General features: G+C 37.1%; 2 protein-coding genes across 2 annotated transcripts; one reads left to right on the forward strand and one right to left on the reverse strand.

Moving 5' to 3' along the window:
- Positions 1-9,015: 9,015 nt before the first annotated feature.
- On the forward strand, positions 9,016-94,432 carry CCDC73 (coiled-coil domain containing 73). The gene is made up of 17 exons (XM_090262956.1): positions 9,016-9,153; positions 25,887-25,958; positions 33,130-33,201; positions 34,820-34,855; positions 35,741-35,815; positions 49,861-49,899; positions 56,401-56,536; positions 56,777-56,856; positions 69,824-69,952; positions 70,415-70,474; positions 71,847-71,951; positions 78,684-78,794; positions 82,839-82,970; positions 84,788-84,974; positions 85,826-87,310; positions 89,278-89,411; positions 94,212-94,432. Exons 1-17 carry the CDS (start codon positions 9,016-9,018, stop codon positions 94,422-94,424), a joined length of 3,204 nt encoding a protein of 1,067 aa, XP_090119082.1. The 3' UTR covers positions 94,425-94,432.
- Positions 94,433-94,821: 389 nt separating this feature from the next.
- EIF3M (eukaryotic translation initiation factor 3 subunit M) lies at positions 94,822-116,624 on the reverse strand. Its single transcript, XM_090262968.1, has 11 exons — positions 116,493-116,624; positions 113,754-113,886; positions 112,377-112,515; positions 111,962-112,085; positions 111,343-111,437; positions 102,322-102,405; positions 101,365-101,464; positions 100,142-100,223; positions 96,459-96,602; positions 95,479-95,539; positions 94,822-95,019 (listed from the first exon to the last, which is right to left on the reverse strand). Exons 1-11 carry the CDS (start codon positions 116,532-116,534, stop codon positions 94,899-94,901), a joined length of 1,125 nt encoding a protein of 374 aa, XP_090119094.1. The 5' UTR covers positions 116,535-116,624; the 3' UTR covers positions 94,822-94,898.
- Between the last annotated feature and the right edge of the window lie 27,555 nt (positions 116,625-144,179).

Consider the following 144,179-nt stretch of genomic DNA (forward strand, 5'->3'; position numbering starts at 1 on the left):
TTGCTCCCCTCCACCCAGCATCCCCTGTCCTTCAGGTAATCCCCCCACCATTGTTTATGTTCATGGGTCATGCATATAAGTTCTTTGCCTACTCCATTTCCTATACTGTACTTTACATCCCCATGGCTATTCTGTGACTACCTATTTGGACCTCTTAATTCCCTTTCCTCTTCACCCATTCCTCCACATCCTCCTTCCCATCAGGCAGCCATCAAAGCATGTTCTATAGCTGTGATTCTGTCTCTGTTCTTGCTTAGTTTATTATTTTACATTGGATTATTGATAGATTTGTATTTTCTGCCATTTTATTGGTCATAGTTGTGATCTTTTTCTTAAGTAAGTCCTTTTAACATTTCATATAATAATGGTTTGGTTATGATGTACTCCTTTAGTTTTTTCTTGTCTGGGAAGCTCTTTATCTGCCCTTCCATTCTAAATGATAGCCTCGCTGGGTAGAAGAGTCTTGGCTGTAGGTCCCTGCTTTTCATGAATTTGAATATTTCTTGCCAATCCCTTATACCCTGAAAAGTTTCTTTTGAGAAATCATCTGACAGTCTTATGGAACTCCGCTATAGGTAACTAACTGCTTTTCTCTTCCTGCTTTTAAGATTCTCTTTTTGTCTTTAATATTTGACATTTTAATTATGATGTGTCTTGGAGTGGGCCTCTTTGAATCTATCTTGTATGGGATTCTCTGTGCTTCCTGGACTTGTATGTCTATTTCCTTCACCAAATTAGGGAAGTTTTCTTTCATTATTTTTTCAAACAGATTTCCAATTTTTTGCTCTTTCTCTTTTCCTTCTGGTACCCCTCTGATGCGAATGTTGGACCTCTTGAAGTTGTCCTGGAGGCTGCTTAGACTATCCTCATTTTTTTGGATTCCTTTTTCTTCTTCTTGTTCTGATTGGTTGTTTTCTGCTTCCTTATGTTCCAAATCATTTATTTGATTCTCATCTTCATCCACTTTAGTGTTGTTTCCCTGTTAATTGCTCTTTATTTCAATTAGTGTATCCTTCATTTCTGACTGGATTTTTTTATGCTGCTGAGGTCCTCATTCATTTCCTTGAGCATTCTTGTAACCAGTGTTTTGAACTCTGCATCTGATAGATTGCTTATCTCCTTTTTGTTTAGCTCTTTTTCTGGAGTTCTGATCAGCTCTTTTTCTGGAGTTTTGATGTGTTCTTTCATTTGGGCTATGTTTCTTTGTCTCCTTATTTTGGCAGTCTCCTGGTGTTTGTTTCTATGTATTAGGTAGAACTGCTATGACTCCCTGTCTTGGTAGTATGACCTAATGTTTGGTGTCCTATAAGGTCCAGTGAACAGCCTCTCCTATCACCCAAGCAGGGTACTTGAGGGTATGAGTACACCCTTCTCTTGTAGTTGAGCTTTGGCTGCTGTTGGCAGATCAATGGGAGGGATTTACCCATGCCAGTCAGCTGCAAGGATTGGCTCTGACCACTGACCACCAACATCTACCCTCAGTTGAGGATCAAGGGACAGGGTGGTGGTGCTCTGATGTGGTCTGTGACTGTCCACTGGGTGCGCTGGCCCTGGATTTCCCAGGTGGTGCAGGCCAAGGTCAGGCCTCACCTGTATTTTGCCCAGAGCCACCCTGCCTGAGCTATAAAGCAATCTGAGATGGCTGCTACTTGTGTTGGGCTTGGAGATTCCCAGGTGAAGCAAAGCAGTGAGTCTAGGCTGGCTGCTGCTAGTGCTGGGACTGGGGAATCTCTGAGGCCAGCTGTTGCTTATTTGGTAGGATTTAGGAAATTGTGAAGCATGAGCCAAGACCAGCTATTCATATGGAAAAACAGCTTGGTAGGCCAGTAAGTTGGGTGGGGTGAAGTCTCTGTGGATCTCCAAGGCAGGTCAAACAGTGTTATCCAGTTTGCCAGCTCAGTCTGGATGAATGTGGTTTCTTTAATTCCATAGTTGTCAGAATTCCATTCAGCTTGATTTCTGATAGTTTTGAGTGATGGTTCTATATTTTAGTTGTAATTTTGATGTCGTTGTGCCAAGAGGTGAGCCATGAGCCTAAGCCTCCATCTTGACCAGAAGTCTCATTTATTTATTATACTAATATATTCAGACTTAAAGATTCTCCTTAGTGCTGGTATTTAACAAATTAGGTTTACACTTAATTTTATAGTACTACTCTATTCCTTTCTGGAACCTCAACAACCTTTATATGTTGGCCCTTTCATCTTATCCTTCCCTCTACTTTCTAAGAAAGAAAAGAATATTCTCTTTTCCCCCCTAAAGTTCCCCTCCATCCAACTCCCAGACCTCACTTCTTCAGTTATCCACTCTTCATATTTAATCACTTGATCTTTACTGGCTGCTTTCTGTAAGATGTAAAATGTTTCAGTTTCTCTCCTATCCCCTACATTTCCTTGATTATTTATAACCTTAAACTATTACCTGTATCTCATTTCATATCTCATTTTGTGAAAACTGCTCATCAGTGACCTCCTACTTTATTTGACTCATTGTTTCCAATTATCCTACTTCCCACTTTTCCAAAGGATACCAGTGATCTGATAAATTCAGTGCAACATGTAGTGCAACAAATATTTAGTGCTTGACTTTTGTAAATTATTGTTTTAGAGAGTGTGAGGCTATAAAAGTGAATGATATTTGGCCACCACTCAAGAAACTTACAATATAATGATTAATATAACCATTACTAATACAAGATAGAATATGAGTCATGTTTTGGTAATTTTTTTCTCAATCTTTTTCAATATGTTTACACTAGCTTGTGTGTAGTTAATACAGTTTTCACATAAGGATCCACTTTTTGTGATAAATGTCATCCACATTTACATCTAAATATTATATTTATAATTATTTATGAAGGAGATATGCTTATAAGACTGATTTAGCACTTTGTTCAAGTCATAAGAGTATTACTGAGAATAAATGCAATATGATGATACCATCTTATGGACTATTTAAGAAAATAAAGGGAAAAGGAAACTTGGAAGTTATAGCTCTTTAACAAAGAATTTTTTGGGAAAACATTTTAGTTACTGAAAAATATATTTTTTTGGTATTTATCAAGTTATTTTTAATGATTTTGTTTATATTTTTTGATTGTTTTAGCTAATGTCAAAGCCCACCAATCGTTATTATGTGAAAAGATAGTGTGAAATTGATGCTGTTATAGTATAACAATAAGGACGTGACTCATGTATTTTATGTACACATGCATTCAACTGTAGTGAAAAATGGCTTCATGCTGTGTGATTAAATGCATATTAGCGTTTGCCCTAGGCATTTGATTATTACCATCTTTACTTCATTACATTACCACACTGTATGGCCATATAATTTATAAGATAATACACACATCACTTTGTTGCTGATAGGAATTATTCTGTTTTATGGATGGTGTCCTTTAATTTTGCCTTTCATGGATTATAAAATTGGTTAATATCTGCTGAAGTGAATCACTGGAGAAGCAAATAAAGATGTTGGCCTCAGGTCACAGTGTCATTTGTGATACTGGCAAAATCTTACAGGCTCATTTATCCCTGTACATGATTGATAACAGCGTGGGTTAAATGGAGAAAGCTTTGCTTCTATTAAAGGATCATCATGAATGAAGACCTCCCACTTAATAGTCAAGCATGATGAGATGACAAGGGACTATCTACAGGTCAAATTAAATAACTTAAATAATTTAAATAGAATGACAGTGTAATTTGTCCATTTTGTGTTATTACTCTGACCCCTATCAGGATTATAGACTAACTTTTCACTGTAGAGTATTTAAGATGTAATTTTTAATAAATACTTTCAAAGATTTAAAAGCCTTTATAGCTTTTAATTGTTGTAAAATATAGATTTTTATAACATGCTTTTAAAAAAGCTATTAAAAAGAAATGGAGCAATACTGTAAAATATAGGATCAGTAATATGGTGCATGCTGAGGTAATGCTTTAATTCTATTATAAAGTGCATAAAAAGTATGTTATAAATATAACTATATTTTCAAATATATTTTATAATGAAATACTCATTATGCAATATAATTATAAATGTAATATATTTATTATAACTAATATTTGTGATAAGTATTTGTACCCAAGGACATACTGATTTTAGAGAGAGGGGAAGGGAGGGAGAAAGGAGAGAAACATCAGTTGGTTGCCTTTCCTATGCACTCTCACTGGGACCAAACCCACAACCTAGGCATGTGCCCTGACCAGACTGGCAGTCTTTCGGTTTGCAGGAGGTGCCTAACCAACTGAGCCACACTGGCCAGGGCAGCATGCTTCCTCTTTCCTGATAACAGTACTTGAGGTTTCCCTAAATAGTGGTCCTCACTTTCTCAGGCATGTTTGTGCTGATTGTGAGATTAACCTGGATTGACTTCACCTCCAGCTCCAAAGGTTGAGTTTGTTGAATTGTGTTCCATCTATCCCAAGCTCAGCAATTGGTCCAGGGAGGCAAAGGTAACCCAAGCACTCACAAATAGGTAATCTTAGTACTTTTATTGGGACAGACTCTCTTTTTCTTGCTGGGATAAGGAACAAGGAAATGTGTAACTTTGGTACCTGTTTGCAGCCATTTTGGTCTTCCCTGTCATCCAAGCTGGGTACTTGTGGTGTCCCCTTCATGTGGGCTGAGTACACCCTCCTCTTGTAGTTGAGCCTTGGTTGTTGTTGGCAGATCAATGGGAGGGATTTTACCCAGGCCAGATAGCTGCAAGAATTGCTTGTGGTTACTGACCACCAACCTTTGCCCTCAGTTGAGGATTAAGGGGCAGGGTGGTAGTGCTCTGACATGGTCTGTGGCTGTCCACTGGGTGCGCTGGCCCTGGGTTTCCCAGGTGGTGCAGGCCAAGGTCAGCCCCCACCTGTGTTTTTCCCAGGGCCACCCTGCCTGAGCTATAAAGCATCTGAGATGGCTGTCACTTGTGCTGGGCTTGGATATTCTCAGGTGAAGTCAAGCTGTGAATCTAGGCTGGCTGCTGCTAGTGCTGGGCCGGGGGCTCACTGAGGTCAGCTGTTGCTTGTTTGATAGGATTTAGGAAGTTGTGAAGCATGAGCCAAGACCAGCTGTTCATATGGAAAAGCAGCTTGGATGGGCCTGTAAACTGGGTGGGATGAAGTCTTTGGGGATCTAAGGTGGGTCAGTGTTATCCAGGTTGATGGAGTCTCAGATTCAGCACCAGCTTGCCATCTCTGGGGGGAGGATTTAGATAAGGGACAATGGCCTCTGTTTGCATTGATGCCAGACACTTCAGTTTCTCAGTGCAGTATTCCCTCACTTATCGCGGGTATTACATTCTAGACCCCTCCACAACAGGTGAAAATTCCCGAAGTAGAAACCTTACATTTATTTAAGTATTCATATATATTTTAAGGCTTTATAAACCCTTCCCAACCATTCCCACTCCCTTATTAACCTTTTTCACACTTTTATAAACACTACTTATGTTCTTAAACATATTCCACACTCTTAAACCTACGTAACTTTAACAACATACGTGTACAGTACTGCAAAATCCCATGATATAGCGAAAAATCCACGATAAATAATTAAATAGGATATTTAAAAAAATCCCACAATACAGTGAGGCCGCGATAAGTGAACCGCGATGTAGAGGGGGACTACTATATATCGCTGGTGCTTTCCAAGCTGCTACTCCGATGCTGGAGCTCAGAGGGAGCAAGTCTGAGTAGGTGAGTCCATGTGTGAGTTCTTTAAGAGGAACTGCTTGGGGCTCCAGCAGTTTCTTTCGCCATCTCAATCCCCGCTGGTTTTTGAAGCCAGAAGTTCTGGGAATTTATTCCTGGCACTGGAGCCCTGGGCTGGGGGGCCTGGTGTGGGGCTGGGACTCCTGGCTCCTGAGATATCCCTCCTGAATTTTTATCCTCCACACGTGGGTGAGGGACCAGCCAGGTCTGCATCTGCGCCCCTACTAACAGACTGGGTAGATGTGGTTTCTTTAATTCCGTAGTTGTCAGACTTCCATTCAACCCGATTTCTGGCCCTTCTGAGTGATGATTGTTCTGTATTTTAGTTGTAATTTTGATGTGGTTGTGTGAAGAGGTGAGTCAAGTTTGCCTATGCTGCCATCTTGACCAGAAGTCTATTTCTTGATGTATATACTTCTACTGTATTTTTCTTTACATCCTGTTATAGCAGTTAGTTCATTTATATCATTCATAATTTTCTTCCATTTTTCTGGTAGAACTTTTGGATGACTCAGTGGTCAGTTTACATCAGTGATTCTCAGAGTATGGGAGGATTCTCTCAGGTCTGCAAGCTTAACAGTATTTTCATAATAATATGACAGTGTTCTTTTCATTCTTCATTTTCTCATTAGAGAACCGTGGCATTTTTTATACACTGAACGATATGGTATTGCAACATACTGAATCCAGTTGTCTCCTTTTAAACCATGTATGAAGAAGCTTTGCAAATAGAAAACAATGCCATTTTTATTGCTATTTTTTGTTTAGGAAAATGTTATTTTTAATTTAAAAAAGTTATTTAATGTTAGGATTTCATGCACTTTTTTTTTGTTTTTGTTTTTGTTTTTGTTTTTAATGTGTTTTATTGATTATAATATTACATTTGTGCCAATTTCCCTTCCCTCTGCTCCCCTCCACCCGGTGGCCCCCCTCCCTCCAGTTGTCCCCCCCTTTTAGATCATGTCCATTAGTTGTGCATACAGTTCTTCTCAACCTCTCTCTGTCTATTCCATTCCCTCCTACCATGATCCTTAATGCCTATATCATCTCCCTCCCTCTCCCCATTCCCCCTCCCTGCTGACCTCCCCCCAATATGTTCCCCGTAACTATAGTTCTTTTTCCAGTCTCGTTGCCTGTTTAGTTTGCCTTTGTTTCAATTCCCTAGCTTCTGTTGTTTCTTGTGATGCAGTTTTCATTTTAGATTTCATTGTCTTGATCCTCCTTTTTCTAAACCAGTCCCTTTAACATCTCATATAACAGTGGTTTGGATCTAATGAACTCTTTCAGTTTTATTTTGTCCTGGAAACACTTTCTCTGTCCTTCTATTCTGAATGACAATTTCGCTGGATAGAGTATTCGTGGTTGTAGGTTTTGGATTTTCATTACTTTGAATATTTCTTGCCAGTCCCTTCTTGCCTGCAGGGTCTCCCCTGAGAAGTCAGCTGATAGTCTAATTGGGACCCCTTTGTACATAATTCTTTTCTTCTCTCTTGCTGCTTTTAAGATTCTCTCTTTATCTTTAATTTTTGACATTTTGATTATAATGTGTCTTGGAGTGGTTCTCCCTGGGTCCAGTTTTTTTGGAACTCTCTGTGCTTCCTGGACCTGTAAGTCTATTTCCTTCCCCAAGTCTGGGAAGTTCTCCTTTATTATATTTTCACTCAATTTTTCAAGTTCTAGTTCATCTTCCTCGCTCTCGGGCAAACCAATGATTCTTATGTTGGGCCTTTTATAGCTGTCCCAGAGGTTTCTGATCCTCTCATCATTGCTTCCCATTTCCTCTCGCTGCATTGGTTGACTGCTTGTTCCTTCTCCATATTCCGGTTTGTTGAAATGAACTCTGGATTTTTTTTCCTCACCATCTGTCTCGTATGTGGTTTTGTTCCTTTCGTTATGAGTGTTTTTCGCTTCTTTCTCATCTTTTTCCAGATCTTTTGTTAATTCTGTAAGCCACCTGATAACAATGGCCCTGAACTGAGCCTCTGACAGGTTTCTTATCTGTTCATCTGTCAGATTCCTCATCTGTTGCCTGGTGAGCTGTGCCACCGGGATTTCTATAGTTGTCTGCCTCATTTTGACAGATGCGTTTTGTTTTCTTGGGCCGGCTGTAGGGGGCAGTGCCTGTGTACGCATCACAATCCAGCGACCGGCGCCTGTCCGCGACCTATTTCGCAGCCCTGTGGTGCTTTCTTTGGGGGCGGGGGTCCAAGATGGATTCACACAGTTATTCCGCTAGGAGACCGGGATCCATCCTCCCGCCCCCCTGGGCCTCACTGTTCAAGGCGATGTGGTGGCTGCTTTCCCCAGCGTTGGGGTCGCGAGCTGCTGGGGGTTCGACTGCAGCCGGGGTTGTTCTCCCCGCTGCTGTCCCAGGTGCGACCGCAAACAGCTCCGCCCCCTTTCTCTCGTCCTACCTGCCCAAAGGGCGCCGCTGGTTTATAACTTCATATGTTGGGCTTCCGTGTAGTTTTATTTTCTGGAATTTCTAGTTATCCTTTGTTTTGAAGTAGTTGTATTCCTCTCTAGTTGTAGAGGGAGACCTAGCGCATCCGTCTAAGCCTCCATCTTGGCCAGAAGTCCATCCACTTCTTATTTTTATTTAAATTAATAAGTATTTTTAAGTTTTTCAAGTTTAATTTTATAAGCCCTTTGGATTGTACCAGTGTCAGATACACAGTTTTTATATTGTACTATTCTTATACAAGATCTTAAGACTGGGTGAGGTTAAGTGAATGGTGGATAGGACTCCCTGTATATTTCTTTGCAAATACTTTTGGATTGATAATCATTAAAATGCAAGTTGAAAAGGTTTTTGCTGCCTGAATTGTGCATTTTTTGAGTTGAAAACAATAGTTAAGTGTCTTAGTTTTTAATAAAAGGCAATTAGCCCAGTCCTTCTCTTCCAACTTTGTTGGATTTAAAGATTGCATTGCTATTAATTAGTATTTACACTATCTTTACAAAGTGCTTTACATCAAGGTAAAGTTTAGGAAGCACAATATTTCTCTCAGCCTTGGTGTAAAGCAATTAGTGAAGGGCCAAGCCATTAGGAAATGAGTGTTTGGGGTAGAAAATCTAGTCCTTGAGGGTACTAGTGTAACAGACAAAATCTCATCCACAGAGAAACAAAATTCAATCATTTTTTGCTAAGTGCTTTGTGTATCAAGATCAGAATAGGAGTAATGACAAAACTTATTCACTGTTAAACCTGGAGGATTATGGTAACTGCACTTTTACTTGAAAAACATAGATAAATACATTTTTTTTTACAGTCAGAACTTTTATATTACAGGAAATAAATGTTAACATGGAGAATGATTTTAAGACTGACTCATCATTATCTATATTTGCTCTTCAAAGTTCATCAGAGACATTGCTTCCTATTCAGCTATTAGATTTCAGAACAAGTTTACTGGAAGCATTAGAAGAATTACGTATGAGAAGGGTAAGTAAAAAATATAACAGATTTTCAGATTGTTAAATACTTGATTAATCAGCTAATACTTATTGATTGCCTTGGAATGCATAGATAGCACTATAGTTAGACATTATGGCTGGTTAAAAAAGTTGTTCTTCAGGAGATTACATTTTTGTTAAGGTTATGAGTTGGGTGTACCTATGAAATGGTTAAGTAATGAAACAAGACAATATATGAGTAAGTGACAAAATAAATGTATGTAGTAAGTATTCAGAGTTCAAAGAATAAAATATTCTTAGTTTTAAAATGATAACTTTGAGATTTTTAGAAGGGGTATACCTAGTATACAATTGTAAAAGATGTTTTGTTTCAGCGGGAGATCTATATTGTTTAAAACTCCTTACAAGCATGTCATTTCTGAGACTCTCTGGATATAAATTTAAAGAGTATATTGTCGACTCTCTAAGACAGTTTGGAATTGATAATTTTTAAAGAGAAGAAAAGAAACTCAAACTATTGTGATGATCTAGGGATGATATCACTAGGACTTCTGTATGAAGATAGAGCAATAGAGACAGAAAGAGGAATCAATAGAATTTGGCAACTTCCTGAAAATGAGCTATAAGTGAGGAAAAAAAGATTTGAAACATTTTCCTTATATGAACCTTGTTCTAGGACTTAAAAATATTGAAATTTGTAGTCATAATAAGAAAACTTAATTAACCACAATATTCATCCTGTCTAAAGCTACTTATTAGCAAAATAACAAAAGTCTGTTTAACAAAGAAGAAATCCTGCTAAAAAAAGGATATTTGGATAAGCATTAAAAAGAACCAATTTTTGTAAAATTAGTTTAAAACGGTATCTTTTCTAAGTAAAGCAAATTTAGCTAACTCTTTAAAACTTTATATTCTGTTTTAATATGTTTCAAACATTATATTTTGATATGTTTATATTTCCAACTGAAAGGTAAGCTTCCTTTAAAAATCTTATGAGAAATCCTCAGGGTAGCAACAGGGACAGTATTTAAATAACCAAATGCAGATGCATACACTACTTTTAATAACATTCATCATTGAAAGGAGAACTTTATTCTTTTTAAAATTTTTTATTTATTTGTTTTTAGAGAGAGGGAAAGGGAGGGAGGCAGAGAAGGAGAGAAATACTGATATGCAAGAGAAGCATTGCCCAGTTGCCTCTTGAACGCCCCAAACCGGGGACCTGGCCCACAACTCAGACATGTGCCCTGACTGGGAATCGAACTGGCAACCTTTTAGTTCAAAGGCCAGCACTCAATCATCAGCCAGGGCAGATAATTTTATTCTTATAAAGGGATAACTTTTCTCTTTTATTGGAAAAAGATAGTAACTGATTTTCATATTTACCTTAATGACAACACTTTATCCATATTGTAGAATTTTAATTTCCCCCCATATTTTTTATTAGGAAAATTCTAAAAATATATAATAATTAAAAGAATTTCACAGTGAACACCATATACCTACTATGGTAAGCAGAATAGTGACACCCCAGTGATGTCTACATCTTAATCCTTAGAACCTCTGACTGTGTTACCGTACACAGCAAAAGGGACTTCTGAGATGTGATCAAAGTTATGAATTTTGAGATGGTTTATGCTGAATTATTCAAGTGGGCCCAGTGCATTCACAAGGGTTCTTATAAGAGAAAGGAAGGATTATCAGAATCAGAGAAAAAGATGATAGAAGTAGGGGACGTGGTCACAGAGAGAGTTGAAGATGTTATGCTTTGAAGCTGGAGAAAGGAAGTTATGAATAAAAGAATGCACTTGCAAGCTGGAAGAGGGGAGGAATTCTTCCTTAGAAACTTCAGACAGTATGTGGTCCAGCCAACACCTTGATTTTAGCTCAGTAAGAACATTTAGCCCTGGTTGGTGTAACTCAGTTGGTTGGAATGTTGTCCTATACACTGAAAGGGTGTGGGTTTGATTTCCGGTCAAGGCACATGCCTAGGTTGCAGGTTTGATCCCCAGTCAGCATGTGTATCGGGAGCAACCAATCAATGTTTCTCTCTCTCTCAAAGCAATGAAAAAATGTCCTTGAGTGAGGATTAAAAAAATAAAGAACATTTTAGACTTTTGACTCCAGGATTGTAACTCAATTAAATTTGAGTTAAGACAATAAATCTGTTGTAATTTGTTAGAGCAGTGCTTGAGAATCTAATACACTACGACTTAGATTCTATGTTTGATCTCATATATATTCTTCTGTATTTGGTCTTATTTTTTTGATGCAGTTCCATGTAAGTTTAGAATTAGTGTGTTTCAGTATGTATATCATTAACCAGAGTTCAATATTTCTTTATGTATTTTTCTTTTAATATAAAATACAATGAAATGTATAGTTCTTAAGTGCACCATTTCATGAGTTTTAACAAATGCATACAGCTGTGTAACCCAAACCTTTGTCAAGATATAGAGCATTACTTTTACCGACAGAAAGTTTCTTCATGTCTATTCTCACTTATTCCTCAGCTTTATTCATCCAGAGGCAACCATTGCTCTTACTTATTTCACCATGGATTAGTTTACCTCTGTTGTAGAAATGCATATAAATGGAATCATGTCATATTTTTCTTTTTTTTTTAAGTATATTTTATTGATTATATCGTTACAATAGTTCCAATCTTTTCCCCTCTGCTCCCCTCCGCCCAGCACCCCCCCTCCCCGACAATCCCCTCCCCAAGTCCATGCCCATGGCTCACCCTTTCATATATTCTTCTTCTTTTTTTTTAAAAATAATTAATTAGTTAAATATTTTAACAATAAAAAATAACAATCCCTCCCTCCCTCTCAGACTTAAGACCCTTTACAATTTTATAAAGGACAATGGACGAAGGTCTCGAGCTCCTCTAGTTGCTTCAAGCTGGACATGGTCGTCATCCTACCTACCCTTGGGTCAAGAAATCCCTAATAAGAGTGGGGGTGTGGAGGGGAGGGTGGCCTTCCCACAAGGGGAAGGATCGTGTAGACTCCAGGTTGGTTGGCTGTCTCTGGACAACGGCATGCTTGGTTTAGCAGGCTGGCATCCTTGTTGTATTCTGGGGGCAACAGGGTTAAAGGACATCATTCAATCCGTAACCACTAGATGACAAAAGACAGGTATTAATTTTTCAATGTCCCACATTAGGGAAAAGAAGGGCTTCTTTAGAGGAAGGTATGCCAGGTACATCTCACCTGTCCAAAACCCTTTTGCCCATTATACTTAGTTTGGACTGAGGGAAATATTTTAGGTTTCCCCCCTCTCAGGCCTCTGGGCTCTTTCTGTCCAAGCCATTAGGATAGAAAAGAGAAAGCAGTTCATATTTTTCTTTTAAGTTTTCTTTTATTCAGCATATTTTTGACCTTCATGTTATTGAACATATCAGTAGTTTGTCCTTTTTTTAAGTTGTTGAGTAGTATTCTGTTGTATAAATGTAGCACAGTTTGTTCTTTTCATTAACCTATTGATGGGCTCCTACCTGATTTCCAGTTGTTGACTATTATGAATAAAGCTACTTCGAACATTTTTGTACAAAATGTTGTACAGGCATGTACGACACAGCTGAGAAGAACAGATCTTATTTGGAAACTGTTTATTAAATATTGATTACCTTTCATGCTTTCCCTGATCTCCCAGATGTTCATTGAATATTTTAAATATTTCTCAGTAATTACATATAAAGAGAGATTTTTACTTAGCATTTAAAAAGAAGCAAAACACATATTGATGTTTCTCTCCCTCTCTCCCTCCCTCCCTTCCCCTCTCTCTAAAAATAAGTAAATAAAAACTTTAAAAAGGGCATTAAATGAGTGATACTGTTAAATTAGTTGCTACCAATAAAACATACTTCTCAGTATTCAATCCCTTGAGTAGATTACTCAGACATTATTTTAGCCCTAGTCAAGTGACTTGCTTTGATAAACAGGACATTCATGAGCCTGATCGAAGCAAAGGCTTGATAAGTACTTGCACATTATGTCTTGTTTTCTTGGAACGTACCCTATAGGAAGCCAGCTGCCATGCCATGAGCTCAGAATAGGTTAGTTAATGATGTAAGACTACATAGGGAGAAACACTAGAATGAGAGAATATCATGATCATTCCAGCCCCAGCCAAGCTATCAAACGAATTCATCTGCATGAGTAACCTGATCTGTAGCATGTGGAGAACTGCCCAACTGAGCTCAGTCAATGTACAGAATTGTGAGATATAATAAATTATTTTAAATCAGTAAGTTTTGGAGTGTTCTTATATGCAGAATTAGGTGACTGAATCAGATATGTGGAATATTATGTAACTCTTAAAAGAATAAGGTAAGCACATATGTACTAATGTTAGAGAGATGTACATGGTAAATGGTAGTATGGGACCATAAAAATGACCCTGGAAGTTGAAAACTTACAAAAACAACCTTAATAATCAATGGTAAAACACAGTTGTTCTGTGACTTAAAAGTAGTTGTGAGTCCTGGCTGCTGTGGCTCATGGATTGAGCATCGGTCTGCAAACCAAGTGTCGCTGGTTCAATTCCCAGTCAGGGTACACGACTAGGTTGCATGTCAGGTCCCCAGTTGGGGGTGTGAGTGAGAGGCAACCACACAGTGATGTTTCTCTCCCTCTCTTTCTTCTTTCCCGTCTCTCTAAAAAATAAATAAATAAATAAATAAATAAATAAATAAACAAAACAAATAATTAAAAAAAAAAGTAGTTGTGAATACATTACATACTCCCTTCTAAATGGGAAAAAAAATGAAAATAATTATTTCATACACCATAATTGAAAACATTAGGCACATTGAGAATTAGTGTTTTATTTCTTTGTAAAAGAATTATCAAGGTAGTTTGAACAGTGCTTGCCTTATTCTTGTATAACTTGCAATACAGAATGAGCATCATTTCTCTGCCTTTGCAAATTAATAATACTCTTGTTCAGGTTTGGATCACCTTCCCACATTTTATCCTTTGCATTATCAGTTTTATCAGGTATCGTTGAGAGCTCCTTTAATTTCACTTCCTATTTTATTCTCTCCCTCCTTTTTTTTCTTTTTCTGTATTTTCATCTTTGTTGGCCAGTTACCTTTTTTTGATCATCTGTTTTTTTGTAAAATGTTATGTGGGTTTATCACTGTGAGACAAGAAAGGAACACACCTTTACACGCTCACTGTCTTTGCATAGACTGAATAACAGATACATAGTGACCAGTCATTGATAGACTGTCAAAAAAGTGACATGATTGATCACTGATCATGATGCATGTATATTATTTTTGTAGTAGTTTGTGGATTGAAGAGTTAGCAGTGGAATTTGTGCAATTACTCTCAGTAATGCACCATGATAACTGAAATGTGAACCATGTTTTTGGGAAACTAGAGGTGTTTAAGTAGACCAAAGTAACTGAAATTTGTATGTATTGGAACTGTGTGACATGAGGACTACCTAGATATTATTAAATGAAAAATGCAAGATGTTAAAAAAAATCAAAGTAAAAAATATGTGGCCACATAAAATAGTTCTGGAGGGAAATATAACAAGTCATTAACCATGGTTACTACAGAGGAGTTTCTTTGTAGTGTTCTTACAGCTTTTCTATACATTTGAGGTTGTTTTATATAAAAATTAAAAGTAATAAATTATTAGGCATGCCAGGCAATACTGTATGATCAGCACCGTTATATAAACTGGACAGTTGTGGCTCAGTGGGTTGTGCATCGTCCCACAAGTGAAAGGTCACCAGTTTGATCCCTGGTCAGGGCACATGTCTGGGTTGTGGGCCAGCTCCCTGGTTGGGGGTGTACAAGAGGCAGCCGATCGATGTTCCTCTTGCACATTGATGTTTCTTCCCCTTTCTTTCTCCCTTTCTTTCCCTCTCTCTAAAAATAAGTAAATAAAATCTTTAGAATATATATACTGAAAATAAAACAGTATATGATTTGGAGTAACTCATGCAGAGATGTTATGAATGAGTAGGAATTTTGGATCATGGGGGTTTATTAAGTGTTAGTGTTGTCAAGAAATTGAATTTTGGCTTTTCTGATTCTATTATTTATTTGTTTTATTGAGTTAGTTTATCTTTATTCCTTATTTAATTTTTTTGTTTTGAACTTTTGGATATGATATTTCATTAAAATTTTAACTTTTTTCTTTTCCAATATAAAGCATTTAAGGCTATGAACCTCTCAGCATGGCATTAGCTGGATCCCACTAATTTACATATATTTTATCATCATCATTCATTTCAAATTATTTTCTAATTTTCATTTTGCAGTGTATTACTACTTTTACAAATATTTGGGAATTTTATTTTTTGTTAACTTAAAAAATTGATATCTAGCATCTTCTACATCAGATAATGCTCTATATAATTTCAGTCACTTAGTATTTGTGGAGCTTTGCTTTCTAGTCAAGCATAAAATCAATTTTAGTAAACATTCTAACATAGATGAACTTGAAAATAATGTGTGTTCTGTTCTGTATTTCTTGGATGTAGTGTTTTATGAATATGAATGTGGTTAACTTTGTCAATCTTGTTCAAATCTCCTATATTATTACTGATTTTCTCCCTGCATTTTCCTTCTTCTGTTCATGTTTTAATTTGGTTATTCTTTTCTGTAGTTATAGTTCACTAATATCCTCTTCAATTTATCTAGTCTGCTCATAAAGTCAATCTGTTGAGTTCTTTTAGTTTTTGATTCTAAAATTTCTCTCTGGTTCTTTTATAATTTTCAATTCTTTCCTGAAATTCATTTTTTTAATATATCTTTTGAGCATATTAGTTTCATATATCTTAAAGTATATGTCTATAAACTCTAATATCTGGACTTGTAGATCCATTTCTAGTGTCTGTTTTGTTCATCTTGGTTTTTTTGTTATTTGACCTTATCATTTGAGTTGTAGGGTGAATTTTGATTGAATGACTGACTGTGCATGAAAAATTGCAAAGAGAATTTGAGGCTTTGGGTGCTATCTACCCCCAGAGAGATTTACTTTTGCTTTTGGAAGTTAGGATGGGCTGATAATCTTACCTATCAGAGTTTAAGGTAATTGGAGGCTCAGTTTCCATCTTTGTGAGGGCTAGTTTATTTCTACCCTGTACTCCAAGAGTATAGCTCTTTGGGCTTCCAACTAAAACCCTGGGATATTTTCTAAAACCCCTCATCTTTTGTGGGTCCTGAACACTAAGTCAGTCCTCACAAGACTGCTGGTGGAACTGCCTCACTTTCTTAGCCCCTAGAGAATTGGCAAGTGGTGATTGTCAGAATCATTTCTCTTTGCTTTCCTTCTCTATATGATCTTAGATATGTGTTCTGTATGATCGGTCTTCTTGCAGGGTCATGAAATAGTAGAATTTTAGAGGTGAAAGTATGACCTGAGATAACTTTAGTCCAACCTAAAACTCAGAGATTTTAAAAGACTAGTACTCTGATCTCTCTATTCCTTGTCTCATCCTCTTCTATTAATATATTTAATAAATCAACTGGAATGAATAATGCAGTCAACATAAAATTGGGCCACACTGAAATGGTTAGATAGTGACCTTTCTTTAAAGAAGCGAACATAATAGGCAATAAAATAAAGTCAAAGAGACCTTATTACTCAGCTAAACTATATTTCACTACTTATCTATGCTGGAATTAACAAAATAGAGAGGGACATTACTCTTTTCCCTTATGGACCCACATTGGTAATTATAATATTTGAAAAAATAGGATGTTTTAAGTTAATAATGACCTACAGATAATCTGAATCAACAAAGAAGTTTATATTGAATTCATGTGTGCTGTTTAGAAGCTAGACACCGTTTCTGGTCAATTCCCTTATTAGATAGATATACAGAATGATGAGTAGGGATGAACAATAGCAGAAGGATCACAAATTTATCTTCCTTGTGATATGAATAGGGTAGGAATTGTGTTGAACTGGAGAGCCTATGTCTTCAGCAACCTTTCTCTTTCATTCAGCTCTAGAAAATTGTTGCTGTACAGGAAGATGGAACCTGTACTCTCAGCTTTTCCAATTATTGAAGAGAAATTAGAAATCAAGACTTTAATGTAAAATCTATTAGATTCTAAATACTAGAAGTGGGTTGAAAGTTTTTAAACAAAATTTATTTCTAAGCTAGATCACCGATACAGTGGGAATGAAAGACTTCTACCACAGAACCCTCAAACTTTAAAATATATGTTTATTTGATAACCTTTGAAAAACTACTCAGTCTTACCCTAAGAGTTTAAAATTTAATAGTCACAGCATACCATACAAATTAACTACTATACTCTTACATAAGATATATTATGGATCATAATAGAATTATGAAGGAATATTATGGAAGTTCAGAGAAAGGACACTTTAAATTTATTAAATATCTAAATAGAAGTAAATCTTGGATTTTTAATTAGCAATAAATAAATGCCAATGGAAATTTGAGTATTCTACAATAGCAATGATTTACTAAAGAAATCATGAAACAAAACAGGGTAACAAATGGTATAATGTGTGGTGAAGCAGCATTTCAGTACCCTGTACAATTAATTACACTATGAGTGGAATCATACTTCTGTAATTATGATGACTTGTAGAATGTATGTACTTCCGCTACATGGACAGTTGATAAAAGGGGTGTTATCCACATTGGTGAAAGGTAACATAACATACTTCTGCTATATTAGGATTTTAATTTCACTTAATGCTTTCTATTAAAAATTATTTACTTTCTCAGGGAACTTTTCATTTTTATCTTCCATGCATTCTTCAAGCAGCTTTCAAAACTTATTAAAAAAATTCTTATTAAATTGTCAATATTAAAAGTATAATTAATTTGATAAGAAAATCCCATCTGTAACTCCAATAAAGTATCCAGGAATATCAAACCTTAAAAGTGTTTATTTTTTTATTATCTGCCTTAGGACTGACTATAAGCATTTAAGTGTTTTATAAAAACAATAAAAGAGGAGTAATTTGATGGTTTATTTACTCTTTATAACCTTTAGAAAGTGTCATCCTTTTTTTAAAGTGCTTGCTTCAGGCTGTAGTTTTACAAGATGGGCTTTGTATTGGTCAGGCCTCTTCAGTTCTTGACCCTGAATAGATTTAGAAACACAGTTCGTACAGCAGGCATATGTCCAAGCCGCCAAAACTGTAACTGGGTACTTTATTCTCTTTCAGACTCATAATGCATCTCCTATGAAATTGCCCAATTCAGTTTCTCATGTTGTGTAATAAAATACTACTCACTATTTCAAATAGCTTCTTGGTTTGATTAGCTACAAAGTATTCTGTATAAATATTTCTAATATGCATGGGATAGCCTAAAAGTTTATACTTTAAAGCATCCCTTTTCTAATTATATTTAAACTATTGTTTTCATATTAGTCAACTTAATCTCTTACAGTGATTTCTGAAATACAAAAGCATTAATATTAGAACATTCATAGCAATTCTTAAAATTCTATTTTCCCATCTAACAAATATTTCTATTTTTTGAAATGTTCTACCAAATAATCAGAATATACTTGTATATCTAAAATAGGTAATATGATTTTGGGTGGCATTCTAACTTTTGTGGGATAGGAAGATTAAATTCTGATGTTTTTGAAGGAAGGGAGTATATACCATAATTCATATAGTCCTGCAGAACTCAGTTTAAAAAAAAAACAAAAACCTCTCCCAAAGACACTTTCACTGATTTAAGAGAGAGAGGAATGGAGAGACGGAGGGAGAAAGGAGGGAGAGGGAGGGAGTGAGGGAAGGAGAGACTGACAGAGAGAAACATTGATGTGAGAGAAAAACATCGACTGGGTGCCTCCCATATGTGTCCCAACTGAGGACTGAATCTGCAACCTAGATTTGTGCCCTGATGGGGAGGGGAGGATTGAACTCACAGCTCTTTGGTGTACGGGGACGATGCTTTAGCCAACTGAGCAACCTGGCTAGAGCGAACTCAGTCTTTTAAAGGTAATATAATGTGTGTTAAAGACTCAGATCATTTAGGTTCAAATACTGGCTCTGCTTTTTACCTAGTATGTGGCTTTAGGCAAGTTACTTATCCACTTGCTAATCCAGTTTCTTTATGTACAAAATAGTGATAAGAGTACTTACCTAAGATTAAATTAATCAAGCATAAAAGTGATTAGAACAATATTTAAATCATAGTAAGATTGCAGATCTCATCCAAGCCCTTAAAAGAGAAGTGTATAACCAGGTCCACATGAAGAAAGTGTTATCTTGTACATTTTCAATTCTCCTTTAGGAAGATATGCATGTTTTGGTTTTTGTTTCTATTTTTTTAGATTCAGTTGTTGATAGTTGTGAGTTTGCTGTCATTTTAGTGTTCATAGTTTTGATCTTTTTTTTAAGTAAGTCCCTTTGACATTTCATATAATAATGGCTTGGTGATGATGAATCCCTTTAGCTTCACCTTGTCTGGGAAGCACTTCATCTGCCCTTCCATTCCTAATGATAGCTTTGTTGGATAGAGTAATCTTGGTTGTATGTTGCTTTCAAGCCCTGGCTGGTTTGGCTCAGTGGATTGAGCGTCGGCCTGCGAGCTAAGTGTCGCTGGTTCGATCTTCCAGTCAGGGCACATCAGAGAAGGAAAACTCTGACTCCAAAAAACCTCCGCTGCCTTGCGGCATACCTCTTCAGGGAAAAGGCTAAGGGAGTAAATCCCGACAGAAAATCCGGAGCCGGAGTCCCTAAGGCGGTTTGACGTTGTAGTCAACACCGGCAACTCCTGCGGCGCACCTGAACCCAAGCTGTATTGACTCCGTCTTTCCCTTGGACCCTTCAGCTGCGAAGAGAGGGGGGGTCTGCTGCATGGGCAACAGCAGACCCTCCATATTACCCTGCCCAGGCTCTGTAGCTTCAGTGTCATCGCAAGATGTCGATTCAACACGGGAGGAGGCAGATACCGTGTTACTCCCGAGTCGGACTGCACAACCATTCTCGGTGGTGCAGATAGACTCTTAAGAAGCTACACCATTGTCTCTCGAGACGGACGGCTGCCGACGATGTTGCTTTCATCACATAGAATACAGCTTGCCAGTCCCTCCCTGCCTACAAAGTGTCCTCTGAGAAATCAGCTGATAGTCCTATAGGCACCGCCCTGTAGGCAACTCTCTGCCTCTCTCTTGCTGCCCCCAGGACTCTCTCTTTATCTTTAACCTTTGGCATCTCAATCATGATGTGTCCTGGTGTGGTCCCCTCTGGGTCCAGCTCACCCTGGACCCTCTGTGCTTCCCGAACCTGTATGTCCATCTCCTTCTCAAAATTTGGGAAGTTTTCCTTATTTTTTTCAATTCTTGCTTCCTCATTCTGCACTGGTTGACTGTTTTTTTCTTCTTTATGTTCCAAATCATTGATTTGAACTCCGGTTTCCTTCCCTTCACCATTGGTTTTGTGTGGATTTTCCTTCGTTTCACTTAGCCTACCCTTCACTTCTCTTATGCCTCTGCTGTACTCAAGCATATCTGTCAAGCCTGTGGGCATCTTTATCACCAATGTTTTGAATTCTGCATCTGTTATGTTGTCTATCTCCTCATCTGTTAGATTGGCTATCTCTTCGTCCCTTAGTTCTCCTGCTGGAACCTTGATCCGTTCCCCCTTTTGGGCCATACTTCTCTGTCTCCTCATTCTGACAGGCTCCTGTGTTTGTTTCTCTGTGTATTAGGTAGAGCTGTTCCTCCTGTTATGTTGTAAGGGATGGAGCCTTAGGGATTTGTCAGTACAAGGCAACCCGTTTCACCACGTTGTGGCACTGTATGTGGGGGAGGGGTCCGAGAGGGAACAATGCCACTTGCCTAGCACTCGCCCCTTTTCCAAGCACCTCTCCCACTTCCGCACTGGACTGGCGCCCCTCTAGCTGCTGCCCTGGCCATTGTTCCCAGAGTGGGTGGGTCTGCGTACGTTCCAAGACTGTGGGGGCCCTTTAAACAAGCAGACTCTTCGGAGACCAGGAGTTTCTTCCTCCACCCCAGCCCCCACTGGTCTGCACAGTCAGAAGCAATGAGGCTTGATTTTCCCCGGTGCTGGGACCATGAGCTGTAGAGGTCCGGTGAGGAGCTGGGAATGCTCCCTCCTGACTTTTTAAAACGTGTGACTGCGCTTTCTGCTGGTCTGCTGCTGCCGCCGCTACCACACCACATCCTCTCCACCCCAGCTCCACCCCTCCTACCTGTCTGGATGAGTATTTCTTCTTTATCTTTGTTTGTTGCACTTCCATGCAGTTTAATTATCTGGAACTCTGGTTGTTTCTAGTTTTGAGGTAGTTGTATTCCTCCTTAGTTGTGGGGGGAGATACAGCATGTCTGTCTATGCCTCCATCTTGGCCAGAAGTCAAGATATGCATGTTATACATGGTGGGGTAAAGGTAGGTTTACAGTTGTGAGTATGCAAAACACAAAGTTTATTCTTCTATTATTATTTATTAATTATTGTGTTTTCCCTATGAACAACTGTAAACCTACTTTTTCCCACCCTGTATGTACCTTCCCTCAAATGTGTATACACTTATTTCCATTTTCGATGTGTTTTGACTATAGATATTTATTACTGTTGGTATACCTTCCCTTTCCTATTCCATGTTGTAAGAGTCCTGATTGTGTGTTAGGGTCCACCTGTTGTATTAAATGTGAGATGGCTGAAGACGCTGAGGTAATTCCAGCAGGCAGAATGTGGATGAATGGGGGGCTGCTGCACACTCAGGCAAGTCAGCACTGAGCAGAGCAAGCACCGTCCTTTTATTGAAATCTGAGGGTGACAATTACAGGATACACACCATATTGCATAAAGAGAAAACAGGATGCCAGGGTTCAAACATTAACTACTTTAAGTACAAAACAAAACTATAAGTCCTTAAGGCTAAGCTTCAAACAAGATGATAAGACAAGGGAGTAATTGAGTACTCAGCAAAGTCTCTTTGTTCTCAGGATACCATAGCTCAGTGGCCTGGAACAGCTTGCAGCTGCTGGCGTTGGCAAGTCCAGCTTGCTTATCTGAGTCACAGGACACCTGGTCAGGGGCCATGAAGAAATGCCCCTACCCAGAGACTTGATTTCCACCAACATCCACCTCTCACTAATGTGAGTCAGATAAATCCTGACAGGTGTTAACCACTCATAAGGGTCTAGTCACTTGCCCTGCCAATGACTGGTTTAGGAGTCGGCATGTTATGGCCAATGAGATAATGTCCTAATGTCCTTATTGCCTGCAATTAAAGTAGCCGAGGGGTAAAAAACCTAAGGAAAAATCACTTGGATAATGGCAAAATATAAAGATGGGCAGAATCATGGTCCTTGATGATATTGTTGAGTCACTGAAAATTAATCCTAGAAGCACTCTGCTTTTCGACTAGTCATGTGAGATAATTCCCATTAGCCATTGTGAGCTGGGTTTTGTTCTTGTTGCTACTTGCTGCTGAAAGCATTTTAAATGAAATAACTTTCATGAAGGATTACCTTTGAATAGCATAGCTTAAGTTTTTTTGTGTGTGTGTAATCAAGGAACATGTAAGAGAGTCATAAGAGAAATATTTCATATTTTTATCTGCCAGTATCCATTCTGGTGTCTCCCAAACGTTTTGTTATGAAAATTGTCAAACACACAGCAGAACTGGAAGAATTTTACAGTGACTACTCATACACCATTAACATTTTACAGTATTTGTTTTATCATATAGCTATTCATTTATTTATTACTCCTTCCTCTTCATTTTTGATGATTTCAGAGAAAACTCCAAGCATCAGTGCATTTCTTCCTAAATACTTCAGAATGCAGGTCATTAAGCTGAGTTCAATATTTGTTTACACCTTTTTTTCTTTACAGTAAAATTTGCACACAATAAAAGGCATAAATCTTAACTGTACATTCAATGAGGTTTGATGGATGTGTTCACTTGTATAATACAAGCCCTTATCAAGATATAAAATGTTTCCATCAACCCAGAAAGTTCCCTCATTCCCCTTCAAGGTAACCACTGTTCTGATTTTATTTTCTGTACTCAATTAGTTTTGTTTTTTCTAACATTGCGTATAAATGGAATCATACAATATGTACTCTTTTAGGTAAGGCTTCTTTCACTCAGCATAATGCTTTTAATTCATCCATGCTGTGTGTATCAGCATATAGATCTTGTACATATGTTTAAGTGTGTACCTATTCATTTCATTTTCTCTGGAATGATTATAAGTTGTTATACTTTTAATTTCAGTTGCTGAATTTTATTGTTAGTGTATACAAATGTGATTGAGGTTTTTTTGTGTTTATTTGGTCCCATGACCTTGTTGAGCTTTTTTATTAGTTATGGGAGATTTAAAACAAATAGATTTCTGATGATGTCCTATATATACAATCATGTCACCTACAAATAGAGACAGTTTACTTCTTAAATCAGATCTGTTTCTTTCTGTTTCTCTCTTTCCCTCTTCCTTCCTACCCACCCCCTTGCTCTTCCACTTCCTGTCTGTCTATTCATGCATCCATCTGTGCCTTTTGCAGTAGTTAGAGCTTCCAGTAGTATGTGAATAAGGACAGTGAGAGTAGATGTCCCTGTCTTTGACCTTAGAGGAAAAGCATTTAGTTTTTTATTTTTAAATGTAGTGTTTTTATAAATGCTCTTTATCAAATTGAGGTAATTCCTTCCATTCCTAATTGGCTGAGAGTTTTTATGATGAATGAATCTTGGATTTTTGTTAAATGTCTTTTCTGTGTCAGTTGATATCATCTGATTATTATTCTTTAGCATATCGATATGGTGAATTTGATCATCTCTTGAACCAGTCTTGAATACATGGAATAAATTCTACTTGGTCATGGTGTATAATTTTTTGTACATTGTTGGATTCCATTTTCTAATATGGTATCGAGGATATTTTTGGTCAAAATTTGTCAGAGATATTGGTCTTAGCTTTCTTTTTCTGTACTGTCTTTGGTTTTGATGTCACAGTAAACAGGCCTCAAAAAATGAGCTGCGCTGTATTCCTTTCTCTTGTATTTTTATGGACAAGGCTGCGTGTTAGTAGTGTTAATTTAACTTGAAATGTTTGGTAGAATTCTTCAGTGAAACCATCTAGCCTGGAAATCTCTTCTTTTGGAGCTTTTAAGTTAATGACTATGGGTCTGTATCATCATAGTTGAGGTTTGGTAGTTTATGGTTTTTGAAGAATTGGTCTATTTCTGTAAGTTGTCAAATTTATTAGCATAAACTTGGACATAGTATTCCTTATGAACTTTTTAATGGCTGCAGTATATTTATACATAATTTATGTTGCCTCTTTGAGCATATTTAAAATTGTTGATTTAAAGTCTTTGTCTAGTAAGTCCATTGTCTACACTTGCTCAGGGACAGTGTCTGTTCATTATTTGCCCTGTGTGTGGATCACACTTTCCTGTTTCTTTGCATGCTTGCAATATTTTGTTTAAAACTAGATATGGCCATTTTGAAGATGGGGCAACCCTGGAAATCGGGTTCCTCCCCCTCATCAAGGTTGCTGCTTATTGTCATTATTTGTTTTTGACTTTTCTGAAATAATTTTGTAAAGTTTGCAGTTTTTGTCATGTGTGGCCACTGAAGTTATTATTCCCTTAGCTTAGTTACCAGCTAGTGCTTTGTTTGAAAAAGATTTCTTTAAATACATGGAACCAAAAGAAGAAAAACCCCCCTGTCTTTGCAGAAGGGCTCTTTGTATGTGCACACCTTCAACACTCAGCCAGGCAGTTTTCAAGTCTGACTGTTGAAGTTTTCGACAAAAGCTTTAGGTTTCTCTAGTGATACCTTGTGTTTATGTCATGGGCTAGTTCTGGAGTAATAATTATTTTAAACAAAAACAGAGAGTTTTTTACATTTCCTGCCTGGCTTTGGGCCTTCTCCCTTGACTTCAGGTCTTATTAAGCCTAAGCGTCAGGGTGAGGTCTTCACGAGAGTTTTGATCTGTTCTTTATATTTAATGCTGGACCTAGCCTGTATTCCTGCCCCTCCTAGAGCTCCTTTGTTTTCCTAGCCTTCTCCTCCTAGTTGCATGGGTTTCCACAGGCGCTCTCATGATTTAGTTTTTATTGCCCTTTCTCCTGTAGATCAGGCTTGTTTCTTAGGGGAGATAAAGACCACGGGTCTTAATCTGTGTAGAGTTTTTAGTGGTGGCTATTTTGGTTCCCTTTCCTTGCTTCAGAGGGTTTCCGCTAGTGTCCTTAGCTGTCATTTTTTGTTGTCCTTTCCCCTGCAGATTAAGGTTTTGGGGGTAGAGGAGAAATGAGGAATATGGCTGTAATTGCTTTTCGCCTCCTCAGCCAGTAACACCAGAGAAAGCTTGCTGAGGATTTTTCTTATCCTTAGTAAGTACCTGGTAGGTTTCCTGGGGGAAAAAAAGCCTGGTAGAAGGTATAAATCCCCTCATTTCTGGGGCCCTCAGGAGATTCATGTTCTTACTCTAGCCCACATTCTGCCTTTAGCAAATTATTAAGTTCCTTTAGCTGAGGTTTCTTATCAGTACTCAGTGGCTTATGTCACAGGTAAGCAAATTCTAGTGTCTGTTCTCCCAGCAGGCACCTGAGTCTATCCAGATTTTGCATGTCTTGGTTGGTCTGAGACTTCTTTTCTCTTATGGGTTTATCTTTTTAATTTGCGATTTTTCCAGCTTTTTTATTGTTGCAAGGGTGGGAAGATGCACTATTTTATCTCTATAGAAAGAGTTAAACCTGGAAGATTTAGTCCTAACTTTCCTAGCATCTTTCTTCTTCTTTTTGACTTAGGAAGCAGAAATTCAATATGAAGAGCAGATTGGTAAAATTATTGTGGAGACACAAGAACTTAAATGGAAAAATGTGAGTATTCTTTCTCAGATTAGCATTTTTAGCATCTATTTAGAAATGTATTCTAATCTTTAATTGCAAAATTAATTTTCAAATTTCCTAAACATGTACATCATTTTAAGAAAAGAGCTAAGAAAATCACTGAGTGTAATGATAAAATTCATGAAATATTTCATATCTGAGAAATATATTGTATTATAGAGGAGTCAAAATACTTTTTAAGTTAAGCTGAGGAACTATATCATGTTTCCCAGGTTGTAGTTACATACTGTAACCAAGTATTTTTTAAAAGGAGTATTAGATCTGATTTCCTCTCTAGCCTTATTTATATAAAAGCATTTTTATAGTGATTTCCCATGTCTTTCCACCAAAATAATCTTAACAGCTAAAAGTTGAAAGATTAATTATGACAGCCTTCTTCTCACTATTTGGCAATATTGAAATAGTAACAGAAGGTAACATATGAGAATTAGGTGATAGAGGATACTTACTAAAAATTAGCTATGAGAATTGAAGTATTTTAAAGTAATTGCTAACTGCATGAAAAATTAAAACTTGTGTGAGAATAGAAATGTAATTGTGGTATACTATATAGCTCTGAATTGAATAAAAATTGCATAGTCATAATAGTATGAATATTGACACAATTTTTATATAACTCTGTTGGAAGAATAGAGGGAAGAGATGTAGGGTAATGATTATACAAGAAAGCTAAACTCTGAACAGTCATGATAGGAGATCAGTAGGTGATTTTTTAAAGTTGTTAAATAATATGTATTTAGAAACATGGAGTCAAATAACAGAAATATTTGAAAGTGGTTGCTACTTTTAGGCCTAATTTTTTTTAATTATGAGAATTATTTGATAAAAATAGAAGAAAAGTTTAAAGTCATCTTGAGTCTGAAGGTCAGAACACACAGCTTCTACCAAAAAGGAGGGGAAGGGAAGGGAAAAAAAAAAGAAATGAAATTATATATGCAGATTAAAAAAAAAAAAGTCCCATTATAGATTAAAATCTCTGACATTTCTCTTAGCAATATTTTTTCTTTTTTATATTTTATTATATGTGATATCACAGTTGTTCCACTTTTTCCCCCTTTGACCCCATCACCCAGCCCGCCCCCACTTCTATAACGCTAGGGAATAAAATTTTCATTGAGTTAGATCTGACACTTGATTTAAACTAACTTTTGGCATCTGAATCCAAAAATGTCAATTTTTCTCTATCACGTCAATTTTTCAAGGTACAGGATACCCTCCCTTTGTCCCAAAATCATACAAAATGTACATATGAAGGAAAATAAAGAAAAAAATACCTGAATATACTGTTTATTTAGAGTTCTTTTATTCATATAAAGGCTATATGTTGTTGCTGTAAGTCAAATTGTGTACAAGTAGTAAAGTTTTGCTACAAAACATACATATTAAGGTATTTTATCTTTTCAAACTACAGGCTAGGAAATGCCAAAATGAGATACTTGAAATAGTCTCCTTCATTTGACAAAGCTTTAACAAATTGCTTCATGAGACCCAGTTTTATGTGCAGAGGTGGGAATAGAATGTTCTTTCTGTCAACAAGTGGCTCATGTTGAATGTTTGGATCGCCAGGTTTGAGGTCAGATCTTGGAGGCCAATTCGACTCCACCCAATGCTTGTCATGAGCTCTGCTGTCCCACATACACAGAAAACAGGGATACTTGCTGTATCCGTGTTGCTGACCAAGAAGGAAGCAGATCATTTGAAGGTCAACACAGATGATCCAATTGTGCTTGTGATATTGCAACAGATCAATGACTCTCTTTACGTTTTCGTATTCTTCACGAAAACAAACTGAATGGTCAATTGGGACTGCACCAAATAAATTGTTATTGTGGAGGAGGACACACTTGAAGCTCCGCTTTGAGCTATCGATGAACAGTCGCCATTCAGTTGTGTTATAGATTGGAATTCCCAATTCCTCCATTAAACCATGTATGTTATGGCAATATACAAAGCCACCATCACTTCAAAAGTACTGCAGAAGTGCACTTTCTCTTGATTGAAAGTAGGATGCCTTTGCTCCTTTTTCAAGTTTTTCTCATGCAGTCTTGATGCTAGGAGTTCGAAAGCCTTTTTGGATAGTCCCAAATCTCATGCCAAATCATTCAACTCAGACTGACCAAATCTCTTACGAACTGAGTCATCTTCAATTTCAAAATCTTCATCGTTGCTGTCACTTAGTTCTTCACCATACTCCTGTTTTTTGAAAGAGGGTAGTTCAGTGAAAACTGGCACTGGGATTTCAGCTGAATGAGGCATTGGACATATAGCTGATGGTAGACTAGGATACTTTATTTTACATTTATTTTTCTTGTTCTATCCTGACGTTTTTACTACAAAAAAGTAACAGTCACTTGAATGATCTTTGGGATCTCGCCAGACCATAGGTATACCACATGGCAATTTATCATATGTTCCCTTCGCCACATCCATGAACTCTTGACACACTGCTTGCACACCTTGTGAGGGGCCCAAGACTTATCTTGATCACCAAGTTTTACTTTATGCAAAATAGGCTTGCCTGAAAAATGCGCTGATGTTTGTCCTTTGACTGGGAATGGTGACACTGCCACAGATAAAACAAAACAAACCAGGGTTGTTTAGGCACTTATGATGAGAAATAGTAGAGGCAGACATGATCTGAAGGAAAGGAAATAAGTACATATGTAAGTAAAAAAATAAATTCTGCTAACTCCTTGTATACAGACAAGAACTCAGACTGCACTTCGGAATATGATACACTATATAGAGCAGCACACAACCTCTCACCACACTGTCTCATGTGTAACTGAATAGCCTAGACAAGTATGAACCTGTCGCTGGTCTCCAAGGTTGTCTCTCACCCCCTCCCCACTCGAGGGAGGTTTTCTGTCAGCCAATAGGAGAGCACTAGTGCTTCCCTCAATCCAGGCTCGATCCAGCCTAGAGCGATCGCATTATGATAAGCTGTAGAGAAAAAACTTGATGTGATAGAAGAAAACTCACTGCAGTTTTGAAATCAGCATGCCTATTTAAGTCTAAAACAGCTGAAAAATTGAACGCAACAGGAATTATGTTAAAAATTATTCCCCTGTGTAATTAGTCCCCTCACTATTGTCCATGTCTATGGGTCAGCAATATTTTTTCTGATATATCTCCTTGAGTAAGGAAAACAAAAGAAAGATAAACAAATGGGACTTCATCAAACTAAAAAGTTTTTCACACAGCAGAGGAAACCATCAACAAAACAAAAGACAGCCACTGAATGTGAGAAGATATTTGCCGATGGTACATTATATAAGAGGTTAATATCCAAAATTTATAAAGAACTTATACAACTCAACACCATAAAAACAAACAATCCAGTTAAAAAATGGACAAAGGACCTGAACAGACATTTCTCCGAAGAGGACGTACAGATGGCTAAGAGCCATATAAAATGGAAAGATGCTCATTGTCACTAATCATCAGAGAAATGCAAATTAAAGCCACAATGAGATATCATGTCACAGCTGTTGAGAATGACTGTCATCAATAAATCAACAAACAACAAGTATTGATGAGGATGTGGAGAAAAGGGAACCCTCATGCATTATTGGTGCAAATGCAGATTGGTGTAGCACTATGGAAAACAGTGTGGAGGATCCTTATAAAATGTAAAAAGGGAAGTGCCGGTTTGGATCCAAGATGATGGAAGAGTAAGTGGGAGCTACATTAATCTTCCAGGACCAATGTGGAATTAAAACTTAATTGTGGAGAAATCATCAGAAATAATCACTAGCTGGAGAGAAGCCTTATAACCATAGACAGACAGAAGAAACCACTTCATCACAGCATAACTGGTACAGAGTATAGAGGAGATATGAGAGGGCTGGCTGGGCTCCCACGGGTGGCAGCTGAAGCACCTCTACAACAGTATACAAGACGTGGTGGGCGGAGTTGACTCTCAGTCAGCTCATTGGAGGGAAGGACCCACCAAAGACCAACACAACAATAACCAAAACCCAAATATGACCAGAGAGCCCCAAGAAGTGGCATAAAGGGTATCCCCAAAGCATAAAGTTCAGGAGATCAAGGAGATTGCACCACTGAATCCCACAGGCTTCCTACCACAGTGGGTCATACCATAAAGACAGGGAGTAAAAACAGATCAATCTAAGAAGCAGAGATGAACAGGAAGAGTCACCTAAATTGGGGAGGCAAAGAAACAATTTCCAGTCAAAAGGAAAGGAGGAATACCCAGAAAGAGTGCTAAATGAAATAGAGGTAAGCAAACTACCAGACATGGAATTCAAAATAATGGCTATAAGGAAGCTCAATGAGTTCAGTGAGCTCAGAGAGAACTACAAAGAACTCCAGGGAAGCTACAGGGAACTTACTTTGAACTATATCAGCTTTAAAAAGGACATAGAAACTATCAATAAGAGCTAGGAGGAAATGAAGAATACAATTTATGAATTGAAGAACATGGTAGAAGGAGTTAAAATCGGGCTAGATGAAGCAGAGAGCTGGAGGACAAAGTAGAAAAATATTCCCAGACAGTGCAACAAAACAAAAAAAGATTTAAAAAGAATGAAGAGGGTTTAAGAGAACTGCAGGACAACATGAAACATAATAATATTTATATCATAGGGATACTGGAAGGAGAAGAAGAGAGCAAGGGATAGAAAGCTTGTTTGATAAAGTAATGACAGAAAACGTCTGTAACTTGATGAGAGAAAAAGTCATGCAAGTCCAGGAAGCACAGAGGGTCCCAATGAAGATGAACCCAAACAGGCTTACTCCAAGACACATCGTAATTAAAATGGCAACATTCAAAGACAGAGAATTCTAAAGGCAGCAAGAGAGAAACAGCTAATAATGTACAAGGGAGCTCCGATAAGGAAGTGTCTTATGATCCAATCATTCCTCTTTTGAGTAAGTGTCCAAAGAAACCCAAAACACTAATTTGAAAGAATATGTGCACCTCTATGTTCATTGCTGTGTTATTTACAATACCCAAGCTATGGAAGCACCCTAAGTGTCCATCAATAGATGAGTGGATCAAAAAGTGATGGTACATATTATATACAATGGGATATTACTTGGCCATAGAAAAGACTGAAATCTTGACATTTGTGACAGCATGGATGGATCTAGAGAGTATTATGCTAAGTGAAGTAAGCCACTCAGAGAAAGACATATGCCATATGGTTTCACTTATATGTGGACTCTAAAGAACAGAAAAACAAACAAACAAAATTGAAACAGACTCATAGGTAAAGAGAATTGTCTAATGGTAGCCAGAGGGAAGGGAAGTTGGGGGACTAGGGGAAAAAGGCAAATGGATTAAAAAGTACAAAATGGTAGTTACAAAATAGTAATGAGGATTTAAATTACAACATAGATACTATAGTCAGTCGTCGTCGGCAGCCGTCCGTCTCGAGAGATGATGGTGTAGCTTCTCAAGAGTCTATCTGCACCGCTGAGAATGGCTGTGCAGTCCGACTCAGGAGTGACACGGTATCTGTCTCCTCCCGTGTTGAATCGACATCTTGCGATGACGCTGGAGTGTCCTCTCCAGTGGAGCTGAAGCTACAGAGCCTGGGCAGGGTGATATGGAGGGTCTGCTGTTGCCCATGCAGCAGACCCCCCCTCTCTTCGCAGCTGAAGGGTCCAAGGGAAAGATGGAGTCAATACAGCTTGGCTTCAGGTGCGCCGCAGGAGTTGCCGGTGTTGACTACAATGTCAAACCACCTGAGGGACTCCGGCTCTGGATTTCCTGTCGGGGTTTACTCCCTTAGCCTTTCCCCTGAAGAGGTATGCCGCAAGGCAGCGGAGGTTTTTTGGAATCAGAGTTTTCCTTCTCTGATGTGCCCTGACTGGAAGATCAAACCAGCGACACTTAGCTCGCAGGCCGACGCTCAATCCACTGAGCCAGATGGGTACTTGAACTATCAGAGGAACACTTTTTAAAATACAAGGTCTGTCTGGAAAAAGGCCAGCCATTGTTAATATAACAAGAACATTTTGCATGAGATTGATGTAACTTGGCAGCCAAGGAGGGTGGACTGTAATGCCCATGCATGAACAATGATGACTTTACTATACTGGTCAGTGGGAACAGTAGATGCTGTTCAGTAAGCACGTGTACTGTGTGGCCATTGCATTCAAAATGACTGAGTGAGTAGAGCAATGAATCTGCATCAGATTTTGCATGAAGCTTGAACACTACTTTGCGGAAACTATTCGGGTGATTCAGAAGGTTGCAGCTATGTACAACTCCTGATTGGAAGCTTCATTATGACAATGCGCCCACTCATGCATGTCTTGTGCAGAGATTTTTGGTGAAACATCAAGTCACTCAGGTGACTCAGCCCCACTCCAACCAGATTTGGCGCCCTGTAACTTCAAGCTTTTCCAAAACAAAGTCAGCTTTGAAAGGGAAGAGATTTCAGACAGTTGATGAGAGTCAGGAAATTGCGATGTGGCAGCTGATGATGATTGAGAGAACTGTGTGAGGTCTCAAGGTGCCTACTTTGAAGGGGACTGGAGTGTCATTGTCTTATGTACATGTTTCTTGTATCTTCTTCAATAAATGTCTGTTTTTCATAGTACTTGGCTGGATACTTTCTGGGCATACCTCATAAATGATTGTCTAACCAATATGCTCTACACCTGAAAGTAATACAAAATATTATTTAACGTAAACTGTAATTGAAAAAATTTTTTTAAATACCCAGTGGTAGTTTTGGTTTTTCTAAGAACTTATTTCTATGAATTTAAAGACTTATATGTTGCTCTGTGAACATTTGTGCTTAGATATTAAATTTGGTTTCTTTGGTAATTCTTAAGACTATTATCTGCTTGCATATGAGGAATGTTAATTTTAATAACTTTTGATGAATAAAATTTTCTTGAAAAAAGCTTTCAAGCAAGCCATGTTTAGAGTTTAAAAATTTAAAGGGCAATGCATTTTATCATAAAGAATCAACTGGAAGCAAAATTATTGTATGCTTATTCCATGACAGTTAAAAAAATTATAAATTGGCTTAAAGTATTTAAGAACATGAAATTATATATGCAACAAATGTATTTATATTTTATTTAAGTAGTGAATCCAATTACAGTTTAAAACTGGAAGTTGCTAGAATTTGTTTTAATTTTTCATCATTTTTTAAAATAGGAAACTCTTCAGAATCAAAAAGAAACGTTAACAAAGCAACACAAAGAAGCAATGGCAGTTTTTAAAAAGCAGGTAATTTCATAAGGATAGACAAACACTATGGTTTTAAAATTGCACTTTCCCCCCTCTCATGAATATTGTAAGTTGTTCTCCATATTCAATGAAGAAAAAGGTATTATTGAAAGCAAGAAATGAATAAAGTTATTCTGAATCATAATTGATAATTAAGAGTATAATGTGTTAGAATGAGTTAATGAGAGAAATCGGGGAAACTATTTTCTCGGAAATGTATTGTCATCTGTCCTAAATAAATTAGGTTAATGGTGTGTAAGCTCTTTTGCTTTCTCTTTTCCCTTTTTTTTGTTTAATTAGAGTATCCATTCTAGGACCCTTCCACATTATTCTTTACCCAAGCCAGATGCAAGTAGGGAGATGTAAAAGATGAGGGGATGTGATCATCATGCACTGAAACCCTCCATAAATGTTAACTATCAGCAACTAAGAAAGACTAGTAGAAAAGTAGAAAAAAAGAAACATATTTTTAAAGAATTGAATAGCAACTCCTTTGTTATTTTGAATTCTTTAGCTCTTCTTTACAATCTCAAATTTCTCTTCAGTCCCTAGTTAGAAGATATAAGTGTAAGAAATATGCTCATGGAAAAGGTCCTCTGGAAATGTTTTTTCTTATAGCCTTTCCAACATCAGTTTCTTTTTTTTAATTCTGTTTTTGTTGTTGTTGTTGTTTTGTTTTCATCTCCATTTAGGTGTGTGTGTTTAGAAAAACAAATGTATAAAAAGAAATAAATCTATACAAATGTAAATCACTAGTAGGTTAAGGTTATTGGTAGTTCACACTGTAGCATAGGTGTACCTAAGCAAATGATAGACTTTCTTTCTTTTAATCTGAGATTAGCCTCACCAAAGTTATGGGCGTTTTAATTGAAGGATAAAAAAGCAGAAGCCAAAAATGTATAGCATAGTCTTCTCTAGCAGAGATCAAGTCTTTGTCTCTGTTATCACAGGGACTTTGAGCAAGATAAGAATATCCAGGTATCTGAAGAATTCAGGAGAAAGTGCTCTTTGGCTCTTCTTATTTTGTTTTCTGTCTTTTCTTAAAAGAAAGAATTCTTGAATGTAATGAGAAATATGGAAAATTCCAAAGAAAAAGTTTATCTCTTGACAACTTTGCCTAGTATCTTTGTATTGCTTGAAATATTGAATTAGTTTTCTTTTGTGTGTTCACTTGAGTTTTCCCAATTTAAAATGTCATTATTTATTAGACTGCCAGATGCATTTTAAAAATTTTCAGGAAATATTGTCAATGCAAATACAAATGGTATTGATATCATATAAATGTGCCCTTAGAAAATGTTATGTTATTATTTATGAGTTGATGGCAAATTACTGAGATTTTAAGAAAAAAAACTTCTGGAGAGCAAAACTAAACTTTCAAGAATGATTGTTACCTCCTGATCTGTGTGATTAAATTGTTTATTTCCTTTGGTGACTGGCTTTTTTCTCACTTTCATATCTTTTATTATTTTATTTTCTTAATGTAAAAGTAGCACATTTACATTATATTAAGTTCAAATTATATACATGTAAAATATAGCTGTAGTCTCACTGAACCAGTGTAAATCTCTATTAATAGTTTGCTTACCTATATTTTGATTTTAAAAATTTTTTATAGTTGCAAATGAAGATGTATGCCTTGGAAGAAGAAAAGGTATAAGTTAATTTTTTAATAATTTAAAGCATAGTTAAATGTATTTAAGTATCAGTTGTTCCCCATAGTGGAAAGGAGCATTAGTTATAAACTAATGGAGACTATTGATTGCTCTAAATCTTAGAAAAAGAAAGCACTCAAGGGAATTACATTACTTGACCATTTTTATTTTACATTGAGAATACTGAGACCTAGCAAGATTAAATGACTTGCTGAATTTGAAGCTCCCATTTTCAAGTGGCAAAACTGGGACTAGAACCCAGATCTCTTTAGCCCCCAAATTAAAAATCTTTCATGTTTCTATTAACCATAATATATTTTTAGTACTTTTTAAATGTAATTACCTTCTTTTAAAAAATATTTAAATGATTGGCATCTGGATGCTGCCTAACTGGAAAATAATTCTAGAAATTCATCTGGCATTAAATATTTTCTCTAGCTATCTAGTAGTTAATACATGTTTTGAGTATATCAATGAACATATTATTTATAATAATAATTTATAGTTTGTTATTTTTAGCAAAAGACCTTTTAAAAATACTCCCATATCCTATACCTGTTTCTTATTAATTAGAATATATTTACTTCAGCTATATGAATTAAATAATTATACAGTATCCATAAGTTCTTCGGAATGCTCTACTGATAAAATGATTTATTATAATAAGGTTTTCCATTTTATGAAATATAATTTTATAAAGGACCTACTGTAATTTTACAATATTTTGAAGTCATTAGAAATTTAAGTTGTAGTGCAGATACAAGTGTAAAGCTTGTGAAGTATTAACATTTAAAGTAGAGATTTTGGTTCTTGAGCTCTTATATTTCCCTGTTAATAATATAATTTACTTTGGAAAATACTGAAATATACTTTTTTACTTACAGGGAAAATATCAGCTTGCTACAGAAATAAAAGAAAAAGAAATAGAAGGATTAAAGGAAACATTAAAAACATTACAGGTAGACTAATAACTATTGTTTAAAAAGTAACTTGGTATTTTAGCATTGTATCATTAAACATCATTAAACAAGTAAGCTAGCAAGGTAAAGCTAACAAAAAATTATATATGATGTAACATATTATGCAATTTAGTACTTTTTCCTCTTAGAGTCTTGACTTTCAAATTGGAAGGATTTTTACTTTATTTTTTATTTTAAAAAGAAATATTAAAATAACTTATTTTTTAGTAATATAATCAGATGTATATTGTTTTTAATACTTTATAAATGAGGAAAATAAGCCATGCCTGTATATTAAAATTTAAAATAACATTGCTAAGTAATGTGCATATTTTCTATATATACAAAGATGAAGAAAACACTGCATTTGCTTTTAAGTTGTTCACAGTCTCATAGAGAATACTGAGGTGTAGGTACAATTAATGATGACTCACTTAATATATGTATATTGAAGGTCTACTATGTGCCAGCCACTGTTCTAAGCACTGGAGATACAGCAATGAATAAAAAGGACAAAAATTTCTGCCTCTGTGGAGCTTATATTCCTTAGGGAAGACAAACATTAAAATGAGATTAAAAAGTAAAATAAAGATTGTTGGGGGAGAAGATACTCATGTCATTTCAAAATACCTTCCTATAAAGCTCTTCTCAACATCCCCCTGTCTAATTCTCCTCCCTCCTACCTTGCTTCTTAATTCCTGCACCATTTCCCTCCGTCTCCCACTTTGCCCTTCCAGCTGCCCTCCCTCCATATGCTCCCCATACCTATGATTCTGTCCCCACTCTAGTTGTCTGCTTAGTTTACCTGTGTTCCATTCCCTAGCTTCTGTTGTTATTAGTTGTGATACTGTTTTCATTTTAATGTTCATAGTTTTGATATCCTTTTTCTCAAGGAAGTCCCAATAATATTTCATATAATAATGGCTTGGTGATGATGAACTCCTTCAGCTGTACATTGTCTGGGAAGCACTTTATCTGCCCTTCTATTCTGAATGATATCTTTGTTGGATAGAGTAATCTTGGTTGTAGGGTCTTGCTTTTCATCACTTTGAATATTTCCTGCCAGTCCCTTCTTGCCTGCCAAGTTTCTTTTGAGAAATCAGCTGACAGTCTTATAGGAAATCCTCTGTAAGTAATTCTCCTCTTCTCTCTTGCTGCTTTTAAGATTCTCTCTTTTTCCTTAACCTTTGGCATTTTGATTATGATGTGTCTTGGTGTGGTCCTCCCTGGGTCTAGTTTGTTTGGGACTCTGTGCTTCCTGGACCCGTACGTCCATTTCCTTCCCCAAATTAGGGAAATTTTCCTTCATTATTTTTTCACATCGCACGTGGGGGCTGTTTAAAACAGCGATGTCGCCCACAGAAAGCGCACACGCCTGTGTGGTGCCGAATGGCAAACGCGAGAAACGCTCCTGCCAAAGTCAGGAGCAGCGCACCCAGCCGTGGGGGGTCAGGGTGACCCCCGGCCGCCTCTGCCGCTGTACATACGACAACCGCAAGGGGGTTACCTGCAAAACATCGAGAGAATCCGGTGTGATACACACGTCATATATAAAGACGATACAGAAGCCTCATATAGCCCTGGCCGGCGTGGTGAAGTTGGTTGGAGTCTTGTCCTATCACCCAGGGGTCATCAGTTCGATTCCTGGTCAGGACACAGGCCTGGGCTGTGGGCTCCGTCCCAGGCTGGGGAGCCTACGGGAGGCAGCTGGTTGGTGTTTCTCTCTCACATCCATGTTTTCTCTCTCTCCCCTTCCTTCTCTCTCTAATGAGAATAAAATAAACCTTTAAAAATAAAAGAGCCATAGAAAAAAACAATACCTCTAGCATTCCTGTACAAAACTCCTACTTCTTACAAATAAAATTAAAGGAAACAATCCTGTGTAAAACAGTGAGGGGCGGGGTTTCTGCTGTAAAAATCGAGGGTGACGAGGCCAGGGGCCCCGGGCTCAGGACAAGGCTCTGGGGTCGGAAAGCCTGAGTGGGTTTGGGGCTTTCCTGCTGTCACTGGGGAGACCTTGGCCGAGGGCCGGGCCTCTCCAAGCCTCAGCCCCTTCTGGAAAACACCGTTGTTCATCCCCCCGTGTTTACCCACGTGTGTGGATGTGAGCCCAGGACCCTCCCGCCCGGGTCTCGGCCTGGCCAGGGCTGGGGCGTGCAGGGCAGGAAGGACTTAGTTTTCTCTGGTATACTCTCCCATATTGTCCCTGGCTGGTTTGGCTCAGTGGATTGAGCGTCGGCCTGCGAGCTAAGTGTCGCTGGTTCGATCTTCCAGTCAGGGCACATCAGAGAAGGAAAACTCTGATTCCAAAAAACCTCCGCTGCCTTGCGGCATACCTCTTCAGGGGAAAGGCTAAGGGAGTAAACCCCGACAGAAAATCCGGAGCCGGAGTCCCTAAGGCGGTTTGACATTGTAGTCAACACCGGCAACTCCTGCGGCGCACCTGAAGCCAAGCTGTATTGACTCCGTCTTTCCCTTGGATCCTTCAGCTGCGAAGAGAGGGGGGGTCTGCTGCATGGGCAACAGCAGACCCTCCATATCACCCTGCCCAGGCTCTGTAGCTTCAGCTTCACTGGAGAGGACACTCCAGCGTCATCATAAGGTGTTGATTCAACACGGGAGGAGACAGATACCGTGTCACTCCTGAGTCGGACTGCACAGCCATTCTCGGCGGTGCAGATAGACTCTTAAGAAGCTACACCATCGTCTCTCGAGACGGACGGCTGCCGACGACGACGATTTTTTCACATAATTTTTCAAATTCTTGCTCTCCCTCTTCACCTTCTGGCAACCCTATGATTCAGATGTTGGCATGTTGATAGCTGTCCCAGAGGTTTCGAAGCCTCTCCTCATTTTTTTAAATTCTCATTTCTTCCTTCCGTACTGGTTGACTGTTTGTTCCTATGTTATGTTCCAATTTGTTGGTTTGAACCCTAGTTTCCTTTCCTTCACCATATGTTTCATATGGATTTTCCTTCATTTCAGCCAGGATGGCCTTCATTCTTTCCCTGTCCTGTGTAATCTTTGTTGTTAGAGTTGTGAGCATCCTAATCACCAATGCCTTAAACTGTGCTTCTGTTAAGTTGTCTAGCTCCTTGTCTGTTAGGTGTGCTATCTTCTCATTGCTTAGTTGTGCCACTGGGACCTTGATGTACCCGTTTCTGGGCCATACTTTTCTATCTCCTCATCTTTCTGTGTTTGCCTTTGTGATTTGGGCAAGGGCTGTTGCACTTGTTACATTATAAGGGGCGGAGCCTTAGGTATTTGTCAGTACAGGGCGACCCGTTTCACCTCATTCTGGTGCTTTTTGACTGTAACAGCATAATCAATAAAACATACAAAAAGAAAAGAAAAGAAAAATCCTCCTATAGATAACATTAACTACAGAGAGAAAAATATATTTTTACTATGGAAGAATTCTGATGGTCACTCCCTAGTCAGATAATTCACACCATAGTGTGTACTTCTTTAAGCAGATACTAAACTTTCTTCCTTTAGTCTGATTAAAGTAGTACAAGGGTTCCCATTTCTCCACATCTTCACGAACAATTTACCCGTCTTTTTCCCCACAGTCATTCTAATAGGTGTGAGGTGATACCTCACTGTAGGCTTGATTTACATTTCCCTGATAATCAATGATGTCTAGCACATTTTCATATAAGTTGGCCATCTGTGTATCTTCTTTTGAGAAGTGTCTGTTCAGGTCCTCAGCATGTGGATTTTTTATTTTATTTTTTTAGTTTTGCTATTGAATATATGAATTCCCTATATATTTTTGGCATTAACCCCTAATCAGATATATGGTTTGCAGATGTTTCTCTCATTCTGTAGGTTGCCTTTTCACTCTTGATTATTTCCTTTGCTGTGCAAAAGAGTTATAGTTTCTTACAATCCCACTTACCTGTTTTTGCTTTTGTTGCTTGTGCTTTTGGTGTTATATCAAAAAAAAAAAAAAAAAAAATTATTGCCCAGACTAATGTCAAGAAACTCTTTTCCCATTTTTTCTTCTATTAGTTTTACTGTTTCAGGTCATATGTTTGTCTTTAATCCAATTGAGTTGATTTTTGTAATGGTGTTATATTTTGATATGGTGTGAGCTAATGGTCCAATTTCAGTTTTCTGAATGTGGCTATCCAACACCATTTATTGAAGACAGCTCTTCCCTAATTATATATTCTTGACACTCTTGTTGAAGATCAGTTGGCCCTAGATGCATGCATGGATTTATTTCTGGGCTCTCTATTCTGTCCAGTTGGTTAATATGTATGTTTTTAATGTCAGTACCATACTATTTTGATTACTATAGTTTTGAAATGTATTTTGAAGTCAGGAAGTATGATGCCTCCAGTTTTATTCATCTTGCTCAAGATTGCTTTGGCTACTCAGGGTCTTTTGTGGTTCCATATAAATTTTTGGATTGTTTTTTCTATTTCTATAGAGATTAACATTGTGATTTTGATAGGGATTGCATTGGATCTGCAGATCACTTTGGTAATAAGGATATTTTAAGACTATTAATTCTTGATCTATGAATACAAGATGTCTTCACATGTATCTGTCTTTTCAAATTTCTTTCATCAATGTTTCATAATATTCAGTGTACAATTCTTTTAACACATTGGTTAAATTTATTTTTAAATATGTTCTTTTTATTGCTATGTGAATTCAATTGTTTTTTAAAATTTCCTTTTCAGTTTTTTTTTGTCTGTATATAGAATCATATGTCTAAAGATACTTTTTATATTCCCTCCTTTTGACATAATTATTATTCAAGAGTGTATTATTTACTTTATATTTATTTGTGAATTTTGTTACTGCTTTCTTACTGTTAGTGATTATGTTTTCTTATTGTTACCAGTTGCTAGTTTTATTCTACTGTGGTCAGAAAAGATACTTGGAATGATTTAGTCTTCAAACATTTGTTAAGACTATTTTTGAGATCTAGCATATGAGCTATCCTGGAGAATGTTACATGTGCTCTTGAGAAGAATGTGTATTGTTTTGCTTTTGTGTGGAAAGTTCTCTATATGTCTGTTGGATCCATTTGATTTACAGTGATGTTCAAGTCAAGTGTTTCTTTATTGATTTTCTGTCTAGATAGTCTGTCCATTGTTGAAAATGAGGTATTGAAGTGTAGTATTATTATTGTATTTCTCTCAATTTCTCCTTTCTGATCTCTTGATATTTGCTTTATATATTTAGGTGCTCTAATGTTGGGTGTGTATATACTTCTAAGTATTATAATATCTTCCTGTTGAATTGATGCTTCAGCTTTATGTAATGACCTTTGTCACTAGAGACCATTTTTGACTTAAAGTCTATTTTGTCTGATGCCCTGGCTGGTATGGCTCAGTTGGTTGGAGCATCATCCTTTCATCAAGAAGTCACAATTTTGATTCCCAGTCAGGGCATATACCCAGGTCGAGGTTTTGACACCTGATCGGTCTGTGTACAAGAAGGTAACCAATCGATGTTTCTCTCTCTTTCTCTCTCTCTTTCTCTCTCCCTGCCTCTCTCCTTCCTCTCTAAAAGCAATGAAAAAAATGTCCTTGAGTGAGGATTTTAAAAAGTCTGTTGTCTGATTTAAGTATAGCTACCCCAACTTTCTTCTGGTTATTATTTGACATGTCTTTTTTATCCCTTTACTTTCAACCTATGTATGTTCTTAAATCTAAAGTGAGTCTCTTGTAGGTAGTATGTCATTGGATCTTGGTTTTTAAAAAATCCATTTGGCCATTATGTGTCATTTGATTGGAGAGTTTTAATACATTTAAAGTAATTGATGTGTGGAATTATTGTTTTCATTTTATTATTTTCTGTCTGTTTTGCAGTTGTTTTATACATCTCTTCCCCTCTTGTTGTTTTCTTTTGTTTTATTTTTTTGGTAATAATTTTCTTATTTTTTTCTTTATCTTTTGAATATGTGTTACAGGTTTTTATCTTTAAGGTTATGCCCACCATTTTGTGCTCTTGTAGTCAGTTGCTTCTTTTTACATTGTGTAACCATTAATACCTTTTGTCATTTAACTTTTATATTAGGGTTAAAGTAACTTATGCACTTACCATTATTGTCTTACCTTTTTTTGTGTTTTATCTTTACCAGTGAGAATTATGCTTTAATATGCTTTTGCATTGCTGTTTGGCATGTTTTCATTTCAACTTTAAGAACTTTCTTAAGTATTTTTTATAAGGCAAGTCAGGTGGTGACTGACTCCCTCAGTTTTTGTTTGGGAAAGACTATCACTGCTTCAGGTTTTAAATGGTAGTTTTGCAAGGTACAGTATTGTTGGTTGGCAGATTTTTTCATCCCATTCTTTCCTAGCCTGCAAAGTTTCTGCTGAGAAATCCACAGATAATCTTATGAGGGTTTCCTTATATGTGACAAGTTGCTTTTCTCTTGCTATTGTCAGAATTCTCTGTCCTTGAGTTTTAACAATTGGATTATAATGAGTCTCAGTGTAGTCTTATTTTGATTCACTGTTTGGGGTCCTCTGGGCCTCATGAATCTGGATGTGCATTTTCCTCTCAAGATTTGGGAAGTTTTTAGTCATTAGTTTTTAAAATTAGCTTTTTGCTTCTTTCTCTTGATTTCTTTTTGTGATCTCCATAAATTCCATAAGCTTTCTTAGCTTTCTTTCATTCTTTTTTTCTTCTCTGATTCGATAATTTCAAATGATCTGTCCTTGTATTTATCATTTATCTCTTCTATTTGATGGAGTGTGCTCTTGTAGTTCTCAACTGCATTTTAATTTCATTCATTATAGTCTTCAACTCTAGATAATTTCTTTTAGTCTTTTTCTATGATTTCAATCTCTTTATTGAACTCCTCACTTTATTCATGTATTGTTTCCCTGATTTCTTTGAGTTTTCTGTGTTCTCTTATAGTTTGCTGCTTTTTTAAAACAGTTACTTTAAATTCTTTGTTTGGTAGTTCACAGAGCTCCTTTTTGTGGAGTGCAGTAACCGGAAATTTATAATGTTGCTTTGTGGTGTCATGTTTTCTTGATTTTTTTCATGTTCTTTATAGCCTTGTGTTGGTGGCTGTGCATTTGAAGAATCAGGGATCTCTTGCAGAGTTTTGTGACTAGCTCTGGTGGGTCTCGATCTTCACCTGCTGGTGGTGTGAGGGTGCTGGGTGGGTGAGGTGTGTTTCAGCACCAGGTGTGATGCTGGGTCCATCAGCTCTGGCTCAGTGCAGGGAGCAGTGGTGCCTCTGGCTCCAAGGAGGGGCATAGTGGCATGGGCTCCAGTTGTCTCTATCACCTGGGGCCAGAGTGGTTCCTTTTTCTTGACATTGAAGTCAACTAATGTTCTGGTAGGGTCGTCAATGGCAAAGGCTGTTGGTGGCTTTCTGTTCTCTTTTTCCCCTATTAGGGGGAGTTGTGGCAGAGGTCATGTCTTTTGGCACAGAGCTGCCTGAGCCTGTAAGATGGAATGACATGGATAAACTGCTTTTCTAAAAAGATTTTATTTAATTTTAGAGAGCGGGGAAGGGAAGGAGAAAGAGAGGGGGAGAAACATCCATGTGAGAGAGAAACATCAATAAATTGCCTCCGGTATGCATCCTGACTGGGGAACAAATCTGTGGCCCAGGCATGTGCCCTGACTGGGAACCAGTGACTTTTCACTTTGTGGAACAAAGTCCAAACAACTGAGTCACATCAGTCAAAGTGCTTCCTATACTTTTTTTATTTGACCCTTCTTGTTTTCTGTACTCTACAAGGTTGCTGTAGCTTCTTTATTGTACTCCAGAGATCTTCCAGAGCTATAGTTTCACTTTTAGGTATTGTTAAAATGTGTGTGTGTGTGTGTGTGTGTGTGTGTGTATAAGAGCAAGTACCTCCTAGTCTGCCATCTTGTCACTCCCATGAATTATTTTTTTAAATTTCTTTTCTTTTCTTTTTTTAAATTGATTTTAGAGAGAGGGGAAAGTAGGGGGAAAGAGAGGGAGAGAAATAGCAATGTGAAAGAGAAACATGAATCGGTGTCCTCTTGTATACATCCTAACCAGAGACTGAACCTGCATCCCAGGCATGTGCTCTTACCAAGCAAGAATCAAACGAGTGACCTTTTGGTTTGTGGGACAACACCTGATCAACAGAGCCACACTGGTCAGGGTGCTCTCATGAATTCTTTATATTTCACAGAAATGAGCCCTAGCTGTCTGGTATTCTGACCTTCAAATAGTTTCTTCGGTTTGTCATTTTTGTTTTGATTTTGTCTGTTTTGGATTTTTGTTTAATTTTTGCTATGAATTATTTATTTTTTAATTGCTTTTAGAGTTTTCCATGGTTAGAAAGGCTTTGACTACTCCATAGTTTTCTTTATTACTTCCTATGTACTAAAATTTCACATTACATCTTTGATGATTTGAAGTTTATTTTTGTAACAGAGTATGAGATAAGGATCTAAGTCTGCATTTTTCTAGGTTGTTATCTGGTTGTCTTGATGTTGTTTAGATTCTCCTCCTTTGAGATGTTAGGCAGTTTTTATTTTGGATTTCTTTGTTACTTTGATGTAACAAAGTGAATAAAAATCAAGTACAACAAAATGTCAATGAGTTCCAAGAACAATGTTTTCAATAAAAATAAGGAGATGGATTTCATGCCTCAGATTGGATGAATAAGAAGCTAGAAGATATTAGTGATATAGTAAAGAATCCTCATATTTGTTTCAACAACAACAAAAAGTAGAAAGTGACTAAAAACTCTAGGGAAAATAGATGACTATATAAGGCATAAAGCAAACTAAAATTTGGGATGGTTTTGAGTAGTTGATGGAGTATAAGAAGAGAGAAGGCCTTTAGGCCCTTACCCTAAGAAAATCATCCTTCATGTATAATGTTGCATCTATAGAGAGGGAGATGTAGTATTAGCATCTTGTTGGGTTCTGCATTAAACAGTATATATTGATTGTAATGCTGTAAGCACTGTTGGCTTGCATTGTTTATAATTAACCTATGAATAAAACATAAAAGATTAATTATGGCTATACAACAAAACTTAAATGTTACTAACCTTTGTTCATGAACAAGTCAAGGTATAGTAAGATGAAGTGGAATCCAGTATACAGAAATATGCTTTAAAGTGGATGGAACAAGAAATAGTGATATAAGTTTCCTATTTAAAGTTTATATAGCTATTTAGTTGAGTGATTCTTATCATACCTTGGATATGCAATTTAAAATGGCCCCACTAGGTAAACTTTTTTTCTTAGGATTTATAAGAATTAAAATCTGTTCTTGTGTTCATGTGGCTCAGTTGGTTGGGCATTGTCCTGTAAGCCAAAATGTCACTGATTTGATTCCCATTCAGGGCACATGTGTAGGTTGTGGATTCAGTCCCAGTCAGGGTGCATACAAGAGGCAACCGATTGATGTTTGTATCTCACATTGATGTTCCTCTCCCACTCTTTCACCCTTTCTTCCACTCTCTCTAAAAATAAATAAATAAATAATTTAAAAAGATAAAAAAATAAATAAGAATTTGGCCTAGTCAGGTTGACGTATAAAATTAACTATCATGGTAGCCAATAATAAATTCAGGATTAAAGTGAAAATCTTCTGATTTTGTCTTTAAAAAAAATATTTTTCTGGATGACCTCTACCCTTTTACTTCTCTTTTGTCTGTATACCTTAAAAAAATACTCTGATCTCATCTGATTCCACATCTTTAAGATGGGATCTTCATGCAGAAGACTTCCAAAGCTAGCTCCAAAGCCAGCCTCAATTGACTGACTACTGGTTGTCTAAAAGACATTTCAAACATGACATATTCAGGACCAAGTTCCTAAAATCTCCCTCTTCTGAAAACTAACTTCTTTGTCTTTCTTCATTAATTATAACTCTCTTATTTCTGTTGCAAATTATTTCAGCTTTCTTCTCATAATATATCCAGAATCTGACCACTCCTGCTATACCTGTTACTAACATCCTAGTCCTCTTTCATTATCCTCTTCTATGGGGATTATTTCAGTAGTATATAGTGGTTTGGCTGGTTTGGCTCAGTGGATTGAGCGTCGGCCTGCGAGCTAAGTGTCGCTGGTTCGATCTTCCAGTCAGGGCACATCAGAGAAGGAAAACTCTGATTCCAAAAAACCTCCGCTGCCTTGCGGCATACCTCTTCAGGGGAAAGGCTAAGGGAGTAAACCCCAACAGAAAATCCGGAGCCGGAGTCCCTAAGGCGGTTTGACGTTGTAGTCAACACCGGCAACTCCTGCGGCGCACCTGAAGCCAAGCTGTATTGACTCCGTCTTTCCCTTGGACCCTTCAGCTGCGAAGAGAGGGGGGGTCTGCTGCATGGGCAACAGCAGACCCTCCATATCACCCTGCCCAGGCTCTGTAGCTTCAGCTTCACTGGAGAGGACACTCCAGCGTCATCGCAAGATGTCGATTCAACACGGGAGGAGACAGATACCGTGTCACCCCCGAGTCGGACTGCACAGCCATTCTCGGCGGTGCAGATAGACTCTTAAGAAGCTACACCATCGTCTCTTGAGATGGACGGCTGCCGACGACGATATAGTGGTTTCCCTGCTTCCACCTCTGTTCTCCTTTAGTATTAAGATAACAGAGTGATCCTTTAAAAGACTAAATCAAGCTTAGAACTCTTCAGCATCTTCCTTTCTTACTCAGGATAAAAACCTAAATATCATGCATTACAAGACCTACAATGATGTGGCTCTCCCCCTTCCCCCTCCTCCTCCTCTTTGAACTCATCTTTTGCTTTTCTTCCCCTTGCTTACTTCCTTACGGCCAAGTTGACTTCCTTGCTGTTCTTTGAACACACCAGACATTTCCCCACCTTACACATTTGCACTTGTTCGAATATTCTTCCTTCTCTTAAGCTTTGTTCAAAAGTTGCCCTTAAGAAAGGACTTTCTCAGCCATCCTATGTAATTTCTCTTGTTTTTCTTTAGCACTTATCAATATCTGATAGACAATATATTCTATTTATATTGCTTATTGTCTACCTTCCCAAGAATTTAAGATGGACATATATTTGTGGCCCAGTATTGTACCCTCAATGTCTATATCAGTGCTTTACTTACAGTAAGCATTCAATATGTGTTGAAGAAATCAATCACATCCATTCCACCAAAATGAAATAAAATGATCATCTTGTTCAAAGCAGTGTGCAAAAAATTTTATTTCATAGAAAATGTGAAGTGATTATCGTGTTTTTTTCTTAAAATTTAAATAGTACCAACAGGATTTAAAAAAATGTGTACTCAGACTTCCAGCCAAGATGGAGGCGTAGACAGACACACTGTGTCTCCCTCCACAACTAAGAAGGAATATAACTACCTCAAAACTAGAAACAACCAGAAGTTCCAGAAAATCAAACTGCATGGAAGTCTGGCAAACAAAAATATAAAGAAGAAATACTCATCCAGATAGGTAGGAGGGGCACAGCCAAGGCGGAGAGGATGAAATGTGGTGGCAGCAGCAGGCCAGCATTTTAAAGAGTCAGGCGGCATACCTGGGGAGTGTTCCCAGCTCTTCACCGGACCTCGAAGCTCATGGTCCCAGCACCAGGGGAAATCAGGCCTCATTGGTTCTGACTGTGCAGACCAGTGGGGGTTGGGGCGGAGGAAGAAACTGCTGGTCTCAGCAGAGTTCCTTGTTTAAAGGGCCCCCACAGTTCTAGACTATCCGCAGACCCATCCACTCTGGGAACAACAGCCAGGGCGAGAGCTAGAGAGGTGCTAGTCCCATGTGGAAGTGGGAGAGGTGCGTGGGAAAGGGACGAGTGCTGGGCTGGTGGCGTTGTTCCCTCTCAGACCCCGCCCCCACATACAGCGTTACAACGTTGTGAAACAGGTCGCCCTGCACTGATGAATTCCTCAGGTTCTGTCCCTTACAACGTAACAGGAGCGACAGCTCTACCTGGAACATGGAGGCAAACAAACACAGGAGCCTGTTAGAATGAGGAGACAGAGAAGTATGGCCCAAAAGGGGGAATGGGTCAAGGTTCCAGGGGGAGAAATAAGCGACGAGGAGATAGCCAACCTCACAGATGAGGAGATAGACAACCTAACAGATGCAGAATTCAAAACACTGGTGATAAAGATGCTCACAGGCTTGACAGATATGTTTGAGTATGGCAGATGCATAAGAGAAGAAGTGAAGGCTATGCTAAGTGAAACGAAGGAAAATTCACACAAAACCAATGGTGAAGGGAAGGAAACCGGAGTTCAAATCAATGATTTGGAACATAAGGAAGAAAAAAACAGTCAACCAGTGCAGAATGAGGAAGCAAGAATTGGAAAAAATGAGAACTTCCCAAATTTTGAGAAGGAGATGGACATACAGTTTCGGGAAGCACAGAGGGTCCCGGGTGAGCTGGACCCAGAGGGGACCACACCAGGACACATCATGATTGAGGTGCCAAAGGTTAAAGATAAAGAGAGAGTCCTGGGGGCAGCAAGAGAGAGGCAGAGAGTTGCCTACAGGACGGTGCCTATAGGACTATCAGCTGATTTCTCAGAGGATACTTTGCAGGCAGGAAGGGACTGGCAGGCAGTATTCAATGTGATGAAAAGCAACCTACAACCAAGATTACACTATCCAGCAAAACTATCATTAGGAATGGAAGGGCAGATGAAGTGCTTCCCAGACAAGGTGAAGCTAAAGGGATTCATCATCACCAAGCTGTTATTATATGAAATGTCAAAGGGACTTACTTAAGAAAAAGATCAAAACTATGAACGCTAAAATGACAGCAAATGCACAACTATCAACAACTGAATCTAAAAAATAAAAACAAAATCCAACTAAGCAAATCAGAATAGGAACAAAATCCTAGGTATGGGGATCATTTGGAGGGTTATCAGCTGGGAGGGGGGAGAGGGAGAAATGGGGATATGGTGCAGGGATTAAGAAGCATAATCGGTTGGTACAAAATAGGGGGAAGTTAAGAATAATATAGGTAAGGGTGAAGCCAAAGAAGTTATATGCATGACCCATGGACATGACCTAAGGAAGGTGGGATTGCTGGAGGAAAGTGGGGTACTGGGCAGAGGGGAGCAAAGGGGAAAATATTGGAACTTCTGTAACAACATAATCAATAAAATATACTTAAAAAAATGTGTACTTATAAATGGCTGGTTGGGGTTTTACTTAGTTAACTACTCTGGAGGACTATGTAAAATTGTTAAAAGTATAAAAATGAATAAAACTTGGGAATTCTGCTCCTTGGAATTTATCCTGCTAAAATGGATAACTACAGAGTTCTTGGTATAAGCATATTTATTTCATAATGGTTTCATAAAACTGGGTAAACCTACAAAAAGGAGAGTGATTTGGTAGACTGTGGTATAAGTAGTGAAATACTACATAGCCATTAAAAAGTTATGTTGTAGGTTAATTTGTCATAGAAAGGTGTTTGTTATATATTAGGTAAAAATATGGTACAGTGTAGTACATATATTATTATTCCTTTTCCCCCTGGCTCTCTTTTAAAGTATAAGTGCATAGAAAAATATCTGCTGGAACCAGAATATTGATGATTGCTATTTCTGGGTTGTGAGATGATTTGTTTAAAACAACTTTATCCCCTATGCTTTTTCCCTATTCCTAATCTGTTTTTATCAAATATTCTTCAATGAAGAGCTAATAGTAAGCAACCAACTCATCTAGACTGCTCTTGTTCTTCTTGCTTTATTTTTCTTCTTGGTAGTTGTCACTCTCTAACTTCTGTACTTTTAACTTATATTTTATTGCCTGTCTACCACTATCCCCACTGGACATGAAGCTTTTTAAGGAGAAGAATTGTGTTTTGTTCACTGTGCTGTATCCCAGGATCCTGGGAAAGTGGCTGGCATATAGTAGGGGCTCCATAAATATGTGCTGAATAAATAAACAAATGTATTGTTTTTGTTATAAGGAAGAAAATTATGGTAAATAACATTTTGAAAAAAAAGTCACTAGAAATAAGCAGTGCATGGAAGATAAATGCCACATTTTATAGCATACTATTGTATTACCAGGAGGAATTTGTAACTAAATAATTAAAGAATCTTAATGAGATTTTTTTTTTTTTTAGGTTTCTAACTATTCTTTACAGAAGAAAGTGAGTGAAATGGTAAGGAAATTACAAAATATACACCCACCCCCAGACTTAATCATAATTTCAAATATAGCTTAAATTATTTTACAAATTTATTTCTAGATTGCATAATGTTACATATTATAAAATAAATTTGACACAGTTTCAGTATTATTGGTAGAGGTCTTACTAAAATAAAACAAAGAAATAAGAACAACAAAACCTCTTAATAATATCTTTTCTACTTATTTATGCAAACATGGAGTTACTAATTATAGCCTGAAAAATTAAAATAATATGAAGTAGCATTTGAATACAGCACTTGTGGTCTGGTACCCATCCTTTATCATTCAACAAGTGTTTATGTGTGTGTTTATTTTTTATAGTGCATTAAAAATTAATATTTTCATTTTTTATGGCATAACATTTTATGGAATATTTACTTTGGTATTCTCTTTTTATTCCTATTTGATTCAGAAGGATTTATTTTTGTAAGCAAAAATCTTCAGACGGCTTCTTGGGTGGGTTTACCATATTTTAATTATCCTTCTTTGGAGCAGACTGTAAGGCAAGTAAAATTAGTGTTTGAGCAAGGCTTATGTATTATATACTTGAGGAGTAAGAAATGAGAGATTATTCTCCAGACATTGAATACAAAAACATAAAGTAAAATTTTTTTGAAATTATTTTGGTGTGTTAGAAAAAGAAGAGCCATAGAAAGATTGCTAAGCTTGATTGAATAAAAGATGTGAAAATTCTGTCACTGTTCAACTGGAAAGAATAAAGATAATATTGTGAGACTTTTAAGGTATGATTTTAATTAAAAAGCTGAAAAACTAGATTCCAGTTTAGCTTTAAGTACCATGACATTTGTACTGAAAGTCATCTTCAACGCTACAGTGGTTTTACACAAAATATAGTGAAATTGAATAATGTGCCCTCTGACCTGGTAGATAAGGCTACAAGTTAAAGATCAAAAGCAACATAAAATGTGTTTTATTTATTCTACTTTAAAATTTCATCAAACATATTTATAATCTTTAAAAATAATGGAAACATGCAGTGTACTTATGGTATTTTTTGGTCACTTCTGAGCATTTTGTTAATATGAATTACAGCCTTTCAGAACTAACTAAAATGATATTTGAGTTGTGTTTTTTCTGATAGTTCAACGTCTTATATATTATGTTCATTCTGGCAGAATATTATATGTTTTTAGATAATTTATCTTAAAGTTAAAAATATTTTTTCTGAAGATTCTTTCACTCTTCTTTTTACATTATTTTTTATATAATTCAGATCTTTATTCAAAGTGCTATAGAGTATTCAGTAATTCAGTTTATCTGATTTAAATAGGTATATTATTCTTCATATTATTTGGCACTATTGGCAAGACAGGAAGCAAGTTGGTCACTGTATCAAGGCAGACCTTGGGGAGCAATTGATAAGATAAATGTGCTGAAAGAAATAATTTAAAAAATAGTTTTAAGAAACTTTAAAGAAATTAATGATCTTCTGTTGGCGAGCCCTTCACTACTAGTTTCTGTCTTTTGCGAATTCCATAAACTTGTTTTTGTATAGAGGTGGTGATGTTTCTAAATTAACACAATTGTGAATTGAGAAATTTCATCTATCTGTAATCTTCTCCTGAAAAATAATCACATTATTATCCATAAAAAGAATGTAACAAAACATGATAAAAACAAACCAAAGAACATCGAAGTAACTGTCATTGTGATTTGGTCATTGATGAAAATGTTTTCTGTGTGTTCCTTTGATTACTGTATTAGGTGACCATGTTGTGTAAATGAATAGCTAATACAGCTTAATGAATGAAGTAGAAATTTATCCCACTATCTAGTTATATTTTATTTTATTTGTATATTCCTTTCCTCTAAAGAAAAGAGTTAAAAGAAAGATTTTCTCCTTTTTATTGAATTTATGGAGGTAGCACTGCTTAGCAAAATTACACATTTTTCAACAATGTATTTGCACATTCATCACAAGTCGTCTGTGCCCATCACCATTTATCCCCCACTCTACCTCCCCCCATTGCTTCCCCTGGCAATCATTACTGTTGTCTGTATCCATGAATTTTTTGCTCAATCCCTCCACCTTCCTCTACCTCATGCCCCACAGCTATTAGCCTGTTCTCTATCTATGAGTCTGTCACTATTCTGCTTGTAGGTTCATTTTGTTCATTAGATTCCACATGAGTGAAATAAAATGGTACTTGTCTTTCCCTGACTGGCTTATTTCACTGTCGCAAAGGGTAAGATTTCCTTCCTTTTTATGACAGAGTAATATTCCATTGTATAAATATGCCATAGCTTCTTTTATCCACTCATCTACTGATGGGCACTTGGGCTGCTTCCAAATCTTGGCTACTGTAAATAACACTGCAGTGAACATAGGGGTGCACATATTCTTTCGAATTAGTGATTTGAGTTTCTTTGGATGAATTCCCAAAAGTGAAATTGCTGGTTAATAAGGCAGATCCATTTTTAATTTTTTGAGGTATCTCCATACTGCTTTCCACAGTGGCTGCACCATCGGTATTCCCACCAGCAGTAAATGAGGGTTCCCTTTTCTCCACATCCTCACCAGCGCTTGTTTGTTGATTTATCAATGATAGCCCTTCTAACAGGTGTGAGGTGATATCTTATCATGGTTTTAATTTGCATTTCTTTCATGATTAGTGATGTTGAGCATCTTTTCACTTTGGGTAAGTGTCTATTCAGGTCCTTTGCACATTTTTTAATAGACCTTTGGCATTTAGGTGTTGTTTTAGAAGTTCTTTATAAATTTTGGATATTAATCCCTTATCAGATATATCAGCAAATATGTTCTCCCATTCAGTGGGTTCTCTTTTCTTTTTGTTGCTGGTTTCCTTTGCTGTGCAAAAACTTTTTAGTTTGATGATTTACTTTTCTTTATTAAGTTAAAACAAAGTTTCAATATTGAAGGTTTTCATATGATTTTGTATTACATTTTTTTTTCAGAATAAAATATTTTTAAACTGAAGACTTGTCTGGAAATAATCTTTGTGATCATACATATTATGTATATCTGTACACACATACAAAGTATGTGTAATTTTAGATTTTTTAAAGTAGTGTATAATATTTGTGACTAAAAAGGCAAAAGTATCTTAAAGACACCATAGGTTTTTAAAAAGTGAACTATATAACCCTATTACTTTATTTTGGATTTAACTGAAGAAAATGAAGGTAAGTTGCTAAATTAAAAATGAAGAATATATAAATCTTACTTTTGTTTTTATCTTTTTCTTTAAAATTTACTTATATTAGTTGTTAAAGGGGAAATTAATTTTATTTCAAAAGGTTTTCAAATCAGTCTCCATAAGGAACTGAGAAAAGGAGGAAATGAACAGCTATACCATTTATTAGTAAATATAGTTCTAAAAAGGTGCATGTAAATATTATTTTTAAATGATTCCTATTTTAAATACCTCAAGACTTTTAAGTAAGCCACACACACACACACACACACACAAACTCTCTCTCTCTCTCTCTCTCTCTCCCCCTACTCGTTAATTATGTATGTGCTATCTTTTCTTTCTCTAATCTTGATTTTCATAGATGAAGTTTATTTGAAATGAGGTACACATATATTTGGAAAGTAGTGAATCCTGGCATTATTTTCTTGTGGACAGATTTTTTGCATTTAGTGGTAAAATTGTGTAAAAGAATAAATAGCTTGAACGAATTCACAGAGGTAAAAAGAACAAAAAACATAGGTACTTAGCTATTTCTTAGTCATCTTAAAATAATTTATTGTGGTGTGCTATTGTGATATTAAAGTTTTAATAACACCAATTTATTTGTATTTTTTAAAATGTTCATAGATTTTTCAGACAGGTGTTACCAATATACTTTTGTTGTTGTTTCCCAAAGAATTTAGACTCTTCACTGACAGTCATGCAGTTAGTGGCAAACTTGGCAACTGGCCTCTTAATCTCATTCTCAGGGCAGCCAACAAAATACATATATGAACAGTCCCGTATAAGCCTGTATAGGCTAATAAGCTATGTTATTAGCTTATGTTATTTGAAAGTCTTTATAGTTTTTATTGTGGCCATTGAATAGGCTAATGTGTGTGGAAATCAGAATTATGTCATGCAAACAAATGAAACGGCATTTAAATTAAATTTAACTTTGGCCTTTAGCAAAGGATGTGGGAATAGAGTATATCACAAATTACTAATGTGTATAGGACTCTATGTATTTAGAGAATTCCTATGAAATCACCTGATCTTTGCTGCATTTTTAGTTAATCAGGATTGTTAACATTTGCAGGCATTGGCAGCCTAATTGATCCATCACTTTCAAATTGAAAGTTAAGGAAGCCTGTATTAATATGTAGGGGACAGTATTCTCACAGAGGCTGTATAAAAATTGATTGGAATTAAAAATTTGAAAAATTCCTTGAATTGAAAAATTGCCTTCAGTACAGTTTCTAGTGAAATTGTACGAGGTTTCTACACATCTGCTGAAAGAGAATATAATTCTCTGGATTAGAGAATTAAGGGGTATTTTAGAGGAATGAAATATGGTTCATTGTTGTTCATTGTTTAGTTATTGATAATAGTGACTACTCAGGTAGGCATAAAGGCTCAGGGGGTAAGTACACTTGACAACTTGCTTACTTTTATAACTGCTGTGCCATTGATTCAGATGAGTAAGTAGTGAATTTGATAAGCCCATAGATGCTCATGAGAAACTTTACACTGATGTAGCATAATCATTACCAATGATATTATCAATTTACTTAAAAGTATCTTTGAAAAAGTTAAAATGATCGGATTTGCCTAGATAATATAGTCAGATATAACTTAAATCTTTATTAGAGAGGGCTGTTATTTCAAATATAAGTTAAAACTATAAAGGTACTTTTATCAGTTAAGGAATAGTAATAACAAAACATTGTAATGTACTTACTATGTGACAGGCTCTGTTCTTAGTGCTTTGTATGCATTAATTAATTTTATCTTCACAACAACCCTATGAGGGAGATAGTATCATCATCTTTGTTTTAAAGACAAGATATATAATTTTCCTAAGTTTGCACAGCAACTAAATTACAGAGGTAGAACTTAAACATAGGTACACCATCTTTTGACCATTCTATACTGCCTGCACTTTGGTGTTTAGCGGTATGAAGTAGCTCTGGTTGACATGCAGATGGAGATTTAGTGGAGGCTCTCACATTAAATCAGAGAGTGAAGAATGGGTTTGAGAATGAACAGGGACCGGGGCAATTTCAGAGTTTGTGAAGCAGGATGTAGGAACCCAGGGCCGAGATCTCACGTCAGTCTGGATAGGATCGATCATCACAGAACTTTTTTAGTGTTATGCTCTTTTTGCTCAAGATTTAAGTTCCCAAAAGGTAGAAATCATTTGGCTTGTTTTGGATAATGTGCCCTTCGCTTGACTAGGGAAGAATAGGATCCTTCAATTTTAGTCCTACTAGATTGTAATGAAGAAAAAATATTTCAAGTAAATATCTGAAGTTGCGGTTCTGTTGGGTAAAAGAGACAGATGGCCAGGCAAATCTAACAAATTTCCACTGTTGTAACTCTATGGGGCAACAAGAATTATTCAGAAAACAATTACTGAGTGCCAGTTGATGGACCTTACACTGTTCTGTATCACTGCTCATCATAGAAGCTGAACTATGTACCAAAAATGAATGAAAGCTGTGAAACCAATCAGTGGTTCTGCTAATGCCAAGTCAAGATCAAAACCTTTAAAAATGTTATTGATCCTATTAAAATAATATTTCTCTTTAAAATTAAAAGTCATATTTCTAAGTATGGTAACAAAGAAAAAACAAGCTCCTTTAGCTGTAAGCAGTGAAGGCCCATATTTTATGTGGAGTTCAATTTTTACCAGTTATATATCTCTCAGCTTAAATAGACTTTTTACCATACTATATTGCTTCCCTGTCACTTACAGATATTGTCCTCATCATTCCATTTTTTAATACAGTGAGAAGGTGCTATATTCATTAAAATTAATCTCAGAAAAATTACCTGAATTTTGATAATGCATGTCATAATTAGGCCAGCAAATTTAGAGAAAATAATTTCTTTCCTAAATTACCAAGAGTATTGCTTTAATATTCTCCCCACATTGCATAGTTAGACTGGACTAATTAACTTTTCATAAATAAAACAATCAGTTGATTTTGGAAAAGAAACTGTAAACAAGGGAAATATAACATAAATGACTATTATAAGAAAAAAACGTGCTTTAATTTTGCATAAATTTAGAAATATCTCCTAACATTTCCTCCCTTTAGTATACTCAGTACTTTTTTATGATGTATTTATGTTAATTACAAGTTATTAAAAACAACTTTTTATATGTTTAATATATATGTGTGCATATATGTATATGTGTGGGTGTTATATGAGCCAATAAATCTTCATTTTTATTTAAGCCAGTTTGGATAGGGCCAGTGTAATTATCCTATATTTGCAACTGTAACATTTAAAACAACTCTTCAAAATAGGAGCAGAAAGTCCAGTTACATCTTCTGGCTAAAGAAGATCATCAGAAACAACTGAATGAAATTGAGAAATACTATGCTACCGTAACAGGTCAATTTGGATTGGTAAAAGAAAATCATGAAAAGTTAAAACAAAATGGTAGGTGCTGTCTTATTTGAACTTATATATTTAATAGGAAATTTTAAATGAACTTAATATTTATAATGAATAAATTGAAATTAAGACTAATAGTAGTAAGTGGCAGTTTAGTGAATTTTATTTAAATTTGGTAATAATTATGTACATTGCATTGAGGCTGTTTTCCTTGTCCATGTTAGTGATACTTTCTTAAAAAGTAAGTTGAATATAATATTTTCCTAAATGTCTTTCATGTTGCAGTACAGGAAGCAATACAGTTAAACAAAAGACTTTCAGCTTTAAATAAAAAACAAGAATCTGAAATATGCAGTTTAAAAAAGGTATGATTGATATAGTGTTATACTATTGAGTAAAATTATAGTATAAAATAATCCATTTTATGAAATATTACTAGAAAAAGTTGGGTAGATTTTTGTTATAAATGCAAATAAAATGTTTTAAGTACAGATTCATAAACTTTTGTTATGATTTCAATAAATGTACTAAGTGAATTTGTTCTAACCTATTTGAAATAATTTGACTTGTCATCAGTGGCATGCATTTTTCTGGTGACATCAATAGCCTATAAACATTCATTACACATCAGTCTTATTCGATTCATTCTTTTTTTCAATCAATTAATATCTGAGTGACTCCATGTGCCAAATATTATGTGGCACTGAGGACACAGGTATGAAGGAAATAAAACATGTCCCTGCTTTTTTGAAGTTTGTAGTCTAGTGGAGGAGTTAGACATAAAACAAATAGATTAAATAATTTAAAACTGTTATAAGTGATATGAAGAAAAAGTAAAGGGTGTGATGACATTATAACAGGTGACATTATTACATTGAAGGTAAAGGGGTGAAGAAAGGATGAAAATAATGTTTTAGGGGAAACAGCATATACAAAAGCCTTGAGGCAGGAAAGAGTTTAGTATAATATGTGAGGAACTAGAGAAAGTATGGTATGGCTGGAGCATCATGAGTGAAGGAATATATTGGACATTTATTGGTTGCTTACTGAGCATTTGTATCCCCATTCTCCTTCCTAAACTCATCCAGATTTTTGTTTTGATGCCTTCAGCATAGAGATGAGCCCTAACCTGGCAGAAGGCCATAAACACACTTCCTTCCTCTGGCCATAGTCATTGGTTCAGGAGTGGACAAATGGCTTTAAGTAGTGGTTTTAAACCTGGAAGAATGTAACCCCACTGTGGCTCTCAGTCATCCTACAACCGTAAGACACCAAAAAGGACCTGACAGTGTGGATGCCAGATTTGTGTGATATAAAGAACCCTGTTCTTTGATGATGTTTTTGAGTCCTTGGATTGACCGACTTTGCCCTTTTCCTACCTCTAGACTTCTCAGTTATGTGAGCCAATAAATCCTCAGTTTTATTTAAGCCAGTTTGGGTAGGGTAAGTGTAATTTTCCTATCTGCAACTAAAAGTGTCCCCCGCTGATACAAGGGGAGAGTGATATGAGAGAAAGGAGAGAAGTAGGCAAGGCTTAGTTCTTTCTTCAGAGAATAACCTCTTATTTCCTTTTCTCCATTTTCTTCAGAGCTCCATCTGAAATATCACTTTTAACCACCTTTCTATCCCTTAGAGAATTAAGTACCTATTCTTACAGACACTCAATAAATGCTTGGAAACAACGTTTACTGAGTATCATTTAAATGTTTATTAAAAAATTACACTTACTTTGTAGTTACTTAATTTACTAGTGTGCAAAATATCTTCCATTTGTCTCTCCAGATCCAGACTTATCCATCCTTCTCTCCTTGTAAGTCTTACCTGTATAGATTGCATCTCTTCCGGCTTTCTGTTGAGTTGGGCCAGGGCAAGAGATGGGAGGAGAGTGAATAAATGCAGTGTGGGGCAAAAGTAGCTTTACAGTTGTTTGTATGGAAAGTAATACAATAATTAATAAATAAAAATAAACTGTTATTTTATGTACTCACAACTCTAAGCCTGCTTTTGCCCCACGCTGTATATTTATTCTCCCTGTACCCTCCCTATGACATGAGTTCAGGGTGGCCTTACTCCTCAACACCTCACTACTTCTCTCAAGTTGGCCTACTCTGCATGATGCTCTCTTTCTGGGTTTCAGTAACATCCTCTTGTCCTTTTGGGTCCAGGGGTGGTGACAGCTTCATTGGGGCTAGCACTTGCACCATTTCTTAAGGTTTCTTTATATTGTAGTCACACTTTTGCAAATAAAACCATCTTCAAATTACCCTAATTTATGTCTGCCATCTGTTCCTTGTTGGGATTCTGAGTATACACTTGCATATAGTATAACATTACTAAGGCCAAAGACGTGGATTCAGTTTCCTTATAGGCTAGTTGATTCAGTACAGAGAAATTTCTTGTTTCTTTTTCTTTTTACTTTTTTAAAATCCTCACCCAAGAATATGTTTATTGATCTTAGAGAGGAAAGGAGAGAGCAACAACAATGTGAGAAACATTGGTCAGTTACCTTCTGTATGCATCCCAACTGGGGATCAAACCTGCAGCGTTTTGTTATACAAGGTGATGCTCCAACCAACTGAGCCACCTGGTGAGGGCAAGAGGACTTTCTTTTTTAGTCGAAGATTACACTCCAAATCTCAACTAGCCATTTTTAACATACATATTTTGGAGTCAAAAGATAAATAAATATGAATGGTGTTCAGCTACATCATTAATTTGAGGAAAATTTAAATTTTGGGTCAGTGTTTTCATATTGATTTAAAGGAAAAAGCCGACCTCAAGCATTTATAGATTTATGCATACATCAATTTTCACTATTTTTACTTATTTATTTAAACTTAATACATTTTTACTTTTTAGAGTAGTTTTAGCTTCACAGCAAAATCCAGTGGAAAGTATAGAGAGTTCCCATATACCTCCTCTTCCCACACATGTACAATCTCTCCCATTATTGACATTCCATATCAGAGTGGTGCATTGGTTACAGTTGATGAACCTGCTTTGATACATCATTATCATCCACATTCCATAGTTCACTCTTGGTGCTACATTCTCTGTGTTTGGACAAATGTTTCATGACCTGTATCTATCATTATAGAATCATACAGAATAGTCTCACTGTCCTGAAAATCCTCTGTGCTCTGCTTTTTCATCCCTTCCTCCCCACTAGCCCTTGGCAACCACTGGTGTCTCTACTGTCTCCATAGTTTTGCCTTTTCCAGAATGTCGTATACTTAGAGTCATACACTATGTAGCCTTTTCAGATTGATTTTTTTTTTCACTAATATGCATTTAAGATTCCTCTATGTTTTTTTTCATGGCTTGATAGCTCATTTCTTTTTAGTACTGAATAATCCATTATCTGTTTGTACCACAGTTTATTTATCCATTCACCTACTAAATGGTTTCTTGCAAGTTTTGGCAATTATGAATAAAACTGCTATAAATATCTGTGTGCAAGTTTTTGTGTAGACATAAAATTTCAATTCCTTTGTATAAATACCAAGGAGTGTGATTGCTTGGAAATTATAAGGGTATATTTAGTTTTTTAGATCTGCCAAACTGTCTTCCAAAGAGGCTGTACATTTTGCATTCCCACCAGCAATGAATGAGAATTCCTGTTGCCTTACATCTTTATCAGCAGTTGGCATTGTCAGTAGTTTGGATTTTGCCCATTCTAATAGGTTGTATAGTGGTATCTCTTTGTTGTTTTGATCGATTTGTAATTCCTTAGTGACATATGATGTTGAATATCTTCTTAAATGCTTATTTGACATCTGTATATCTTCTGTAGTGAGGTGTCTGTTCAGATCTTTTATCCATTTTTAATTGGGTTGTTCATTTTCTTATTGTTGAGTTTTAAGAGTTCTACTTATAATTTGGGTAACCGTCCTTTAGCAGATGTGTCTTTTATAAATATTTTATTCCACTCTGTGGTTTGTTTTCTTCTTCTCTTGACATTGTCTTTTGCAGATCAGAACTTTTTAATTTTAATAAAGTATCTTATCAATTATTTCATTTGTGGATTGTGCCTTTGGCATTGTACCTAAAAACTTACTGTCGTATATAAAGTCATCTAGATTTTCTCCTGTGTTATCTTGTAGGAGTTTATAGTTTTGTATTTTATATTTGGGTATATGATCCACTTGAATTCATTTTTGTGAAGGGTATAAGATCATCTAGATTCATGTTTTTGCATGTGATTATCCAGTTTTCATCACCATTTGTTGAAAAGATTATCTTTGCTCCATTGTATTGTCTTTGCTCCTTTGTCAAAGATCAGTTGACTGTATTTACATGGGTCTGTTTCTGGGCTCTCATTTCTGTTCCATTGATCTAATTGTCTTTTCTTTCACTAGTACCATGCTGTTTTTATTTCTGAAGCTTTATAGTAAGTCTTGCAGTTGGGTGGCGTCAGTCCTCCTATACAGTTGAATTAGCTATTCTGGGTTTGCCTCCATATAAACTTTAGAATCAGTTTGCTGATGTCCACAGATAATGTACTGGGATTTTGATTGTGTTTGTATTGAACTGATAGATTAAGTTGGGAATAACTGACATCTTGAAAATATTGAGTCTTCCTATTCATAAATATTTTGTTCTTCTTTGATATCTTTCATCAGAGTTCTGTAGTTTTTCTTATGTCAATCATGTATTTTATTACATTGATATCTAAGTATTTCATTTTGTGGGTTGCTAATGTAAATGGTAATGTGTTTTTATTTTCAAATTTGACTTGTTTGTTTTTGGTATATAGAAAAGTATGTATTGGTCTCTGCCCCCAGTTCCTGGCACAGAGCTCTTAAAACCCATGTATTCTAAGTGATAAGAGCATTAGGAGCACATTTTACTCTAATGAGGTTACTGGGTGGGCTCCTGGATGGGGGCTGATCACTAGAAATACTAAATGCTGACTGAATAGTTGTGAATAGGCATGTTTTGGGTGATATCTCTGGTTAATTTATTTTTTATTTAATATTTTAAATAAATAACAAGTGACTAAATAATCATACATTTTGTGACTTTATGAAAATTAAATTAGCTTTTGCATTATGAAAAGATTATAGCTCATAAACTTTTATTCTAAATTGTGTATTTTTTTTTTTTTTTTACTAAATAAAGACAAATGTTTTGTTGTAACATAATAGACTGTTGTATTTCAAATACATAGTTTAGGACTGACCTGTAGATGGAGATGAGGCTCATGTATATCCATGGAGAGATACTCTTAGTGGATTTATGAAAAAGGATGAAGAATGCATATTAACTTTTAAAAGTTCCAAAACCAAGTAGCTGAAAGGGTGAGGATTATATATATATACATTTATATTTATATTTATATATATATTTAACAGCCAGTTTTTAATATTTTAGACATTTCTAGGTATAATAATTTTATATTCTGTATTTTTAAATGTAATCTTGATTTTTAACTTTAGTAAACATTCTTTCCTGTTTGGATTTTCTTTTTCAAAAGCTAATTAAGTTAAGTAACATTGGTTATATCACTCACTTAAAACTTTTAATCATTAATTGCCCCAGAGATAATTTTTATTTTTCTTTTATACTGTTTTATGATTTTGTCCAGAGCAGTTAAGTTATTGGTTTGTGATAAGATGGAATTCTCTTTTTTGTGGAGCAAAGTTAAGCAGACCAAACTTAGTTGTTACATTAAATGAGGTATTACAGTTCTGAATGCTGGGTTCACTATTATGGCAATCATGAAGAATTCCCGATAGTATCTGTGAGCAGCATTCATAAACTCTGCTATTTGTCTGAGTAAACGTCAGGGCACTCAAGGAGATAGTGATATTTAACAGACTACCCCATACCAGAAAAGGAGGGGTGAAGGAGAAAAGGGCACAATATTTATGACTCTAGGAACTATAAGTTGTAATTTAATAAGATCAAAGCATGTGCTGTTTATTTGCTGCACTAACAGCTCTGAATAAAATGGTTAGAAAACAGACAATACTAAAAGTTCAGGATATTTAAAAGCTATAAGGGTTATAAAATCACAAGCATATTTTCAGTGGAAAATCATTTCATGGAGGAGGTCTCTGATTTTAATTTATTATGCTCTTAAGATAAAGTAATTAATATGTAAGAGAAAAAGAAAGACATAAGAAATGATTAGTTTTTACTTTTGTCAGTCACATAGTGGGTTTTCACTCCTACAACCCCCTTCCCACTTCCCTGTTGTTTCTTAACAATTTTTGTAATAGGAATTGGTGCATGTTAGAGAATCTTCTGTAAAACTTGGCTGATCACAACAGCTTCGTGTTTTTAATTGTTGAAAAATGTAGTAAGACATAGATAGAAGTTTGTTATATTTTGTAACCGTGACAGAAGAAGAAACTTTCAGAAAACCTATCTTTCTTTATTAATTCAGAGAATTGTGAGTCACTTTACATGAGCATGAGTTTTAGCCATATACCTCAGCTTAATCATATTTTATCAACAGGGCATTGTATCTTGGGACTGGACCTAGAAAAGATGGCTAGTATAAAATAAGCCAAGTAATAATTTACTTTCAAAGTTGTTTAATTTTTATTTACTTCATACAGATAAACTCAACATAAAAAATTAAAAGTAAAAAATTGGTGCAAGTTTTCTTTTAAAGATTATCATTTTAGTGCACAAAGAACAGCTGGAAAGCTAGTGTTTAGAAACACCATTGTGTGAGGAAAGGTGTACATTATATTAAACAAAATATTGGTGTCTTATTTAAAAAAATAGAATTAAGTGAGCATAAAAATATTTTTATTACTCAGAGGGTGTTTGACTAAGTAATGAATAACAGTATATATATTAGTCACATCCTCAAAATTGAGTTGAGATAAAAATTTTGAGATCGTTTAACAGGTATTTTTCCCTTGAATTAAACTCTTAAAATTTTGAGAAGTTAAACTGATTGCTGAAATTACTAAATTTATTTTTGTATTCTTTTGTATCCATAGTCAATTTAAATATCATCCTATATTTTTGAATTTTTATTCAGGATGAAAATAATAAGACCCATAAATTCTTTTGTTCAATAAGTTTGTTAAGTCAAAGACCACCTGGCTTATTAACTAGAGTAATGTTTTATTATACTGTCTTATTTCTGTAATTGTTGTTTTCTAGCATATTCTTGGAACTGCACTTATAATGCAGAATTAACCTATTTTAAGCTCACAGATTTAGGGCTCTTAATAACAAGTCTATTAAAAAAAATATGCTGGTCTTTTAAAGTTAACATAGTGCTAGTGACTTGTCATCTACTAAGCTTTTTCCCCCATTATTGTAAGAAAATTGCACTGGTCTGTTCACATTTAAACCAGAAACATCTATCTGTGACAAGGTGGTGCACAGGGCTGTGGTTGTTACTTTTAACAAAGTGAAGCCAGCTGGTTCAATTAGTGATGAAACCACTCAGCACTATACTATGTCATTCTGCAAATGAACTATGAATAATTATGTCATTAACAGTAGTCTGTTGGCTGTCAGTAACTGCTCTTACCAAATATTTTTATTGCTATTCATTTTATTCTGAGTAAATGAATCTTTGGTTTTATCAAATGTTATTTTAGGTGAAGATGAGTTACATTTTTTTCATATCATGTTCATCACTCTTGTCTTCTATTCATCATAAGTTTTAGTTCCTCTACATCCATGAATGTATTATAGTGCTGTGGTATAAGTATGAAACAGTATTCTACGTTTACAATGACTAACTCTTTCCAAAATGTTTTCTTCAGATCATCTCATTGTAATTCATACTGACAGTTTAAAAAGTCAGGAGGGACACCTGGGGAGCATTCATAGCTCCTCACCAAAGCAGCTCACTGTCCCAGCTCCAGGGAAAATCAAGCCTCATTGCTTTTGACTGAGCAAACCAGTGGGGTTGGGGTGGAGGCAGAAACTGCCAGCCTCTCAGCAGAGTCCACTTGTTTAAAGGGCCCCCATGGTCCTAGAACGTCCGCAGACCCACCCACTCTGGGAACGACAGTCAGGGCAGCAGCTAGAGGGGAGCCAGTCCGGTGCGGAAGTGGGAGAGGTGCCTGGAAAAGGGGCGAGTGCTGGGCAAGTGGCATTGTTCCTTCTCAGACCCCTCCGCTGCAGACAGCTCCACAATGTGGTGAAACGGGTCGCCCATTACTAACGAATCTTTAAGGCTCCGCCCCTTACAACATAACAGAAATGACAGCTCTGCATGGGACACAGAAGCGAAAAAACACAGGAGTCTTCCGGCCAAGATGGAAGCCTAGACTGACACTCTCCGTCTCCCTCCACAACTAAGAAGGAATACAACTACCGCAAAACCAGCATTAACCAGAAGTTCCAGAAAATAAATGGAAGTCCAACGTATGAAGTTATAAAGAAGCGGTGCTTGTCTGGACAGGTAGGAGGGGCGAAGCCGGGGAGGAGAGGTCAAGCTGTGCTGTCCGAAGCAGCAGCAGTGACAGCGGCAGGACAGCAGTAAGCACAGACACCCGTATTTAAGGGGAGGTGAGAAGCACCTGGGGAGCACCCCTAGCTGCAGACCAGACCTGTCAGCTTGTGATTCCAAAGCGGGGGAAGGCAGACCCCCATTGCCTTGGACTGTGAGGCCCAGTGGGGGTGGGGATGGAGGAGGAGGCTCCCGGTCTCTCAGCGGAGAGTGAACGGCAGGAATCCATATGGGACCCCCACTCCCACAAAAAATGCCTGGCTGTGAGAAGTGCATGGGGCTCTGCCCACTATAGCATAGGAGGTGTGACAGCCTTGCCCAGGAAGCAAAGGTAAACACAAAACTGTTCAGGATGGCACAGATGTGATAGAAATCTCAGTGACCCAGCTGACCAGACAGCAAATTTCTAATCTAAGGAAGCAGCAGACAGGAAATCTTTCTGAGGCACAGTTCAAAGCTTTGCTTATAAAAGCGCTTACAGATATAACAGCAGATCTTAAACAAGACAGTGAAGGAATGAAGGCTAGTCCTGCTGAAATGAACAAAAACACATATGAAACTAGTGGTGAGGGAAAGAAAATCAGGGATCAAATCAACAAATCGAACACAGGGAAGGAACAGTCAACCAGTGCAGAAAGAGGAAATGAGAAGTGAGGAAAATGAGAGGCTCAGAAACTTATTGGGCAGCTATAAGTGGGCCAACATTCGAATCATAGTGTTGCCAGAAGGTGAAGAAGAAGAACTAGGAATTGAAAAATTATGTGAAAAAATAATGAAGCAGAACTTCCTTAACTTGGAGAAGGAAATAGACTTATAGGTCCAGGAAGCACAGAGAGTTCCAAAACAACTGGACCCAGGGAGAACCACACTAAGACATATTATAATCAAAATGTCAAAAATTAAGGATAAAGAGAGAATCTTAAAAGCAGCAAGAGAGAAGAAGAGAATTACATACAAAGGGGTCCCAATAAGACTGTCAGCTGACTTCTCAAAAGAAACTCTGCAGGCAAGAAGGGACTGGCAAGAAATATTCAAAGTCATGAAAAGCAAAAACCTACAACCACGATTACTCTATCCAGCAAAGCTGTCATTCAGAATAGAAGGGCAGAGAAAGTGCTTCCAGGACAAAGTAAAACTGAAGGAGTTCACCAGATCCAAACCACTGTTACATGAAATGTTAAAGGGACTTGTTTAGGAGAAAGAGGATCAAAAATATGAACATTAAAATGAAAACTGTATCACAACCACCAACAACAGAAGCTAGGGAACTGAAACAAAGGCAAACTAAGTAGGCAACGAGAGTGTGAAAAGAATTATAGGTATGGGGAACATTATGGGGGGAGCTCAGCAGGGAGGGGCAAGGGGGAAAGGGAGGGAAATGGTACAGGAATTAAGAAGCATAGCAGGAGGGAATGGAGTAGACAGAAAGATGTTGAGAAGAACTATATGCACAACCAATGGGCATGGACTAAGTGGGGGGACAACTGGAGGGAGGGATGTCACTGGGTGCAGGGGAACAAAGGGAAAAGAAATTGGGACAACTGTAACAGCATAATCAGTAAAGCATATTAAAAAATAATGATAAATAAATATATAAATAAAATGTCATGGTTTTCACTCTCCATTTCTCAGTAGTAGAGAGGTTCATCATCTCATGGCTGGATTAATAAAATAGCCTCTTAGCCAGTGCTCTCTTCTCTAGTTTTTATTCACTCTTTTTGCCAGACTAACTTTACTAGTTACTAGTTTTATTTATTGCTTCTGTGTGCCTGACATGCCAGATACTTAATATACATAGAAGGATTGATAGATTGAACAGTTCTTTGCCTACCAAATCAAGGCCCAAACTTTTTCAGCTTTATTGAGGTATAATTGACATAAAACATTGTGTGAGTGTAAGGTGTCCAATATGTTGATTTAGTCCCAAACTTCTTTAATTGGCTTTCCAGAGCTTTCATGGCCTGACTTCATTCCACATTTTCTCCAATTGTTTCCTACTACTTTCTAACAAGCATCTTTAATTCTATTTAATTCCAATTTTTTGTAGCCATTATAATTCTTAATTCTCTTTGCCTTTTTTCTTTGCATTTATCCACATTCCCTATCCCTACTTGAAGTAGCTTTTCTCAATTCATGTTTATTAAGTAAGGTTGAGGCAGGAAACAGCACACTAGAATGGGTCATTGAAAAAAGTTTGATGAAGAAGCTTACAAAGTTGTGGGCAGAGTTAAGGGAAACCCAAAAGGGGTGTCGTAGTGAAGCACCCATGAACAGAAGCAGTGGGGAATGATATGCTACCTGACCCTAAGGGGCAGGGGAAGGAAGCAGATACTGGAAGCTAGAGAGAGCCGCAGTACAGCTGTAGAAGTACAATTCAGAAGCTGTGACCTTTGATAAAGGCATAGAGTTACTCCTCATTTATGGTCCTGTAGGAAGTAAACTGGGGAAATACCTCAGTCTCTCTTTCTTTTCAGTATATTATTTAACTGGTGCCTCCCACAAATTGAATCCAACTAGGAGCTACACAGGGCACAGAGCAGTGTGGAGAAAGGGTGGAAAAAATCAGAAGGGAAAAATGGAGAATAAGTGTGACAAATACTCTCCTGAATCTTCAAGGCCTGCCTCCTTCATTCAAACTTATTTCATTACTCAGTTTATGCTGATTGTTCTCTTTGTACCAGACATTGATTTGTCTGCCTGCTTTTCTGAGAACAAAGCCCTACTTCTTGACCCACATGGCTACTTTAGCAGTTACTCTGTGTAGTGTGCATCTCTAGAGAGGATATGTGAACTAAGACCAACAAATCCTTTCTCCTGGATTTTGAAACAGAGGTTAAGAGATAATCAGGCGAGTTTCTCTCCGAGTGACGGAGGCTGTAACATGTAGAACTCAGGAGATATTGGCACCTCCATTTTCTGCTGCTCCTTTTTCAGCTTCCTTCATAGCCCACTCTTGGTTTTTCTCCTACCTCAGTTGACTGTACTTCTCAGCCTTCTATACTAGCTGTTTTTCTAGTCCATAAATGTTAGAGTTCTTTGGGACACATTTGCAGTCTTCTCTTTTTTTAAGGATATATTTATAGCAGTGACATTGGTTAATAAAATTATGTAGGTTTCAAGTGTACAGTTCTTTAATAGTCATCTGTATATCATATTGTGTGTTCATCTTCTCTCTTAACTAATAATTCTAAGTGATTGCACCTGTTCCCATAGCTTTACATCCCATTTAAAAAACTGATCCATGAGAAATGTGCTCATTTTAGGAAGAAATGAGAAGATACTAATAAAAAAAAAACCAAAAATTCCCTATAATTTCACCACCCTATTGAACCAACTGTTTTTTCTACAAGAGTTTATCATTATTTATTCAGTTCTTAAATACAGCCTTTAAAAAATTTATGTATATTACTCAAGTTCTTAACTGTAAGATGATTTTGTCAGAAGGGAATTTGGATTTTAGTCATCTCAGACTTGGACAGTGGTCAGAAACCAGGGAGGATATGCAGTGTTCAAGACCACAGCGCAAAACCAGCTCCCACTGCTGAGTGCGTACGCCGCAGCTTGTACACTGCTGTTGACCGTAGCAGGTGCTGTCACTGCTGCAGTGGCATCACTCTTTCTCGTGGAAGCTTGACGTTCCTAGCACTGCACCCACTGTCTGCCAGCAGATGGATTTGCAACAGTTATTGTTCTTTTGTGATGCAGTTCCCAATTCAGTATCCAAGACAGGTGCATCTGATTAGCAGAGCCTGGTCTCATGCTTGTCAAGCTGGCATTTCTGGCTTCTCGAGTGGACAGTGGGGTCTTATATTGTTGAGCTCCTAAAATTCAAAGGGTGCTGTGTAGTCTAGAATGTGAAAATAAGACCTTTGAGTATTTAATATACATCATACAGAGAACAGCAGTACAGTAGCACATACCAATTCAGAAGTTTTTATTTCAAGATTTTAGAGTGTTTGGATGGTGTCTGTTAAACTCAATGGACATACAACTTCACAAATTAAGATTTCTTTTATATTCTCTTCAAGTCTATCCTCTACTATGATCCCAGAGTTATTTTCCTAAAATACAAATCTTTTTGTGTTGTTCTATTCAAAATTCTTTAATGATTACTTCCTCATTGCCTATAGGATAGAATGAATTAAAACTCTAATTTGGTCTACAAATCCCTTTCAGTATCTGAATCCTGCCATATTTCTAACCATAATTACCAGTTTTCTACTCCTCCCCCTAACCCATAACATAACATATTCTAGCCATATCATATTTTGTTTTCCTGAAAAATACCATGCTCTGTCTTGTTTCTGTACCTTTGTGCATGTGGAATCTTTTTGCTTGAATGTCTACTCCTTTTCTGTCTTCTTTGCAAATGTATCTTTTAAAGACTCAATTCAGATACCACTTTCTGTGTAATGCCTTCTTGAGGCCCTCAGCTGACTGTACTCTTCTTCATGCTTCTATGCATTCCCATAAGATAGCACTAATCACATTATGTTGTAATTATTTCTTAGACTAATCTTTTATTATTAGATGCTAATGAACTTGGGAATTTATCACCTCTTTATCTCAGGAGATTTTGTTGGATAAGTAATGAAGGAAAATATCCTACTTCTGGGCAGTTAGTCATTGTTCTCTTTTTAAGAGCAAATATCATGCATTCTATCCCTCTGTCGTTGTGTTTGCCTTCTCCATAGTCAGAAATCACATTCTCACCTTGGCTAATTATCTTGAAGTGGAACTAAGGGAAGTACACCTTGATGGACCAGTGGTGTTATCTTGTATATGAAATATAGTAAGTTATACCGATAGGTTTAAAAATGGACTTTAAAACTGAGAGAATAGTACCTTGCTTTGATGAAATGTGTATGTTGAATTTTCTGTTTCATGTTTCTTTTGTTAAGGAACTAGGAAAAGTAACCTCAGACTTGATAAAGTCCAAAGTCACATGGCAGCGTAAGATGGGAGAAGAAAACATCAATTTAACAATTAAAGAACAAAAAATTCAGGAACTTCAAGAAAGATTCAACATGGTATTTAATTAACATATTCATGTTTATAAAATTTATACTTTTGTAAAATTTATGAGAATTTCAGGAATGTAATACAAAAACGTTCCCTTTTTGTAAAGTTAATGTACATAAGGAAAAGGGTATTATGAATCTTTTAAATTATTAGCAAGACTTTAAGACAATAAAACTTGGCCATAATAATTTTATTTCCACTTTAGCATGGTGTCAGATTTTCTTATGGTATGGTGGTGTCTCCAGAAAAGCTTTTAGAGACGAGAAATCCTGTTAATTTAACATTAACATTTATAAGTCTGCACCAGCCTGTACTGGGTATCTAATAACATCTTTAGTTCACTGGAGTTACTGCTTCCACAGCAAACAAATGTTGGTACTCATGACTTGCCCAGATTTGTTGAGCACTGAATAAAATGTAGAAGTTGCTGAATTTTATATCATAACCTAAAATTATTAAATTTTTTTAAGGAATTGGAATTAAATAAGAAGATTAATGAAGAGATAACCCATATTCAAGAAGAAAAACAGGCAAGCAATTATAAAATATTTTGGAAGTTGGTAAATATTTAAAAAAAACAGATATAATGTTGGATATAAAGTTAAATAACAGGTGGAGCCCTGGCTGGTTAGACAAAGTTGGTTAGAGGGTTGTCCCTATGTGCCAAGGTTGCAGGTTTGATCTCCAGTCAGGGCACATACAAGAAGCAACCAATGAATGAATAAAAAAGTGGAACAGTGAATTGATATTTCTGTCCTCTCTCTTTCTCTTTCTCTCCCTCCCCCTCTCTCTCCACCTCCCTTAACCCCCCCCCCCCACCTTTCTTCCCTTCCTCTATCTAAAATCAATTAAAAATTAAAGTAACAGATGGGACCATGCTTATGTCAATTCCTGGCACATAGTAAGCACTCAGTGTGTATTGAATGGATACATGTGTACATTCTGGACCAGGTTTCTCACATATGCCCACTAAAAAAGAAATCAGGGGCGATAGGTAGAGATGTTCATCAAAGGATACAGGCTTCTAGTTATAAGATGAGTAACTTCTGGGGATTTAAATACAGCATGACATGAGTAACCTACTGTATTATGTATTAGAAACTTGCTAAGAGAGTAGATCATACAAGTTCTAGTCACACACACAAAAATGGTAATTATGTGAAGTGCTAGAGTTCTTAGTTAACCTTATTGTGGTAATCATTTCATAATATATACTATATCAGATCATTACCTTGTATACCTTAGACTTACACAATGTTATATGTCAATTATATCTCAGTAAGCTGGAGAAAATACTACATTACAATATTTTATAAATAAGTAACAAAAAGAATATAAATAAGTTGGTTTTTTTCCTTGATATTTTAGACCAGTGGTACCCTGATAGATAATTATTGAAATATATGTATGCTTAGAACCTATGTTTACAGGACATTATACTCATTTGAATCTATGTTTATAGTTCTTCTATTTAAGAAAAAAAGAAAACTTGTTTCTTTTTTTCTCTTCTGCTTTTCCTCCATTTGATTCTGAATGCATACCATGGCATCCTAGGCCATGAGCAATATGACACTTTAGTAGGGGTATGTTTACTAGTTTGGGGGGCAAGCCAATGAAAGTTTTAGTTTTGAATTCTTCACATTTTTCAATAGTGTCTCAGAATCCATGGTTCATTTCAAAGAACTTTAATTATTTGAGGAACTCTTAGAAATTGTACTTTGTAAGAAATCATTCAGTGTAAATTCTTTTAGATATTAAATTAGTAAAATATGTCACTAGCTTTTTCCAGTATATTCTCTATTATGGTGTTGAAATTAAAATTATATTCTAGATCAGTTAAGTTTAGAAACATTCCTACTATTTTAAAGTTTTGAAAACTGATATATTTATACTTTTTTAAAGGATATCATCATTTCTTTTCAACATATGCAGCGATTACTCCAGCAGCAGACTCAAGCTAATACTGAACTGGAAGCAGAACTAAAGATGCAAAGAGAAAATTATCAGGTTATATTTATATACTTATATATATTTTAAAGTATATTTTCCTTTGCACTCATCTTTCTTACTTTATCTGAGATCATTTTGAATTTGAGGGAGAAGATATGGCCTCCTTCATGAACTTGTTATCAATATCTTAAGTAGTGAGCAGATTTTTAAATATTTAAGTTACTAGTTAAATATTCAATTATAACAAGTATCTGATTTAATTTCATAACAGATTGAAGGGATTTTTTTCTTTGTCTTAGAATTGTGACCAAGATCAAAACTGAAAATAAAAGATGACAAGTCTCACCATATTCTAAGGAAGCAAACAATGAGCTCCCAGAAACTGGGACAGATCCCTTTTTACAGAGATGTGATAGGTTGGGCCCTATTACCTTAGCATTCACCCTCATCTTCTTTCCAGTATAGATAAGAAAATGATAGAGGAGGGGAAGAAGTTATGGTCACTGATGTTTGGGAGTGAGGGCTCAATAAGAGAGGCTTTTTTCTTGCATTCCCAGTGGAGGGGCGTGTATTATCCCTCATGAAACTAAGTGGAGTCTACAGGAAAATCACTTGTAAAGACTGGGGTACAAGAAGGGGAAGAGGAGACTGCCATCTTGTTTCTTAGATGGATGCTTGAGATGCTATAGAAACCCAAATGTTCATTCTGGCATTGCCAGTAGAATATAATGTGGTATGTGCTTGTGGAAGAACTTGACATGTGTTTCTTGAGGTTTGGCACATGTCTTCCTGGTGGTTGGATCGCTCAAGGATTATCCATCTGCCATGGGTTGGGGCAGAGGGCCCATGGGACAGGGAGATGGACTTCCCCACACCCAGTCAGGATATAAGACATGGGTTCAGCTGCTTGCAGGAGGTAGAACTCGGTCAGTGGTGGATCATTTGTGTGGCCTTAGGCATCTGTGAGGATCTGCATTTGTCCTGTGAGTGTCCCCTGCCTGGGGAACCATGACATTAAATAGAAAATAAAAAGGCCCATGATAGGTTGATAGGGAGACAGAGAAAGAGAGGAACAGAGCATGTGAGGGACCACAAAGAAAGGAAGAAGTTTTGTAGTTTAGTATCTTTAATAGCACTTTTTTTCCTGCCTTTTTTTGTTTTGTTTTGCACTGGGCCTCACACGTGATGCTGAGGCCATCGCCATTGAATGGAACGAAACCTCCCTTGAACAATGCAAGATTTCTGTCTTTACCACTGATGTTCTGTGACTGGTCCTACAAAGGAGTTTTTCCTGCCTTATTTCTCTTGCCTGTACCCAATTCTATAGGAGTTAGGCCTAGAAGAGGGAGAGGGAAGAGGTGTACTTGGGTCAAGCCTCTCTTTCCTCTTAACCTCTTCACCTACTCCAATAAAAGACAAGTAAAAATAATTTCTCTGAAATTCCAGTTATAAGCAAGTATCCCCCACCACCTCTTCTACCCACCCTACAGATGGATAACTGGAACTATTTCTCTGATATGCTGAACCTTCTCGCAAGAAACATATGATATAATTTACCCACATTCTTTGTGAGTAGCAGTTATCAGGATTGTCTCCTAATCCCTTTAAAGGAGTTGAAACATCAGTTTTTATGATGAACTAAATATTAGAGATTAGTCAGTGCAATTATCATTTCATGATGAACTAGAGGTCCAGAAAATATAAGTTTTGTCGTTCAAGGCCTCATAATTACTGGTAAAACCAGAATTAAATAATTGTCCTGATTCTATTCCAGCACTGCTTCTACATTACATTGTTACTATTTTTCCTAGTCCTATGAAAGCTGCCACTTTTGTTAGATAAGTACATAAAAACCACCACTTTTAAATTGTCTTTCATGAGCTCTAAGTCCTATGTTTATGTATTGTCGAATTCTACAGAGCCTACAGTAGTCATATATATATATAGTCGTGGGTTTCTTTGAATTAATGATGACTATAACTATGGATCTTTTAACTATACTACTAATATCTTAGATATTCCGTATGCCTCTCTCTAACTAGCACCATTATTACCTGAGCCTTGATAGTATATAGAGAAACTGGATTTCATATAGAAAAGTTTCAGACAAAGTATTGGCAAGAATAGGATAGAATTGTAAGCATTTTTATAATTAAGGCCATTAAAAAAAATAAACAATACCATCTATCATCATTTTCCTTTTATAAAAGAGAACATTTTAACACTAACACTATACTAAGGATATAATCTCAGGAAAAAGGACAGTCTGTTACAAGAAAAGACACTTGATGACCTTATATTGACATTTTTTGCCATGAACTAGAGAAATTTTGTCATGGATCGGTGCTTGTTTGCAGACTGGTGTTGGAGAACCACTGATATATAGTATAACAAAATATTGGTGTAGAACAGTTGCTGAGGATTAAGCTGCAAGTGTTTTTTGAGCATTCTAATTCCACCTGTACTAAAAGGGATCATTACTCTTTGTAATGGCCAACTGTTTTTCTGTGCTCTGCAATCATGTTGTCATCTGTCTTATTTTTATAGTACAATTTGGAGCACAGAGAACTAAATTCTTATGATGGAGAATATTTTCTACTAAGGTTTAATTATAGTTTAGTCCAGATGGAGGTATAATTATACTGTTATAGTCATAGTGTTAACAAGAATAATTTACTTAATTTGCTCCTATAGTCATAGTATTAACCAGGATAATTTACTCAGTTTTAGATATACTAAAGTATTAACAGATAGTTTGATTTTGACTTTCCACAGTGCCCTTAGGGCTTTTAGATTGTCAATACAGGTGCAAATAATACCAAATAATTTCCAAATAAAAGTATAAATTCCATGAGAACAGTAAATTTTCACTAACGTAGCCTAAAAGAGTATCTGGCACATAGTAGGAGCACATTACATTTTATTAAATTAACGAATGATTAACAATAAATAAATTAAGACTGTTTGCAAGTTCAGCTTTTGCCGGGTTAGGGCTTCTAGTTAAACATTGAATTGAACCCACACATTCACTTCTGTTTCCTTCTGAAATTGCCATAAAAGGATGACAATAATAAATTCACAGGACAAGAAAATAGGGAGAGGAAACAATAAAAATAAAGTTTTAAAAGTGAAAACCAAATGGAAAATTAGCAATTTCCTTAGTAAATGAGAGAAAGTTGAAATCCAAGTCAAAGATGCAGAAATGGTGAGGAATTGTGTGTACTTCTAGAAGCTGGGTGCATAACCGAAGCCAAAAACGAGATCTTTTCAAGAAGCTATTGTACCTCCATTTCTCTTCCCTACCCTGCACAGATAAGTGCTGCCTGTCTCCTTCTTGGAAGGAGACTGGAGGTTTACACTGGAAGTTAGACAACTGAGGCTGGGGAGATCCAGTGGTGTGCCAGGGAGAGCTGTTCATTAGAGCTTGCTGTCATTTTGTGAGCTGGTTGTTAACACTAGGAGTAGCTTCAAATCGACCATAATGGCAATATTTAACACTAATGAAGTTGGCAAATGCTGCAAGACAGGTTTTGTTTTGTTTTTTTTTTGAGTGCCAATTTATTAGCATACTACTGATAGTATCATATTGAAAACAGGGTAGAAAGAGTAAATAGTGAATTCGTGACATTCCAGCCCAGTTTCCCCATTTAGAGGGCAGCTAGCCTTATAACTTCAGGCAGGAGAGTAGAAGATTCCTTTCTGGGGGAACTAACCTGCTCATGAGAAAAGACTATTGCTGCTGCAGTTAAGCTTTCCTAGTGAAATAGCCAGATCAACCTGTAGTGAAGCCCACCATTTGCCAAAACTTTCAAGCAGCTTTTTAATACTTCATCCTTAAATATGAACAGGCAGTTAAGGATCATTGGACATTTGAAGAAAATCTCCAATGTGAAAAACAGACAAACAGGGTGATGAAAAACACTTGGCGAAACTAAGAAAATACATTCATATAAGAGAAATATATTTTTTAATCCACAAAACAAGAATTAGGAGTCTATAAAAAGAAACATTCATAGAAGAAAAGAGAAATGTACAGTGGAAAGGTGGGAAGATAATATTGAGATAGTCTACTAAGTGGAACCAAAAGACAAAAAGATGGGAAATAGAGAAACGAAACTAGGGTCTAAGTTTAAGAGGTCTGGTGAGTTTTAGAGAGAACAGAGAAAATGGAAGAAGAGGAAATGACCAAAGAAATAATATAAGAATATAACCCAGAGCCTAACAATTTGAGTTTGTTTTGCCCAACACTAATGAATATCATTGTGAAATTTCATACTAAGAAGGTTCTAAAACTGTAGGGAAAAACGTTGGTCACATACTAAGGATTCAGAATGAGAGTGGCAACTTAATGGTTTAAGACTTCTCACTGGCAACACTGGAAGGTGTAAGATAATAGGACCAGGCCTTCAGAGGTTGGGGACCTTGATTTCCAAAGCAGAATTGAACCATATTCAGCAAGTGAAAGTACTGGTCAAATAAAGGTATTTTTCAGATATGCAGGGTTTCAAAAATGACTCCTTTATCATGAAGTAATAGAAAGTTGGCTTTACCAAGACAATGGAATAAACCAGGAAAGAAGAAACCATTGGATGTAGGAAACAGGAGACTCACCACAGGAAATAGAAGGATATCCTCAGAAATAACCTGATCTCTGTAGCAGACTGAAAGAACAAGAGGTCCAAATTGTAATGGAAGGTTGGAATTTCTCCAAAAAAATGGAAACTGAGAGAATACCTGATAGACACATGGTTTTTTAAGATGGGTCTACGGATAGGAACAGGAAATGATTGACATATCTAATATAGTGCTTTAGGAATATAATGCTCTTGATCATTTATTATTACTAAGATAGACTGTGGTATATTCTCTCATAATCTAAACCTTGATTTGTGTATCCTAAAATAGTTTTAGCAATATAGATACTATAAAACAGTATTTATTAGAATGTTGAAGTACTAAGCACCTATTAAATATACACCACTGTAAACATTTAGAAATTACCGTATTAGTATGAAGTATACCTATAAATTAGGAAAATAAAACTTCTATAAAAATATTTACATTATTCTAAAGTAGAGGTGACCAAAATAGGTGTTTATTGAGTGCTCTCAAAGTGCACAGCTCTGTGAGCTAGAGAATTTTCATGTTAAAACTGTAGTAATGCTTTTTATTACGTTTCCATAATTTTGTATAATTATGTCTGCATATTGACATTTTAGATATAATTGAGAACTCTTTTATAGATGGAACACTATGAAGCCTTTAAAATGAGATTGATCTATATAGGATGATATGGGAAGTGAGCAAAACATATTATTCATTTTTAAAAAACAGACAGCAGAACAACACAATATATGTGGTATTGTCTCATTTGTATTTAAAAATATTCTTTATGCTTATAGATAATTCCTGGAAGGATACACAAGAAACTGCTAAAGTGGTTACCTCTGGGGAGGAGAACTGGATAATCAATAGAGGAAAACTTTACCTTTTCTTTCCTTTGTGTGGCTTGAAATGTTTACCCTGAAAGTACATAGCTTTAATGATGAACAAATGAACTTAAGAATTCCAGATGTATTAGACATGTTGCTAGAGTTCTGTTTGTCTTCTTACAGAGGTTCACTTGGATTATCAGCAGACATTAGAGAAACCTAATAATATTGGTGACACTAATGTTATTAGCTTTAAAACCCATGTCTTAGAAAACACTTAGTAGTGGTTTTACTCTTTACAGGTTGTTTTGGGGGAGAGAGGTTGATGGTATTTATATTATGCTAATTTATGAAGTAACAAATTAATATAGTATGCTGTGACCTGTGAAGCTCGATGTCGAAACCTAAGGTACTAGAGAGGGGGGCAACCTGGAGATTAAAAGAAAAACACTGACACAAGAGTAATGCAAAGCAGGGCTCAGGTGGTCCATTGCCCCATTATTATTTATAATGTTCTGTTACATCAGCTACTGACATCAGCAGTCCGGAGGTAAAACTAACAAGTGAACCTTCTAAGAAACAAAACTGATGAGAAACTCACGAGAAAGCTGTAGGCGGAGTGTTCTCAGATATTTTGCAAGTAGCTCCTGCTCTAATCTGTCAGGATGTTCCATGCTCCTGCTTTGTTTCCAGCCCCCACGGCTACAGCTTTCGTTATCAAAAGGCTACATGTTGCAGACCTATTCAGTCAGGCAAGATCTTGCAAATACCTGACCCATCAGCAAATGTAGACAATCAGTCAAGACCTTGCAAATAACTAATCCCAGCCAAGCAAGTTGGCCTTTCTTTTGCAACTTCAGCTTTCACCGTCCACTACAACAGTAAATATTGAAGTTCTACTAAAAAGTGTTAATTTGAAATTAAAAAGTGAAATTTTATTTAAGGTTTTTTTAAGCCAGTTAATTTCTAAAATAAACAGATATGGAGAAAATGCTCTGTGGTAGTTAAAAGTTTTTGGTAGAGTTATGCTGGGTTATGCTACATTTCATATTTTTCAGCGCTGTACTTTATATTACTTTTTCAGTACATTAAAACTTATGCAGTGAAACTGAATAATGGCAATATTTTTTATATCCTTTTATAGCCATTTCTTTTTCATAACCTCCCCCTATTTCCTGTTAACTAAACTATAAGCACCTTTCTGTTAATTTATGAAAATTATTGTTGAGATAGCACATTATCACTGATCTGTATGGCACTTTCAGCATGTTAGAAACAAAGGTCTAAGCAACATAAAACACATCAAAATTCATTAATGTGGAATTGATTATTTTTTGGATAATTAATTTTATTGCAGACCCTTGAAGGAGATAATGAGCTGCAAAGGAAGAAGGTAAAAGAATATGAAGAAAAGTTCCTTAATATTCAAAATGAACATGAGAAAGCACTAAGAACTTGGAAAAAGCATGTAAGTTTATTAAATATTAAAATATTAATATGTTTGGTCTAGTTGTAGACATTAAAATAACTATTGAGTGCAAATGAAATGCTGCAAAAATAATATAGGAATAAAGTCAGACAAATTTTTCTTGTGCACTTATATTTCCAAGAAATGAGTGCTTTTTAAAAGCTAAATTGAATAAAATTTTCTACAATGCTTTTATGCATGAAAAACCATGTGCATGTATATGCGTATAATTTGAATGACTTCCCATATGTTACAAAGAAAAATTAATTTACCTTTTCATAAAACCATTGATAGTATTGTAGTAAAATAAAGAATTATATAGGTATTATTGTTATCTGATCTATTTAGCTTTCCTCAGTTTTTTTGAGATGTATTAAAGCCATGGTTAGAACATGTGTACAGTAGTTGAGTTCTATAGTGTTGACATTTTATCATAAGAATTGATGTTATAAACATGGCTATTTTCTTAAATCATGTTTGATACTAAATTTTAATTTTAGTGAAGTAGATAGTAAAAGTGTAAAATGATGTTAATGAAAGTGAAATATAAAGGTTCACTTTAAAAATTGGCAAACCCCAAAGCTGATTATTCCATTTTAATATCTATTTTTTTTACCTTTCAATTCTTTTAGAAAAATTAATACAATAGAAAGTCACTATGACTATATGAAATCTGTATTTTGGGAATATAAGATTATGTTTTAGACTGTTATACTAATTACTGTATGCTATATTATTCTAATATGATACTAATATATTTTATACTAATATACTGTATTTCAAAGTACCAACTTGATAAAAATTTTCTGTAAATGATTTTGATATAAATTATATAAGTAACTTGATTTTTCAATTTCTTGCAGCTAACATGTTCTCTTGTATTTGAGAGATGAAATCTTCACTGGTTAATTTGATAAGCTTTCCCTAAATCTCAAAAAATATTTTGTAATTACTTGTATCAGAATACTAAAAAATCTTAATAATCTCTATACTGGTGAAGTTTATCATTAAGCATAGTAATATTCATTTTAGCTTCTGCTAATCCACATTATGTCCCACATTTGGGAACATTCCTAATGTTTAAAAGACCATGCAAATGGTTCTGTCAGGATAAAGAAAAAGTATAAAGTGAAAATAGAATATAAAAAAATATGCCAACCATGTATGCTAAGAAAAAAATTAGCTGAGTTAAGAAAATTAAACATTTATTTTCCCTGATGAGACCACCACCATGCCTCTCCATCAAGAATAAGTCAATTAAATTAAGAAAAAATCAATGATCAGGTTCACTGGTGAGGCCTCAGTCTTTAAATGTGCATAAAATTGGTTTTGTTTTAGGCTTTTTAGCTTCTATGATCATTTCACTTCCATATTCTTTAGTACTAAACAGCAAATAGATAAATTTTTAAAAGCTGCTTTGGTTCTAATAAGTTTTCTTGAATGGAAGGTCAGCTCTACTCTTTAAATTATATTTCTATGTAAATTTTTTCACTATTCTTGAGTGTATTGCTACTGAGATTAGATCAAGATGGGTTAAAAAAAACCAAAAGATACAAAAATGAGATGGAATCATATAAACTGTTATTTAAAAATACTGTACAAATAAAACATAGTGAATATTGTTAGATAATTTAAAAGTCATTGAAATATAAAGAACAGTGTTAATGTGCATCTGTTTTCATTTGACTAGTTTTATATATAGTTGGTATGTACAGACAAAGAATAAGTGAGGATGTTCAGAAATTATTAAGGGAAAGGGGGCAGGTCACAAAAGGGTTTGAGTTCACAGCATTTGTTGAGCACCTATTATGTTTAGGCACTGTTCTAACTAGGTACTGGATTTTCAATGACTAAAATACAAATAAATTAATAAAGAGCTTACACTCTCAAAGGGACTGGTAACTACGAAATTAACTACAGTAGTGTGTAGTGCTTTTAGCAGTATTAACAGATTACTATGAAAGCACAAAATAAATCATGTCATTTAGGTAGGTTGGAGAAAGTTTTAGAGAAAAGATGACAATCGAGTTTGGCCTTGAAAGATGAATAGGGTTTCACCAGGCCTTAGGTGCACATTCCTTATCCTTCCTATTCCATTTGAGGAAGGGAAAAATCATGGAGGCATGAAAATGCATCTTCAAGGGTGAGAGTCTGATCTGGAACGTGACTTTGGAATGTAGATCAAGAGCACCTTCCTTACTAAGGAAGTTGAATTTTATTTTATAAATAATGGGAAAAACCATTGAGAATTTTAAAGCAGAGAAGTTACATAGATCTGCATTTTAGAAAAATAACTCCTGCAACAGTATGGAGGATGGTTTTATGGAAAGAGACCAGCAAGAGTATTGCAAATAATCTAACCATGAGCCCATGAGGGTGTGATTCGGGCAATAGTAGTGAGAAGAGAGAAGGAGGGAGCATTTTGGAAGTAGAAATGGTAGGGTTAATGACATTTTACATATAATGAGCTGTAGAAGAGGAAAGGTGTCAAATATGTCTCTGAGATTAGTATAACTAGCAGGATAGTGTCACTAACTGACGTAGGGACTGTGACAGAAGCAGACTTGGTGGACGAAGATAATGAATTTAATTTGGGAACTACTGCACTCACAGTGCCTGCAGAACACCTAGCCTAAAATGCATACCATGCATTTCAAAATATGAACTTAGTCTTGGGAGACAGGTTGGGAGATGAGATACAGATTTAAGAGTTATTACCATAAAGGTGAAAGTTGAAGGTATAGGTATTATAAGATCATCTGTGGAAGGAGGGGAGATCTTGAAGAAGGCTAAACCAGGAAGAGCCTTGGGGAATGCCACCATTTTTTTGAGCAGGGGTGCATGCGCGTGCAGGAGGGCAAGAGAGGCCTGATCAGAACAGTGGGAAAAGTGGGAGGATGAAAGTGAAGAAAAGAGGCCGTTTCAAGAACAAGCAGTTAACATGTCATGCTATAGAACTGTTACATGATTAAAACAGTAACTTGAAGAAAAATATTTTTTGCCAATTTGTAGGTGATAGCTGACCAAAAAAATATCTGTAGAGCAATCAGGGTAGGAGTCAGGTTGTTGAGGAATGATGGGAGGTTAGAATTTGAAAGTAGCAAGTATGGACTTTGAGAATTGAGAGACAGGAGAATTGAGTCAAGAAAAAAATTAGGGTTGTGAGAAGAGCGTATTTGTGGGCTGAGGAGGACACCCTGGTATAGCAGGGGAGATGGAGACTGGGCGGGAGAGGTCATTGCTGGGGCTGACACTGAGGGAGACGGGAGAGGGTGGGGCCAAGGATGCAGGGAGAGCTGAGGCTCTCCCCTTGCAGAGGCAGATTGAGAGATGTTTAAAAATAGATAAAAAGAAGGGAAAGTAAGAGGTGACCTCATGTCTGTTAGGCTCTGTAACAAGTATTACATGCATTTGTGGAATGTTTGGTAGTTTGAAACTGTACCTTATATTTGAGGTCCCCATGAAGGAATGCCGTCCCCAAGAAAAAATTATGAAATTTTATATCCAGTGAAAGCCCTGTCTACAGATGTTAATATTAGGCTGAAGAATCTGTTTCTACTGTACTACTTAGTGATCAGTACTCTTCATCTAGTTGAGTTAAAATGTGTATCAAATATGCAACAAGAAAATAAAACTTTAAAAAAGCAATGAAGGTATAACATTTATAGAATTTTTATGATTAAAAATAAATTTTGATTTGTAACAAGAGGTGGCTTAATGTAGTAGTTAAGAACACAACCCCTAGATTTAGCTTTGGATTTGAATCCAGATTTCGACTTTATAGCCACCTGATCTTGGGCAAGTTACTTAATGTCTGGGAGCCTCACATTTCTCACCTGTGAATTGAGGATTGAGAATACCTCATAGGATTTTTATGAATATGAAATTACTAATATTTTGAACTACACAATTCAAAAACTGGTAGCTCTTAATATTAGTACTTTGGAATTGTTTTTGTTTTTTACTGTTTCCCAAAATTTGTGTTAATATTTTCACACAAAACCCATTTATATATGTACTCATTTTGATTACATTTTATATTAGGTTGAAGAACTTAATGGAGAAATTAATAAGATTAAAAATGAGGTATCTTCACTTAAAGAAACTCATATTAATTTACAAGAACATTGCAATGAAGTATGTGATCAGAAGTTCGAGGACGACAATAAGTTCCAGGTAAAATTCAAATATGTTGGGGGTACAACCTGTTAAAGAAATTAGGACAAAGGTTCCTTTTTCTCCACTTCCTTGCCAACACATTATTTGTTGACTTGATAATAACCATTCTGACTAGTTCGTATTTGATTTGCATTTTCCTGATGATCAGCGATGTTCAGCATCTTTGTCTGTTGGCCACTTATCTATCTTCTCTGGAGAAATATCTGATGTCCTCCGCCTGTTTTTTGATCCAGCTATTTTTTTTGTTAATTGAATTTCATGAGTTGCTTATAGATTTTGGATACCACTGCCTTATCTGCCTTATTACATATATCATTTGTGAATATATTGTCCTGTTCAGCAGGTGGGGTTTGTTTTGTTTTGTTGGTTGCCTTTGCTGTACAGCTTTGTAGTTGGATGATGTCCCACTGGTTTGTTTTTGCTTTTGTTTCCTTTGCTCCAGGGGACATATCCAAAAAAATAATACTGATATCAGATAGCTTATGACCTTTCTTCTAGTTTTATGGTTAAGTCTTTAATCAGTCAGCTCATGTTAATCACCTTGTCTAAAACCCTTCAATGACTTCTCATTGACTTCCGGGTAGTTGGAATTCCTTAGCAAGTTCTATTTACGCCCTTAATGACCTAGGCCTAGTGTACCTCAAGCCTTAATTTCTCTCCATTTTTCAACATCTAAGGTCCAGCTGAGGTAAGCTACAAGCAGTCCTTTGGAGTAAAGTCTTGCTTGCTTTAAGTACCTTAATATGCCATTTGTTCTCCCTGGAGTGTCTCCTTATTCCTATGTATGTTAAAGTTGCTGGTTATTTTTTACCATTTTCCCCATTGGACTGGTAAGTTTTTGAGGATAAGGACTGTATTTTTGGTCATCATTGTATCTTAAAGCCTAGTGCAGTGCTTCCATGTATCGTGTGCTTAGTATACAGGGAATAAAAGGATGAACTGACTCACTAATTTAAAGACACATAAAACGCCAGACCCAGCTATCTTGCTTTTAATAAAGGAGTGGTTCTAATATTGAATATAATGTGTGGTATAATAACATGGAATGCATGTTTGAAAATATCTAAAGGTCTCTTATTTTGTTTAAATAGGGTAGATTATATATTGGGTTGGCCAAAAAGTTCATGCAGGTTTTTTTTTTCCCATAAAAGACACATTATTGCTTTGGGTATTTTGAGTATGTCAGCTATCTCTCATGTGGTGTAATGTTGATTCTTTTCAATTAATATCTCAATTTGATGCTATCAACTTGTAACAGGTCTAGCTGACTGTGGAACATGGTCCAGCACGAAACTTCGCAAACCACTTTGACACAGTTGATCAGTCACAGCAACTTCTCCATACCTGCACAAATCTTTTGTGTTTCAGTTGCATTTTTACCTTTCTTGAAGTAATAAAGCATAACAAGCAGAAAATGTTGCTTATTTCCTTCCATCTTCAATATTAAAATGGCTACACAAAATTCACCAATTTTGATTTTTATAAAGTGCACACTGATACAACAGCTCTCAACAATACAATCTAACAAAACAGTTTCAAATGAAGTTAAAGACAATAAGCGCTACTACAGCCATCTTAAGGAAAAAACCAAATGAAATTTTTGGGCAGCCCAAAATACAGAATGAACTGAAAGTGATCTTATTACAAATAATACATTAAATTTAGTTAAAAAGTCACTTGACTTTCAAATAGAAATTGCAGAGTGGATGAATTGAAACACAGATTCCACTTTTATTGGTGCAATTTGTTTAAATGTTTTATACTTTTTAATAATTTGTTTTTACATTAAAGAAATCTTTTCCATTTTACACTAGGCTTTTCCAGAAGTAAATACAGAAAACAGTAAAACGACAATGGGAAAATCACAAAACATGATACAGAAATACAATTCTGAGCAAGACACAAGGGAAGAAAATACTGTGAATTTTTATTTTGATGCTGAATATAGACAAAAGGAGGAAAAGAAAGAAGGCCCACTTATAGAAGAAATCATTATAGAAGGTAACCTAAGATTATGTTGATATTTTCTACTTTGTATGTTGAGCTCATAGGGGAATGTCAATTACAGACTTTGCTTTGAAGATCTCGTAGTGTAGTTGGAGAAATACTTTATTTGTATATGTCTTAAAACAGGCTTTCTTTGAGTTATTCTTTACAGACCATATTTTCTGGGGAAAAATGCATTTCTTCCTTCACTGCTTTGCTGAGAATGTCCTATGGGCTAACAGTAACCTTTTGATGACCAGGCCTAGAGTATGTTTCTTCATGCAAATGATCTTTCTGTAACCATTAAAATAATTTACTAATTTGTCTGTCTTGAAAAAGAGTTGTTTCAAGACAGTACTGATTGTCTGAAGGTGTTCAAAACTAGGCTGAACTACCACTTGGTGGAGATGTTGTAGAGAGAATTGGACTAAAAAAGCCCTACAAGGGCCCTGAACTTTATATTCCAGATTATTGTGACTAGACTGAAATTTTCAAATCTTTGGAACCCAGATTAATAAAATTAATGTCTGAAGTAGATATTCTATACATTTGGCCACAAGTGTTCCAAAATTTTAAAATATTTACAAGGTAGTGAATAAAAAATAGTGATGATAATGTTGAAGAAAACAACTAGCAATTCCTGGATCTAAGTAGTAATAAAAGAGTATAACCTGGTAGGATACACTGATTTTTACCTAATCAGTCATGTGTTTATATTGACATGTACTATATGCCCAAAGGGAAATAACAGACTAGAGAAATAAAAACCATTTTCTTAGACTCTCAACTTGTCCCATTTTACACCAAAAATACTTTTGCTTTTTTAGTGTCTAATATAAAAATTTACTGTGTTCTCACCATGACAGATTTACAGCATATTGAAAAAATATCCAAGAATGACACTGATACTACTGTACCTCAAGACAAAAATCAAAGTGAAGTCTCCCTAAGCAAAACGCTCTGCATAGAAAAAGAATTAACTGGTCAAGGGCAAACCTTGAATGTTACTGACTTTAGAAAAGCAGTTACTACAGAATTTAAAGACAAGGTGGGCTTGGAAACAGACAATGGATGTACAGAATTTAAATCTCCAAATAATTCTTTTTTAGTGCCAGACATATCCACAGAAAAAGAGAACATTCACCTAGAAAGAACTGAAGGATTAGATGTTCACCATGAGGCTGAAGATCACAGAACATCATTTAACAGTATCTTAAATGAGGTGGCTCCCAGTACAAATCATAAAAAAGATGTTTCTGAACAACAGTTTGGCTTCCTTCCAGGGACACAAGAAAATGCTGCAGAGAAGGAAATTACAAATAGTGACCAAAGCAAAACAGATTTGGGTTCATTTCTGGATGTAAAAAAGAATCCTGATCAGTGTCAGAAATATAGTGTACATGATTCCAGTAATGTTATCTTAAGTGATAAACAGTGTAAAATAGAACAAATACAATTGTTAAATAAAAAAAACGAGTGCAGCACATTTTTATTTAAACAAACTTCAGATGTTCAGCAAGGTTGTAACGATACTACGGAGAAACCTGAACTAACTATTCCCTGTGACGCTGCAATCAACCACCCCATTTCCTCTGCTGTGGTCAGTGATAATTTGGAAGTACTTCTTAAGAATTCAAACAAAAATGTTATTATCACGCCTATATTGGCAAAATCCAACTCAAGCCCTGGGAAAAGAGCTGTATGTAAAACCCTGAATGATGCACAAAACAGTCAATTTAAGAACTGCTTGGAATATTTAGAAAACAAGGTGAACATTTCCCACCTTCAAGTTAACAATAAGAGTATACATGCTTCACAGGCCAAAGACATGAAAACTGCTGTTCATACGAAAACTTCCACAGAAATACAGTTTTCCAATAAAGAGAGTCACGCTGATGGGAATCAGGTAACTGAAGCCACAAAAAATGACCCTTCCCTGTTCGTGGATGTTATTGAAAGACAGCATACATTGTTAAATGATACTGAAAAAACAGAGTCATTAAATGACATCATTTCAGGAAAAATTTACAGTGAAAGACAGCTGGAAGAATCCTGTTCATTTCATATAAAGCCATCTGGAGATTTAGTAAACAGAAGTGGAAGGTCAGCCTTTGATCTTTTAATGTCAGATAAAAAAACTGAGAAAACGCCAGTATATGTGAATTTTTTAGACCCCAGTCCTTGGTCAAAAGTAAATCAAACTGAAAGTCAAACAGTGAGGACTTCAACTGCTAGCATTCCTTTGTTGCTGAAGGAGAGACCAGTAGGTCCATCAGAAAACAAAAAGATTGTTTCAATGGCAGTTTGTAAAAATGTGAGTGTGGAAGATGTCGGAAAGGATATTGGGCCAGGTAAGAAAAGGTTTGTTTTCTTTTAAAATGTATTCCTAGTTCATATTTTTGTTAAAAATTCTCCAGATAGTGTTTAAAATGAAAACATATATATCAGTATTTATTTTTTGCCTAATCCTCAAATACTCCATACATACACACACACAAGAAGTAAAGGTGTTATTATGAAAGTGGATTTCTTTTCACTTAAATCTGAACCAGTATTATCAACATGTACTGAGGTACCATTGCATTTTGGGAATTAAAAAAAAAATTCCATCAAGGAACTGAAAACAGCAAAAAAACAAACAAACAAACAAACAAAATAAAACACAGATCCAGGTGACTTAATTTTAAATTAGGAACAGCTACCAAACCTGAGGTCTTTACTTTTTAAGAGCAAATGTAGTGAAGTTGATAAAGCTTCTTCCAGTGTGCATGTTCATTTCTTTTAAAAAAATGCGCACATACACAACCTCCTTCCCTCAGAACCATTTTGTCACTTTCTTACCCCAATTTCTCCCTTTCCTTCATTTTTCTGTTTGATCTATCCCTTCACCAGCATTGCAAATCCAGCTCATTTTACAGTATTGAAGTATAGCATGAATGCATTTCTTATCATTGCCATTTGTTACTGAAACACTTTAAATTGAACCCCTTAATGTACCTATAGTAACACACTCAAATGCTATTTCATAGTGTTCTATTATTTAAAACCATCACATGAAATAACATAATGTCCAAGTTTTGCTTTAAAAATATACCAGAAAAAAAAAAATAGGGGAAAAGGTAAATGGATGGAAGACATATGATTTAATATTGACGGATATTGAAGCCGGGTAATGGGTACATTGAGTGGTTCATACTCTTTATTTTGATGTACTTGAAATTTTTCATATTAAAAATATATTACATATGTATAGGTGCTGTGTAAACATAACTTGGAGATAATAAGCAATAGTTTAAGAAATATGATCATGAGGAAAATGTTTACGTTGCCAATATTCAAAGTTGTTTAGGTGGTTAAAGTGAGTCTTAGATTTTAAGGGACTTTGCCTATTTAATATGCATTTAGACCCATTGAAAGAAATGCAGATTACAAGGAAAGCTTTACATGGTCCTCAGACTTAACAGGCTTCTTTTAAAAGGAAAGAGAATACTAAAAAACCCCAAACAAACAAACAAAAAATCCTGGGAACTAAAAGCATGAAAAGTACTTCGTTTTCTTCATGAATGGAAAAGTAACGTAGGAAAAAAATAGGATACACCAAAACACTGTAAGACCTCATTCTACAAACTCTTTTCCTAATAAAATGTATTAACTTCAGATTCCATGAATTTTGTCTGTCAAATGCTGTGGTTAGTCAAGTGCTATTAGTCAAGGATCTGGTCTAATGTGTACCATTTTTTCACAGGTCCTTTATTCTAAATTAAATCTCAATGATATAAACAGTAAGAATGGAAGGGGAGATGTCTAAAATTCTATAAAAATTCAACTTGTAAAGTACTTAAACTCATAAAACATCCTTATAAATATCTTTTAACCTTCAGAGTAGACATGTGTCTCTAAGTTTCTTTTATCTATTTATTAAATACTAGATGGCCCTTTGTTGGGCATCTTACTGTGGCCAATTTTTTTTTTACTCTGGATTATAAGATGTTCACTATATAAATGTTTACATGTACAGGCAATGTAGTAACTGGGGCATAAGGACAACATTTTGCTTTATGAGATTTAACATTTCACTTGTTTTAATGTGCAACCAGGTTTTAAAAAGTAGCAATAATAAAACTTTGTTTTCTGAAATGGAATGCCTAATGTAAGAAGCAAAGTCTATGAAAACTGTAAAAAGTTCAAAGTAAAAAGAAAATAGAAATTGTTACTTTTAAAATACAAAAAGCACAGTCAGGGAAAAACAAGTTCAGCCACTAAAATGAGTGCCTGGAGGATAAAATTCAGTTGCTGCCATTTCCTCTTTGTCCAGCAGATACTACCAGCGTTAACAGGGTTGCTGACACTTTGAGTAACTCCACTATCCATCCAGACCCCAAGGGAGAGGCCAGCGGAGAGAAGAATGCAACTGCAAAGACTTTTTATGATTCTCCTTTTCCCACAGAACATGTAAGTCAATTAAAAATATTGCCAAGCAGACCTTAGTGAGCTAATTCTACAGATATGTGTAGAACTGTATGCATCTGGATGCTTTAAGACCTAACTGATCTCCAAAATAATATCAAGAGGGCAGCATGGCACCATTTTTCACAATTAAAGTTGATGGAAAACAGCAGGAAAAAGTCACAGTGTATAAATCAAATAGATACAATCCAGCCTGTTTGGAGAAGGAAAGTGTGAGGTAGTGTATTATGTATTTCTATATTTTAGCCACCTCAATTTAGGAATAGTGGCATTTGTATATTTATTTAAACTTAAAAGTTCTTAAGTTTGAGCATTTAAAATTTTATTCTAATTAAAGATGCTTAAATCAATTAATAAATTCAAATGTGTTTAATAGCACTTAATGTAATTTACATTTGGGGGAACTGCTGTGAAGGAAAAAGTTTTAAAATATTACAATTAGAAAATAGAATGTGAAAGGATCAAATATCCATAAATATATGGTATCAAGTATGGATGTAAATATTAAGCAAAGTATTTGTATAATTATATGTCTACAGGATCTATTTGTCATATGAAAAGCAACTAACTACAACTGACAGTTTTTGTAAAATTTGTAATTTACCTTAGTGTGCAAAACATCTGAGCAAAAAGGGCTCTGTTGTTCAGTCTAAAAAAAGGTAGAACTGCTAAAAGATAACCTAAAAATGGTTAGGAAAGGCTACTTATTTAAAAAATTGTACAGTGAAAATTTTAAGTTACTGTGTTGTTTTAAATTTTAGAGATGCATATTAACTTTCTCTTTAGCACATGTAAGATGAAAATTATAGTACTAACAAAGCTCTAACACATATGTAACAGCTTAAAAAAATATATTTTTACTTTAGAGAGGGGAAAAGAGGGAGAGAAGCCTGGACTGGTTGCCTTGTGTATGAGCCCCAACTGGGGACCAACCTGCAACCCAGGCACAGATGCGCCCTCGTCAGAAAAGAACCTGCCACCTTTTGCTTTCCAGGATGACGTCCAACAAACTGAACCACAACAATCAGGGCAACATATAACGCCTTTTTACAATGGATTTCATTTTTCTTTTTAAATACCAGACACCACCCCTGAGATAGTATAATTCACTTCTAGAAGAGTTGAAACTCAAGTCAGGATCCACCTTTCCATCACTGTGCTTAGCAGAAAGTTTCCTTCAGCTTGGTGTGTACAAGTGTGTATTTTTAAAATACAGTAATTAAAGCCCAGTAAATCTGGCACTGGGAAATCCTTGGCCAACTGGCTAAATCAGTGAATCGAAGCAAAAAGGAAGCTTGAGAATATCAAAGCTAGATACCAATTTCTAATTAGGTTGAATACTTAACACATAATTGTCCTTTTTTCCAACAGATTAAGGGCATGATGGAAATCTCATGTCTCCCTTTGAAGCCCATTTTTATAATTAACCTAGTAGGGAAGTTCTTTGTGTCTAATTTCTAATGCTTTTCCTGAAATTAATGTTGTTTCAAAGAATCTACATTTATAGAAATAAAACTTTTTAAAAAGAATTACTCCTACAACAGCCCTGTAAAATAGATCTATTTTAAAGATGAGGAAGCAGTGACACAAATATGAACTAGAATTTCCAAAACCCTGACACACATCTGGGATGGACTTCAAGTAGGTATTTTGGCTCTTAGTCAAATGCTACTTTCTCAGCTTTCCTAATAGAAAAAAAGGTTACTTCTCAAAATAATATTCTACATAAAACAAACTCTGCTCAATGACTAAAGACATTTTCTAGATGTTTTACTATGTGTCAAGCACTATGCTAAGTACCACTGTCCCCACTGAAGCTTAATTACCAATCCACATCTAATGTGGAAGATATTTAAAAGCAGATCTGTTCTTTTGCCTGGACTACCAAAATGCTGTTATCCAGACAAACCCAGTCTCTTTATGAAGCCTGTTTTTCTTGCTCCTTAATATTTTACACTTCTCTAAACCGGGGGCTGTCAAGTGACAGCTGGCCATCCAAACACAGCCCCCTGCCCCATTTTAATAAGAGTTTTATTAGAGCAGGACCACATCCATTCCTTTGCCTGTTGTTAGTGGTTACTTTTGTGTTACAATGACGACTAAGCAGTTGTGAGGGAGGCCACTTGGCCCACAAACCCAAAAATACTGACTTCTGGCTCTTAACAGAAAAACTTTGCCAATCTTTATTCTATATAAAGATAAACGAATTTTATGAAGTCATAGTCAGAAAGAGAATATTTTTCAATATATTTTTATGCACACTGGCCACACCAATCCTATAAAATTGTAGGTAGATATTATGAACTAACTGGGGGTCAGGTTGGTAGCCTGCTGCAGTCTGATCATACCTAGAAATGAGGACTGGAAAGGGGGGCCAGAGTAAGCAAAGAAAGCTACTTATTTTACACATCCAATGAATTAGGCTCATTTAAGTTAAATTTTAAAATGCAACCTCAGGGCTAGTAGTAGATCTTCTGAGTCAGGCAGAAAGAGGTGAGGAGGTAAGTGATTTTTAGAAGATAGGAAAGGAAGGAACAGAGATATATGGTAACATGTTTAGAATTAGAATTACTGCTTGTAGCTGCAAAACCCCAGTTAAGCTAAATAGGACAAATTTTGTTCAACTTTAATTTGCATTACATCATTTCTCTACAGCAGTCCTTGTTCTTGCTCCACCCACCAAGTAGGTAGTTCAGGGAAAGAAACTAAAGCAAATGTGTGTAAATGTCTCCTTCCTTTTCATCATTATTAAGATAAAGCATCAGGATTTTTGAAAATGGGGTAATTTGCATTTTATATCAAATGCACCAAAATGCATAAAGCATTTTGATGGCAAAACAGGACCATTAAATCATAGGTCATCAATTATTTAACTTCAAAATCAGTACCAATCTAGATTGGGCGCTGTCCCACAAACCAAAAAGAGCAATTCTTAGGGAACTGAGATTAAATGTAAACATTTAAAACCATATAAAAAGTTATTACTGTATCTCATTTTGAAAATGACAATGTAGCCCTGATGGGGTGGCTCATTTGGTTGGGCGTTGTCTCACAAACCAAAAGGTCGCTGGTTTGATTACCAGTCAGAGCACATGCCTGTGTTGTGGGTTCAGTCCCCAGTTGGGGTGCATGTGAGAGGCAACCAATCGATGTTTCGCTCTCACATCAATGTTTCGCTCTCACATCAATGTTTCTCTTTCCCTTCCCATGTCTTTAAAAAAATTAAATCTTTAAAAAGAGATGTTATAAATATGCCACTTTTACCAATGCAATTGGAAAAGATGTAATGTAAAGCAATAGTCAAAGATAAATGGTTTTCATAATAGCCTAATTATACCAATAAATGTTTTCCAACAACTTAAATGTCCAACAATATATTAGTTTAGGGAACATAGAATATAATGAAGCTGTGTTCTTTTTCTTTTTTAAAGATTTTACTTATTTTTAGAGAGAGGGGAAGGGTGGGAGAAAGGGAAACATTGATGTGGGAGAGAAAACATCTCTCTGGTTACCTCTCGTATGTGCCCAACTGGGACCAAACCTGCATACCCAGGCATGTCCCCCAACCAGGAATTGAACTGGTGACCTTTTGCTTGGTGGGGGACCATGCACAGCTAGGATGGAGCCATGCCGTTAACAAACTTTTAACACAGGGAAATGCTAAGTGTCTTAATACAACACAGAAAATATGTGATTCAGATTTTTAAAGTCTATATATACAAAAGACACCAGAATATTTACTGTACATCAAAATGTTAAAGGTGGTTGGTATCCTGGGTAATTTTAATGTAATTCATATCCTGTTCCCTATTTCTAAAACATAACACTCCCTTTTAATAAGAGGTTTTATCTGGTACTCTGAGAGCACCGTCAAATACTTTTTTCAAGTAATTAATGCAAATTTATTTGATAGGGATAAACAAACAAATATTCAATCAGGAGATAGTTAAATTATCACACATCCATGAAAGGGGATATTTTGCAGCCACTTACAATAGTTTGTGAGAAATTTTAATCACCTAGGAAAGAGCTCAGAGGGAAAAACAAAGACATAAAATTCTAGAGAATGATCAATTACACTAAAAATAGAAAGGGGGAGGGGGGAAGACCAGCAAACAGTACCAAAATGTTGACAGGTCTCTCTGGATAGTGGATTACTATTGACTTTGTTAATTTACACTTTTCTCTATTTTCTTAATTTACAGTATTTTACTAGAAAAATAGAAACCTTAAAATGAGAAACATTTTCAGCACAGTATTATAAATAAGTATGACCCAAACACACCAGCTTCCAAATACCGCATTGCTCCCTCCTGTTTCCCCAAAAATGGTGCTCGGAAGCATGAGAGAGAACATGAAGTAAAAGGCAGGTTTTATATGGTAGCCCACTTCTGTTAGCATTTCTAATTTTTCCCTTGTTTTGATAGAAGATACAAAACATAGACATGTTTGGGAAGGGAAGGGAGTAGAAGAAGACAAAACAGATTTTTATCTGCCTGTTTTAAATATCTTTTCTTTCAATGTAAGCTCAAGACCTTTTGGAGAATGTTTGTGGTGTTCCTGGAATATATTAAAAGATCTTGAAAAGCTACTACATAAGCTTACAAATTTACCTTTTATAGTTTTTTGGTTCCAAAATTACTAAGGTAATAGTTGGAAATTAGCCAAGAAAATGGTGGCTTTATAACAATTGCAGAAGTTTAAGGATATTCTTTAAACTCTTTTGTTGAGAGTTTAGAAAATGAGTAATAACTTCAGTGGTAAAAAAAGTTTGGTTTTTCCTAGGTGACAACAAAGCCTCTGAACTGGAATCTGCAAAGCCACCTTCAGGCCGCCAGGATGAAGGACACTACTGATCTCCCTGTGTTTTCTGCTGGTGAGGACTGGCAGAGCCTGCTAACCAAGCAAACAAATGAAGTTGAAAAGTCCCTGACCTTAGCAAATGAAAACCGATCTAGAAAAAGAAAAGCAGAAGAGATGTTGGAAAAAACAGATTAAAATAATGCTTCCAGTGGTAAAGTAGACTACTGATGTGGTTTGACTGGAGCAAAATGACCGTTACATCTAAAACTTTTTACAGATGTACTACTTACTTGTCCAACTTTTTCTGATGTGATGAAACTTTTACTGCTATGTTTTGCTCAGCAAATGCTTCACTTCAGACAGCTGAGGATGCAAAGTTTGCTGTTAGCATCTAACTCCCCTTAAATGTCTTTCCTCCATATGTCCTTTCATCAAAGCTCTTGTTGCACCTCCAAGCCCTTCCTCACAGAACACAACTCACGTATTATACAAGACAGACAGCGACCCCTTGTTACTTATTACTTCACATCCTCTGAAGATTGATTCCTTTTACTTTCTTCTGAATTTGAGACAATAAATAGTCAGACTGTAGTCCAATTTCAGCTTATAATGTTTTACTATCATTTATATATTTTTCCCCAAAAGAAAAAATATTACAGCAAAAAAATTTCAGGTGTCAGAAAGACTCAAAAGGCTGTTTTTCACTTTGTTCAAGTTTTGTTTCCAGGCATTGAGAGTGTCATACAGTTGCTGCCATTGCTGTTTTCCGAATGTCCGATGTGTGCTATGACTAAAAATTGAAAAATTAAAGTCATTAGTCAACCTTTTTACTCCTCCGGTATTCTTTTACAATACTACACACTTGTATCTAGTTAAAAGCAAGGTTAAAAATACATAAAAGACAACTTAGAACTGTAACAGGAAAATTAGAGGCTTGTTTTTAAAAATATGTTTATCATATTGATCCCGAACCTTCCATTTTCCTGAACTACGTAAACCAGACACAAAAGTCATTAGTATTCTAGCCAATGCTGAGCCATTAAATGAAATGTGCTGGAAAATAGGACTCTTTCATTAAATAAGCTAATCACATTCAGTCTGAACTTTAATAAAATTATGATAAATAGCAACTATTTAACTACAGTCAACTGATAAGAACACCAACCTGGTTCTCTATAAACATGTAAGTGAAATAATCAGGATAAACTAAATTGTTCTACAAAATGCTATAAAGTATTAAATGTCTTACCTGACAACTACTTTTCTCTGGGTCTGATCAATTTTGCAGTAGACCATCTTTGTTTTCACTGCTGAAAAGATATTTTACATGATATGTTATATGGAAAATTCCCCCCCAAAACAGCTTAAGGTATGAAACTGACCAAGTAAGTCATAATAACACTTTACAGTTTTCCAACATTATTTTACAAACTGCTTTCTGAATCTAATAACAAGCACAGCAAGATGATACAACCAAGAGGAAGGTTGTGCATTTATTTGTCTTATGGCTGTTGGGCCAATCTATCAAATAGCACATGCAGTTTTCATTAAGAATTCTAGGTGTTCTCTATAATCACACAAGGGGGAGGGGGGACTAACTGCCTACTAAGATATTTCTTTTAGGTATATTTAAGACTTAAAAGCATTAGAAACATGTGAACAGTTCTGTTCATTTTATTAATCTTAATTGTATAATCCCCCGAACTTTCAAACTTAAAAGGCTCAGAAGAGAATTCCTGATTAGCAGTTAAAACACTTTATAACACAACTGTTGGGAAAGAAGGTCCTGTTTCTAGTCCAATCGCAGAAAAGGAATAGTGATTAACATTTGCCAGGCACTGGGCTAAATACTCTAACCTGTATTAATTCATTTAACCCTCTCAACTACAAATTACTCCTAGATTCCTGTTTCATGAAGGAAGACCTGGTCTCAAACCCCAATCTGATGGAAAAATATAGGCTCTTTGCTACTGGTATACTGTCTAAAGGCCTTTGTCCTATATGGCTTCAAGACATACTACAAAAGCCAAAAACCACTCAGCAATTTATATTTCTACTGAATTTTCACTCTACTGCAATTATAATCTGCTAACCTACTAAATATACACATTTGCTACAAAGAAGCTAGCTTTGTTAGCATAAAGTTTAGTTTCAAGATTAAAAACGTTATATTCCATGGGGGTAAAAAACAAATAATAGGAAAAAAAGAAAATGTTCTAATCGCCTTACCATCAATAACAAATGCTTCAACATCATCAGCTCCAATCTGAAGTTCTTGTTGCATTGTATCAAAAGAAATTTCTTTATTTTCCACTGCCATTCCCATAAAAGTAAGTAGTCTCATTTTTGCCATATTTTGTTCATGTAATAGTCCTGAATAACAAATAGTAGGGAAGTCTAAGTATCAACTTAATAAAAGACCTACACAATTACAACTCTTGTGTTAAACTGTGAAGGTCATTGTGTTTGAGCGCTTTATATAGAGTAATTTTGACAAAGCTTCTTATATTTTCAAACTATAAACTGACCCCATGATTAAATTATGGAGTTTTAAAATTATTTTGAGAGAGACACGCACACACATCAATTTGTTGTTCCACTTATTTATGCATTTATTAGTTGCCCTGACTCGGGATTGAACCCACAACCTTGGCACATTGGAATGACGCTCTTATCAACTGAGCTACCTGGCCAGGGCAGAACTACACTTCTTTATTCGTCGGCAGCCATCCGTCTCGAGAGACGATGGTGTAGCTTCTTAAGAGTCTATCTGCACCGCCGAGAATGGCTGTGCAGTCCAACTCGGGAGTGACACGGTATCTGTCTCCTCCCGTGTTGAATCGACATCTTGCGATGACGCTGGAGTGTCCTCTCCAGTGAAGCTGAAGCTACAGAGCCTGGGCAGGGTGATATGGAGGGTCTGCTGTTGCCCAAGCAGCAGACCCCCCCTCTCTTCGCAGCTGAATGGTCCAAGGGAAAGACGGAGTCAATACAGCTTGGTTTCAGGTGCGCCGCAGGAGTTGCCGGTGTTGACTACAACGTCAAACCGCCTTGTGGACTCCGGCTCCGGATTTTCTGTCGGGGTTTACTCCCTTAGCCTTTCCCCTAAAGAGGTATGCCGCAAGGCAGCGGAGGTTTTTTGGAGTCAGAGTTTTCCTTCTCTGATGTGCCCTGACTGGAAGATCGAACCAGCGACACTTAGCTCGCAGGCCGACGCTCAATCCACTGAGCCAAACCAGCCAGGGACAATATAGCACATAGTAGTCTGTTAATTAGCTGTAATTATGACGCAGGCTTTTTATTTGGCACAGATTCAACAAAAACACCATCATCATAACTCAAATGAATGAGTTACCCAAGTAAGTATTGCTAACCAGGTTTAATGGAAATCTACAAGCATCAAGAAATCAATTAGTGCACATTAATGCTAATTAACAAATGAAAATTAGATCCTGATTAACTTTCTGAAGCAAGAAGGTAGCAACTGGATAACACCAGATTATATGTGGACATGTTAGGGCAATTCAGATGACACAAGATAATGCTACCGCTGGCACAATTTGTCAGCGTTAATAAACTGTTTTGGTAAACTGTTCCCACCTGTGGAACCTAGATATTTGTAACCAGACTTTAAGCCTCAATAAATGTCTAATAATATATCTGAAACTAAAAATATACACATTCAATAGTATGTTTTCCTCAAAGCATCTTTTACAAATTTCTAATGAAAGCTAATTTGCACAGGTGTTCTAGAACAAAAGGCAAAACAATTTCATTTCCAGTTGGCACAGTAAATTAGAATCAATGTGTTTTTCCTGTCACAGAACAAATACTAAAGATTTTTCTCAATATTTGCAAATACAAGGATATTCCTTCATATTCCCAGTTCTGTGGGCATATAATTCCCTTTTACTGTGTTAAAATCATAGAAACTTCTCAAATTTCTAAGATATAATTAAAAATACCCTTGATATAAAATTTATTTTACTGCTACTCTTTGTGCAATTACAAGCTTAAAATTATTTCTAGGCTAAATTATGTAAAACTATTATCTATTGTACACAGGGAAACCTGTGTTTAAAAACGTTTCAAACTGGTTTGAAGTCACTTCTTAAAAACAAATCACCAAACTTAAAACCTTTAGGACTCTTGCTCTCAAAATCAAGCTATTAAGCCAGTGAAGTATGAGTTAAAGACTTTAAGAAGCTGTGCTTTCTTTCATGAAAGTAGAATATTACCTCCAAAGAGGAAGTCACAGTGTTCTGTGCCGTATTTCAATTTTAAAGTTATAAAAAAATTAATTTTATGGAAACACTTATTCATTACTAATATGTCAAAACCTTAATGCAGTAATAAAAAAATGTGCATCATTGAGCAATTTCTGCATTGTCACTGACCCTGGCCTTAAAATGCTGCAATATAGAAAACGTAAATTTAATGCATGCAATAGCTTATGAACCAGTGCTCCTCTGAAACAGTCAATTACACATCAATGGGGGAGTGTCAAAGTGTTAATTACTACTCCTTTTTCCCTGGTGAGTAAATAAAGAGGTTGCTGACATTAACATTCCATCACATAGCTTCATGCCACAAAACATTAACTGGGGCAGAATGTGGTTTTCTGGGTCTAGTGCACCGGGCACAGCATTCTACACAAACACACTTGCATCTACTTTATCTTGGTGTATTTCAAATGCCTTATCATGTTCAGGATAATTCAATCTTGCTCAATTCCAATGGCTGCACAAAGTTTACAGGTGACAGGAATTAATGATTACTACACTGAGGGACTAAGTGTATAATCAAAGTAGATTAAAAATGTATACTTTAACTGAGTTTCAAACAACCAGGAAGACGAACAATTCAATTTTTATATGAAAAATATGTAATATATTTTGATTATTGCCTAGTAGGAAAACAAAGTACCCTTGTTTCCAAGTTGCCTTCACTCTCAAAAAACCTGGTAGTTTTAGAACTGAAACCTGATGTTCAACTACAGATTTCCTAAGTTTACTCTTGGTAATTTTAGTATGTTACAGACATGCTCTAGAAGGAAAATACCAATACATATGGAGTTTGCTCAGTGTAAGATTCAATTCAATTTGGCAAACATTTACTGAGCTCTGATGTTATAGAAAGAAACTCAAAGATAAATCACAAAGCTAAGACTTACTTTGCTGTCTCCAACAGACTGTAGTTAAGAAAGTTTCTCTTTTCATGTAAAATCACTACAACTCCATTTTTATCCCATCTAAACTTCACTTAGATCTATTTAGCAATACCCTACTTTCTATAATTTGTTAATTTTAGGTTAGGGGTATGCATCAAACATAGAATACTAACTTAGAGGGGGAAAAACTATTTGTTACAATTATGTGACTATGGCTTTTATAAAAAAACACCAGAAATATAAATCACCATGCATATGAGTAAGGAGTAAAGTCTTTTACAAAGAAACGATTTTATTTTAAGAAATAATAAAGTACCTTTAATCACCATATTTTGTTAGCTCTTTAAAAAAAAAAAAAATCAATGGAACTATTAATACCAGTTCTTCTCTAAACACCTGCTCTTTCCAGGATTTTACCTCAGAGAATCATGGTATAGTAGAGTTGGCCTAAAATCCAACAAGCTTTTTTTATGGAGAGGAAAAAAATGCCCAGATATTCTGACTCCTAGTTTCATGCTCTATCACAAATGCTACCTCTTATCCCTTTTTGGTTTCTGGTTCCCAATTCATTCCGAGTAATCTTTTAAACTGCTTACCTATGTTGTTATCCATCCTATACCATTGGTTAGGGTAACCTACACATTACACCATGATTTTATTGGCTGGATCTCACAGTACAAAACAGTTCCAAAATAGCACATTCCCATCTCTCCCCCTCCAAAGAATAAACCCAAAAACTTACCAAGTGAATCTATGAAGTCTTTATTATTCTGATAAAACTTGACATATGATACCAATTTAGCACTCACAAAAATGGTTAAAAGCTATACAGAAACAAACAAAAAAAGATACAATATTCAATACAGAATTAAGATTTATAGCTCAAGATATTTTTAAGACATTGACTCCCAGTAAGAACTATTTCTTTCAATGCTGAAATTTCAATCTGATCAAATTACCATCTAAACCATTTGTTTAATAAAAGACTCACTTAAATGAAAAAAATCAGTAAATATGAGAGGGGACCCTTAAAAAAAACCCCACAATTATTTTCTGGAGGGTGGGCCCCTTGTAGCATAGGCTTCCCCTGCCAGGTGAGTCCTCCAGGAACCCATCTGTTATCAATGTACCAGCTGGCGTTGTTGTGAGAGGCTGCGTTCAGCTTCAGTGAAAATTTTTTTGCAGGCTCAACGTGTTTGCCCATTTCATGATAGGTGATTTACGAGTGCCCCTGTACACATTGTGCTGAGTGTTCAGCAGTTTTGACCAAAAACGGCATGATCCTCCTTATTCACCCAGTCTTGCTCTGAGACATTTTTTGTTTCCCCAGATGAAAAAAGTCCAAAGGGAAACAAAAAATGGAAGAAGCACACCAAAATCGACAAGATCAAAAACTGTTTGAGCAGTGGAAAAAACATCTCGAAAGTGTATTGCATCAAATGGAGAGTACTTTAAAGGTGATTTAAGTTTAAACAAGTAAAAATAAATGCACAATTTTTTATACATCAATTCCAGTTTTTTTGGGTCCCTCCTCATACAGTGAATTCTAAAGATGGTGGTAATGGCCTAGTACAAATGGAAAATAACCCAAAATGTATTTGTACTTGCACTGGAAAAGGGTGTTAATGTGTTCTTAAATATCAGACTCATCTTCTTAACTGAGCCTAGATGACATTATACACTTAAAAAAAAAGAAATTGTATAATCTAAGTCCATAAGGGCCAGGCAAGTGAGGAGATGAAGGAAAAGAGGAAGGAACAGAATCGTGCTTGCTGGTTAGAGAAAAGCTGGTCCTAAATTTCAGTCTGTTGCTGGTATAAACGGAATAAATAGTTCTCTTTCCAGATCTAATACTCATGTTCTTAAGACAAAGAATTCAATCAACCAAAGAAAAAAAGAGTTCTGCTTCAGTATGTTAAATTTAGAAAAAGAGAACATTTTTCACATTAAAGATAAGCTACTTACATCATGAATAAGCTCGCCTTCCAAAAACTTGACTGGTTTTAAAGTAAGAAGATGGTCAAAAAGAAATGCATTTGGATCTTTCAATGCTCGTACAATACACCTTAATTAGAAAAAAAAATCCAAGCTCAGAGTCTTGAAATTCAGGTATGTTTCACTGAGTTTGCAGGATGTAATACATTTATTTCAGTAAAATATCTAAGAGCTGAATATACACAGTGTAAGAAAAGCTGGAAGACTAGGGTTAAAACAGGCCAATAAATCTACCAAGTATACCTGACTTAACAAAATAAAATAATAAAATAGCTGTAGACAAAAACATAGTTGGAGGGAAAGTACCATAAAGTAATCAAAGAATAAATAAAACAACCGTAGCATCTTAAACTCCAGATACTAAGGTAAGCACTTTATATGCATTAACTCATTTAATCCTCACAGTGGCCTGACAGACAGTCTTACCACGCCCACTTTACGAATGACAAACCAGGCTGAGAAAGAACTCGCCTAGTGAGGGCTAATTAAGTGTTAGATTATTTGAATGCAGGCAGTCTGACCTGAAAGATCTTTTCTATTAACGACCCCTTCAACCGACACCCATTATGTACAGGTCCTTGTGAAGCGATAATTCTGTAAGTTATACTAATTTGGTTTTAGCAAGCCAACGACTTTTTCTCATCTACACACCTGAAGATTAGATTCTATTTTTCAGGTTGGGATTTTCACCCCATACCAGCAATACCCAGATGGCAGACACCATGTGGCTAGTTCACATATAAACATATGGTTCTTTCAATACCAAATCTTGAATTTAGTACTGCCATTAGAATCACCAAGGGGCACAAAGTACCAGAGGCTCTGGATCACTGCTGGATGCAGACATGATTTCAGTTATACGACTGAATACTCTAGCTCCCCTCTAAGCTGCTGACAGTTGTCATTAGAACAAAGTATTAACATTACCTGTGGGCATCAACTCGAGCCTGGGAAGCATTGTCCTCCGTGTAACTTCCTAGCAATTCGACCATGACTTTCGAAGCAGCATCACTAAAAAGAAATACTACTTTAAGAATTTCAAAATATCATCATTGCTACTCATTCATTCAAAAATATTTACTATACCAAGTACTGTGCTGCTGCTGATACACGCAATGGTGACCAAGAGAGAGAAGGTCCCTCTCTATGGGAGACGTCACGGAACTTGCCTTCCAGCAGGAAAGACAGACAACTAAGAAAACATAACTGACAGGCGTGTGCGTGCAGGAAGTGAATGGCGATGCAACAGTAACAAAAGCAGAGCCAGAATGGAAGGGGCTACTTTATACAAAATGAGCAGGTCAAGTCTCTCTCTCTCTGAAGAAGAAACATGTAAACTGAGATCTAAAGGATATAAAATAACTGGCCGTGAAAGTGCTGGAGGTGGAAGGTGGGGGGTTAGATGACTCCCTTCCAGGCAGAGGGGGAGCCCAAGAAGGAAGGCCCTCCCCAGGCGGGAAAGTTCTGTGTCCTTGAAACCGTTAGAACAGCGTGGCGGAAGTTGAACTACACTAACCGTTCAAATAACTCTACTAAAAGATATTCTTCCAATCAAAATATTCTCAGAACTATGTAGATGATCAATTCTGACTCTTAAGAGAATGTTTATCTTCACCCTTCATTGCTTCTCATAGGCTGATGGATCCTCAGCCAGTTACATAAAGCTTTGCTAAGTAACAGAGATAGGGTTTTTTCTTTTTCCATTTTGTAAAAGTGCTTTCCCCTAACCACATCTGGATTCAGACTGAGTTACTGGGTAAAAATCAGTAAGAGCTATATGACTGACTGTTGATTGATTCCAGAGAAAAAAGGAGGGGGTGAGGGGAGAGAGGAACACTGATGTGAGAGAAACACTGGTTGCCGACCACTCGTGCTCCAACCGGGGACTGAACCTGGAACCCAGGATGTGCCCTGACCGGAAATTGAACCCACGACCTTCTGGTCTATAGTAGGGCACTCCAACCAACTGAGCCACACCAGCCAGAGCTATGATTTATTTTTTAAAGTTAAATGATATTCTAAAACTTTTTACAAAACTAAGAATTCAAAAAAAAAAAAAAAAAAAAAAAAAAAGAAGAGAAACTGTTTTACTCATCACTCATTCTTGTGCCACAATGTAAGTACTGGTACATTTTTCAGTGTTAGCAGCCACAGTATACTTTAATCTAGTACATTCTATTAGCTAAAGAGGTCTGAAGTCACAAAGATCAGATAAAACAGTACACAGTTATACAATTTGCACTCATCAACCACCAACATGTAAAAATAAAATCACGAAGGGGCACACATAGCTATAAGCATTCTTACTAAAAGGGCAAGGCAAATCCCAGAATTCTATTTAGAAGTGGGGGGTGGAGGGGGTGGGGAGGGGACATTTTCTGTGTACTTGGGCAAAAAACAAATAATAAACATTAAAATACAGTATGTCTGTTAGCAACAAGTGCAATGGAGAAAAAAAGCAGTGAGGATGGGGGGATATTTTTATACATAAAGACAGCCAGAGAAGGCCTTTCTGATGAGGTAACAGCTGAGCAGACCTAAAGACAGGAAGGAGTTCATGGATACCTACGAGAACAGTGTTCCAGGAGAAAGTACCAGTACATAGACTATGCAGCTGGCTTTGCCTTTTACTGTGAATGAAGCCACTGGGGGGTTCTGAGTAAGAAGGAAATATAATCTGATCTTCCATATTAAACAGAACTTTGTCAGCTATATTAAAAACATTCTGTAGAGGGACAAGGCCCCAAACACGGACTGGTTAAAAGAGTGCTTCGATAATCCAAGTAAGAAGCAGGGTAGCTTTGACCACATGGTAGCAATGGAAGGAGTGAGAAGCTGGATTAACTTTAGATTTATTAGAGTTGACGGATATTGCTACTGAATTAGATGTGCGGAATAAGACAAGAGGGAAGTCAAGGATAAATTTCAGGTTTTGGTTTTGAAAAACTGGAAGCATTAAAAGTGGCATTTCCTGAGCTGGAGAAAACAGAAGAGCAGATTTAGAAGGGAAACTCAATAGTACACTTCCGCAAATGTCAAGTTTGAGATGACTTTCGTGTATCTGAATGAAGACGATAAACAGGCACAGATATTTGGAGTTCAGGGGCGTAATACAGGAGATAAGTATTTGAAAATCATTGGCACAGAGATGGTATCTGTAGGCAGGAGACTGAATGAGAGCACCCAGGCCGCATTGCCCCCCCCACCCCCCAGGGTGCCGTCCGGGGCAGGCAGAGGGGCATGGGGGCTGTCCCAGTTGTTCTGATGACGGGCACTTACTGGCATTTTAGACGGTGAAGGCAGGGGCGCTGTCAGCGAACCTAACAATCTAAGGGTACAAAGAATCGTCCCACCCAAGTGCTTCTGGCACTCAGCTTCCTTCACTAACACAACAAAAACCTGAACAACATGGATAGACAATGATTATGTAACAGCAGAAAAGCCCCAGGGCTGCCTTATCCAGTGTTTACAGAAGATAAGGAGAAGCCCAAAAACCAGTTGTGAATGAAGTTAAGAACAGTCAAGAGAGGTGCTAAAAGCCAACTGAAGTGTTTCAAGAATAAAACGACAGTGATGTCAGCATTGTAGCAGAGTGAGATGTCCTCTTTGTTTCGCCCCTCAGTTACAAGTCCGGCAACCATAATCCACATCTGGGAGAGCCACGCATGGAGACATCCAGCAGGAGGCGTACTGTGAGCAGCGGGGGTGCTGGGCCAGGGGGAAGGACAGACACAGGGGCTGCAGCTGCAGTCTGGCACCTGCCCAGCCCAGCTGATGTGGTTGTGATGAAGGAGTTGGGCTGTAGCCCTCACAGGGCAGCTGGAGGGCAGGAGGAACAGAAGCGACATTCTGGCCTGAGTAGCTAATGCCCACTGTGACTAAATCGGCTACAGGGGCAGAGATGGGACAGAGCGGTGTGGCAGCTGCAGAGCGGCAGCCACCACTACTAGTACAAGGTCAAGCCACAGAATCACAGCACACACACCGTCACCCACCCTTCACCAGTAGAGGCAGCAGAGATGCACAATGGGGCTAGCAACCTTTGGTTACAAGGAGGCAGCATTGGGAACTTGTGGGCCTGGAGCCCCATTGACCACCACACCCAACCACAAGAGTAGTGCCCTCAGACTGAGGTGACCTGGACATAAAGGGACATTTTCCTCAACTGAGGCTACATCCTCCCACAAAGATCCTGGAGGTGCCAGTCCTGCAGGTAAGAGGAAACAAAAACTGGTGCTACAGCACCATCTACTGGAAAACAAAGGGAAGGTCACTGCTTATCAGCCTGCTGAAATGTAAGGAGCAAAATACCTCGAATGCCGAGGGAGGGAAATAATCCATCAAGTACCACAAAAAACAGAGGTAACAAGGTAGCTCAGAAAGAAAATGAAGTTTCCAGAAACCAAATTCAAAGACATGGAAAACTGTAATTAAATGACAGAGAATTCAAGATTGCAGTTATGAAAAAACTCAAGATGGAAGAAAACTCAGAAAGGCAGCTCAATGGTATCAGGGACAAAATCCACAAATCAAAAAAATTCTGCAGCTGAAAAACTCAATAAATGAGATGAAGAACGCACAGAGAATGCTGGAAATAGAGCAGACCAGATGGAAGAGAGACCTAGTGAGCTTGAAGACGGCAATCTAGAAACAACTCAGGTGGAAAAAGAGCAAGAACTGAGTTTTAATGAATGAAACTCTACAAGAGCTATCTGATTCCATTAGGAAGAGCAACATGGGAATGATGGGTATAGCGGGGGTGGGGTGGGGGGAGGGAATAGAGAGCCTATTCAATCAAATAATTGATGAGAACTTACCAAACCTGTGGAAAGAGCTGGACTCTCAAATTTAAAAACGTGACAATACCTAATTATCTTTATGCAAGAGAACCTTTTCTAAGACACATTATATTAAAACTATCAAAAGTTAACAACAAAATACTCTTAAGACTGCCAGGGGAAAAAAAAGATTGTATCCCACAAAGAAAACTGCATTAGAGCCCTGGCTGGTGTGGCTCAGAGGACTGAGTGCCGGCCTGTAAACCAAAAGGTGACCAGTTCAATCCCCAGTCAGGGCACAAGCCTGGGTTGCGAGCCAGGTTCCCCAGTTGGTGGGGTTGAGAGGCAATTGATCAGTGTATCTCTCACACATCAATGTTTCTCTCCTTCTCTTTCTCCTTCCTTTCCCCTCTCTCTAAAACAATAAAATATTTTAAGAAATAAAAGAAAACCCTATTAGATTATGATCAGATTTTTCAGTAGAAACCTTATAAGCCAGGAGAGAATGAAATGATATTCAAAATAATAAAAAAGAAAAACCACCAGTCAAGAATAATATATCCAGCAAATTTATCCTTCAGATATGAAGGAAATCAAGACTTCCCTCAAACAAAAGCTGAAGGAATTTACCATAAGACCTGCATTATAATAATGTTGAAAGGAGTTCTTCTACCTGAAACAAAATGACAGACGTATACAAAGTTTGAGTAAATGAAAGACAGAAGCAGGAGATTGCACCCTATTTCACGATAGGGGATCAAACAAATATAACATAAAGGTTAAAGCATTAAAAAAAAAAAAGATACACCTACTGCAGCTTGGAAATGAATGAACAGCATAAAAAGGGAAAACTCTGTGACAACAAAAAAATATAAGGTGAATGAAGATAAAATGCAATCAGAAGAGGACTATTATATGCACGAAACATTTTATTACACAAACCTAATGGTAACGAAGAAAATACAACTCTAGAGCTAAGACATGTAACACTGAAAAAAAAAAAAAAGGAAAACGAGGGAAAAAAAAACCAAACTAAAATAGCAGACAGAAACACAAGGTTAAAGAAACAATGAGAACACAGAGCTACCAGAAAAGATAAAATGGCTGTAATAAGTCCTCATATTATCAATAATCACCCTAAATGTAAACAGACTGAACTCACCAATCAAAAGGCAAAGAGTATGGGATGGATTAAAAAATAGGACCAAACTATATGTTGCCTTCAGGAGCCTGATCTCAGCAGCAAAGGCAAACAGACTCAAAGAGAGGGAATGGAAGATGATACTCCAACCAAACATCAACCAGGGAAAAGCGGATGTAGCCTTACTTATACCAGACAAAACAGGTTTGAGATAAAAAAGGTAACGAGACAAAGATGGACATTTTATAATGCTAAAGGGGATAATTCATCAAGACACAATAGTTATTAACATGTATGCACCCAGCCTGGAACAGCAAAATATATGAAGACTTACAAACCTAAAGGGGAAAGTGACAAAAATATGATTATTATAGAGGAACTGAATACTCCCCTGACATAAATCATCCAAACAGAAAGTCAGTAAGGAACCATAGCCCTTAAATGATACATTTCACCAAATGGACATGGTTGACAGTCATAGGCCTTCCATTCCAAAACAACAACTATACATTCTTTTCAAGTGCACACAAAACATTCTCAAGGATAGATCAAGGATGTGCTCCAACAGGAGCACAAAACTAGCCTCAATGAACTTAAAAAGACAAATCAAATCAAGTACATTTTCAAACCACATTATGACATGGAATTAATTACAAGAGAGCTAGAAAAACCACTAGTATGTGAAGATTTGGCATGCTACTGAACAATCTTGTGTCTAAGAACAAACAAAAGAAGACATCAAAAGATACATAGAAATAAATGAAAATATGACACACCAAAACTCTGGGATGTAGCAAAAGTGGCACCAAGAGGGAAGTTTGTAACATTACAGGCCTAACTCAAGAAACAAGAAAAATCTCAAATAATCTAATATTATACCTTAAAGAACTAGAAAATAAGAACAAAGCCCAAAGTCAACAGAAGGAAGGAAATAAAAATTAGGAGTGGAAATAAATGAAATAGAGAACAAAGAGACAATAGAAAAAAAACTAATAAAACAAAGAGCTAGTTCTTTGGAAAGATAAAGAACATTGACAAACCTCTGGCTAGGCTAAGGAGAAAATCATAAATGAAAGAGACATTACAACAGACACCACAGAAGTACAAAAGATTATACAGCAATGCATACTATGAAGGGTTACACACTACTAAATTCAATAACTTGGAAGAACAGGACAAATTCTTAGAAACATATAACCCCTAAAACTGAATCATGAAGAATTGGAAAACCTAAATAGACTGATCACTAGTAAGGAAATTGAAACAGTAATCAAAAACTTCCTAAAAATCAGAAGTCCAGGACCAAATGGCTTCAATGGTGAATTCTACCAAACACTCTAAGAAGATTTACTACCTATCCTTTTCAAATGTATCCAAAAACTTGAACACCCTCTAACTCATTTTATGAGGCCAACACCACCCTTATACCAAAACCAGGCAAGGACAATACAACAACAATAGTAACAACAACAAATTACACGCCAGTATCTCTGATGGACACATATGCAAAAATCCTAAACAAAATACTAGCAAATTGAATGTGACACATTAAAAGGGTCATACATTATGATCAAGTGGGGTTCATTCCAGGAGTGCAAGGGTGGTTCGACATAATGTGACACACCACATTAACAAAATAAAAGATAAAAATCATATGATCACAGCACTAGATGCAGAAAAAGCATCTGACAGGACATAACATATATGTATGATTACAACACTCAAATGGATACAGAAGGAAAGTACTTCAAGATAATAAGGGTAATATATGATAAACCCTCAACTAATGCATCAATGGTGAAAAACTAAAACTTTTTCCTCTAAGATCAGGAACAAGACAAGGATACCCACTCTCACCATTGTTATTCAGTAGGTTGATAGCACAGGTGAAGTCCAAGTCCAAACATTCAGGCAAGAGAAAGAAATAAAAGGCATCCAAACTGGGACTGAAGTAAAACTGTCACTATATGTAGACAAGAATCTATATACAGAAAACACTAATGATTCCCCCAAAAAACCTATTAGAACAATAAGCAAAAACAGTAAAGTTGCAGGATACAAAATCAATAAACAAAAATTTGTTGTATTCCTACATACTAACAATAAAATACTAGAAAAAAAAATGAAGAAAAAACAATCCCATTTACAAGTCAACAAAAAGGATAAAATATCTAGGAATAAACTTAATAAAGGAAGTGAAGGACCTATAAACTGAAAACTATACAGCACTTTTGAAAGAAATTGAAGAATATCCAAAAAATGGCAAGATACTCCGTGTACAGAGACTGGAAAAACTAACACTATTAAAATTGCCATATACAGATTTAATGCAATTCCTATCAAAAACTCAATGACATTTTTCACAGAAAGAGAACAAAAAAATCCTCAAATTTGCATGGAACCATCGAAGACCCTGAATAGCCAAAGCAACCTCTGAGGCAAAAAAACAGAGCCAGACTTTAACCTATACTACAAGGCAACAATAATCAAAACACTATGGTACTGGCACAACACAGACACACAGATTTACTAACCAGTTACCCCAATAAGTCCAATAAAATATTTTTTAAAAAAGGAATAAGTGATCATCTGTGATAAATGCTGAAGGTAAATTTCTAATATGTTAACATTAGGATATATTTAGTAAAGCAAGGATGGATACTCATATCCTATCTCAATTTCTCTGAGAATCAGCTTTGCAATTCTTTAGAACACTACTTCAGTTACTGACTTAGTACACATAACAGACTGAGGACCTACTAAACAGCAATTTAAAAAACCATACAATGTGTAGCAATCATCTGTGATAAGTGCTACTGTACCAGAAAAATAGACCAACTTCTTAAAAGGTAAGCTTGAAAAACATGAAAAGTATAGTGACAGGAATAATATCCAACACTTACTAAGTGCTTTCTCAATAATTAAGCCACGCCTTTAAAAACTTTGTATATATTATCTTTAATCTTTTTTGACAACCCTTTGAGCTAAGCACTAATATTTCCATTTTGAAGCTGGAAACTGAGGTACATAGACGGTAAGTAACTTACGTAAGGTCATACAAGTAGGAAAGCCAAGATTTGAATCCCAGGAGTCTGACTCCACAGCCTGTATATTTAAGGCGTGGATTAAAATATGGATTATTTCTCCAATTGTTTTTATGCCCCCCCCAATCTGAAATGGTCTTTGTTATAAACTACTGAGTCCTACCACTTTATTGACAACTGGCTGGAATGCTGACAGTGTGCCAGCTTATCACAGAGAGCAAGTACTGCTTCAGAGAGAAATAAGCAATTGATGCAAGATCCTCTGCTTATATTTTATAATAAAACATTCCAACTTTCAAAACAAAAATACAATGTCCTTCTTGCATTGTTAAAATTTAAATGGTCTGCAAAAAAATTTATTCTTTTAACATAATAGAAACATATCAATCTTGTTGATTCTAACATGTTTAACACCCTAGCACTGCAAACCAGTATAAAAATCGTGCAATAAAACTAAATTGAACAGTGATTACTTCCTGGGTATAATAATAATAATATTTCGGAAGTGAAGTTTGTGGGGCTGGACGTAAGCCTTAGAAACCCAAGATCTTGCAGAAACCCAATAAATACTGATTTTGTACTGTCCACTGCAAAGTTTCAACTGGGGGCGAGGGGCACTGCTTATAGAGGAGACTGTGGAAACTGAAAGACCCTCCCACTACTAAACAAAAGCAACAGCACTTCTCTGTACTAAGACATCAAAGCACCATTAAATAACTCATTTAGTCTTACAGATAGCTTTGGAATTAACAGATGTACCATTTTTAGAACATAAGCAAGTTTTGCTTTTAAGATGGGGGAAAACTATTTTTAAATTTGCAGTTATCTTTTACTTAATAGGTGAAATTTACAGAACTAGATTTATAGCAACTCCATGGAGAAACAATTAGAGCAAAAATCACTCACCCTACCTATCATTAAAAATCAGCCCTCAACTACTTATTTTGTCTGTTAAGTTTTAAGTTAGGGCATTAATTCTGAATACCTTTTCTTACAATCCACAAGTGCCTCATAAAGTAGCCTTAAAAGGGTGTGTTTTTTTTCAGTCGTGAGGTTCCAGCCAGAAATCCATTTTCTAACCTATGATGAGATTGACAAAAAGAGGAAATTTAGTGATACAGCATTCTCACTTATCGCAGGTATTACGTTCTAGACCCCGCCCCCCATGATAGGTGAAAATCCACAAAGTAGGAACCTTACATTTTAGTATTTATATATATTTTAATGCTTTATAAACCCTTCCCTCACACTTATAAACCATTCCCAGTCCCTTATTAACCTTTCCCACTTTTATAAATACTACTTATGTTCTTAAACATATTCTACACTCTTAAGCCTATATAACTTTAACAACATACGTATACAGTACCGCAAAATCCCACGATATAGCAAAAATCCACGATAAATAATTAAATATAATATTTTTAAAAATCCCGCAATACAGTGAGGCCGCGATAAGTGAACTGCGATACAGAGGGACTACTGTATAGCTGAACGTAGTTTCATAATAAAAAGATAACATGTAGAACAAACATATTTGCTATTTATTTTAGTTGTAAACTGCACTTCTTATAAGCAGACCAAGTATTCCACATATAACTCACCTGATCCAGCTCAGTTGGTACATACTGGATGGCTCCACAAGACGCTGCCACTTTAATGAGGCTGCAATACACTGTATATCTTACAGGAGTATTCTTATCCATCCCATGGAAAAGGTTGCTTAGCCTGGTTAACAGACATGTAATAAAGAAGAATTTGAGAGCAATAACTATGGTGATTAAGTTGAGATTATCTGCTCTCACAACAAACCCGAGACAGATACTATTAAAAACTTCACATTAGAAAGGGGGAAAGGGGGGGGCACAGAAAGGTTTAGAACTTGTCTAAGATAACACAGCTAATAAAAGCCACAGCTGACACTCAAGTTGCAGAATTCTTACTTTTAACCATCAAAAGTGACATGTGACATGAAAAGAGTCTCTGGAAAAACTGAGACTCTTTCACTTCTTGACTTACAACTGCAGCCTCAGAGATGGGCGTTCACCCTCCCGAAATTTGACCAGCTTTTCACAGAGGTTTTCAATGAGAGCTTCCTGCTTTTCTGGTTCCAGGATCAATAGGAGGGATACCACGCTGTTCATCACGCTTTCAACATCTACACATGTGTGGATAACACAACAGCGATATTATAATACTTTCTGTATCTAGTTAAATATGTATTTCCAGTATTCAAAGACCATTAAACATAAGACACTTTAAAAACATGTAATCCGGCTACTGTAGAACAGTTCTAAAGGCCACTTTTCCTTCAATGGCGTGCATTACACTAAAAATATAGTCTACATGAATTCAAACTAAACCAGCTCTGTTGTACACCTAACATTCAGAAAACAACTTGCACATTTTATTAAAGAAGGAAACTAGAATGACTGACATGGCTATATCTACAGTTTTAATTGTTACTGGCAAGATAATTCAATCATGTGGAAGTTACTGGTTAGGTCTTTGGCTAGGATGCTTTCCCAATTGAAGAAAATTGTACATAAACAGAAAAAGTATTTAGAAATGAAAGCTGTCTACTTTCTGGTTGGGTCACTAATTTTCAATTGTAAGGTATTAGTCATATACCAAGTTTAATTTCAAACTTTAACTAGAGATTTCAGGACTCCCAATTTTCAAAATTTCCCATTTCATTTCAATAAATAGGGCATCAGCCAAATAATTAAATGGCTTTTAGATAACTTGTTATTATATTCCATTTGATATTAATCTAAACCTTATGAAAAAGAAAGAAGTGCTTCATTTTTCCCCTTCAGTTCATTCTAAAAGTATCAGTATTTAGTGTATGCCAGTGGTTCTCAATCTGTGGGTCGCGACCCCTTTGGGGATCGAATGACCCTTTCACAGGGGTCGTCTAAGACCATCAGAAAACACATATATAATTATGTATTGTTTTTGTGATTAATCACTATGCTTTAATTATGTTCAATTTGTAACAATGAAAATATATCCTGCATATCAGATATTTACATTATGATTCATAACAGTAGCAAAATTAGTTATGAAGTAGCAAAGAAAATAATTTTATGGTTGGGGGTCACCACAACATGAGGAACTGTATTAAAGGGTCGTGGCATTAGGAAGGTTGAGAACCACTGGTGTGCACAATGACACTCAAAAATCATTCCTGATGTAAAAAGGATGTTTTCTCAAAATGGGCTTATTTCATAGGTACAACAGATTAGAATAAACTGAAAGTATATGCAAAGATTAGATTAGAAACACTAGTACTTAAAAGTTCTAAAGTCTAAAACGAAACAAATATAATTCACAAGAAAATTTAAAGAGTAGGTTCTTCATTATTAGAAATACTACAAAAATTTTAAAACAAACCTTTATCGTCTTCCTTCAGACATACATCACAGGCTTCAATAATTTGAGCTAAATCTACATGAAGTCCACCTTCTGAGTTCTCTTCCGAAATTTCAGCTCCTTTAGACTTCAGATAAGCTCGAAGCTCAGCAGCCTGTTGAATCAAACAGGTTGCTATATTATCTATAAAACTAACCACAAATGACAAAACACAAGAATTCAAACCATTTTGTTCTGTTTCTGGAAAAATTAAATATAAATGCTGCATTTAACAATGACTTTACCTTATCCCAGCCCCACAGGATTTCCTCGACAACATCCAGTGGCTACACAGACCCATAGGGCCCGCAGGACCCACCTTCAGATCTCTCTCCCATCACCTGTATCCTGCTGGAACTCCAGTATAAAGCAAAGATCTTTCTGCTCTAGCCCAAAGCCTTGGGGGAGGGGGACATGGGACTGGGATCCGACTTGGTAAATTCAATTTGTTTTAAAGAAATGAAACTTTACTGCTCTCAGGCGTACATAAAACAACTACTTTAAAAAGTTAGTTACCTCAGCAAGAGGATAATCTTTTGTAAATTAAATGTTTGAGAACCTATCTGAGCTTTTTGGGAGACAAAGATAAAAAGATGATGCCTTTGAATAAAATATTTGTATCAAATTGGACCTACTATGTAAATAGTTCTTTAAAAGGCAAAATGCCTATCTGGATCAGAAAGCACCTTAGGACCTATGAAGTGTATCTACAGGACAGCATCCAGCATTTAGACATTTTCTACTGTAATGTATACATACAGAATATTTAATAACTTGTTCCTTTTAGAGATTGGTATGTATGGCAGCCAAATACCAATGCAGGTGGTATTTAAGTTAATAAAACAAGGAACTAAAACAGGGAGAGGTGAGGATACCATTAGTAAGTGCCTAGGTATCACATTTTCTAAACCCACAAATATGTTATGGCTACCTAAGAAAGCATATTAAATCTGTAGATCTGATGGAACATAGTAACTTCACACAGGAGTTGGTAATAAAACAAGACTTCATAAGACAACTGTCACCCTTTCAGAGAGCATTAAAATACCACTGGAAAGTATATTTCTCTATAAAGAAAAAAAAAATCATCAAAAATAAATAAATAAAAGAACACTGTTCAGCTTCTGCTTTGTAGACACACAGTGACCTTTTTCTAATAACTGTTCAACAGTTTATTGTTTTTAATCTGTCATCTTCACTGGTCACAAGTGGTTGTGCAGTGGTACAAACAAGGGAAAGAAACAAGGATTCTGAACTCCATTTCTCAACTTTTTGACCAAAGTTAAACTCCTGAAAGCAATCACCTGTTCACCTGAAAGGAATGTCTAGTGTGAAACAGATATAGAACAGCAGCATTAGCTAACTAGAAATGACACTTTAAAACTAAAATATGGCCCTGGCTGGTGTGGCTCAGTGGATTGAGTGCTGGCTTGCGAACCAAAGAGTCACTGGTTCGATTCCCAGTCAGGGCATATGCCTGGGTTGCAGGCCAGGTACCGGGTTGGGGGTTCATGAGAAACAACCACACATTGATGTTTCTCTTCCTCTCTTTCTTCGTCCTTTCCCCTCTAATAAAATAAAATAAAATAAAATAAAAATATTAAAAAAAACCCAAAACTAAAATATAATCAATGACAACTTCCTGCATTTACAAATACTTTTCCATGTTAAAAAAAACCTTTTTCAGTAACCTAATAGTCAGCTCTTGACAACATGATTTCATTGCTAGTAAGACATGCTTTTCTTCCCTCTTGTTCACATCTTTCCAACTGTGCTTAACCCCTTCCCCAGACTTATTTTAAAAAATTTTTCCATTTTCATTTCCTCTTCTTCACTTTGCTCCTTAGGGCCGAGGGTCTGCATTTCTACTGGAGTGGGTGGGTGGTGAATGACAGCTGCAATCCATGTTAGAACAGTAATGCTGTCTTCCATGGAAACCAAAGCTCCCATGTTAGTGGAATAAGTAGGAAAATACAAAATGACAACAAAGACTTCACGGAACAGTTTTCAGTTCTGCAAAACTAACTTAAGAGATTACTTCACGTTTAGTTTAACTCCCGCCAACCACAGCTTAATTTTTGTTACAGGGAAAAGTGCAAACACCAAATGGAGCACTTAAAAATGTTAGGACGGCTCACCGGATGTCTGCCTCAAAGTAGGAACGTGGGACTGACGTTTCACTTTCGGGTTACAGCCCTCTCACGTTTGCACAATAACAACATAAAGCATGGTCTACGTACAAAATTGGTCACCCGGGTCTTTGTGGTGCCATTAACAGCATTTTGATATTCAGTACAAAATTATTTTTCCTTCGACTGCTTACGCCGTCTAAATATCCCCCCCACACCCCACTCCGGATGTGGATGCATCTGGGGGACGGAAGCAGATAGCATTTCCCAATGAGTCAAAGAGTCCTGGGTTGTCAGAAGTGACTCCGGGCTGAGCAAGTACTGACGGCGACCAGGAAGCTGGAGTGGAGCCTCGGGGCCAGCGCTGGGACCGCCGGCCAGAGGGCCGGTGCAACTCCAGGCCACCAACGCGCGCCCCTGCCTCGCGGCTCTCCATTTCCACGTGCGGAGGAGTGAGCTGCGGCTCCCAGCCCGAGAGCCGGCTCCGCGGGGCGGCATCCCTCCCGCCAGGCCCAGCACCGACTTGGCCCTTCGCACCCCAAGGCCTCCCCCAAACCCCAACCCTGGCGGGCCCCGCGGCCCGGCAGCACACCTGATCTTCCTCACTGATGTCGATGAAGGCCGGGACACTCATGGTGGAGGCCCGGACGCGGCGGACACTCCACTTGCCGACCACGCCGACCGGAAAAAGAAGCTCCCACGCTCGGTGGCGCCTGACAACCGCTTCCGGGTCACCTCGCGCGCGTCTTGAGGGGTGGAGTCACCGGGACGGGTGGGGCCACGGAGGCTGATCCTGCCACGCACTTTGGCCGGGCTTGGGGGTGGGTCGGGCGTGCCCTCTGGGACCAATCACCTTCTTAGCCTCTCCCAGCTTTAACTTCTGCGATGGTGTAGGTTTCTCCTCACTTATCCCGCTTAAAGTTTTGAGACTGTTGGGTGAACGAAAATTACTTGTGATCCGAACCGTCGTTCCGTTCATGGCCCGCCCCCTCTGCCAGCCTGTGAGGCCGCACTTCTGGCGCCTCACACGTGGGTCCCACCAGCCAGTTGGCCCTGCTCTGTACAAGCCACGGAGTCTAACTCCCTGTCGGCAGTCGCGAAAGAGCTTTCGGAGTATGCGTTTGTTGCTGAGCCTGATTTTTTTTTTTTAATTAAAATTTAACCTATTTTCAACCTTTATTTAAGGACGACCTGGCAGGCAGTGCCCTGTGCGCTGGGGATAGCAGTAGCTTTTAAAAGACGCCCTCCTCTGCAGCTTACATTCCAGTGGGGACACACAGAACATAAACATTACAGAGTAATTAGAAAGGTGTCCCTAGATGGCATTGTGTCTTACAGCATGGACTCCAGAGTCGAATTCCTGGGGTTGGGATCCTTGCTGCACCATTTGATGGGTGTGTGATTCTGGGCAACTGCTTAATCTTTGTGTTTCAGCTTACTCTTGGAAAAACAGGATTACATACCTGAAGCATCGTTGTGAGGATTAAGTGAATTAACATATAAAGCACAGGGTGAGCACTGAATGTGTTAGCTATTATTAAATAATTGCCGTATGTCATACGTTAACTAGCACTAAGAAAAAAGCTGAGAAAAGAAGGGTGGTGTGTGTGAGTGTGTGCATGTCTTTTTAGATAGAGTGATCAGAGAAAATGGCTCGAATGACATTGAGGGATGAAGAAAATGAGGAAAGTACCAATGAAGAAAACCACAAGAAAGGTTTACATGCAGAACAGCAAACAAACAAAACAAACAAAAAAGGACACGAGGAAGGTGAAAGGAGGCCTGTGGGCTAGAGATTTCAGTACGAGAGGAGGAGAGCAATAGGAGATGATACAGCAGTCCCCCTCTATATCGCGGTTCACTTATTGCAGCCTCACTGTATCGCGGGATTTTAAAAAATATTATATTTAATTATTTATCGCAGATTTTTCACTAAATTGTGGGATTTTGCAGTACTGTATATGTATGTTGTTAAAGTTACATAGGTTTAAGAGTGTAGAATATGTTTAAGAACATAAGTAGTGTTTATAAAAGTGTGGAAAAGGTTGATAAGGGAGTGGAAAAGGTTAATAAGGGACTGGGAATGGTTTATAAGCGTGTGGGAAGGGTTTATAAAGCCTTAAAATATATATATAAATACTAAAATAAATGTAAGGTTCCTACTTCATGGATTTTCACCTATCTCAGGGTGGTCTAGAACGTAATACCCATGATAAGTGAGGGAATACTGTATAACCATGGCCAGATCATGGTCTTGTAGTCTCTAATAAGAATTTTGGCTTTGACTCTTAATGAAGTGGCAAGCCTCTGATAGATTTTGAGCAGAAGCATGAGATCAAACTTAAATTTTTTTGTTTGTTTTTGGTAAAGGATCTCTTCAGCAGGTGTGTTAAAAATTGCCCACCTCTGTATCTGGCTTATTTCCTCTAGCATACTGTTTTCATGAATCAGTTCTTCATTCCTTTTTATTGTTTAATAATATTCCATTGTTATGAATATACCACATTTTCTTTATCCATTCATCAGTGCAGTGGATGCCTATTTGGGTTGCTTCCATTTTCTGGCTATTATGAATAATGCTTCTCTGAACATTTATGCACAAGATTTTGTGTGGACATATGTTTATATCTCTCCTAGGAGTGAAACTACTGAGTTATATGCTAACTTTATACTTAACTTTTTGAGGAGCTATTTTCCAAAAAGGCAACAGCTTTATTTTTTTAAAAATAATTTATTCATTTGTTTGTTTGTTTATTTTTAGAGAGAGGGTAAAGGAGAAAGAGAGGGAGAGAAACATCACTGTGTGGTTGCCTCTCACTTGCGCCCCCAACTGGGGACCTGACGTGCAACCTAGTTATGTGCCCTGACTGGGAATTGAACCAGTGACACTTGGTTCGCAGGCCGACACTCAATCCACTGAGCCACACCAGCCAGGAGCTTTTTTTTTTAATAGCCAAAACCAGGCAACAACACAAATGTTCATCAGTGGGTGAATGGGTAAACAAATTGTTGTATATCTTTGTAATGGAATACTACTCTGCCATAAAAAATAATGAACTATGGATACATGCAAGAATATGGATGAATCTCAAAATAATTTTGCTGAATGAAAGAAAGCAGACATACTGTATGATTCCATTTATATGAAACTCTAGAATATACAAACTAGAGTGGCAGCATTACGGATTGTTGTTACCTAGGTGAGGGGGAGTGGGCAAGGAGTAGGGAGCGAAGGGTTACAGAGGGGCATAAGGAAGTTTTTGGGGTTATGGATATGCCCATTATCTTGATTGTGGCAAGTGTGTCATTCATGGTTGTGTATATAAGATTTACCGAGTTACATACTTTAAAATGTGCACTTTATTGATATCATGATTGTACCTCAATATGAAAAAACAGCAGGTAAAACAAAAAAGAAGGTGGGTAGCACAGGAAACATTTGGATAGACTAAACTTAAAAGGATTCATTATTGCATGGGATACCTTTTTTTTTTTTCATAGTAGGTTCTGGATTTATTTATGTATTTATTTATTTATTTATTGTATGTTTTATTGATTATGCTGTTTCAGTTGTCCCAATTTCTTTTCCCTTTGCTCCCCTCCACCCAGCAACCCCCCACCCTCCAGCAGTCCCCCACCCTTAGTCCATGTCCATGGGTTGTGCATAAAGCTCTTCTCAACATCCCCCTGTCTATTCCCCACCCTCCTACCTTGCTTCTTAATTCCTGCACCATTTCCTTCCCTCTCCCGCTTCCCCTTCCCAGAGGCCTCCCCCCACATGCTCCCCATACCTATGATTCTGTTCCCATTCTAGTTGTCTGCTTAGGTTACCTTTGTTCCATTCCCTAGCGTCTGTTGTTGATAGTTGTGATACTGTTTTCATTTTAATGTTCATAGTTTTGATCTTTTTCTTAAATAAGTCCCTTTAACATTTCATATAATAATGACTTGGTGATGATGAACTTCAGCTTTACTTTGTCTGGGAAGCCCATTATCTGCCCTTGCATTCTGAATGATATCTTTGCTGGATAGAGTAATCTTGGTTGTAGGGCCTTGCTTTTCATCACTTTGAATATTTCCTGCCAGCCCCTTCTTGCCTACAAGGTTTCTTTTGAGAAATCAGCTGACAATCTTATAGGAACTCCTTTGTAAGTAATTCTCCCCTTCTCTTTTGCTGCTTTTAAGATCCTCTCTTTATCCTTAACCTTTGGCATTTGGATTATGATGTGTCTTGGTGTGGTCCTCCCTGGGTCTAGTTTGTTTGGGACTCTCTGTGCTTCCTGGATCCATATGTCTATTTCCTTCCCCAAATTAGGGAAATTTTCCTTCATTATTTTTTCACATAATTTTTCAATTTCTTGCTCTCCCTCTTCACTTTCTGGCAATGCTATGATTCGGATGTTGGCACGTTGATAGCTGTCCCAGAGGTTTCTAAGCCTCTCCTCATTTTTTTCAGTTCTCATTTCCCCCTTCTGTACTGGTTGACTGTTTCTTCATTATGTTCCAATTTGTTGATTTGAACTCTGGTTTCCTTTCCTTCACCACTTGTTTCATATGGATTTTCCTTCATTTCAGCCAGGATAGCCTTCATTCTTTCCCTGTCCTGTGTAATCTTTGTTGTTAGAGTTGCGAGCATCCTAATCACCAATGCCTTAAACTGTGCTTCTGTTAATTGTTTATGTCCTGGTCCATTAGGTGTGCTATCTGCTCATTGCTTAGTTGTGCCACTGGGAGTTTGATCTGCCCCCGTTTCTGGGTCATACTTCTCTGTCTCCTCATCTTTCCGTGTTTACCTCTGTGATTTGGGCAAGGGCTGTCCCACCTCTTATGTTATAGAGGGTGGAGCCTTAGGTATTCATCAGTACAGGGCGACCCGTTTCACCATGTTGTGGCACTGTATGTGTGAGAAGGGTCAGAAAGGGAACAATGCTGCTTGCTCAGCACTCGCCCCTTTTCCAGGCACTTCTCCCACTTTCGTATGGGACTGGCGCCTCTCTAGCTGTTGCCCTGCCTGTCGTTCCCAGAGTGGGTGGGTGGGTCTGTGGACGTTCTAGGACCATGGGGGCCCTTTAAACAAGGAGACTCTGCTGAGAGACCAGCAGTTTCATCCTGTGCCCCAACCCCCACTGGTTTACACAGTCAGAAGCAATGAGGCCTGATTTTCCCTGGCGTTGGGACCGTAATCTGTGGGGTCTGGTAAGGAGCTGGGAGCGCTCCCCAGGTGTCCGTCCCCACTTTTTAAAACGTGTAACTTTGCTTTCCGCCTGCCTGCCACTGCCGTTGCTGCTGCCACCACCACACTGCGTCCTCTTCGCCTCTCCTACCTGTCTGGATGAGTATTTCTTCTTTATATCTTTGTTTATTGGACTTCCGTGCAGCTTGATTTTTCTGGGACTTCTGGTTGTCTCTAGTTTTGAGGTAGTTGTATTCCCTCTTAGTTGTGGAGGGAGACCCAGCGCGTTTGTCTAGGCCTCCATCTTGGCCGGAAGTCCCATGGGATACCCTTGATGAAGGAGACGCCTGAACCTGAAGGCAGGGACCTTATGTACACGGCATTCCTTCCACCTACCTCAGTGCACAGTGCCCAGCAAGCAGTCATGTAGATAACTACTGGTCCTGAAGGAATAATCCCTGAGCTCCTCCCCCAAGAAACTTTATTATTGCAAAGTTTTGGAAATACAAACTAAACAATACAGATACTGTTTCACTGAACATTTCTAAGTCTTATTGCTTTTGCTATTTTTCTTCATTCTATGATCTTTTTGAAGTAATAGTATATTCTTTCAAGGAAGTTCTCAAGAAGGAGATGGCAAAAGTATATGAGCAAAATTATTTGAAACTTTAAACTTTCATTCAATTATACTTTATTCATTTACTGATTTATATAGATTTATATGTATTATGTGCCGGGTACTGTTTAGGCACTTGGGAAATGAGAGTGAACAAAATTAAGGAATGGGGATAGGAAAGTTTATGTGCCCCAGGTTGAAATCCAGTTTTCTAAACTTTTCTACTAATTTTCAAAACACGGGAAATTGAGTTCTGTTTCTAATAGCTACTGGGTAGGAGAACCACTCCATGTGGATGATAGAGACCAACCTCATGGGAAAAGGTGTATATTCTATATTCCTATGCTTTACAGTCATTTAAAAATTATATCTAGGGTCAAATTGATTTTTAATGAATTTTTAAAATTTTAGCTTGGTTTTTGTTAAAGTAAGTGGTCTGTGGGCTTTTTTTTTTTTTTCCTTTTTCACGTAAGCCTCTCTTAACTCAGACAAATGGTACAAGAAATATGGTCTATTCTACATATGCCAGGTTCCATATGTTCCAAATGTCTCAACAGAGAAATTTAGAGCCAGTTGCAACTGAAGCTGGCCAATTTCAACTTGATCCTATGCTCAAAATAAACTATAGGTCACTGGTGTGTTAAAGGCAATAAAATTAGAATTGTCATTTATTCCAACACAATAGCAACCTGTTGTTACTTACTGTATTGTATACTTTAGAGCTTCTTATAAGCATACCTAGGAACTTTCAAAAGTGAATTACCAAGAAGTTGAACAAAGTCCCAATCTTCTGCAAGACAATATTCTCTTAGTTGATTTTTCACCTGAAAAAAATAACCAGATACTTATAGTTCTTCCTTATTGTTTAATTTGTCTGCTTTCCCTTTAGTGCTATCTTTTTGTATTTCTGATTAAAAATTCTGGAAAACTTAGATTTAGCTATATTTTAATTATTCTGTTTGCCAAGAGCATATTAATATTTTCACTTGAAATTTTATTACTGAACACTACATCTTTTTTTTTTTTGCAAGGAGAATGCTTTCCATAATATTAATATTTAAAATTTTCTTCAAATGTATATCAGCCATCTCAAAACTATAGAACTATTTATCTGATAAAGGAAAGTATATTTTAATGCTAAAATAGCACACATAGCCAATTACCTAAACAGCAATGCTATATTATAGAGGGTAACCCTTCAAAATGGGCATCCTTTATAATAATTAGTCAACATCCTTTAACTGAATCAATGTACTGTGAACTCTGAGAAGGTGGGGATGTGTTCTGTAGTGCATCCCTTCACTTATCAAAGGCCTGATACAAAGAAGGTACAATAAATATTTTTTATGTTAGTGAATGATACCATAAAATTTAACTAACTAAATTGATTTTTAATAAATCTCTGATAATTGCTTTAAATTTTAATTTTGAATGAAAAATAGAGGAATAATTACAACATTCTAGAAAGACATGGGAAAGAATTTTTTTTAAGTGTGGCAGAGACTGCTGTTTGTCAACCTTTTATCCATCCTCTTATTTCTTAGGAGCAAAACCCTCCCTCTAGAGTGGGTGTGGCAATGTACCCTTCTTTGCAACTGGATGTGTCTTATTACAGCTAGGGTTAGCCAATGACATGCATATGGGAAATTTAGGAGTAGCTCCTGGGAAAACTCTATAAAAGGAGCAGACTCAACATGGAAGCTAATTCTTTTGCCCTTGCCCCATTTCTCCTTGCTGCCTAAAACATGAACTTGATGGTGGGAGTTTCAGCAACTGAACTAAAACCAAGACATGGCCTTCAAAGTGGAAGCCATGATCATGGAGAGGAAAAATGGAAGGAACCCATATCCCTGATGACATCAGGAAGATGTGGTATTGGCCTATAATTGCCAACTTTTGGTTTGTTTTACATAAGAGAAAAATAAAGCTCCATCTTGTTTAATCCACCATTATATTGAATTTCTCTTATATACAGCTGAACCTAATCCTGATTGACACAGAAAGAAAACTTTGAAATCTAAAGTTATAATTTTGTAAATAAAGGGTTTATTAAACACAAGTTAACAAATTCTTGTGATGTGTATTTAAAATGGTGGGGCTCTTAGAATCTCAGTGCTGTTGTGGTATAACACTGAAATAACTATCATCTTAGGATCCCAGAGATTTATAGCTAATAATTAAGTTTTATACTAGTGATGCAACTTATGATTATAGGGACTTTATAGGTGAAACAACTAATGTTTAAACCCATGGATTGGTGGCTTACTGAAATATATTGCACCCGAGCTGTAGATTTAGCAGTGGAACTAATACAATGCCTTAAATCTCAAAACACTTTAGCCATTAGAAAACATCAGTCTTCCCATTAGTTTTTGTAGTAAGAAAATTCATGAGGTTAACTTCTTCACTTCACATGACATAGCTGATTATTGAAACATTCATAAATTTATGAAATCCAAGGAGGACACATTCATCATTTATGTTTTTTTAATGACTTCAGAAAGGCATGCCTATACCAGAGGAATAAAATTTAATGCACTAGTCAAGAGGCTTATCAGCTGCAAGCAATACAAATGCAAGAATAGTTTATGAGCTAGTAATTTTTATATTTTAGAGGAAAACATTATTTTGAGCTTCTATATGAGCCAAATGAACAAAAACCTCATTATTATTATTATTATTATCTAAAGATGAAGCAACAGAGGTTCTGTGGAGTTAGGCAGCTTTGCCTCCAGAAGACAAAGTATGGATTTCTGCCCAGGTCTGCCTCACTTAAAAGCTGCTGCTTTTGTCTTTCTGTTGTTTGTGGTGGTGGTAACTTTATTTTATAAATAGTATGTAAGTCTTTACCTAATGTGGAATGTATGCTTTTAAAATAAATGTTTTTATTGAAGTATAATGTTCAGAAAAATGCACCAATCCTATGTGTACACTTTGATGAGTTATCCCTGTGAACACACACATGTAACCATTATTCAGGTCCAAAAAAGAGCATTCCTTAGCCATTGGGGAAATGCAAATCAAAACCAAGGTAAAACAACCACAGCAAAAATCACAACTAAACTACAAAACAACTATCATCCAGAACTGTCAGAAAATTGAGCTGTATGGCAGTCCGAAAACCAAGGAATTAAAGAAGTCACACTCGGACTTCCGGCCAAGATGGAGGCTTAGACGGACACGCTAGGTCTCCCTCTACAACTATAGAGGAATACAACTACTTCAAAACAAAGGATAACTAGAAATTCCAGAAAATAAAACTACACGGAAGTCCAACATATGAAGTTATAAACCAGCGGTGCCATTTGGGCAGGTAAGAGTTAAAGTGGGCAGTGCTGTTTGCGGTCGCACCCGGAGCGGCAGGCGGCGAGGAGTCCCGGTGGCCAAGCCCCTGGCGGTGCGCGACTCCGGAGCTGGGGAGAGCGGCCGCCACATCGCCTTGAACAGTGAGGCCCAGGGGGGCGGGAGGACGGATCCCGGTCTCCTAGCTGAATAACTGTGTGAATCCATCTTGGACCCCCGCCCCCAAAGAAAGCACCACAGGGCTGCGAAATAGGTCACGGACAAGCAGGCGCCGGTCGCTAATTTGTGACCCGTACACAGGCACTGCCCCCGACAGCCAGCCCAAGAAAACAAAACGCATCTGTCAAAATGAGGCATACAACTATAGAAATCCCGGTGACACAACTCACCAGACAGCAGATAGAGAACCTGACAGATGAACAGATAAGAAACCTGTCAGAGGCTCAGTTCTGGGCCATTGTTATCAGGTGGCTTACAGAATTCACAAAAGAGCAGGAAAAAGATATGAAAGAAGCGAAAAACTTTCATAACGAAAAGAACAAAACAACATACGAGACAGAAGGAAAGGAAATAAAATCCAGAGTTCATTTCAACAAACTGGAATATGGAGAAGGAACAAGCAGTCAACCAATGCAGCGAGAGGTAATGGGAAGCAACAACGAAAGGATCAGAAACCTCTGGGACAGCTATAAAAGGCCCAACATAAGAATCATTGGTTTGCCAGAGAATGAGGAAGATGAACTAGAACTTGAAAAATTGAGTGAAAATATAATAAAGGAGAACTTCCCAGACTTGGGAAAGGGAATAGACCTGCAGGTCCAGGAAGCAAGGAGAGTTCCCAAGAGACTGGACCCAGGGAGAACCACTCCAAGACACATTATAATCAAAATGTCAAAAATTAAAGATAAAGAGAGAATCTTAAAAGCAGCAAGAGAGAAGAAAAGAATTATGTACAAAGGGGTCCCAATTAGACTATCAGCTGACTTCTCAAGGGAAACCCTACAGGCAAGAAGAGACTGGCAAGAAATATTCAAAGTAATGAAAATCCAAAACCTACAACCACGAATACTCTATCCAGCGAAATTGTCATTCAGAATAGAAGGACAGAGAAAGTGTTTCCAGGACAAAATAAAACTGAAAGAGTTCATTAGATCCAAACCACTGTTATATGAGATGTTAAAGGGACTGGTTTAAAAAAAAAACAGAAGCTAGGGAGATGAAACAAAGGCAAACTAAATAGGCAACGAGAGGGGAAGAGGAACTGTGGGTACGGGAAGCATATTGGGGGGAGGTCAACAGGGAGGGGGAATGGGGAAAGGGAGGGAGATGATATAGGAATTGGGGATCAAGGTAGGAGGGAATGGAATAGACGGAGAGAGGTTGGGAGGAACTGTATGCACAACTAATGGACATAATCTAAAAAGGGGGGACAACTGGAGGGAGGGGGGCCACCGGGTGGAGGGGAGCAGAGGGAAGGGAAATTGGCACAAATGTAATAATTTAATCAATAAAACACATTAAATCTGAAAAAAAAAAAAAAAGAAGTCACACTCATCTAGATGGGTAGGAGGGGCGGAGGTTAGGATGGGTGGAGATGCAGAGACACGTAGACATGGAACAGGCTGGTCCCATACCCATGTGTGTGGATAAAAATCAGGAGAGATACCTTGGGAGCAAGGAATCCCAGCCCCACACTACACCACCCAGTGCAGGGTTCCAGTGCCAGGAAGATAAGTCCCCATAGCTTTTAGCTGTAAAAATCAGTGGGGGTTAGGACAGCAGAAGGAACTGGGATTTTCAGGCATCTCTTCTTAAAGGGCCCGCAATAGACTTAGGACTTAACTTGGACTCGCCCCCTCTGGGCTCCAGCACTGGGGCAACAGCTTGCAGGGCATCAGTGGCATACAGGAAGAAACTAAAGTGTCTGGCATCAGGGCGAGTGCCAGGGGACAGCTTCCTCCTTGAAAAATTCCAGAGGTGATGCAGTGGCCATTGTTCCTTTTCCAAGCCCTCCCCAACACAGAGCCACAGAGCCATGGCACCATATCTGAGACTCCACAAACCTGGTTCACATACGTTGCCCTGCTCTGGTGATTACCTAAGACTTTGACCCATCCAACTTACCATGCATTTTTTTTCTACAATAGGTCATGCTACTAAGAGAGGGGCTCAAAGAAGCTCTACCTTATACATAGAAACAAACACAGGGAGGCTGCCAATATGAGGGGACAAAGGAATATGGGTCAAATGAAAGAAAAAGAATGAAATAAAATGGAGATAGTCAACCTATCAGATGTAGAGTTCAAAACACTGATGATAAGGATGCTTCTTTCTATTTTTAAAAAAAGATTTGTCTGTTTGTTTGTTTGCCTATTTATTTTTAGAGAGAGGAGAAGGGAGGGAGAAAGAGAGGGAGAGAAACATCAATGAGTGGTTGCCTCTCATATGTCCCCAACTGGGGGCCTGGCCCACAACCTAGGGATATGCCTGACTGGGAATCAAACCGGTGCCTCTTTGGTTTGCAAGCCAGCACTCAGTCCACTGAGCCACACCAACCAAGGTGGCATGAGGTTTCCTCATGGAGTGATGTAAATGTTCATAATTGATTTTGGTGATATTTGCACAACTCTATGTATATACTAAAAATGTTGAATTGTATACTTTAAATGGGTGACTTGTATGATATGTGAATTATATCAACAGAGCTGTTTTAAAAAGAAATAAATAATGCACAGGAGAGGCAGGTGAGGGATGAAAACACATCCTCATTACTGATTGAGGTAGGTCACATGGTATGGCTTTGACCTGTTAACTGATAATGCTGGGGAAACCTCAACTCCAGAATTAGGCAGATTTATCCACCCAGTCATAGGCAAGGCTGGAGAGGGAGGCGTCTGATATGGTAAGACTTACACCATGGAAGAGCACAGAACTCATGCTCCCTGTGTCTAACTTACTCAAGAAAAACTTCCCCTTGGGCAGGTCAGTTTCCACTATTCAGGAAAGTAGTGAAAGAAGCTTCCAGTTTCCCAGCACAAGGCTGCACTCCATGGGAAGCCCACCTTCTCTTGGAGAAGGGCGGACCTGAAATGAGCATAGATATTCTTTCCACACATGTTGATCAGAGAAATCACTCAACTTCCCATTGGGAGGAGGGAACTAAAGATTCAGAGTGATAGAAGTTTCAAAGTGTACACTTTGTACAGCTTCCTTCACTTGGAAGGAAACATGAGAAATAGGGTATCATTAAAAAATGATAATAAAGCTGATTTCTCCCAAGTCTGAACAGCTCTTCTGTCCTTTTGATTTACATTGCTATTCAGACCCTCATCATCTCTTGTCTGTACTATTGAAGTCCTCTCCTATCTGTTCTCCTTACCTCCACGTTCACTGTCTTGCCACTCATCCCCTGAGATGGCACCCAGAGAACCTGCAGAACAGAGTTATAGCTCAAAGATACAGTGTATTTGTTCTATACAGTATTTAAATTTAAAAGAAAAAAAATCTGTGGCAGACACTGCTGGTAACTTACCCAAAACATGCTTTTCTCTTTTTACTTTGTTCCGGGTGAAATCATGCCCATCTACAGAACTGTTTCTTTTGTAGCTGGACTGGGGATGTGACATCTTTTGACTAAGGTGAAAGGAAAGTTGCTATGTGGGGCTTTCTCAAAAATTCTTTAAGTGGAGGCATTCTTCTTTTATTTTTTTATTTTTCTTTTAGAAAGAGGGGAAGGGAGAGAGAAAGAGAGGGAGAGAAACATCAATCTGCAAGAGGTACATTCATCAATTGCCTTTCACAGGCACTCAGATGGGGACCTGGCCCACAACCCAGGTACGTGCCCTTACTGGGAATCAAACCCACGACCTTTCAGTTCGCAGGCTGGTGCTCAATCTGCTGAGCCACACCAGCCAGGGCTAAGTGGATGTGTTCTGCACTGGCAGGAGCCTCTATCCTCTGCCTTTCTCCATCATGGTTCATTATGGAACCACCTTTTCAGCCTTGGGGGACTTCCTAGTGGATTTCTAGTTTTGTAAGGAATATTCACCCCTTATGTGTCTAAGCCACTGCACATCAGTGTTACTTTGTTACTTGGAGCCAATGTAACAACAGATTTAGTACCTGAAATGGGGTGCTTCAAATAATAGAACCTAAAATATAGTATTTGTTTATTGAAAGAAATAAGGCTTTGAAAATGAGCACACAGACTCTGTAGGCTAAAAAGAACATGAACTTGGCTATATGGTATCAAAACATCCTCCATGGAAAACTGTCTCTTATTTCTTAAGACATAAACCATGGTGTTTTATGTTGCTGTCATTAGGGGAAAGAGTAGATATAATTCATGTTAACATATCTTGGTTACTTCTTGACACTTTCAGCAAGAGGTGAATTCAGATTATGTGGATGGGCCCAGGTGTGTATCAGCCTGACTTAGGGAACCCAAACAGTTTATAATGTACTGTAAGCATGCCTGCCCTTTGTTTTGGAGGGAAACATTATTTCTATCTTTCAAGGCTGTTTGCTGTACAAACATCCCTGAAAACATAATCTGAAGTGAAGGGCCATCAGTGCCTCTGCATACAAGGTATGCAGAGATACAAGGAACCCAAAGAAAATCATCTCACAACAGCATATTGCCAAAGAAGCTCCAGACTTGTTGGACAATAGCCTGTAATTGTTCAACCCCTAAGGCTACCCAGATTCCTCGGCTTAAACTTGCTAGAAGGAGACTGGGAGGGCTCTGGGAGGCCCCCAAGAAAGGCGTTCTTACCAAAGCCCTTCTCAGCGAGGAGGCCGTGGGTAATAATGGGCCAGGAGGAGTCCTCTAGAAGGCAGAAGCAGAGGCTGTCAGATTTGCTCACCAAGATCTTATATCACCAGTAAGGAGTCTTCAACCCAACACAGTGTTAGCTATTTGCAATGACTACCCTGTGTTTCCCACTCCCCTCTTTCCCGACCTTTAGTTATTACCACATGCCTGCTCCTTGTCTATTGTCACATATTCAGTGTATCAGAGGCAGTTGCCTTTTTCTTTTAATATTAAGGTCACTGGGCCCTGAGGAGACACATCTGGACCTGCAAGTTATCCAGAGAGGTAAGATTATGGGTGGATGCAGTACTTGGATGAGAATTTTTTTTTTTTTTTTTTTAGATTGTCTCCTTTTTTGAAGAGACTGAGGAATATTTGCATTATGTTCCTTGGGAGGATTTTATTGTGATTGTTTGTGTGCTGTTAATGAGGTTAAGTATCGAATAAGGATATAGTGATATCGAACAGTTAAGAAGTATGTTGTAGTTGACTTTCTCATATATATTTTTGGCTACTTATCACTTTTTGGATTTCCAGCTTTCTGATTCCTATTTCCCCTGAGGGGCAATCTAGAATACACATTTCCAAAAGTATGATTTAGGTTCTATCAGTTAGAGAGACCCACTTGAAAGAATATTTGGAAATGGGCAACTTGAAGAAGAAAGCTCTATGCATAATCATTTGGCTTCACGAAGGTGGTGGTAGAGGTCTCTAGCTTTCAGTGACAAGAATGTCAATAGCAGTAATGGTTTTAGTAGCCAGGCAGGCCATTTGGCTGGGGTGTTGTTTCAAAGAGCCTCAAGTCTATTTGCCCAGCTCTTCCAACAATGCTGTGAGCTGCCCCAGATAGTCTTCCTTCTCTTTACCTTGATATTGAAACATAACATGCATACAGAAAAGTGCATATATCTGGTGCTGTACCAAGGGCTAGATAGTGGGAGGGATCTACAAACAATAGAAGGTGTACTGTCTGTAGATCGTTTAAAAACAATCATAAAGCTGATGAGTCTGTTTTTTATTACCACTGTGCATGGTCACTTCTAAATAATGTCAGTGATAAGACAGTCCTCCATGAAAATACCTTTAGTGCAGTTACTACTGAGTTAAGTATTTATATATCACAATTTGAGAAACACTGGACCATTGAATGAAATCTCAGTTCCTTACCATGGCGTATGAAGGATCATGTGCCTCAGTGCCTAAACACACACACACACACACACACACATACACACACACGTAGATTCAGTAATATTCACCTGTACTTCCTGAACTCACCAATTTGTTTCATACCCTCAGACCTTTGCTATGTTTCTCTCTTTGAATGTTTGCTGTCCAATTTCCACTGGTGAACACACACTAACTTTCAAGACTTTGATCAAGCATCTCCTGTTTTGGGAAACCCTGTATGCACGCTTCCCTCTTTCCCTGTGCCATGGGGAATGAAGCACCCCCTTCTTTGTCTGCCCTCTGTATCCTATGCATACTTCCATATTTGATCTTTACAACATTATATTATATTTATATATCTGCCTATCCTTATTATTCAATAAGTCCCTCAACAGCCATGACCCCGGGTTATCACATTTCATAGCAAGGAGTCTAGCATAGTGCCTGACAGTCATGAGCTGACTTTAAAACATTGAGTCATTCAAAGAATAAAAATACCGCTCCCTTGAAATTAAGCCAAGTACCACAATTCATCCTTAACTAGATATACCTCTAGCTATGTAAATTCTTTTGAAACTATAAAAGGGCAAAAGAAAGGACTTAATAAAGAAAAGCATATCAAATTTCCAGAAGCTCCATGAATGAGCAGAATTAATATTTCAAGATATGCACTCTAAGATTTTCTTCTAAATTCTCAGAAGATCAATGTGAAATAATACCCTGACCCCAGACTCTTTCCCTCCTAAACTGTTAACATCAGAATTGATCACTTCTGGCAGTTTTTCATTGCAAATAAAGGATGTTCTGAAGCACACTTGTTTTGGAGGTAGAAACAACCTAATTACATTTTAATCTGAGGCCAAAACATACCTCTTTATGCTCAGGAGCTCTGTCTGCCTCTTCTGTATAGATATTCCTTCTTTGGACTTAAAGCTTACCCACCCACCCCGTGCACCCTAAGATCAAGATAGAAAAAATGACCTGTAATTTCTGAAATGCAAAGATTCTTCTCACCTCCTTGTGAACTTCTGAACTTGGGTACGGCTGTCAAGGCTCTTTATGTATCACCTTCTGGATGAAGCCTAAGCCTTTCCTGCCTCCTGCTTGGCCCTGGGCTCATGGGCTGTTCCTCATCTGTGCCCTCATCTCGCCGAGGGTGCCCACTATCACTGCATCCTCACCCTGCACGTTGTAAGGCTTTGCGTCACTTCTCTTTCTCCTGGCCAAAGACTGTGTGTCATCTCTGCAGCCTCAGTACCGGAACATCAGGTGCTTAGTTAATGCTTCCTGAATTTCCTGTGCACTTATTCAGTCAGACACTGTTTGGGGCACTTGGAATACCCTGGTGAACAAAACCAGCCAAGGTCCCTGTCCTTGTGGGGCTTACATTCTAGCAGAGGGACACAGACAAGAAGACTTAATAAATAAGCAAATCATACAGTATGTATTTTTTCAAGTACAGTTCACTTCCAATATTATTTTGTATTGGCTTCAGGTGCGCAGTATAGGGGTTAGATGATCACATACTTTACAAAGTGTTCCCCACGATACTTCCAGTACACACCCAGTACCCACCCAGTACCCACCTGACTCCATACCAAAAGCATGCAGTCTTGAGAGCCGATGACGTGGGCAGTTAGTTCTGTGTGGCTGGGGGCATGGGCGTGCCAGGGAAGTCGTGGAAGATGGAGCTGGAGAGGAGCATCAGGCCAGAAAGTGAAGCGACTTGCATGCCCTGCTAAGGAGTTTGCACTTTACCCTGTAGACAGCCGGAGTCCTGTTGATGATTTTATGCAGGGAAATGTCATGTTTATATTTATTTTTAGAAAGATAATTCTGGCAGATGGACTGGAGTGGTGAGAGACTGGGCAAGTCACTTAACCTCTCCCTTCCTCCGTTTCACCATCTATCAAAGGAGATGAGCCATATCTGCTCTACTTACCCCATAGGATTTTGGTGAGAAATAAATGAGATAAGAGATGTGAAGACACTTTGAAAAGTATATGGTACTGTAAAAATGCAAGCTGGTGCTGTTGTTATTTCAGCTGTGCTGTGTTTGAGAATGTGGTTTTAGTGAAGTCCAAAAATAAAGGAGTAAAGCAGAGGGATGACTCCATTTCTGTCTTCCTAGAATAATAGAACCCAATAATACTTTAATTTATTGAATGCCTATTTCAGCACTCCACTGTATAAAGAGCCAAAAGGGCTTATAGAAAATAGAGAAAAACAACCCTGGAAAGGTTATAGTCTACCTGGGGAGATATGATACCTCAATGAAAAGAAAACAGATACATGAAAATATGATCCAATCCAAAAGAAAAATGCTCTAGGGAGATCAAATGGAAGGAAGTGGGAGAAACTCCCCACAAAGAGAAGAAAGTCGTGGAATTTGCCCTAATGAAGATGATGATCTGCTAATGAACATCACACCTCTGTCATTCTACTCCCTCTGATGAGGCAGGATGGACAGAGGAAAGAAGAAAGCATTTCCCCAGGTAGAAAATTTTATTTCATAAGTGGTCACATCATGCAATCCATGCTTCTAAAATCAACACTTATAAACAAATGATGACATTTTCAGAATTATGAGTTACTTGGTAACACACAGTAGTAAACCTCATGACAGAAACATCTTGGGTTAGTCTCTCAAGTACTTTTATTTGCTCAGGCATTTGTTGGATAGAAACAGATCCCAGGCATATTAAATTATTTCTTTAGGTCCCTTGAATGCAAGTCTGCGTTGGCTTCACCTCCTTTGTATTTTATCTTTCTATCTCCTGTTAGCCCATGTAGTTTTAAATGTTTTGTTGTTTGTGTTTTCTTCTGTAGATTATGATGATAAGGTGTTTTTCTATGTAAGGATGGCAGTGTTTGAGAATCCTCGGTGTTTAAGAAATATTAATAGAAGATGATGTAATAAAAAGTTTAGGGACTTGCGGTCAAGATGGAGGCCTAGACAGACATGCTGGGTCTCCCTCCACATCTAAGAAGGACTACAACTACCTCAAAACTAGAGACAACCAAAAGTTCCAGAAAATCAAGCTGCATGGAAGTCCAACAAACAAAGATATAAAGAAGAAATACTCATCCAGACAGGTAGGAGGGGCAGAGCCCAGGCAGAGAGGATGTGGTTATGGTGGTGGCAGCAGCGGCAGGCCAGCAGAAAGAGCAGTCACACATTTTAAAAAGTGGGTAGGGTCACCTGGGGACCATTCCCAGATCCTGACCAGACCATGCAGGTCACAGTCCCAGCGCCAGGGAAAATCAAGCCTCATTGCTTCTGACTGTGCATACCAGTAGGGGTTGGGGTGGAGGAAGAAACTGCTGGTCTCTCAGCAGAGTCTGCTTGCTTAAAGGGTCCCCATGGTCCTAGAATATCCGCAAACCCACCCACTCTGGGAATGACGGACAGGGCAATAGCTAGAGTGGCACCAGTTCCATACAGAAGTGGAAGAAGTGCTTGGAAAAGGGGTGCGTGCTGGGCAAGTGGCATTGTTCCCTCTCTGACCCCTCCCTCACATACAGCACCACACAGTGGTGAAACAGGTCGCCATCTACTGACACATATCTAAGGCTCCGCCTCTTACAATGTAACAGGAATGACAGCTCTACCTAAGACACAGAGGCAAACAAACACAGGAACCTGTCAAGATGAAGAGACAGAGAAGTATGGCCCAAAAGGAGTAACAGATCGAGGTTCCAGTGGGAGAACTAAGCAATGAGGAGATAGCCACCAACATAACAAAGACAGAATTCAAAATACTGGCAATAAAGATGCTCACAGGCTTGACAGATATGCTTAAGTACGGCAAATGCATAAGGGAAGAAGTGAAGGCTATGCTAAGTGAAACAAAGGAAAATCCACACAAAACCAATGGTGTAGGGAAGGAAACCCGGGTTCAAATCAATGATTTGGAATATAAGGAGGAAAACAACAGTCAACCAGTACAGAATGAGGAAATAAGAATTGAAAAAAAATGAGGAGAGGCTTAGGAACCTCTGGGACAACTTTAAATGTGCCAATATCAGAATCATAGGGTGCCAGAAGAAGAGAAAGAGCAAGAAATTGAAAGCTTAAATGAAAAAGTAATGAAGGAAAACTTCCCAAAGTTGGTGAAGGAAATAGACATACAAGTCCAGGAAGCTCAGAGAGTCCCAAACAAGCTAGACCCAAAAACAACCACACCACGACACATCATAATAAAAACGCCAAAGGTTAAGGACAAAGGAGTGCCTATAAGACTATCAGCTGATTTCTCAAAAGAAACTTTGCAAGCAAAGGGACTGGCAAGAAGTATTCAATGTGATGAAAAGCAAGGACCCACAACCAAGATTACTCTATCCAGCAAAACTGTCATTTAGAATGGAAGGGCAGATGAAGTGCTTCCCAGACAAGGTAAAGCTAAAGAAGTTCATCATCACCAAGTCATTATTATATGAAATGTTAAAGGGACTTATTTAAGAAAAAGAAGATCAAAACTATGAACATTAAAATGACAACAAACTCACAACTATCAACAACTGAATTTAAAAAATAAAAACAAAATCCAACTAAGCAAATCAGAATAGGAACAGAATCATAGGTATGGGGATCATTTGAAGGGTTATCAGCTGGGAGGGGGAACGGGGAGAAATAGGGAAATGGTGCAGGGACTAAGAAGCATAATTGGTTGGTACAAAATAGACAGGGGGAAGTTAAGAATAATATAGGTAAGGGCGAAGCCAAAGAACTTATATGCATGACCCATGGACATGAACTAAGAGGGGTGGGATTGATTGAGAGAACAGGGGTACTGGGCAGAGGGGAGCAAAGGGGAAAAAAGTTGGGACAACTGTAACAGCATAATCAATAAAATATACTTTAAAAAGTTTAATAAGGGAAAAATTAGCTTTTTCCTGGTTGTTGTAAAAACATTATCTCACTTATTAAACATTCTCTAAATTGGTAAATTATTCCTTCATGCAAGTATTTTGGTTAGGAATCATATGACCTTGAATATACTATTTTGATAAAGCAGGCATTCAACTGAAATGAAGTTCTTCGTATGTGAGTTCTTAGTATGTACTTAGTATATGCTATGGTGAGTCTTTAATATGGGCTTAGCACGTGGTCATCATCTCATTAAGTCCATAATCTGATTAGGGAGACAAGATTTATACATCAGAAAAAATTAGCAGAAATACACAATACTATAAAATATGTTAAATCCTGAGGCATAGGCTACCAGAGCTATGGGAGTGAATTAGCTTGGCTAGAAACAATTTTTTTAATTTCAAAGATGATATAGCAATGTGTACAATTGACAGTGCATATAAATGTGATTAGTTCTCCTTGCCAAGGGCACGTTATTATGGAAAGAGTATGGCTTTGGCTCCCATCCTACCTGGGTCCAATCCAGGCTCTGATACCTTCTAGTTGTATGATCTTGGGCAAATTACTTAACCTCACCCACGAAATGCAGCTGTTAACAATGTAAACAAATAATGATGATTTCCAGAAGGAAGATAAATGTGTAAGCATCTTTATTTTTAGTTCTGCCTCTTACCACCTACCTAAGTAAAAATGTTAGCCATTATAATGTATTGTCCTGAAAGCCTGCAGAAATAGGAAAAAGGCAGGCATTTTTCTGTTGAAATTTAAGATTATGTCTTTGGGTGATGAGCATGTGCAGTGGGAAATACAAGGAGAAAAGCAATAGGAGACCACTCTTAGGTCTTCAGCGAGGATGTGTCAAGATTACAGTGATGGATTGAGAAAAATGATAGAACATGGAGAAGGTGGAGGCAATGAAAATAATCAGGTGTAAGAGACATTTTGAAATACCATGTTGTCCTCTTATGCTAAATGTAATATGTGCATTATAGCAAGTTGGAAAGTATAAAAAAATATAAAGAAGAAAATAACCACTGAAAGTCCTTTGCCCTGACATATTCACTGCTGATATTTTGCCATATTTCTTTTTAATCCGTCCCCATTCATTACCCTTAACAGATATTTGAGGAGAATATTGAAATAAAGACGATTAAACACTTATATGTCACTTCCTCTGGGAAGCCTTCTTGGATTTCCATGTAGGATTTGTTCTCTCTGACAATAATATTTTATACAAATGTAGCAGAGGCCAAAAGAAATTTCAAGTCACATGAATTAAATGTAATTAACATAAGCTATTCTAGAGGTAACTGCAGAATTCTTTAAGGGAAGATGGCTTTTTGTATTTGTAAGAAAAACAACTTATAACGGGCCTTTGGGGTTATGCAAGGTAAAAGTGAATGGACAGAGCAGTTCAGGACCAGTTGCTAAATTATTTTTGCATAACAATAAAAAGTCTTGATTGACTGTGGGAGAAGGGGTGGGCTGGGTAGGGGGGAGAAATGGGGGAAAAGTGGGACAACTGTAATAGAAAAACAAGAAAAATGTCTTGCTGTGATCAGGAAGTGTTTCTGCAGAAATTATTATTTTACTGGTCTTTTACTTTCTGGAGCCCATTGAGAGTTTTGGGGGTGCTTGACTTGTGGTAGGGGATGAGGAAAAACTGTAGGGGACTCCTGGTCTTGAGGTTTATGAGCTGACTCCTGCAACCCAACAGCAGGCTAAGGGCTGAGCAGAGAAATGTCCTATGAGTTACATCTTGGAAAGAGGCATCATCAATTGACTCTAGGTTCCAGCATTGTCTGCATAAACACTGGAGTGTGTATTAGCAGTGCTTTGTGAAATTAAAGGAAGCAATTATAACCACTAGAAGTATATGTCTAATGGGAAGACAGCAGCCCAAAGAAGTGGATAAGACACTTAAGCAAATAAGGTCCTTATTACATCAGATACTATTCTGAGGTCTCTACAGATGTTAGCTCCTTTAATCTTAGCACTAACCTTATTATCCTCAGTTTATAGATTAGAAAACAGAGACACGGAGAAGTTAAATACTCCCAAGATATTTAGGAAGTAGTGGAGCCAGCATTCACAGTCATGCAGTCTGGGAGCCAAGTCTATGCTCTTAACCACTGAGCTCAAATAGCTCTTAGGAAGGGACTGTGCCATCTGCAGTCACAAAGGATGGCATTTCAGACAGTGTCCATTGAGAATTGGAGGGAAAGATGACATACGAAAGCTAGAGAAGTTGGAGACTTCCCATCAGATCGTTTGCCAGATATTTTCATTCATTCATCTCTCCTTCCCACCAGGTTATATTCCTTTCGTATCCTCAGTGCCAAGGACAATGTCTGGCACAAAGCAACCGCTTAAAAATATTTACCTAAAATTGCACACAGGACACATCAGTGATGATTCCATGACGTTGAGTCTGGCTTACTGAGAGAATGATGTTGCTGTTTAGAGACAGCTAACTCTTTAGTGGGAAAATCTTTGCAGCCTAATAAACATGCTATTATATATTTTAAATAATTTTAAAATATTTTGCAGCCTGGCTTTCTAAAACAGTCTGCATTAGGAGATGGACTGATGTGTGTTTGTATTTTCTCCCCAGTGCCAAGACACACAGAGCAGGAACCAACCTCAGATTTATAGCCTTGAATATTATCAAGATATTTGAGAACAGGTAATAAGAACAATCTATAAAGTGGGTAGGATTTATAGCATGTTTAAATCTTGCGTCTAGACCTAATCTATAACAAAACACAGTGGGACATTCAAGTAAAATTCATGTAGGATGCAAGGTGCATGGAAGAGCCTGCTAGTGCCCCAGTGCCTGAACCTGGAACTTCTGCTCCCTTCTAACAAGTCCATGGGGCATTTTGGATGACTAATGCACTGCAGCTAACGACATCGACTGGGTATGACTTAGAACAAAATGCCTGAACAAGCTGTGTTTAGTATTATTACTCTTATTTTGTTCTTCAATTTTATCCCAGAGTCAAAGCAAGATTTTGCCTGAAAACCAAAGACAAATATGAAAAAATTCAAAAATATACAAAAGTGAAGAGAATAATAGAATAAATTCTTATGTACCTATCATCCAGTTCCCACAGTTATTAATTTGTGGCCAGTCTTATTCCATCCACTGGTTTGCACTCCACTGCAGATTATTTTGAAGCAAATGCCAAAGATCCTATTATTGGTCCATAAATATTTCTGTATGTAGTTCTAAATGATGAAGACTTTTATAAAAACTTACCACACCTAAAAAAATTGATCATAATTTCTTAATATCTTAAATATCTAGTTAGAGTTCAAGTTTCCCCAATTGCTTATTGCTAGATTTTTGCAATTTGCAAGGTTGCAAGTGGATTTTATACCTTTTGATTGATTGATATGTCAACTGAATCTCTTCTATTTTATAGGTTCCATCTCCATGTCTTTTTTCTTTTGATTTTGGTCCTGTAGAGTATCTACAAATTACATCTAACCTAGTTTGTTTCCTTTGAATTGGTTATTAGACCTACAGTTTTGATTACATACATTTTGGCAGGCTGTCTTATAAGTGATGGTTTATAGGTGTGTACTTCTATCAGCAGGCACATATGCCCAATTATTTCAGTTTTTGTAATATTAGCAGCCATGGATCAACATTACCTGGATCCATTAACTCATCAGGAGTTGGACAATTTACTAATTCATTAAGGGTTACCTTGATTTCTTTAATTCTAAAATTCCTTCATTATTTATCACCTAAAAGAATTCTATAAAGAAAAATATCCTCTCATTAACTATTTGATTATTCCAGAATATAGTTCACATTTTTTTTAAAAAGGATAAATGCTTGATTCTTTCCTTTTGATTAGATTTTAAAATAATAACTGATTTCCTAGCATCCTTCAAAGATGACATGAATGCACTTTTTAATATCAGTCTAAACTCATGGATTTAGAGATATTTGATATATTTCAATTCATTATGACTACTGGCCAGAGGGAGCTTTTGCAAGTCGTCTCTTGACTGCTTTTAAGAAAACTGAGGGGTTTTTGAAGACATTTCATACATTTCCAATCCTAGACCTGAAATCACCTATTTATCCAAGAAGCTCTTGGTAATTTTAGAGGGAAATGATATGTAGAAACCACAATCTCAGAACTAGGGGAAATAGGACTTTTTTGAATTAAAAAACTTTTTTCTAAATCCAAATATCAAAATCTTTGAATATTTAGAGCATCACCCATTTAGAGCACCTCACAAGATTCCTGAAGCTTTTTCCCTCAAAGAGCACTGAGTTCTTTAAAAAAAATCACCCAGAAGGAAATATTAACAATGTCATTAATCCACACTTGAGGTGTATGGTGGATTAAATGTACATGATCCTGCCCCAAATGTGTCCATGCCCTAATTCCTGGAACCTGTGCATATTACCTGATATGACAAAAACTTTGTAGATGTGACTAAGTGAAAGATTTAATTTAGGAGGAGATAAGGAGATTATCCTGAATTATCCCTAAAAGTAATCCCAAGTATTGTAACAAGATGGAGACAAGGAGAAATTTGATTAAAGAAGAGGATAAGGTGGTAAGACAACAGAAGCAAAGATGAAAGTGATGGGCCCACAATCCAAAGAATGACAGCAGCCACCAGAAGCTGAAAGAAGCAAGTAATGGGTTCTCCTCTGGAGACTCTAGAAAGAACTGATCCAACCAACACTAATTTCAGCCTTACAAGGCTTATTTTAAAGTTTTGGCATCCAGAATTATAAAAGAATAGATTTCTGTGTTTTAAGCCATTAAATTTGTGGTGATTTGTTACAGCAATGGAAGGAAACTAATACAGAGAGAAAAGGGAGAAGAGCAATGTATTTTGAAGTGTAATACAAAAACCAGAGAAGTTTTGAGACTTTGAAGGCCTCTGGGACCTGGTAAAGGGCTGGTGTTTAGATGAAAAAAAGTAAAAAGATGAGATAACAAGGTTGTTGTTAAACTTCACCTTCTGCATCTGTTGTAGCAACTTGAACTTCTGCTCATGTGGCTTAGCAGAGAATTTGTTTGGAGGCTCCCATGCAAGAGGTCTGATTGCTGGTAGCTACCCCAGGGTTTAGGGAATGTGTAAACCTCACAGGAGCAATTAGGTGCGGATGTGATAAGATCTGGAAAACCCAGGGTGTTATGTGGGGCTGTCAATAGGATTGGACTGGGGATAGAAAAGGCTTCCAGACCCACTGTTCTTGGTGATAAAAATGGCTGCTAGTAAGTAATACAAGAGCTTTTCATCAACCATCAGCAGTGGAATAATTTAAAACATATTTTTGTGAGGAAAGAAAAGGTATTAGGAGTGGGCAGTAGTAGGAAGAAAGGAGCAGAAAATGTTGCTGTTTGGATGGGCGGGGTGGGGAGGGGCACGTTCAGAGGCTTGTGCTGCAACCTCACGTTCTGTGTCGTTGTCACCAGAAAGTGGGAATCAGCCTGCTGACCGGACGCTTCGTCAACTCTTCCCCTGACTTATGGTTTCTAAGACAGACACAATACTCACTGGCTGCATTTTGCTTCATGCTTCAGAAGTTTAAATAAATAATCCTTCAGTTCAATTCAGCAGCTATCATGGAAAATGATATTGTTTTTACTCATCCCAGGGAGGGGAGGCACTTCTCAAGTGCCCACGCTTTCAAGCAGAAAGAGAGCATTTCTGCCAATGAAGCGTGTAGTGAGTTTCCAAGTCACCAGCCTGACTTTTTTATCATAAAGGGAAGATGAATGCTCCATCTAAGCCTTGGCTGCCTGCTCTTTTCCTGTATCTGGTCAGTGGTTTCCATAGAAGCAAGAACGAGAAAGACTTGGGATAATGATGTTTTCTTCTCTTGGCTAACTGCAAGTTTTTGCTATTTAGGGGGAAAAGGCAGAATGCTTTGTTGGATGGATTGTGCAATTCATGAAAGAGCTGCAAAGTCACACTTGTGTTGAGTAGGCTCAAGAGGTCACGGCAAGGTTACCGTACTTAGGGAGAAGGGAAATGGATGTCCTTTTAAAATTCCTCAAAGTCCCTTTCATAAAAGTGTATCAATCCCCGTTAAAAAACACAACTTGATGACTTTGACTTCCTTTGGCAAAATAACCATGAGAGTTTGCTCACGAATTGGACATCAAAGAACCAATAAATTTAATGAGTAGTTCTCAACACTGAAGGCTTCCTAGCTAGTATGTTTCACGATTACTATGTCCATGTTGAGGAAAAAAAAAAAAAGAATCTCAATTCTAGTTAAGGACACAGCTCTCCAGCTTTAATACAGAGAATGTGCCCAAGAATTATCTTATGAATAGGTACACTAGTGATGGCCAAGAATATGCTTCGTGGTGCCTAGAATGTTGTCATTAAAGATCCACTGCTTTCAGTTAAAAACTGTGTTTTATAGGCTCTCTTCTCTGCAAATGCAAAGTTACACATTGTCAGATGACTTTTCTCTGGGCAAATAGAAAACAAGTTAAGAAGCCTCGGAAATAATGGGGAGAATGAAGCTAGAAGATGGGGAAACGGTACTGAAAGGGAAGATGATGTAGGCTGGAAGGACAAGCTTTATCCTCTTCATAATCTCTCATAAGTTTGCCCTGACTCTTCCCATTACCTCAGGGTTTGCAAACTCAGTCATCAGTGGGGCATCCTGGATGACAAGGTATCAAGTGCGTAGTAAATACCCTGGAAAATTGGAAACAGGTTTTGTCTAAAGAGCCAACATCTTTGCTTCAGCCTATTATTGCCAAGCTTCTGATTTTTCAAAGAGAAGAAAAAGCTGGAAATCGTATAATGTATATGTAATCCTCTGATTCTGAAATATAAACAACTAATTCCAGTATTCTTAAAACACTGTGCAGACTAAATAGTGTGTCTGTAGGCTGAATCAGCGCGCTGAGCCACTGTTTTACAACCTTTGCATTTTAGCATAGGAACAAATCTTGAATTTTCAAGAATATATGTTACTTATGACAAAGGCTAGGATTCTCTTATGTATTCCTTATTGAAGGTCCCAGATAAAAATAAAGATGGAGAAAAAATCACTTGAAACAAATTTAAAAGATAATTTTTTTAAAAAGTTATGTTGGCCTTTAACCTTACAGACTACTCATTTCCAACGTTACTTACGTGGGCATCTTTTCCCTTCATGGTTTGAGTGAGGTTGTTTCATGTAATTGCAAATGAGTGATTATTTTGTCAGATTCTTCAGGACACCTTGCCCCCCAGCACACCAGCCTCCTTAATGAGTTTTTGAAAATATGTGTTTATTTGTGTTTGCTCTTTATGATGTGAAGTTCTATGGGTCTTGGCTAATGTATAGTGTCATGCATACACCATTACTATGTAACAGAACAGTATGTTTTGCTGCCCTTAAAAAGAAATGCCCTTTGCTTCGTTGTTCAATTGACTTCCTGGCCTAGTCCTCATGAGCCAGACATCAGAGATAGGATGAAGTTCAATCTAAAATGATACTATTTTAAATATTAAAAATTTATTTTCAGCTGCAAATGTACTGACAGGGTTTGATTGCAAGAAGCAGAACTATCTTTCTATTTCAAGCAGAAAGTGGTTTAATATGAGTTCAGGGTTGAACCTCCAGAATAACTCCCAGAACAATAACAAAGAACTAACCCATCAGGGTAGCTGCTACCTCTGTCCCAGTTGAGAAGGGAGAAATCAGGAGCCTTTTGTTTTTGTTTTTCTATCGATTTTAGAGAGAGAGGAAGGAAGAAAGAGAGAAGGGGGAGAGGGAGAGAGAAACATCCATTTGTTGTTCCACTTATTTATGCATTCATTGGTTGATTCTTGTATGTGCCCTGACCGGTGATCGAACCCACAACCTTGATATATCCAGACAATACCAACTGAGCTACCTGGCCAGGGCCAGGAGGCCTCTGTTGATACAGGGCTGGAGCTGCACTTTAGAGATTAGGAAACCACTGCACAGTCCTACAACTGCCCTTGGCCTTCATGAAGTTAAAGGCCATGCCCAGCTAACTTGTACAGGAAATCCCAAGATCTTCATAACTGTGATTACTAATAACTTCAGTCAAAGTAGTGGCCTCCTTCTTACGTCTGCCTTCCAAGTCCTGCACACTGCATCTCACGGACAGCATCGACAGCATCTAATTCACATCCAGAAATCCTGACATAGTGGGTTGAATGGTGGCTCCCCAACGATATGACGATGTAACATCATCTGGAAAAAGGATCTCTACAGAAGAATGTTAAGAATCCTGGATTATTCAGGTGGGTCCTAAATCCAAGGACAGGTGTCTTTATAAGAGACAAAGAGGACATAAGACAGAGAGAAGAGAA

Source organism: Furipterus horrens, unplaced genomic scaffold (assembly GCF_987537825.1).
Source record: "Furipterus horrens unplaced genomic scaffold, mFurHor1.1.pri manual_scaffold_2, whole genome shotgun sequence".
In the NCBI taxonomy this organism is placed as follows: domain Eukaryota; kingdom Metazoa; phylum Chordata; class Mammalia; order Chiroptera; family Furipteridae; genus Furipterus; species Furipterus horrens.

Excerpts from the sequence above, each read along its gene's own strand:
- CCDC73 (XM_090262956.1), top strand. The coding sequence starts at position 9,016 with ATGGAGAATGATTTTAAGACTGACTCATCATTATCTATATTTGCTCTT. Across the intron at positions 25,959-33,129 it reads AAGAACTTAAATGGAAAAAT|GAAACTCTTCAGAATCAAAA; the intron begins GTGAGTATTCTT and ends TTTTTAAAATAG. Across the intron at positions 87,311-89,277 it reads CGGAAAGGATATTGGGCCAG|ATACTACCAGCGTTAACAGG; the intron begins GTAAGAAAAGGT and ends TTTGTCCAGCAG.
- EIF3M (XM_090262968.1), bottom strand. The coding sequence starts at position 116,534 with ATGAGTGTCCCGGCCTTCATCGACATCAGTGAGGAAGATCAG. Across the intron at positions 113,887-116,492 it reads ACATCAGTGAGGAAGATCAG|GCTGCTGAGCTTCGAGCTTA; the intron begins GTGTGCTGCCGG and ends TTGATTCAACAG. Across the intron at positions 95,020-95,478 it reads CAGAGAAAAGTAGTTGTCAG|TCATAGCACACATCGGACAT; the intron begins GTAAGACATTTA and ends TTCAATTTTTAG.